The sequence below is a fragment of the Cyprinus carpio genome, chromosome B3 (assembly GCF_018340385.1).
Source record: "Cyprinus carpio isolate SPL01 chromosome B3, ASM1834038v1, whole genome shotgun sequence".
Taxonomy (NCBI): Eukaryota; Metazoa; Chordata; class Actinopteri; order Cypriniformes; family Cyprinidae; genus Cyprinus; species Cyprinus carpio.
The window spans coordinates 18,427,916-18,550,805 of record NC_056599.1 but is presented as its reverse complement, the minus strand read 5'-3'; the positions used below and the strand labels follow the sequence as shown (position 1 = coordinate 18,550,805).

The window sequence follows — 122,890 nt, the reverse complement described above, 5'->3', positions numbered from 1 at the left end:
ATTCCTTTACAGTTTAATAAATAAAGTAAGTCATATAAAGTGTATAGGTAAGTCAATGAAAGAAGAGGTTACCTTTAACAGAATATTGCGGGCACTCAAATTTAAATAACACTCTTAAAATAACAGGGAAACGTCCAAATGGGTTATGTGAACAATGTCATGTTGAAGAAACAATACCTCATGTATTTCTTGAATGTAGCAAGTATGAACAAGAAAAAGAAAAAATGGAATTCAGGATCTTAATTTTAAAGGGGTCATATGATGGGATTTAAATTTTTCAACTTTAGGTGGTCTGTGATGTTGCTGTTTGAGCACAAAAAAAATCTGCAAAGTTACAAAGCTCAAACAGGGTTTTTCCTACATTTAAAATTTTTAAAATTAAAATTTTTTCCTACATAAAACGATTTTTTGTCCCGCCAAAGCCTTATTTGATCTGTAATTGGGTTTTGTGAGTGAGGCAGGCTACAGACGAAGTGACGGAGAGAACGAGCACGGCGCTTCAACCCCGCGCGGGCACTCTCTGGCCCCTATTTTAACGATCTAAACGCAAAGTGTAAAACGCACGGCGCAGGTGCATTCAGGGCGTGTCCCAATCCACTTTTGCTTTTTTAACGATGGAAAAACGGTTGGCGCGCCCAGGCGCATGGTCTAAACGGGTTGTCCCTATTCTCTTAATGAGTAATGGGTGTTTTTTGGGCGTAACGTGCAATAAACCAATCAGAGTCTCATCTTCCAACGCAGAGCCAGTTGCGCTCGTGCCATGACGGATTTGCTATTTACAGGGCGGAATTTGGAAAGCGCAAAGACAGAACGCATCTCCGGGATGAAACGGAGCTGCTCGTGTGCGAGCAAATAGATAGCCTAATTCTGATACATGCGATGACTATCCATTATGAGATGTAGGCATTTTTATATTTAATTAGCCTACAAAAAATTTCTTATGCATCGCAATCCTTTAATTTTAAATATTTGACATGTTTGTGTGCTGCAGTGCGTCCCTGTGTTTTAAATACTAACCCGCTCTTTAAATAACAAAGAAAAAACATTGCGACAGACTTTAGACCAGGTTTGAGTTGGTCTATGGCGCAGTCTATTTTCAGCTCCTTAAAATAGCAATGCGCCTGAACACACCTCTTTTTTTAGACTAGCACGCCCATGGGCGCACAAATGGGCGCAAATGCATTTGCTAATTAAACGACGTGGCGCTGGACGGGAAAATGCGAACGGCGCCGGACTGAAAGTAGCAAACACACTTGCGCTGCGCCTTGCGTCGCATTGCGCCAGGTGTATGATAGAGCCCTCCGTCTTCAGTTCTGTCTTTGCTTTCTCCCTCGCATCAAAATCAACTGATCCTAAAGTTCGGAAGACCGAATCCATGTTTCACGTGGTGCATTCGGAGAATATTTTTGCTGAATTACCGCTGGGTGTGAAGTGCCAGTCAAAAAAAAAAAAAAAAAAAAATCCTTATCTTCTCTTACAACTTGTGACAAGCATTCCGCACATGGAGCTGACATAACTTTAAATAAACGCAAAAAAAAAAAAAAAAAAAAAAAAAAAAAATTCTATCCAGTTATGAAGTGTTTTTGTGTGTGTTGACAAATCTTTCGCGATGTCCTAACAGCCAGGATTCCCACACAACACGTCCGCTAAAGTCCGATTCGCGACCTAATGACTCCTTTGAGCCGATTCATTATAATGAATGATTAAAGCAGTTGGTCTGCCCGTCAGTGTATGAATCTGTGTATAACACATCATTACTTCTTAGAAGAACATACACATCTGAAATAAGAAAGTAAGTGTGCTTACCCCATTTAGCAAGAGTGTTTAGTAAAATTTAGCCTTAATAATCCACAGTATGTATAGGCCTATGTCAATGTGTAGTAAATTACCTATAAAATCATTTAGTTTAAAGTCAGACTGGAGTGAGATGAAACTAGATCAAAGCACAAAGCCAGCTGTTGCTAGCTAGCTGCTAATTGTATTAAATTTTACATGGTAAAAAATTACACTAGTACACCTTTTAATGCTACGTTTTTAATGCTACTTTTTAATTGATATGATTATACTAAAATAAATATCAGGTCTATCAAAAAAGGATTTTATCTTTCAAAACTATGAAAGCCAGTCGTGGAAAAATCACAGCTTTTTTTGCAAAGAGGGCAAGAAAGGATGACAGTGAGGGTGACAGGTAATATCTGTGTCTGATAATTGCATAATTTGTAAATAGATAAATTGTGATACCTTTTACATTTTAAATATACTTTGGTATCGATGATGATTACATGTAAAATAAGTTGTAATCGCTTTCTTTTACTATCTAGCCTGACAGTGATCGTTTTTTTCATGAATAAATAGGATTAGAAAAAAAATCACAAATTGTTTCTTATTGTATTTCTGTTTCTTATTGTATTTATTTTAAATGTAACATTTATTGTCAATATTCCCAGGAAAACCCCTGATACTACATCAGAACAGACACACATACGGAGCTGTTTACGAGATGTCAGCCACCACCGAAGACCAATTTTGACCCAGGAAAAACCCTGTCAAAGTACAGTTCAAAAGGAGATATTTTATTTAACAGAAATCACTTTTCAAAAACTACAACGAATGACTCGTTTTTCCTACAACAAATATTTTCCGGGGTTTGTGAAATCACAAAGATCGACCAATGGGACGAGACCTGGTTGAGCTGCACTAGAGAAGGCAACGAGTGTTATTACTGTGTCAGAGAAACGCTAGCTTTCCCAAGGCAGACGAGCTTAGAGTGGTTACAATCATCACATTTAAACTGAATTTAAATCAAGCTCACAGCAGGCTGCTACATAGACAGGGTTTCATATTTTATTGAAGCATCCCTGGGCAGACCCCCACCTGCTGTTAGCATTCCATTGACTCCCATTCATTTTGGCGTCACTTTGACAGCGAATAACTTTACATCTTAGGTGTTTAAAGACTCCATTTGTCCATTCATTATTTCTAAAGAAACACGAAAATATATAAAAGGCCCCATTACCTCGTATCTTACATTATGGCCCCATAGAAGCAGTTTTTGTAAAAATAGACTAACGATTGCATCATAACCTGCGACTCTCTGTTGCAGAGTAGAGAAATTACCGTACAGACAGGAGGAGAAGCTCGCAGGCAATCTTTTACTGTCTATGAGGCTATCAGGGGGGACGTGGAGGCATGAAGTCAAGGGAGAAGCCCATAGAGAGTCCATAAAAGCAACGGGACAAAATTATTCAACGACGTCTGCATGATTCGGTGGGTGATTCAGATTTCTTTTGGCACAGCGATTAGAAGACTTACAATTGTCAGACAGGTTGCTCACGTGACATTAACGTCATCAAGCTCAGTTTGAGTCTGCGCAGTACGCTCGACCCCCAGGAAGTGCGTGCTTCTAATTGACTTCACTTGTCTCCGTTGAATCCAACGGGGTCGCTGTGTCCATTTCTTTTACTGTCTAGGGCTGCTATGGTAAGGAGCATGACATTTCCCGACCGGGCACTAAGTACTGCCAATCACAACACAGACTGGCGCAGCTAACCAATCACAGCACAGACCTTCATTTGATACAGGAACTATTTGAGCTGTTCATGTCAGACTGGGGAGAGAGCTGTTGTAATAATGTAAAATATGTGAAAAATAATGTGTTTTTCAAACAACCTAGAATGAGAGCCTGTTCAAGTACACCCCCAAAACAAAATCAAGACCTTGTAAAAGAGCACAACAGGACCCCTTTAAGAACTTTGGAAAGAATATGCTTATTATAGTTACTTATAGTAATTTAATTGCAAATTAAATAAATGTTCAAAAACCACAGAGAAAAAAATATATACATACAATTTTATGTTTTACATTGATTTAGCTAGTTAACATGCCATCAGTTTGTGAATGAACGCAGCTGTTTTCGAGTGTGTCTCAAGAGGGCGCTGTAACCCTCTTCAGCCGCTAGATGAAAACCTGAACAAGACACGTCACGGAGATCACGTTGCCCAAAGAAGAGACAGGATTGACGAACACATGAAAACATCAGTGATTGTATGGGCGCTCTCTTTCCCGCTGAACACTGATCTATTCAAGGTGAGTAATTTTTCAGGTTAGTGACTAATATATCTGTTCGCGTTCATATGCTCGGCTGGCCGCGGTTTGTCTGGGTGAGTGGGCAGTAAAAGGTGCGCGGTAAAAATGCTATAATGCTAGTTTACCTAGCGACTGTGCACACAAGAGTTTGCGTGACCAAACATTTGGCTAGCACACAAGATCTGCGTGTTCCTGTTTTCACGGATAAACAGGTCAGCGATCTGTTTCTTTAATCGAAAAGTGATTAAACCGAATAGATTCTTTGAAACGAGCTGTTCTGAAGAATCACTTCGCTTGAATAAAAGTCGAGCATCATATCACTGTTGAGAAAACATTGCTTTTTATTGATAGAAATACTTTTCCTGTTTCACTATAAGACATGTCAATACCTGATACTTAGGGAAAATCTGTGTTAAGTCAATGTATCTGTCTGATTTCCGTATATATTTATTATTTAAATCCTAGGTGTTGACCACAGTCAAGTCCTGCACGCGCTTGGGAAGATGTCAGCCTCGGGCCAGGACCGAAGCAGCCGGTGGCAGGACATTCAGAAGGGCTTGCAGTTCATTCAGTAAGTGCTCAGAGTGTAACCCCCTGTGAGCATCCGCAAGTTTCGATCACGAAGAGACGACTACAGTGGCTTCAGATTGGGTTATAGAGGGGAAAAAGAGAGAAATAGCTTCAGGGTGACTTCATCCACTGATGTTTTATTTCTGTCCTATGTGGTTCAGACACTTTCTGGAATGCAAATTACACACAGCTTTAACCTCACTAATTCGTGACATGTTGTTTATCGGCAAATCTGTCATTGCACATGTTCTTTGCACCTGTGTTGTAATGGTTTCAGATCGTTTTCTAAATCTTCTACTCGATCGTAGGTCTACCCTGCCTTTTCCTGGCACTCAGGAGCAGTATGAGGTATGTGTTATCCACTCCCAATCAATCCGGCACTGATCGCAGTTGTGCATTGGATGTTTATATAATGCACCGATTCTTTGCTCTAGGTGTTCATCCAGAGTTTGGTGAGGAATCTATTTGGCGAGGGAAATGATGTGTTCCTTGAAGGCGATTGGGCACGATCTGTTGAATTGCACACAGAGGCCTTAAACATAGCGGAGTACGCGGGATCAGAGGACATCCTCATCTCTCAAAACCTGAGAGAGAAGCTTCATGCGAACCGTGCTGCATCCTACTTGAACATTGTAAGAATACGCATTCATGTGGACGTGCAACTTTTATTCAGCACGGATGTGTTAAATATATAAAAATTAAAAACAAATCAATCTATAATGGTACAGATCATTTCTATTTCAAATGTTGTTCTTTTCAGTTTTCTGTTCATTGAAGAATTCTGATGTCACATCTGATTGATAACCATAAAAATGTTTCTTGAGCAGCAAATCAGCAAATTACACTTTAAAATACAATATAATAGAAAACTGAATCACATATTTACTGCATTATTGATCAAATAAACACAGCCTTGCTATGCATAATAGAGTTATTTTCAGAATGTGAAAATCTAAAACTGTTGAATGGAAGTGTACAAGCAAGCAGTGGTTTTGCATGCAGTGTTTGATGAGTGCTTATGCTGCAAAGTTGATTGTTCCAGTTTTTTTTTTTAACTCACTGTAATGTGTTTGTGGTTATTGATGCAGGGACTGCACGATCAAGCCCTGGAGGACTCTGAAAAAGCTCTTCAACTCAACGAAAGCAACTACAGAGCACTTTACCGGAAAGCCCGATGTCTAAAAGAAATGGGAAGACATCAAGAGGCTTACGAGGTGGTTGCTAAATGCTCCATGGCAGTGCCTCAGGTCAGAGCACTTTACTCTTGGGTTTTAATCAAGCCTTTTCTCAGTACTTGGGTCTTCATGTTTCATTTGCCTTGCAGGATACTCATGTGATTGAAATGACCCAGGAGCTTGCCAAAATGTTGGGGTTGAAAATCCGTAAGGCTTATGTCAGAAGCAAGGTAAAAAAAAAAAAAAAAAAAAAGGGGGGGGTGTCTACTTTATAGCTAGTTGGGGAAAAAGTATTTAGTTAGAATAATCTGTTATAATTGGGCCAGGTATAATAAAGCTCATTATCCATATTTATTTGTCTCAGATCAGACTTTTTATCTTTCTTTTTTGAAATCAGCCTGCTTTAAATGTTTTGCCCGGTTCAAGTCTATCAGGAGCGGTTAATGATAAGGTAGGATGGTGTGTGTGTGTGTGTGTGTGTTTAAAATAATTAATTTCAGCAACCCTACTGAGCTGCTTTATTTCCCAACAGCATTCTTACAGTTCTTCGTCTGTGGAGGATATTGAAATGGGTAAGTCAGCGTATATCTACCATCAGTAATGTTTACTACTGGTCACAATTTTGGGTCAGTAAGATGATTTTTTTTTTTTTTTTTTTTTTTTTTTTTTTTTAGCAAGTTAATACTTTTATTCAGCAAGGATACACTTAAATAATCAAAAGTGACAGTAAAAACATTTATAATGTTACAAAATAATTATATATTTTAAATAAACTGCTTTTTTCTTATTCTGTTTATCAAAAATATAAAAAAAAAGCAATATATAAAAAGTTTTATAAATATTATATTATATTATAAAAATAGTAAGCGGTAGGGCTGTGCGATATGGACAAAAAAAATCTATCACGGTTTTTTGATCAATTTTGCGATTTCGATTTTAATCACGATTTTGACACACACAGACATGCTTTACAGTCATAAATGCATTCACTATAAATTTGAAACACATTTCTAAAAGAAAACCAATGAGAGCTTTATCAAAAAGTTGTAACATGCCTCTAGAACAGACATAAGTCAAAATAATCACTAAGTGAAGGTGTTACAAAATGTTTAGAGGTCCAGGGCTTTTTTATTTTTATTTTTTTGCCATGCATTGGTCATAGAGCTCATTGTAGCGGTGCCTCAGGTGCTGAAATATATTTATTGCTCAAGGTTCACACGTACTCCGTTTGCAGTGCGTATACAGTATGTGTATGCGGTTCAGAAGCAGCAGCGAGTGCGAGTTATTGTAACGCGAAAGCACATTAAAATAATGCGCCAGCGCAAATCTCTCCGCTCGCACGCAGATTTCCTTTGTTTTGTCACAAAACCAGACATGCGTGCTCAGATACATGCTGCTGACGCCAGGAGAGAATGTGCGCACTTAAAACGTGTCTCCTCTCTCTCACTCACTCACTCACTCACTCACTCACTCACTCACTCACAACTCTCTCTATGCTCATGCACTAGATATTCATTCTTTTCACACCTTTCTATTTCTAACCTTTTCTGTTCACATCTTTTACCGTGTGCAGTGTGAGCGTATTGATCCATTAACATGGGCTCGGAAAAAAAACGCATCACTAGGCATATGTCCAGTCTGTGCTGTTCTCGCGCTGCATTTAGGTGCGCTGCATTCTGATTGGATCGGATAGCATACTGCGGGAGGTCGGGACTGTGGAATATCGTGCTATAAAGCGATTTAGAAATCGTGCACGCTCAAATCGTGATTTTATTACGATTTCGATTAATCGCACAGCCCTAGTAAGCGGCACAACTGTTTTCACAACTGATTTCTGAACGATGGAACTGAAGTCTGGAGTAATGGCTGCTTTACCATCACAGGAATAAAATACACTAAAATATTTCCAAATAGAAAATGGTTAATTTAAATACTAATAATATCTAACAATATTGCGTTTTTGCTGTAAATTTAATCACATAAATAAATCAACAAAAAACAAAAACAAAAAACCCTTACAAACCATTAAATATTCAACTCAATCATGTGTATAATACAGTTTAAAAAATAAATAAATAAAAAATAAGCTTACCAATGCCTCCTTGTCTCCATAGAAGTGGAGCAGTCTATGCAGGGCACGGGCGGCCCGGTCCCAGTCAGCATGACATTGAGCTCTACAGTAAGTGAGAAGGAAGAAGTAGAGTCCAAGCCTCTTGTTGGTGTGATCTCACCTCCGGTCGTCCCGGTTGAGTCCCATAATCCAGAGCCTGTTCCCATGCCCATACACATGCCTCTGGTTAATGGAACCAGGCCCAGTGACTCTTACACAGTACCAGACACCCGCTTGGACTATGATACAGATATTATCGGGGATGAACTGGATGAGCTGTTGGACAGAGCAAGTCCTCCAGAATCGTCTTTGGTAAGCCTGAGAATTTTTGAGTGTGTACAAGACATGTTAATGTTTGGCTTTTATTTATTTATTTTTTTTCCCACCCAGGATATTCCCACAGTGGATGGACCTATTCCTTTACCGACCAGTATTGCTGTCAGTAGTTCGATACAGAGTTCTTTGCTCATGCCTTCTCACCTGGGCCATCCGTTTTTGAGTATGGCTTCACAGTGCACAGTAAATTTGCCCGCACTGTATCACAAGCCAATTTCATCGTATTCTCTTGGTCTGGACACATATTCATCACCTCTGGATTCATTGGATAGTTTGTCAATTTCAGAGTCTCCTACAGGTGCGTTGCTCATCATGGCTTCTTAGTAAGTAGGATCTTTATCCCAAAGTATGTTTTGGTTTTTATACATGCCCTTGGTTATGCATACCGTGCATGTGACACAATAGTAGCATAGTGCATATGCAGCTGAATTTTTTGCACTAATTTTGTCCATTAGTGTAGCAACACTGGCCATATGGTTTTGCAATAGAAAAAATAAACGATAACAATCTACTGGAGATGCAACAACATTAGACACCAGTGTTGAAATCTAGTATAAAATACGATTGACTTTTTTGTTGCTTAAAACTTCTAGAGAGAAAAAGTGCAGACATTGGATAAAGATACTTTTTAGTGTATATGTGTCAAGCGGCTCTCCACATGTTATCAAATGGCTTATATGTTAAAAAGGCTTTTTATATGTTAACAGACATACAGTACAAGTGGTCGTAACAATACAGAAGTATACTTTGGGCTTTGATCATCGCAACATACTTGCATCCAGGATCCAAAATTAGTCATTTGCCTCACCTAAAAATGAAATCAGATAATTTACCAGTACTAGTAAATATTTGTTACCCAGCAGTGTTAGGTTATTGAGCGTGTTTCCTGGTGTATTTGTGGTGAATGGCATGGGACATTGGTTCTCATTCACTAATAATTGCATGGATTATTCTGTATTTGTACGCACAAGAATATCTCAAGGAAAAAAAAAAAAACGTTTGTACGTACATGAATTTGTTCTTAAAGGGGTCATGAACTGAGAAACCAAAATTCCCTTGATCTTTTGACATATAAGAGGTCATTGTACTATAAAAACATCCTGTGAGTTCCAGAACTCAACTTCATAAAGATTGAAACTAAAAGACTGTGTCGACTATATTGGATCCGACAGTAATGTCGCAACACACAAGTGTGATTGACTGTTTCCATTACGTAGTCACTATTGCTTTATCTTTGATTACAGATCGTTTGATTTTTAATGTAGAAATCTGTATCTTTATAAGCGGACCTTCGAGAACAGTACAAAATAAGAAACAAAGGCAGTTCAACATGGTTCTGATGTTAGTAAATCTGAAGTATTGTAAATGACCGGCCGCGTGCAGGAGGTTAGTCATTTGCATAAAACACGGCCAAACCATCTCCATATAAAGGATTTCCGCTTCGCTTTCATTAAAGCCTTTCGTCACTCTCGCCCATGGAAGCTTGTTTTCATCACAGAATAAAACAAAAAAATAATTGCGACTTTATCTCACAATTGACTTTAAGTCAGTTGCGAGATGTGAACTCACAATTGTGAGATAAAAAGTCACAATTCTTTTAAGATGTCTTATTCTGTGGCGGAAACCAGCTTCCACACTCGCCCGATCCTCGTGCAATGCCAAGAGTGTCATTCTCTCCAGTTATTACAGTAAGCACCTCATACATGCCAGCTGTACATATCTTTTCTCACTCTTCCACTGTATATGATGGAATGTATTTATGATTAAATGAAACTGTATTATTTGATAATTATATTATTATAGAATTTATATATGGATCGTATAATTCAAATAATGCAACATAATTATAGGATGCTAGGATGAACTATAACTTTACACGATTATAAGACCGGACAGAGTATGTGCTTTTTGCATACATATGATATCAATTGTTCTTTTATTTATTATATATATATATATATATATTATATATATATATATATATATATATATATATATATTTATATTTTGTAAATTTAGAATAAATTTTATTACAAAATATATAGTGCTGTCAAACGATTAATCGTGATTAATCGCATCCAAAATAGATTTTTGTGTACATAATAAATTTGTGTGTACTGTGTATATTTATTATGTATATATAAATACACACACATGCATGTTTATATTTAAGAAAAATGTATGATATGTTTATATATTAAATATATTTATATATAATATAAGAATATAAATGTATATACATGTAAATATTTACAAAATCTATACTGTATGTGCGTGTATTTATATATACATTATATACAAAGCACACATAAATATATTATGTAAACAAAAAAACGTTATTTTGGATGTGATTAATCTCGATTAATCGTTTGACGATATTAGAAATTTTGGTGATTTGTTCTTAAAATCAATCGTAATCATACGCAAACTTAGTGAAGGAGACCCACTGTGTCATTAACTGAAATTGTAATAATGTATTAGCTTATATGGTTGATCCCATATATTTATGTGTGTGTGTGTGTGTGTGTGTAGTGTTTTTTTTTTTTTTTAAGTCATCAAAAATTGTTTACTCCCATTTAACTCTTAACAGGTTAATTTTGGATCCTTTGCTCATTTCTGTTTTCCCTTTTGCTTTTTTAATTCCTTATGGACCAGATAAACCTTTTAGCCAGCATCATTTTATGCCGGTAAGAGTTCATTTACATCAGTATGATAAACATTTTCCTGAACATTCAGCTGTGCTCTTTGGTTAATCTCAGTTATTTGCTCTTTCAGCTGAGCAATAGCGACATGTCAGTGCCAACCATTCCACCCATCGGCATGGGTTTCAGCACATCCGATGGGACATTTGCGCAGGATTATCCACCACAGTTAGACCTTGCCAAGAACCCACTTGCTGATACCCATGAATTTAAACAGGCCTGTTCCTCATGCTACATTAAAACTGGTAAGTGGCAGTCATGCAGGAGTGTTGCTAGGCAGCGTTTCCATTGTATGACCTTTTAAAGATGCAAACACTGAGGTTTTGCATTAGGTTCATCATCACTTGATTGTATTTACAGGACCTGGAGTGCTGGATTACGCTTACCTTCCAGAGGACCACAAATGCAAAAAAGATTTGCTTTTGGGAAGAACCAAACATTCTGAACTTCCAGCATGGAAACTTATTCGGCCGAGACCCACTAAAAACCAGTACATGGGGCCTTATTATATTTGCAAAGGTAGCTGCAGTGATCTCCTCTGAGGCTTTATTTTACAGTTTCACAGATTATTTACTAAAATACTCAACAATAATGCTTTACAGATGTGGCGATTGGACAAGAATGCCGGTATCTTGGCCATTGTACCTTTGCTTATTGCCAAGAGGAAATTGACGTGTGGACGCTAGAACGCAAAGGCTTCATCTGCAGAGAAAATCTGTGTGATCCTTATGGATCTAAACCTAAGATCAATTTGACTGTGCCCAAAATCTTACAGGAGCACCATGGGATATTTCTGTTCCTCTGTGAGGTAAAACATGCCATTGTTTCAATGGCTTGCTTATTGTAGCTATGACTAACTGGAGGTCAGCTGACCAAAATAAATCAAGTTTATGATTAGCCCTTTTTCCTGTTGGGAGATTTGTTTTCTAGCAGCTCACAGTGTGTATTTAACTCAGCTTCTCATTTCATCATGGAACTGGAATGACCTGTTTTAAGAGCATTGGATTTTTAGTTTCTCTGTTTGTTTTTCGTCATTGCTGAAATTTGCATTGGTTTAAAGTTTAAAAAAGCTGTACAAATATCTAACGTGTGTGACTTGGTCTCTAGGTGTGCTTTGATCACAAACCCCGAATAATCAGCAAAACCAATAAGGACAACCCCAGTCTATGCTCTCACCCAGTGACAAAGCATTTGTTTGAGGAAAAGAAGTAAGCGTCTTTTCACTAAATGTGCAGATTCATGCTTTGCAGTGAATGCAGTTGGTCTGAATTAATGACTTCATCTGACCAGATCAGGGCTGGGCAATATATTCAGTGTTGTTTTGTTAAACCATTAAATTTCCTAAACATTGTCAGTAGGCCAACTTCACACCCACACCTTGTCATGACTTGTTTGAGAGTTGGTTACTTTTCATTTTAAGATGTCCTTGTTACAGTGTAATTATACATGTTATATTAATAAACTACATGTATTTCCTTTAGGGTTAGGGTTTGGCTTAGGGTTACTTGCATGCAATTATGCATGATTTATTGTTATTATAATAGGAAGTGCATGTAACATTTAACAAGGACGCCTTAAAATCAAGTCTTCTGACATGATTACAGTAGTCACACTACATACAAATCTAGTGTTAGATAGTATTAATAATATGGTATGAAAAAGATCAATTATTAAAAAGAAAACTATAGAATAATATTAATAAAATATCTACGATTATTAAATTTCATTAAGCATTTAAAATGTGATTATTTTTAAGTGGTGGTTTCTCACCCATTCAAGCCATTTCAGAGCATAGACAACATAGACAGTCAAATATGCAGTTTAGCAGTCTTTAGTTTTATTTGGTCTAATATTTTTGTATAAAGCCTTTTAGGGAGCCAGGTAGTGATGAGATTTTTTTATTTTTATAGTCTGTATTGCCTGGCCCTAGGTTAGACCTTTTTAAAGTGATGTCGCATTAACCCTTTTTTTTTTTCTCTCTTTTTTTTTTTCCTCAGGTGCCTTGTACACTATTTAAGGGACAAAACCATCAGATACTCCAAAATCCGTCCATACTTCCCTCATTGCCAGATGGATCTGTGTAGGCATGAGGTACGGTACGGCTGCCAGCGAGAGGATTTCTGCTTTTACGCCCACAGCCTCATTGAGCTCAAAGTATGGATGATGCAGAGTGAACAAAGTGAGCTGCCTCTCGGGACTCGAGAATTATCCGACATGAAGGCTGACAGGAAACGCTTAACTGTTGTGTTGGTCTGTTTCAGGTATCACACATGAAGGTATTGTCCAGGAGTCAAAGAAACACAGAAATATTGAAACATCTATTCATCCTCACATACAAATTTATAAATTATACATGCGTACTCACAGATAGTATACCTGCGAGAGATGTCTTATGTCATTTTTGTGCCAATCCCATAGGAGCTTCCACCGGCCCTGCGCAGATTTGGGCCAGCTAACCTGAAGATGCAGTTTGTATGTGCTCAGTGTTGGAGGAACGGCCAAGTCAGCGAGTCAGACAAAAACAAGAAGTACTGCAGTGCAAAGGCCCGGCATCCGTGAGTCCAGATCATATGATCCAAAAATGGAAATTCTGTCATCATTTACTCTTAATTCTGTATCAAACCCCACATAAGTTTTCTTTGTGGAACACGAAAGGAGAAATGCTCATGAAAGTGAGTAGAAGAATGTGAATCCCCTTTGATTTTATAGGTTAAAATGGCTAGCACGTTCTTCAGAAATGTTCCTTTGTTTCATGGAAGAAATAAAGTCGTACAGTTTGAGTAAACGTCCTTTAATTCGCAAAACTGAGATTTTGAGTTCAGTATTCTGATAACATCTCATCATGTGTCACTTTCTGTGGACCAGTTGGTCAAAAGAGAGACGGGTGGTTCTGGTTAGCTCTATTGAACGGAAAAAGTGGACTACAGTTCGACCGCTCCCAACCAAAAAGCCTATTCCTGCTCAGTTTGAAGTAGGTGTAATATTTTTCTTTAATGCTAAAAAGGTTAACCCTTGTTTTTAATACAAACTCAAATGGATGTTTTTTTTTCTCTTGAATGATTGTTGTTCCTGCATGTTTGCAGATTTGTTTGCATGTGGCAGCTGGCAAAAAGTGTCAGTACATTGGAAACTGCTCCTTTGCTCACAGCACAGAGGAGAGAGATCTGTGGACCTTCATGAAAGAAAACAATGGTAAGTTCACTATGCATCTAAATGCATTACAGCCATTTAGGGACAATATATACATTCTATTTAATTTGATTGCAGAATTGTTGCTCAGTGTAAGTTTTGCTGTAGCTTAGCTTTATTGGTCGAAATTTTCAGATGATGGCTTACAATAGAGTGAGAAGTGTTATGTAGGTTTTTTGTTTGTTTAAATTAATGTTTAATTAAAATATCCTAGCTTGCATTTCCTCCTAAACCGCTTTCCTGTTCTGTTGATATCAGTCAATATTAACCAACAGTCCGATAGCTGTAAACTTATTCATACACTACTGTTCAAATCTGGGGTCAGGAATATTAAAAGGTTTATTAAAAAAATCTCTCATGGTCACCAAGGCTGCATTTATTTGATCAAAAATGCAGTAAAAGTGTAGAATATTATTACTGTAGGGGAATTTACAGTTAACCCAAGGACCAGGTAAGATGAATGAAGACCAGCAGTCAGAGATGCAATCAACTGTAGAAAAATAGTTTGTAGGCTGCTCTGCATACACTCTCAATACAGCAGTAAATATACTCTAACAGAGGTGCCTAGCTAAGTTATGACTTGGGCAAAAATAATTCTGATTGGTTAAATCGTAGGAAAACAGATGTGCATAAAGTTCAAAGCATATATCCGAAGGTTATTTAGGTTCACACGCAATGTGTCACTCCCAAGATGTATATGTGGCCCCCATGCATGTGTTCATATGCGTATTTCATCCTGGGTGCGGTTTCTGAATCTTCCTGGAGACCAGTCCTGCACAGACAGATACTAACACACACACAGAATACACAACTTCTTCAAGGCTGGGTTGTTCAAACAAAACCAATCACCAATAACTATCCCAAAACAAACATACATAAATTAATTACTCTCACCCAGATATTTCATACAAAAAACATTATTAATTATTTTCTAATGTTTAAAGATGAGAAATAGACTAAATGCTTTAATTGTAAATTGATCCTGTAGATGAGAGGCCCTAATGACCTCTGTGACCTAAGCTGTCATAGTAAGTTAGAAGAATAAATGTGTGTTTTAATGTGTTGGGTGCTTTTCTCAAACCAAGGAGAGAGCATGTTCCAGTGAGAAGACTTGTTTTATTCAACACTATTCTATCTTCACATGGGAAATCTTTCAAATCATTTCATATTTCAAAGAATAATATTAATCACCAACTTAATAAACCACGAAAGGATATATATTGAATCTGTTATGGATTCCATAATACACCGCTTCATTACCATTTCCATTTTCAATTGTAATTTTATTTTAAACTTTATTCCTGTGATGCAAAGCTGAATTTTCAGCATCATTGCTCCAGATTATTCTGATCCAGCTTTTTGAACACCTGGCCCTCAGTGCTGACAGATGCTGATGTTGTGACTGATTTATCATGCATCCCTTGTGTTTGTGTTTATGTAGTTGCAGACATGGAACAGCTGTATGAAATGTGGCTGCAGTCTCAGAAGCCGGGCTGGAGCGAGGAGAGCAGCAGCGCTACACGAGAGAACGGCAAACAGATTCACATGCCCACGGACTACGCTGAGGAAGTGGTATGGAAACTTGAGCAGCATTCATATTTCCACACATCATCATCACGCTCTTCTGACTCTGACACAACCTTGGTCTATCTTAGAGTGCCCTGTACACACAGATAAGTAAATGACAAAACGCTGACTGTCAAGAACAGCACACACACACACACACACTCAGGGCTCTGTTTTATCTCATGTTGGCATGCGTTTGTCTGTTCTGCTGCGTCTCTCTGTTTTCACTGTCTTGGACTACAGTTTGGTGTTTAAAGTAAAAATGGTTGCACTTAAAAATTCATCTCGACCTCTGCAATGTGTTCCAGGGCATTGTGCTGCCTCTAGCTGTTTAAACACGTCCCATATGTAAAATGAATAAGGTAGAGCAGTGGTTCTCAAACCTGTCCTGCACATTTTGTATGTCTCCCTCATCTATCACACCTGATTCAACTCATCAGCTCATCATTAGAGGAGACTGCAGGACATGAAGTGTGTGTGTCAGATACAGGGAGACATCCAAAACGTGCAGCGCTGGGGGTACTTCATGGAGAGGTTTGAGAACCACTGAGGTGGAGTATAGTGAGTGAATATTAATTGTGAAATACAGATATTGCTTTTGTAACCTTACTGGGAGCATTGTGTCGTAACTTAATAAAAATTCATGAGTCATGTTAGTTCTCCAACTGATTAGCAACTCAAGATCTGTATTTCAGGCAGTGAGTTTGACCTACTTGGCCAAATGTCAAATTATGCAATTAATATTCATGAGCAAATCCTTCACCCTTATAGGACTTTACAAGTAAATTACAGCATACAGACTATGAAAAATCATGAGGTGGTTCATGTTTAGCTTATAATTTGTATTAATATATTTAAAACGTATATTATGCAGTAAATAACCATTTTAAATTATTGAAGTTTTCATCTATATTTGAATGTTCGTTAACTAATAATCCTTGAAATATTTATATAATATTTGTTAATGACTAATAGAATTTATTCCAAAAAATTATAAATATACACCATCATTCAAATATTTGGGATCAGCAGGATTTTTTGAATTTTTATTTGGCAAGGACAAATTATTTGCTTTACCATCACTTTTGATTAATTAATGCTACAAAAGATTTTCAAATAAATGCTTTCTATTAATCAGATAATCCTGGAAAAAAATGCATTACGGTTTCCACAGAAATATTAAGCAGCACAACAGTTTTCAACATTGATGGAATGTTTCTTGATCAGCAAATCATCATATCAGAATGATTTCTAGAGAATAAAGTGACACTGAAGACTGGAGTAATGATGCTGAAAAATCAGCTTTACATCACAGGAATAAATTACATTTTAACAAATATTCATATGGAAAAATTATTTTAAAAAATATATATACATCAAGTTTTAAATCAAAAAAATAAAATTAAAAAATAAAAAAATAAAAATAAATAATATTACACATATACATATATAAAAATATATATATATATATATATATATATATATATCTATATATATATATATATATATATATATATTGCACATTTTCTTTTCTAAAAGCGACTGAATACATTCCTCAATCTCTTAATGCTGTTTCATCAGGCTGGGAACCATTGCTGGTTGTGTGGGAAGAACTGCAACAGTGATAAACAGTGGCAGCAGCATATCACCTCCGAGAAGCACAAAGAGCGAGTGTTCAACTCCGAGGACGATCAGAACTGCTGGCAGTATCGCTTCCCCACAGGAACCTTCAGAGTTTGCGAACGGTCAGTCTAGCACCACTCATATCACATGAACCCTTAACAGCCGTCGCTGACAGATTGGTTTCTACTCGCTCCAGGTTCCTGATGGGCACCTGCACGGAGGAGGAGCTTTGTAAGATGGCCCATGGAGATGAGGAGCTGAAGGAATGGAAGGACAGAAGAGAGTTCCTTTTGATGAAACTTGCCAAAGCCAGAAAAGATCACTTGATAGCACCAAACGATAATGACTTTGGCAAATATAGTTTTCTGCTTAAAGATATTAAGTAATGTTTTAATTAATCTGAATCTGTTAAAGCAGGGTGTTCCGGAACTATGATGTCTTGAGTTCAGTATTGAATCGGGCGAGCGTGGTGTGACTCTCCATTGAAGGAGGACATCCTCCTCCTTGGGTTTTCACAGAAAGCACAGAGCTGGCCTTGTGTTCATAGTAATCAGGCTTTGTTGCTTTTATCACCAGTTAAAAATAAACGCACCATCGCCTTTTATGTTTCTTTTATTAAATAGCACACATCAGATCACCTTTCAGGACTGGATTTTGCTCTTGAAACCCAACTGCAGAAGGCAAGAACTAGCGCATCTGAGATTCACGTGTCAAATTCCGCCTTTTTTCTTCTTAACCGCGGTTTGTTTTGGAATGTTGGGTCCTGAATCTCTGTTATTCTACATCCGCACCGAATTACTTTACTCTGTTGTGTGTTTGCTGTGTTAATGCCTATTGGTATAATATATGGACCAACATAAACACAATAAACTCGTATTCTTTTCAGTGTCTGTAGTTCCTTAAAGTAAATCGGCGAGGAAGTAATACCATAAGAGTGTATTAATGAAAACGGAAAACAGAAATTGGCATGCTGTAGTAGGCGAATTATGTCAAGACTTGTTTTATCCACTAGAGGGAGACAGAATAAGCGATACAGCTTCCATTATGGGCTGGATCTGCTGTGCATTCCCTGTAATAAATATTTCATTTCAATTTAAATGCTTGTTTGATCTAATAAAACTGGTGTATGCTAGTGTCTTTTTAAGTTATATTCAGCAAGCATGTGTTTAGTAAATCAAAGCAGTAAAATTACAGTAAAAATGCTTACAATGTTACCATTGATTTCTATTACAAATAAATGCTGTTCTTGAGCAGCAAATTAGAATTATTTCAGAAGGACTCTGGAGACTGAATTAATGATGCTGAAAATTCAGCTTTGCCACTCCAGAAATAAAATCAATTTTAAAATATATTCAAATGAAAAGTTACTTTTAACCAATTATTTCACTTTTTTTTTTCAAAATCTTACCAAGTTAAAGTATCAGTTAAAATCATAAATTTTAATGTTTATTTGTCATTCCAAATAAAAGACTTTGTTGACGCACAAGTTGCAAAAACTATTTGACAAACTAACTTTCAAGCAATACCGATGAATAGATTTTACACTCTGCACATGCTTAGAAATGTGTGGGTTTTTCTTCACAGTTCTGCACTGAACATAATGTGGATTGCCTTCATCTGAGCTTGTTAGATGCATCTAAAGTGTCCCCATCTGCCTTGTGTTGTTATACACTGGCAGCAAGTGATTACAATAAAGTACTGTGGCCATCTTATAGAGCTTTAACTTAAGAAAGAAAAAGAACCTTTGCATTAGGTGTTTTTGGACCAAAAACGGGAAGTGTTTCCAACACAAACAAACCAGTATGACTAATACATGCTATACTCTGAAACTAGGGAAATATACTGGGCTAACTTCTTTTGAAAGAAAACTGTCTATAAATGCTTATCACTTATGCAGAATATTTAAAAAGTTAACTGATGAGTTAGGACTTCCATTTAAAAGTTGCAAATGCATATAAAACTCACAATCAGGCATTTGCCTAGTAACAGGTTTTATTGTTCAGTACAGTCAAACACTGGACAGACACACTGGCTGGAGTGACAAGCTATATACTGAGTGCTTCACTCATGAAAGGTTGCTTTTCTCAAATATGCAGATTAAATTAACATGCATGTACTGTCCTTGTTTATTTCTGTATATTGAACAGTACATAATACACACGAAAAAAATCTCCCGACTTCAAATGTATGACAGAACCCAAAACATCAGCAACATCAATGAAATCATTTTAGCTTATTTCAGGCTTCATCATCTACTTCCCTATATGTCTGACTGTTGATTTTGCCCCATAGACAACATTTGCATGAATACTGTAGAAAAATAAATCATTTCTCTCACTTTCATCTTGCATGTACAAACAGCAAACACTGTGATATCACAAATACATTCGGAATTCATGAAACAAAAAATAATACTATGAAGGAACAGGTTAAAAACACGAGACAATGACTTTTTTTAGTATCCAGTTATGCATTAAGCCATCTATAAAAATAATATCTATACTTTCAAATGATTTCCCGCGATGCAGAAATGTGCTCAACCATGAAAAACGAACGCCTCTGGGGTCACAGTAATATAATAAAAAGACCTCAGTCATTGGCTTTCGTTCTTATTGTGGTTTCCCAGCAGGTTTAAACCAGAATCAGCAAACGCAGTTTACAAAATCACTTGTATGTCACATTAAAGATAAAAAGTGCTAATGAAACCATGATTCTAAACATGTCTAAATATAATGTAAGAGCTTTTAAAAGCCAGTTTACATAATTTGGCAAGTTATGGTATCCTGAAATACTTATTTGTAATGAAAAACGTTTCTTTTGTATTGCAATTCAACATTTAAAAATAAAGGTTCAAAAAGGGAGTTTTCACAGCAATGCCATAGAAGAGCCACTGTTTTTGTTTCCCAAAAAACATAAGTGAACAATTCTTAAAATAACTGTTTTTTTTACTATAAAGAACATTTTGTGTAATGGAAAAATTCCATGGATGTTAGAGGTTCTTCATGGAACCACAGATATGCATAAAGAACCTTTATTTTTAAAAGTAAATGGAATGAACTGGATGAAAAACTTGACATGGTTTTGAAGTCAGTCCATTAAAACTCATGTTGAATTTCTTAATCCCAGAGCCAGCTCTGGATGAAAAAAATAAAATAAAGTAAAAACACCACCAAAGAAATAAGAATCATTTTGATTTCGCTTCAGAACGCAGTTACGGCTTTACAAACAGCACTGCACAAAACACTGACAGTCATCGATTTCACATTATAAAAGGGCTCTACCACCACAACATGGGCGGGGAAAAATCAAGTCAAAGCAACTAGACAACTGCATGCACTAGGTTCATTTCAATGTTGATTGACACTGTAAGGTTTAAAACTCTTTAAAACTGACAGAGTCTACAAACACGACACAGTATGCATTGTGAAGGGAGATGAGAGGACTTAGGTGTGGCTCTCGGTGCCATTAGGGGTGAGCTTGGTCTTGTGCTCCACCCGCGGGCCTTTAGCCGAATACTGCACCAGCAAGAAGGGCTCCTTGGTTTCACCTTCACCAACAATGCTTTCCTCGTCTTCAGACTGACTGAGGCGCTGCAGCCGCAAGTAGCACCAACAACCCAGAATTAAAGCCCCCAGTGCGGCAATGGCAATGAGTATTACAATAATTGTGACGACCCCGGTGGTGGGGCTATGGTCTGTGATAGACATCCTGTCAGTCAGAAGTTCAACAGCAGGCCTTCAGCCGTCCACGAGAGGCAGTTCTGCAGAGTTTGTGTAGGTCAGGGCTACATCTGAAAGACATTACAACCAGGATTATTCCTCAATAAGCACACATTCTGAGAAGCTTCCTGAACATTTTCTCACTAGAGATATTAAACGGCTTCAAAACATTGCTTTATGAAGCATCGAAACCTTTGCAAATTGTTCCTTTCAAAGCACTTACCAAACCGCCAAAATCATGTGATTTCAGCCATCTAGGCTTTGTTACATCATAACAGTTCAGACATTTCTCTAGTAATCCCTATAACCACATGAACCAGTGTCTATATTGCTTTACCTAAATTTGTGGACATTTTAATGATAAATCAGACAAAACAAACCTAGTTTAATAATAACACATATGAATGGCATTACATGATTTGTTAATAGTATGTATCAGATTAAGCTTCCAATAAAACACTTGCAGTTGGTTTGTAAAGGGTGTTTTTGAGCATGTTGGCCTGAGTTTTCGTGTGTCGTTTCGAGCAGTGAATCGTTTTGCTCAGTAATTGGTTCAATTGATTCGAAGTTTCGAAACGGTTCGTCTCTCCCATCGTTAGTTCTCACTCATTCTTGAGAAATTGGAGGAACAATTTCATACAGCTTTACCAGCAGTCACTGCTCAGGTCATGGTTTCCTTCAAGAAGCCACAGGTTATGCAACGCTATAAGCATCTTGCCCACGCAACAAAATGTTAAATGCGCTCGTGCTTGAATTGATTCGAGAGGCACGAGGCCCTTCCGCTTGCACTAACGCGAGCTCGCTACAACGCGTTACAACGTTAATTCAACACACAGCTAACTATCTACTGCAGCAAATATCGTTGCAGTCGTTTATTTTTTATTTATTTATTGCCCAAACGGAAAGACAGCATTCATTTGCTCCCAAACAGTAGTGATTTATATGCGATCTACACGAGCCCTGAAAGGAACAAACCGTTTTTTCTTAACAATTACTGACATAAAATTAAGAAAAAGGATCATTTAAAGTGAAGCTTACCAAAGCCAGGCCGCTTTTTATCAGAGAATAACGCTTATGTACGTTTTGCAAACCATTTCGTGCACTGGCGCGAGCTGACAGCTGCATAAACACTCCGTCTGTCTCCAGAGATCCAGCTGTTATGTTATATACAGTAACATCGAAAGCCAGTCGCTTACATTTCTAGCCCGAGCAGATAAATAAATAAATAAATATAGCTTGTCACTGTACAGGAAATGAGATCAGGGCTGAAAAAAGGGAAATATCCAATCACATAGCCTAAAAGCAATGCTGTTTATAGAGGAGGTGCTCTGACAGCGGATGTGAAACAGATGGTCTTCCTATGCGCGGCGTTGGTTCTGCATTCACAGACAAATGGAAAGAGATTAATTCATGTATTTGTTTGTGAATGTGAAACATTGCATATTGCTAAATCGTACCACGTACAGACACGCACATGTTTTGCACTGATCGATAAGTTCTGCAGAAGCCATTTTCACTGAATAATATGTGAGAATGATAAATACAGAAAAGGCAAAACACACACCATTTTAATAATATTAATTAAAATAAATTAATTTTATTATACAAATAATAACATACCAAATGTTTTACTTTTTTACTTATAAGACTTTCAAAGAGTGGACGTGAAAATGCACTTTTTATTTATTATTATTATTATTAAGTATTATTAGGTATTTATTATTATTATTATTTTCTACTACTGAAATTTTATACATATGCATGCACTTGCAAATAAACTTATTTTTATTTAAAAAAAAACAGTAATAAAAAGAAATTACACATACGCTAGCCAGGCCAAAAGTTATGTTATTCATATAAAAGTTGTTTAATATAAATTGTTAACCAACAATAGGATACACGATAGACACATAGACAAAGCAGTTGCTAGCCGAACTGAGTTAAACTACGTGAAAATACACGCTCAAGCCTGCCGCACTGTGGTTTTCTGCGCGTCTAATCGCGCATTTACGGTATGGATGCTTGGAGCGGTCAAAATGGATGGAAAAACGTTCAATTACGAACCTTAAAATTTAAAGGGTTTCAGTTCACCCGTAAACCAAATTGAAAATTCTGTCATTTTTTTTATTAATCACCCTCGTGTCGTTTCAAACCAACGTGAAGACCAAGTCGTTCATCTTCGGAATCAGTTGTTTTTTAGTAATTGGTTTGAAAAACGATTATTTAACTCAGAAGGTCTTTTTTAAGTGGAATCTGGATAGGCTCAATTTAATTTTCCAGTAACTCCCAAAGAATTCTGTCTGACCCTCCATAGGGACTCTGTAGTTCATCCAGCAGCAACGCAACTGATTTGACCACATGTTCAGCTCCATAGTACAGGAAGAATGTGTAGCAAGGGAGATCTGTGAATTAATCCATGTGACATCACCCACCCCCCAGGGACATCCCTGTGCCCTCCTTCTCAGAATTTCCTCAACAGCTAAAATTCTCTAATGTTATCCATTGCAGTCATGCTTGACAAAAAGATGGCCGTGTACGACGCATAGAAAACTAATCCAAACTAAAGAAGGTCCAAATGCAGGATTTAGGTTTTTCATGCATGACAGGCCGCCACATAAGCCGCAGAGAAAGCTACTACACTATATAGAAAAAGATAATAATTTCAGAAGCACAGATGTGATTCTGCTACCAATCTGGTCCAAATGCAGGATTTAGGTAATAAAAAAAATTTAATTCCAATTGCCAAATAACATGCCAAATAATGCCCACCTGCTTGCTTTTCTGTTTAATTTAACAGTGTTTTTGTGAACATAGGCTAAACTTTATTAACAAATAATTGTAACACCTTACAATAAGGTTCGATTAGTTAATGTTAGTTAATGTATTAAAGTGTATTAACGGGGCCTGCAACTACCATATATATATATATATATATATATATATATATATATATATATATATATATATATATATATATATATATATATATGTATAATGTACAAAAAAAGTATTCACAAAAATTAAAATCAATATTCAAGTCATAAAAATATCCTGAAATTGTATTAGCTATTTATGTCCTGATGTAAAATAGCAGTAAATAACTATTCTGATGTAGCTTTATGGTCCTTTTAGGGTTAAAGTACGTTAATATTTTGGGCAATCTATTGAAAGTATCAGCAAAAGTATAAAGAAAACGCCGTCATGACAGCTTCTTTCCATCTATTTTGACCGCTCCCAGCACCCATACCGTAAGTGCGCGATTAGACGCGCAAAAACAAAGAAAAGTGCTTAGAAGTGTCTACACTGCCAGAAAAATAAAGACGACGACAAAGAAAAGTGCAGCTGGCTTGATCGTGTATTTTGACGACAGACCTGTACGTCATGTGACCAAACACGGAGCTTGGAAAGTCTGTCTCACATTTAACAAAAAAAAAACAAACAAACCTCTCAGTCGCATTTTACTACATCTATCGAGGTATACATATTGGCGTTATGTACAGCTCTAGTGATATAACGTGTCCAGTTTTGGTCTGCTCATAAGAGAGTTCAGCCCGCCCATCTCTGTTGCGGAAATACAGCGAGTGCGTAACAAAATAAAGAAGCAGGAAACGTTTTTTTCGGATCATTCCGTGTGTTTCCAAGAAAACGACGAAACCCGTAAGTGTTATCTTCCAAGCTATTTTTGCTTTGTTTTGAACGAGCGTCGCCTTATCGTTGTAAGCCTACCGACTCTGAGAACTTTTATTGCTCGTGTTGAAGGTGCTATTTGTAGTTTGCATGTATTTCAAAAGCGCATGAGATTGCCTCAGATAAGTAAAGTTCCGTGACGAATTGGGCAAGACTATGACTATCGGTACAATATAATAACCTTATATTTACTAAGAAGCTATGTTTTTTTTAAAATGTTTTTAAAGCACCCATCGAGGCCATGGCAAGCGCACCCCCATTGGAGACATCCACACTTGTGGGATACCCGCCTCCTCCCTCGTATGAGGAGGCACTGGGATCAAACCCACAGTACCCACCGATGCCCTATGCTCCGGCTCCGGCTCCAGCTCCAGCTCCAGCTCTGGATATGAAGACATCTGTGCCTCCGTATCCAACACAAGCCTACTGCCCCATGTATCCACCACCACCAGCCCAACAAGGTCAACCTGTCACCAGTCCTGTTGGTAATGGCCCTAATTCCACCGTGGCTTTTTCTGATTACACATTTTAAACTCGTGTTTACCAAAAAAAAAAAAAAAAAAAAAAAAAAAAAAGGTTGTATACATCACTCAAAAGATAAGAAATAATGTAGAGATTTTTCTAAAGACTAACCTGGTCGACTTCTGTCCCATCGACTGGTGGTGCTGTTGATTGTCCACGGAAACCACCTCGGACAAGCTGAAAACAGAAGCTGGTTGAACCTGTTTTTTCCTGTTGAACCCCTAGCATAATTAGGTGTTGTTGTTTTTTTTTTTTGCGTTTTCAGGCTTGGCAAGTAGTTTCAGATTTGCATTTATCCTGTTGGCCTCACTTCTTTTACATGCATATTTGTTTTATTTATAATTTGTTTAAACTAGAAAATAAGTAATTAAATTAATAAAGCAATTCATTTTTAATATTTATTTATAATTTATTTAAATGTAAGCAATTGTTTCTTTTATAAAAGGAATTACTTTTAATATATATCATATTTTTCATTTTTAAAAAGAATGTATTCATAATTTAAACAATTCTTTGAATTTGCCTTTAATATTCTCCAAAACTATAAAGTACAGTGACTTAAAAACTAATACAGTAAGGGTCAGGGTCACTGTGAACAGGAATCAATTGAAAGAATGAGCAAACCTATAAAGAAAATATTTTTTATAAGTGTTTGAAAATGGGACGTGATGTGAAAATGCTAGAATGCTCTTTTACGATTGGGGTGAATTTGCCTTTCATTTTATCCAAAACTATACAGTAAAAATACTTGAGAATTGTTTCAGTAATAGACAGGTTCACTCTGAACAGGAATAAATTGCAAGAATGAGCATTAAGGAAACCCGTTAAGGAAAGATTTTTACGAGAAAGTGATTTTATGAGTAAGTTTGAGAATGCACGTTGATTTATTTTGAGTGATTTATTTAAAATTATTTAAATGTAAACAACTATTTAATTTAATTTTTCTTTATAAAAGGAATGTTTTAAATGTGTGTGTGTGTGTGTGTATATATATATATATATATATTATATATATATATATATATATATATATATATATATATATACATACAGGTTCTTGTCATATATTTAGAATATCATCAAAAAGTTGATTTATTTCACTAATTCCATTCAAAATGTGAAACTTGTATATTATATTCATTCATTACACACAGACGGATATATTTCAAATGTTTATTTCTTTTACTTTTGATGATTATAACTGACAACTAAAGAAAATCCCAAATTCAGTATCTCAGAAAATTTGAATATTACTTAAGACCAATACAAAGAAAGGATTTTTAGAAATCTAGGCCAACTGAAAAGTATGAACATGAAAAGTATGAACATGTACAGCACTCAATACTTAGTTGGGGCTCCTTTTGCCTGAATTACTGCAGCAATGCGGCGTGGCATGGAGTCAATCAGTCTGTGGCACTGCTCAGGTGTTATGAGAGCCCAGGTTGCTCTGATAGTGGCCTTCAGCTCTTCTGCATTCTTGGGTCTGGCATATCGCATCTTCCTCTTCACAATACCCCTTAGATTTTCTATGGGGTTAAGGTCAGGCGAGTTTGCTGGCCAATTAAGAACAGGGATACCATGGTCCTTAAACCAGGTTCTGGAAGCTTTGGCACTGTGTGCAGGTGCCAAGTCCTGTTGGAAAATGAAATCTACACCAGGTGTGTTCAATATTGAACCTTTTCACAATATTCTAATTTTCTGAGATACTGAATTTGGGATTTTCCTTAGTTGTCAGTTATAATCATCAAAATTAAAAGAAATAAACATTTGAAATATATCAGTCTGTGTGTAATGAATAAATATAATATACAAGTTTCACTTTTTGAATGGAATTAGTGAAATAAATCAACTTTTTGATGTTTTATTCATCATTTAAACCATTCTTTAAATAAATGTTTAATATTTAATTTTATATATAATTTGTTTACATTCAAACAATTAATTTTTCTTTATAAATGTTTAATATTTAATTTTATATATAATTTGTTTACATTCAAACAATTAATTTTTCTTTTATATAAAAGATTATATTGAAAATAAAAATATTTTGTCGGCTAGATCTTACATTACATATTTTAACAGAAATACATTCAATAAAAATAATTTTCTTAGCCTTACATCTATTTACCATGTTAATTATTATTATAATTTTTTAATTAGTTTCTTTGGTAAACATTTTGTAAACAAAGCAATTCCATCGACTAAAATCTACACACACTGGGCCTCATTCATGAAACACGAGCAGAATTTTTTTTTGTGTAAATCGTTCGTAAAGCTGTTCTGACGTAAACTTTCAAATTCATGAAAATGTTTGTATTTTCAAAATGTTAGTTGATAAGAAAGAAATGAACACCTGCTCCCTACACCGTGTAAATGGTGCGTAAAACGTTCTGTGTTCTTTTTGGCAAACTGATGAGACTGAATTCTGATGCACTGCCATAATAATTACAAGTTCATTTGCCCTTGCCCTCTTTTTGAATTTTATTATTTTTTATTTTTTTAATCTGTAATGAATTCATTAATTTTTTAATTTTAATTTATTTATTTATTTTTGCAGCTGAGTTGTTAATTGTAAAAGGCAGTGCTCGTCACTGTCACTGTTTACCCGGCCGTAAATAGAGGAGGGACGGGACAAATACCGAAACATCCTACTTGTACAACGACTGCCTACAATAATTTTGGTTTGACTGTATATTTAATTTTTACAGAGAAGACTATGCAGTGCTATTTTAGATTTGATTATTTGGTTTCTGCACCTGGACACCTACAAACTTGAAAAAAACTTAAACAGTGTGTAAATAGCACAAATAAATAAATACAAATTAAACAATTTCAAACAGGACCCACTGGTACAACCTGCACGGGGCCTCACAAACCTCAGCTAATATAATAAAGCAATATAACTGCTTTATTATATTTAGTAAAATTCTTAAAAATTAGATACTAGTAGGCTAATACGTTGCCGCCGTTAATATTCCATACCATAGCAACTAAAGCGTCTCAGCTGGAAAAACGCTGTGCCACCAAACCATTCTCAAGCACCACCAGCCGGTCGTTTTAAGAAGAGCGCCTGACATTTTTCCAGCTGGCTAAAAACTCTTTGGTGGTCACACATTATTGAATATTTATTGTTAGGCGTATGGCCTATTAGTCTTTTTTTGCATCTATGCAATATACTGGAGCCAAAGAAAAAGTAGACCAGAATATTCCACAGCGTTCCTGGACACGCAATTTTCGTAGCTGTAATTCATAGGCGGGGATTATGCTAATTGTGAATGAGTGTGCACGAGCGCCCTATTTACGAATGATTGGACTTCAGTAACATACACAGGCTTAACTATCAAATCGGACATTTGCAAAGAGTTTGTGAATCCGGAGGAGAGTTTTCGGGAAGGTCTGTTTTACGCACAAATTACTCCGAATTTACTCCTATATTTACGCAAGTTTCATGAATGAGGCCCACTGATTCCAGCACATCCTTTTTGTTAAGACCCTGATATTCAAACAGTTCATGTATAAGAAACCTATGCAGCACAGTATTTCTAAGCGTTCTTGTTTTTGTACCGTAGTATCTGTGCAGACCGTGTACGTTCAGCCTGGTCTGGTGTTCGGGAGTGTCCCAGTGCAGGCACATTGCCCAGTATGCTCACAGAACGTGATAACTCGCCTGGAGCATACATCAGGAGCATTAGCTTGGCTCTCTTGTGCAGGCCTGGCCATCTTTGGGTAAGATGAAACATTACATAACATACACTCTTATGGTTTTCTTCTTTCGCACAAAGACATTCCTCTGATTGTTCTGTTCTTACCTCTCATGTTCTAGTTGTATCTACGGCTGCTGCCTGATTCCCTTCTGTGTGGACAGCCTGAAGGATGTGATACACCACTGTCCGAACTGCAGCAGCGTTTTAGGAGTCCACAAGAGAATCTGAAGCAGCTGCAGAACATGTGAATGAGTTGTGTAACATGCCACTTTGCGTTTATAATGGGGAAAAGTTACAGTCAGTTCATTCCTTAGCAATAATTAATCTCATATCTGTGCCACCGACAAACTTGACAAGTATTCAAACATATGCGCACACACACACATATATACTTTAACATACTTGTCTTTTCATTGTAAACTGTGATTTGACCAAAAACTAACTTTAATCTTTTTTTAAATAATTATATCACAATTGTGAAGAAATCTTTGTAGCATTAGATTTATGCATAAATATTGGAATTATTTTCAATTCTTCTTTCTGTAATCAAACTGAAGTAGAGAGATATTATAGAAATAAATATGTATATGCTTTCGCACTTAAATGCCCTGTATGTTCTGCATATGTAATGCAATTTCTGTTGGTTCCATCTGTTTACTTGTCAAATATTATAAGTGCTGCACGAGAATGAAAACAAATGCATCAGTCTCATGAAGCAAACGAGGATCTGCTGGAGATCTTCTACTTCATAGATCCAGTTTTTCCTGTGAATCAAAGCATTTTCAAAAAGATCTGTCATCTGTGTGACTGGATGACACCAATAACCATGACATATTTACCTGTGGAAAAAAAATAATAATTCTGAGAACTCCCAAGAGCATGCAGATTCTGACTTAGTGGACTGTTCGCTCACGTGACCTAAATTATATTCATGAGTTGTGTTTTTGTCATTTGGAACATAGATATGTATCTAATACGCAATTAACTAAACTAACCATATTTTATTCACTTTTTGTAAATTTTTCCCTTTGTCAACAAGGAAACAGTGAAAGTATGTGCTTGAACATCAGAAAAAAAGGTTGTCCTCAAGAAGCCTAACTAACTGTTATAGGAGCTGCATTTAAAAAAGGCTACTATACCAGGGCTCGGGCAGGGGTTTCCTTTGGACACAATGTTAATGCCGCTGACGACAAAGCTGCTGGTGTTGTGTCGAAGTCTGTTTCCCGTTCAGTGTTGCCAACTAATTTTCAGGGGAAGTTGCTAAAGGAAGGTTGATTTGTTGCGAAAAGTTGCTAAATGATGTTGTGATGTCATTGCGTGATGACGTCATTACACAATCACAACGCAAAATTGTCAAATCTCAGCAAAAACAAAAATATTTTATATGTTAATTTAGATTTGTTCGTAACAATATAAATGCATAATATAATATTAAAATATAAATAACTATTTTTAAATACATAGAATTATCGAAAACTTACACATTTTTGAACGATTACAATTTAAGTTTTTTTATTATTATTATTATTATTAGCTAGTAAAAAAGTAAATTACACATTCTGAACAATTATACTTAACTGTCACCCATCCCCTCTGTGGGACGCCCAAGTTTACTTCACTATTTTACAATTAAATCCAAATCTAATCATGACAAACTATTTATCGTTGGAAATGTTTAAGACTCCGAAATAGATACTTTACCACTGTATTGGTTAAAAAATATGTAGGAAAAGTTATAGATTAATTTATGACAAGACTGCACCTCAAAAATCTACATAACAGGAGTTCTGACCTTTGTCACAAAAAGTCTTCTTCCTTGCCTTTTTTTCTGTCACACTTTAGAAATCATCAGAAATTACATATCAATCGAAAACTTAAAATCTCAAAATTCATCCTTTGAAAACCATTTTAAAATCAGACATTGCATTACCATGAAAATGGTACATCAATATCACGTTACAAAATGTTTTCATTCATGAATTATAAAAATTTAAGTCTGGATAGCACTTTCAGGTCTATGTTCAAAAATGTGAGTGACAATTAAAGGGGTCATATGATGCAATTTAAATTTTTTTCCTTTCTCTTTGGAGTGTTACAAACTCTTGGTGCATAAAGAAGATCTGTAAAGCTGCAAAGACTAAAGTCTCAAATCCAAAGAGATATTCTTAATAAAAGTTTAGACTCATCCACGCCCTCCTAAAACGGCTCGTTCTAACACGCCCCCACATCTCTACGTCACTATGTGGGAAGATTTGCATAAAGCCGCCCAAATGTTCACACAAAGAAAGAAGGTGTAACTTTGATTCTCACTGTTGCCACTGCTGCCATGTTGTGGAGACGCTGTGTGTTTTATTGTGAAAGCAAAACTACTTTGTTTGATCTTCCAAAAGATGACACAACTAGAAATCAGTGGTTAAGTTGTATTTACAACACTGTTCCAGAACAGTTCAACCCAAATATTCAGATGTGTGCAGCACATTTTATGAAGGATTGTTTCCTGATCCTGGGAGAGAAGACTAAAATGCCGTCTGTTCTGACTCACAGTCTGTAAGTATGTTTTCATATGTAAAGGATTCGCCACTGATGATTCAAACGCGAGTTTTGAGCAGTGTAGAGCAGCGGTTCTCAATTCCAGTCCTCGCGTTCCCTGCTCTGCACATTTGTATGTTTCTCTTTTAACTTCAGACGTTTGTTCTATTCGAACGTAAGTGCCCTGCCAAGTGGACATCACAGGATATTCCGCCATGATTCCAGTTAGAAGCGAACATATGTGTTCCATTCAAAGTGCATTGAAGTGTGCGAGACGTGAATTTAAAATGTATTTATTTAATCACTGCATTTATTTTTGTTAAATGTTAGCCAAAATCATCACAATTTAAAGAACCACTTAAACTACTTCAGTCTGTGTGCAGTGAATTTATTTAATACACGAATTTTACAATTACTGAAATGAACTTTTCCACGACATTCGAATTTATTGATGTGGGAGGAGATTGGCCAGTAATGAATTTCAGGTGCGAATGGTTAGTAATGTGACCAGGAAAGTATAAAATAGTTGTTGCATTGACGGTAGGATTGGCATGTTCCTGAAGTTGTGCTCGATGTTTAGCCACTTAACCCTGGTTCTCGACGTACAGCCTTATAACTTCCTTGTGCTCGACGTGCAGTTTTTATCCTTTTGTATAGGTATATGGAGTTATGAGCTGTGTGAATTGTTTGCGTTGAATGGTTGATTATTGAGTGCCTAATTATATTTTTATGATCTCTCTTTTCTAGGCTGATTTATTAAGAGGTTTTACACTGTCAGGAAAGTGGGGCAGGCAAACATTTATTGCTGCAGTACCTTCAATGGGCTGATGGCTGTGTTGGAATGCTGAATATCCGGTAAATGCAGTATATTACATTGAGGCCAGTTTGGTTATGAGTTTGATGCAATTAATAAACTTCCTTTGTGGATGTGGTTAATATTTGTGCTCTTTGTTTATAGTATCTTCTCTGTATCTATCATGTTTGGTCTTGGGATTAAGCGCTGAGATTGGGTAACTGTGCTGAAGTTGTACTTTTGTTAAAGTATGTTTTGTTGTTCTTTTATTGCGGGTTATATTGATGCGTATTAACTTAAGTTGTGTGTGTGTTGGGTGTTTTTTTTTTTTTTTTTTTTTTTTATTTATTTTTTTTAAGCTTGATGTGTTAAATATTTGTCATTTTGTATGATATTGCTCTCCTCTTGTTGTGTTGCAGTGTGTAGTGGCTTTGTATAGGGCCGGGCCTGCATCGGCACTTAACCTCCCCGGGTTTAGGTGATTTGGGTGGAGTGGCACTGCTGTGTGGTGTGTATTACCTAGATGGTTGACACTGAAATGGTGTTTTGAAGGTTACTCTTTGTTTGCGGTGTATGCTGTGGGTCTTCTCTTTTCTTCTGTCTCTTACAGGTGATAGGCGGTGCATAAGAGCAGGCCCGACCCTCCTTGCCATTGAGGAGAGCTATTTTCTACTGTTGTGGATTTTATTATTGATGCATGGTTTTTTTTTTTTTTGATTTTTTTTTTTTTAATGTTTTGCTTAGGAATAAAATTGTGATTCAACCAACTACGTTTACGGTTTTAAAAAAAATTAATACTTGATTTGTGGAGGGCTCCTCCTGCCCTAAATAAGGAGGTGGCGTAGTCAGTTTATAGTTTCTTACACTACATTGAGATGCACCTGTATGTGTTTCTGGGTGCTCCTCAAACAGCTGCATCCTACCGAGGCTGCGTCCTTCCTAGTTCAGTCCTTCAGAGTCTTGTAGGATAGAGTCCTCCTTAGCATTAAACGCTAGGAGACAGGGCTGTCCAAACTCAGTCCTGGAGGAGCCGGTGTCCTGAAGAGTTTAGTTCCAACCCCGATTAAACACCTGAACCAGCTAATCAAGCTCATACTACTAGGCATACTATTATCCTAATAATATTTAATATAGAACAAAAGGTTTTTTTTTTTTTTTTTTTTTTTTTTTTTTAAACTTTTTTGAGCAACTGGGACAGCGACACACGTCTCCCGGAAATCCTGTATAATTCAACCAATCTGATGACGACTTCGAAACTCCTAAAGTGTTTCTACTTGTGTGTGTGTGTGCCGTACACATCAGAGGTTCAGCAACAGCCCTTGGGCGTGACGACTGAGACTACCACCACCACGCTCCCGACAATTTTTCAATCTTATTTTTAACACCCAGTGAAAAGGAATTAGTATATGAATTTTAATCCACACTACATGGACCTTTTCATATAAATTGGAATAAATACAAAACTAGAGCCAAACTAAAATGAGACATTAGTAGCCTAATAAAAAAAGTATAGAGAATAAATGAAATAATCATAACTAAAGGAAATATGAAAGGACATATTTCTGATAAATATTAATATTTTAATTAAAAACGTGTCTGCACGTTCTAGTCAATAAAATTCTAGTGCATTTAATCTATTTAATAACAGCAGAGTGAGCGAGTTTTTGGATATGGTAGGATTAAACTTATTTTAGTGAATAAAGTACCACATTTCAGCTTTGTTAGGGAGGGTAAATTACACAAAATGTTATTTTATCCTTGCTTCTGGAAAATCCTCAATCTGTCTGCTTTCTTACAGCTTCATGTGGCCGTAAACATTTCATCTTAACGTGGCTTAAAGCATAATGCATCGTTAAAGTTTCACACTAAGCTGGTAAATGTGGTGTTTACATGAATAATCGTAATATGAGTTTACAGTCTCCGCATCAGCCTTTCTTTTACTGTCTATGGCATCAGCAGGAAAGCGATAATACAGCATCTTCCATCCGAAGACTTGTGCTGCATTTCGGTGCAAAAAATAAATTAAAAAAAACATTGTCGAACAACAGTATAAAATGTGGGAAACTATTTGGTTATTCTACAGTTAATTGTACTGTGAATTATACTACAACTGGAAAATACTGTTTGTAAATTGATAAACTGTTCAGCGTGATGACGTTTAATGTCTCTGACAGCGCCTGTAGTCCTATTTAGCAACTTGTTAGCAACCGTCTTTTTAAAGAAACGTAACGGTTTTAAAAAATCACGAGTGGGGTGTACCTGGTGTGTTTTATGATGTTGAATAAAACGTGAAAGTATCTTGAGCTTGTGAGAACCACGGACCTTACTTAAGGGCTTTAATCGATGGAAGTGCTAAAATAATAACTCACTTCCGGGTTTTCACCTACAGTGTGACGTCATAGTTCCACCACTCTATTCTGAAATATAATTCTAAATAGTAGTTATGTAGCTTACTACATTAAGGGGGTGATGGATCTACACAACTTTCACATACTAAATACTAGCTACTTTAAGGACTAGTTCACTCAAAAATGAACATTTGCTGACAATTTACTCACCTTCAGGCCTTCCAAGATGTTGATAACTTTGTTTCTTCATCAAGACAGATTTGGAGAAATTAGTGGATCCTCTGCAGTGAATAGGTGCCGTCAGAAACAGCTGATAAAAACATTACAATAATCCACAAGTAATTCACACGACTGTTCACCAACAAGCATTTTGTGAAGCAGAAAGCTGCATATTACCTTTTTACTGGAGAAATTAATGTTACGGATAGAGAACTCGTATTTTAACAAAGGTATAAAGTTATAAAAATATCATATTGATGGATTTGTTTCTTAAACATACAACTTTTCACTTCACATGATGTTGACTGGACTAAATTCATGCCAGTACTTGTGAACTATTGTGATGTTTTTATCAGCTGTTTAGACTCTCATTCTGATGGCACCCATTCACTTCAGAGGATCCACTGCTGAACAACGCTAAATCAACATCTTGGATGGCCTCAAGGTGATCAAATTTTCATTTTAGGGTGAGCTATTCCTCTTATTATTGTGTCATTAACTAGATCCATATATACTGAAATACATGATTTAGGAAGAATTTAAATTGTGAGCTGCTAAATGGAGTTTAAAACAAATAAAAAAAAAATATAAGTATACAGGAAAACCTATTACAGAAAGGTCACTGAAATTCTTCCTTCCTTTGGGCTTTATTGAATTAAAAATGCTTATCATTGGTTAGCACCATGTTTGAAAAAAACAACATGCATGATCAGAAAAGTCAATCATCAGCAACTTAGTTAAACGACTGAGTATTAAGGGCACATCAACACTGATTTTCCCTAATATCACATCTGTTTTGAGAGGGACTTGGCCCTAGAGATGTCGTTGCGTTTAACCATGAAATATTAAGAAGATATTGCCTTTGCCAAAGTATCATGTGGTTGAAAGTACAGAGGCTGGGCAACTGTACTCTAGGCTTTTGGGTTGTAATTCTGCATCAAGGCAAAATAAGATGAGTCTTAAAGAAAATGCAGAATTTTTTGAACCACATAAAATGCAACAATGCTCTTTTAACCTGGATTAATACTATATTTGAGTGTTAGATTGTTGCTGTTTCACATGTAAACTATAATCTGTGCAATGATAAAAGCTGATTGTAAAACTAACAACTGTGTGAACTATCGACTTTGGCAAGATTTGCTTGAATTGTATGGTAAACCGAGGAATATACTAGATAAAATCTTTCTACTGCATCAATCATTTTCCTTAAATAATGTTTATTTCTTTCAGAATAACTACGAGAAATGTATAAGCAAGTTCTGTACAATTTTCTGTTTATGCTTGGGATTGCTTTAAAAAAAAAGAGAGTGGTGAAACAGTTTGAAAAACGGGATGCTGACACTTAGTGCACTTAAAACCCCCAAAATATTTTGTCCAACAGCAATCCTTCGGTTTGCTCTGGAAATACTTCAGAAAAATCGGTTCTTCAGATTATTGTGTTGGCTCCAGTTAATGTTTTCAATCTTTTGCTCTGAATCCCAATTCTTCAGTGTCTATAGAGGCACGTTAAAAATACTGCCATTTTCCGAGAACTGTGTCTTTGATTGCATCAACAAACTGTGCAGGCACCCAGTAGACCCAATATTGTGAGGCTTCTGTCGGACCCAGCTGAAATGCCTAGGGTGACAAACAAACAAGCATATATATATTTCTCATAGAAGCACCAAATAATAAGTACAATATTTACAGTAATCATTAGTATATTAAGTTTTAAAAATCCAGTTTGAGAATGACAGATACAATGCATAGTTTGTTAAAAATGCTTCAATAAACACATACCATCATATGATAGTCCTCATGACCCTCTATTGGCTCAGTCACAACATTTTTGATGGAACCCATTGGAATTTTTTCTGTTCTTTCTGCAGGCCAGAAAAAAAAAGAATCAACATAAACCAAGTATTATGGATAAATGTTTAATTAAATGATGAAATCACCTTTTGTTCCGATCCACAACTGATCCTGTTCTAGTTTAAAAGTGAGTCGTACTTTTCCACCAGATTTGTTGTACATTCCTGATAAAGGCACTGTTGGCAGACGCTCCTGTTCAACAAATGAAGAGATCACTCAGATGTCATTAGTGCGCACAAGGAACTTATTCTTCATCCTTATAAGAACTTTATAGCTGGGGAAATGAAGGACATGATCACTAAATCACCATGCACATGATGATGCTGTACAGTAAAACACACAAACTCTGTGTGTGTGTGTGTGTGTGTGTGTGTGTGTGTGTGTGTATGTATGTATGTATGTATATATATATAACCAGCTCTTTTTCATCATTAACAAAACATTTTTATCCATTTTATAGCATATGAATTATTGAACTCTCCTCTGTGGACACATTTTAGCTGTAGTGAGAAGACAATAAGTGTCATAGATTTTATATAATAATGATCAAATTAAACTGGAGGGGATAATTGTGTTAAATACATTCTATTATTAATCCCTTATAATATTTACAATTGAAAATATTTACATTTTTAAACCTAATAGCAGTGACTGAACATGTTTTGTCCCATGTCTCAAGAATCAGTGACTGTCTAAAACACACACTGAAGGTTTGGCTTTGAGGATAATTGATCAGAAAATGAGGAAGTCTGAGCTGGCGCTGTGATTGTATCTCCATTCCTCAATTTCTAGTCAGGTTGGGTTTATTTGTATAGCGCTATAACCACCATCCACTACAGAGGCACATAGCTATATACTGTATGTGAAAATCACAACAATCCTACCAACTACCAATTTTACACTGCTTAGATCTTAGTGTATCTCCCAGTGCATTGTCACAGACTACAAAGACTGAATTTTACGTTTTTATACCTTTTATAAATTATATAGAGTTTTAGACACGACACACACACACACATATGCGCATGTATGTATATTAGTGCTGTCAAACTATTAATTGAGATTACGTGAACTTAAAACAATCATCACATAAACCCATTATAATAAATGTCATATTTACCTGTGGCCTTCAGCAGAAATATATAGAAGTTGAAATTATCAAACACTAAATTCTAAATTAAAAACAGATGAATCTGTAAAGCTATAAAAGTTTTTTTTTTCTTTGTCCTTTGATGAATAGAGATCACAGCAACTGGTTATTAGGTTGTTTTGGCTGTTATTTCTTTAAGAGCTGCCGCTGCTGAACATGACGCAGATCTGACACGCATCATAATTTTCTCTCAACTCTTTTTACCTTTTCTGACCACTTCAGTCCTTAAAAGTCTCTATAAATGAGCTGACGAGTTAAATCGTGTGTGTTAGATGAGTGAGACTGCTCCAGGACAGTTTTGAAAACCATTTCATGTTCTTAAATGTGACTCCACCCCAAAATGAAAATTTTGTCATTAATCACTTACCCCCATGTTGTTCCAAACCCGTAAAAGCTTTGTTCATCTTCGGAACACAATTTAAGATATTTTGGATGAAAACCGGGAGGCTTGAGACTGTCCCATAGACTGAAAAATAAACAACACTGTCAAGGTCCAGGAAAGTATGAAAAGCATCGTCAGAATACTCCATCTGCCATCAGTGATTCAACCGTAACGTTATGAAGCGACAAGAATACATTTTGTACACGAAGAGAACAAAAATAACAACTTTATTCAACAATTTGTTTCCTCTGTGTCACTACACAACAGCATTGCGCCATTTTGGAGAATATCCACTGAACACAAGCAGCTTACGCTCTTCTGTGTCAGCCGCGACACAAGGATACAGTTTCCACGTGTATTTATGCTTTGATTTGAACGAAAACAGTTTATCTGTACAGTGCGGCTGACACAGAAGAGCGTAAGCTGCTTGTGTTCAGCTCATATTCTCCAAAATGGCACTACAGTGATGCGGAGAGACATAGAGGAGACAAATTGTTGAATAAAGTTATTTTTGTTTTCTTCGCATACAAGAATATTCTCGTCACTTCATAACGTTACAGTTGAATCACTGATGGCAGATGGACTATTCTGACGATGTCTTTCATACTTTCCTGGACCTTGACAGTGTTACTTACCTGACAGTCTATGGGACAGTCTCAAGCCTCCAGGTTTTCATCCAAAATATCTTAAATTGTGTTCTGAAGACGAACGAAGCTTTTACGGGTTTGGAACGACATGTGATTAATGATTAAATTTTAATTTTGGGGTGGAGTATCCCTTTAACTGACCACGACATTGCATGCAAGTAGTTTATTTCGCGCTTTGATATGAAAGGATGCAGGCTACAGTGCCTTTGTGCATGCAAATGAAGAGCACGCACTGCAAGCACAGTACTGTTTCCACGCTCGTTTGACTCAAGCCTGGCACTGAAGTGAAGTGGAGCGTGTGTCTGAAACGTCTCCCGTTCTCAGTCGTTCTGCGACTGAATAAATGCACTTCTTGTCAAGAGAAAAAGTGACAGAAGTAGCAGTTGTGAGTGGGGTGGCCAACCCTAGCCCCGCCCCTGCGTTAAATATTTTTAACGCGTATAAATAAAAGGGCTGTCAATTAGGAGTGGGCGATATGAGCTAAAATTCATATCACAATATTTTACACTGTCCAGGTGATATCAATATTATATTGCGATATGAGGAGAAAAAATTACAGGCAAAATATTTTAATCTTATATAACTAGAAAAGTGAGGGTTTGAACATAGACCTGAAATCATCAATGTTGTAAACATTTGTGCTGCTTAATATTTTTCAGGAGACTAGTTTTTTACGATTCTCTTAGTTATGAATGTTTGAAATTGTTCTTTGTGTCAGAGTGCAGGAGTTGGTCAGAAACAGAACGGGGCATCAGTTTAACTTTACTGTCATGGATTTGTCGTGTCGCGTCGCATCCACAGCAGAGAACATTAGGTTCTATTTGCTTTTGTCAAATTGCGCCGCTCGCGTCTGGTGTAGACGTTTAGAACAGAACCATGCAGCCTTCATTTATATTTCTACATGGCTCCCTGCAATACAACTCTGATTTTTCAATCGCGTCATCTAGTGGTCTGTTATTGATACAAGTACAACTTCTACAACTGATAACAGAGCGCTCACGCAGGTACTGTGTCATGTTGAGGTTATTAAAATGTAAAATTAATATTTTGTATTCTATTATTTACTTATCAGGCAAGTGGCCGCATGATAAGCGGGAAAATTATGCAGTGTAGTCTTTATCACCCTGGAGAGGTTTATTTTGCAAAATAATCTGCTGACTGTACACTATCCCTCAGTTTGGGAACCACTGGAGTAGGCGATTTGTGCTTGATTAGTTTGTTCTGTTACGATGCTCTGTGTTTGATTACTAATGCCTGTGTACTACAGCATTGCAACAAATTGAATTTGACTGTGAAAATTCCCACAAAATATAATTTAAAGCCATTATCGTGTTAAATGAGAAAAGTATCAAGTAGACATAACAAAACGTACCTTTAGAAAGAAATGTTATTAATATGTGTTAACTGCATTAAAATATTTTAATTACATTATTTTTCCATAACTAATTGTTTAAATTAACAGCCCTAATATGTATAAACTAAATTTTGTATGGCATGTGTGCAATGAACTGGTACAGTCTAATCATACCCGATGCCTCACAGCTTTTGCATACCTTAGCTCCTTTTATAGATGGCATGACATCATCTGGTTTTCCTTTATCCAAAACTTTTCTATGTTGCTGAGAAAAAAAAAACATCCACAAGTACATTTATAAAACATAAGTACATAGGAACATTTGTAGGAATTCATTCCGTCATAACGAGTTCACATTACGTAAATAGGGTTTCCACCCACCTTTTGCCTGCACAATGGCTCCTTTTTGTTCTCCTCAGCTTTAACCTCTTGCTGAATAACTTCTTTTGGTGTATTTACAGCTAGTACATCATTTATTGTAGATCCGACAACCATAATCTTTGCACCATTTGTAACTTTGATTTCTCGAAGCGTCTTGTCCTCTGGTAGCAGTCCTTTGTACATCACTTTCTGCATAGCAGGTGGAAGACCTGATAACCACACAAAACACACACAAAAGCATTTGTATTCAGTCATTTCAATCCTGATATAATATGGTGGTTCCATATTATATAACATTATAAAGTCTCACCACAATGCATTTTATTGGTGTTTTAGTAGTGACATGAGACAGACCAAGGTAGTTTTGTGCTCAAAAATAACAATACACAGTACAAAAAGATAGGGATTCACGATTTTGATTTCATGATTTTTTTTTTTTTTTACAAATAAAAAATAATGTGCTCTTTCCATTTAAAATTGGTGGCAACTTCTGCACTTTAATCATGATCCAAACAAATATGCTGCAGCATGCAGTAGTTTTTAATCTAATTTTGAAATTTGAAGCAAAAACAGAATGATCTGACTTTTAGTTTTGTGAAACTATACTACATAAAACATATCTGAACGAAACAGCAGAGGAGCTGAATGAGAGGCAAGTTCAGTCTCTGACAGCAGGTGGCGCTTATGAACAGCAGGGATGCAGTGTTTCCTGGGTTACCGCTGTAAACAAAGCAGAGCAGCCCTTATGAACACTACTTTAATATGCATTGATCCAGAGGCAACAAGATGAAAAGAAAATACCACGTAAACTTTTTTAAAGACAGTCAGAGCTACATTGTTTAGCATCTCAACCTATTTTAACCAGCTCGCAGTTCATCGTTACATCTCTACATAAAGAACAATCTGATAGTCAGGTTTGGACACACCAACTATTTCTATTGTCTACATTTTAAAATGATAGTAATTGCTGGAGGATGTGCATTCTGGGATGCTTTTAAATTCTTTTGAAACCGATTTCAAAAATCTGGTCATACATATCTTTACATGGGATTGTTTTTTACTTGGATAATGGATAATGAAAGGCTCCGCCAAATTAATTTAAATATTGACACTACTGTCTTCTGTAAACCTGCCTTACAGCTGGAATTGAATTTGTTTCATAATTAATTAAACATCCTCAAAAGAGGACAATTTTTTTCTCAAAGGTCTCACTTTGTATGACCTCTGTGAAACACAAAGTCATACAGGTTTGAATGACATGATATGATGATTACCAGTGAGAGTGTGAATCTTCTCCTTCAGTTTAGCACCGGTGCCATCTAAAGGAATTTTAAGGTCATATTTGTTTTTGTTCCAAATGATTTTCACTTCCACCATCTCTTTCCCCTCGTCACTTTCCTCTCCGTTGCTGACAGCAGCGGGCTGAGCTGATGTGCTTTCTCCATCGGTAAGAGATGCTTGTTCAGTCCCTGCGGCATCTTCTTGTCCAGCAGCTTCGCACAACACTTCTGGTACCTTCTGCGTGACCTCAGCCTCCATTCCTACTACCTCACTCCCTGTGGGAACAATTATACAATGAGGAATCCTACTGTTAAAGAAATTTAGTTTTCAAGGTGTAAATATCGACCTGCTTCAGAGCACTGATATGACAATGTCAAACTATAGTATTTAAGTATTAAAATAAAACAAACACACGCTCATGGGATAATATTTTAACCAATAAGATGACACTTTTGGGAAAACTAGTAAACCATCTAATTTTTACAGATAAAAGCTGAATTCATGTGTTTGTTGTAGATTCCCACCCATTACTTGTATGTTATACTCCTTAAATAGTCCTAACTAGACCGTCTCTAGTACACAGCTTTTAAAAGCTAGCTGAATAGCTGCTGTCCAAAGGCTCAGAAACATCTAGTAAATTCCCTTATCGTCATTTGAACCTAACGTCTGAACTAAGGCCAGAATCCTCAAACAAAGACCCTGTCTCAAAATCCAACAAAACTTACACATAGACAACTTAGCCAGCCAGCCCGCTGTGCTAATATTCGCAAGCTCATATCAAGACTGTGTCTCAAAATTCACTGAGCGGTCTATCTAGACAGCATCTCTGGGTAACGTACTGTGGGCTCGATTGGAACCTTCGTTTAAACGTTCCAAACGCTTCCGCGAAGCCCATACGCGTTAATCGAACGTTCCAGAAAGATTCAAACGTTTCAGCATCCCTCAAAATGCTGTCTAGGTAGACGGCTCTCTAGATTTTGTGACACAGCCGAAGTTTTCGACATGGCTTATCACAGAATATCTAGCCATTATTTCACCCTGACAAGTTAAAAGAGCGTCCATTCACTGTAATACAAGTGACAGATAATTGGAACTGATGTAAAACGCCGCAAAATAACACCGCAAAGACTGTGCAAATGGCATTTAAGTACATTTTCACGCTACCTACCATCCTGCGCCGCCATGATGATTGTGTACAATATGAGGAAAGGCTTCTGGGAAAGAGCGTGCTGTCAGTGAATGAGCTCCGCGGCTTCCCGTAGTGACTTTGCGATTTAAAAATCAGGTTTATGAAACGTAACGAGGACTTTTTTGAAACCGTAAACTCGGCGATATGGAATGGATAAAATTCTGACTTCTTTGACACACACACACACACACACACACACACACACACACACACACACACACACACACACACACACACACACACACACACACACACACACACACACACACAAAAGTTTTTGAAGTTCCTTTTAAAATTATTAATAAAGTAGGCTACATCATAAACTGCAGTGAACTATACAATTTATAATACTAGCTTGCCCAGTCATCACAAATTCCCATTTATTGAGTTTTTGTATAGAACTGAGTTTGTTTCAAGTTGCAAAGCACTGACTTTTCTAACTTTGTAAAAATGAATTTATCCCATAACCGTATTAACAATTTTTAATGACTTTGAAAATAGGCAATTTTTCTTAAGTTCAGATTTTTTTAATTGCTATTCCTTGCAATATTTTACACCCATAAATGTAAATTTCAAGAAATGTGCTGATTCTTAAAAAAAAATAATAATAATAAAAAAAGAAATCATATTATTTATAGAGTCCTCTACGGTGTAATAGGCCTACTATGATTTCTGAATTTCATATTGTGGCCCTCTTGGAATATTTTGTTTATTTTCTTTTTGCTTCTAAATTGTATTCTTTGCTGTAATTCAAAAAGAAAAGAACATAGCGAGGATCCCAGATGTGACGTAGCCTGTCAGCGTTGGATGATTTCCACATCATAGCGACTGACGCGCGCTCTGTGGATATTGCTTACAGATCTACGCGTGAACTTACCCTGCCTTACCTTGAGATTCGGTGATCTTTCAGCGCTTACACAATCGACAACCTTTGAATTGAAAGCGATATGTAAACAACAAGTACAGATCATTTCACGCACATTCTGATCTTCATAAGACATACAGTGAATCGCTGCTGTTTTTAAAGATCGCTCGATCGTGACCGATGCAGCAGCAACAGCGACTGCGTGTTGAAGTTTGGCTTTGTGAATCGGGTAAGTTATTGCAGTGATACAGTGTTATTGACAGCAAGCATGTGCAACTAACTAGCACAGTGCTGTAGCTAACCTCAAGGATAGCCTACAACTCAAATGTATTAAATAAATCAACGATACAAAGAGAATTTATGAGGTCATTATCAACGTTTTACACAATAAATCCAAGCAGCGTACATATAGGTTTTCTTTCTTTCTATCTATCTATCTATATGTCTATCTATCTGTCTGTCTGTCTGTCTGTCTGTCTGTCTATGCTTTTTATATTTTGGGATTTTTATTTTTATTTTGCGCCATGCTTCTTCTTCTGAAGTTGCCACGGAAACCATCACGTGGATTTTGCATTCCAGCAATTTTCATCTCATACTTGATGGTCACGAGGCGCGTGCACGTCTGTGACCACGAACTTGTATTAACGTTGTACGTTTTACTGCTGTAATGGATATAATGCAATAATAGTGTAATATGCATGCTGTAGATAACTAATTACTCAACTTGGTTTGTTTTCAAACAGTTTGCCTTCCTGGATGGACTAAGGCACAGTCACTGAAACATTTTTACATGAGGATTTAAATGAGCTGAGGATGGCGGATATTAGGACGTATAATGTTGTTATTTTGGGAATAGGATTTTTGCTCATTTTTACAGCCTTCACCACCTGCGGTAATATCGAGGTAAGTTGTTTCATTCCTAATGCATGCTGTAAGCTATTAGACTGAGAGATATGATGGTTCGTTATGCTACTATGTTTCAAAATATGTCTGAAAGGTTCTTTTTTTGTTTTGTTTTTTGTACTGAAATTTTAGCCATAACTTGAGAATTGCAAGCCTTTAAAGTTTGCAGCAGTTTTAACTTTTTATTAACAATAGTTTCTGCAAAAATACAGCAAAAACTAAAGTTATTTGTTGTGATTTTATTCACACAGTTTTATTGGCGTAACAATACTATGGTACATGGTAAAAAGTTTTGTTTTTAAAAAACTCAATTTTTTTTTTTTGGTGAAAAGCAACATTCAATGAAGTTTTTCACTTAGATTATCTGTAAAACAGTCTATTGTTGAGGTAAATCTGGGTCAGGCGCATCTCGTGTTTTTGATTTTCCCCATCAGTCAATGAATTATCCTGCATGTCTAATGGGAGAAACAAATTTATACGTCACGGTGGACTCGTGTTAACCTCACAGTCATCCAAAAACCCACAAACTCAATTTAACCACAGAAGGATGTCTTCTCATAGGTTCTCTGGGGTTAATCTATGTGTTGAACGTTTCAGTGCAAAATGATTTTTAAAGTATTCACAGTGACATAATGGTAGTTGACATATCAAGCAGTGTCTTGCAGTATACATGCTTCATGTACAACTATTTTAAATAGTATTTATTTTTATATATAATTATTTTACTTTTTAAATACATGTAGATTTTATGAGTTCATATTCACTACATGAAGTTTTTATTTAACATTTTATAAACTTTATTTGTCATGCTACAGGGCTGTTTAGGTCCACAGCAAAAATTTAGTTTGTTTATTTATTTCCTTTTAGCAAACAGTGGTGAAAAGCTTGAATAGCACTAACTTTACTGGGAGTGGCTATCACAGGTAAGATCTCAGTCCTTCACCTTTTCTACCATATCCCATTTTCATAATTTAGAGGTTTATGATGGATATGTAAATATAATACACTGCATGGTAAAATAAAAAATAATGCTTGTGCCATTGTGTTACAACTAGGGGTTGAACGACTTCTGATTTTTTTTTAAGTCGACTTTTAAGTGATGAAAGTCGATTCGAAGTCGACTAGTCGCTGATGATGTCATTAATGGAAAAACACACAATGGAAGAACACCTTGTGCACAGCTATGGCATATGACACAGTGCTGCCCACATGGCTATTGCTCGTATAACAGCTCGTATAACAGTTCATTTGTCCTTGGGTCATTATAGTTCTCACAGATTTCTGCTCGTTCTAAACCAGATACAGATAAAGTAGCACGGTAAAGATTACATTCATATGAATGCATTAGTGAAAGCGATTGCATGTGTGACCGAATTCTACCTGGCAGTGTCTCTCTAGTAGTAGTCTTGTGCAGCCACAAGATTGAAGGTCTGGAATCTATGGCAGCTTTCATTGGCCAAGGCCCACCCATGAGGCTGTTTGGCCAACATGTCAAACAACCAATCACAGTTCGTTTCGTTCATCTTCACGTTTCGAGGCGTGAAAATGTCGCCACAATAACAGAAAACTATATTTTAAAGATTCTATGCCACGAACTTTAAATATTTCACATGCTTTTGAAAATCCAGCGTTTAGTTGATCCTGATAAGCGCTCATCGTCACAGTTGTAAACACAGCGGCTTTCTTTTTTCGTGAGGGGGTTTGGCGCCACGGTATCTTTGTTTCCAAGCGGAATGTTAAAGAAAGCAACACACACGTCTCACGGAATTCCTGTAGAATTCAACCAATCCGATGATGACTTCGACACTCCTGAAGTGTTTCCACTTTTGTGTCCCATATGCATCAGACGTTCAGCCAACGGTCCGTGGGTGTGACGTCTGAGGCTGAGACTACTCTAGTAGTAGTGAAGCTGTGGAATCTAGTTATTAAGAAATATATGCTTGAACTTTTCAGTTTCTAAGCTACTTTTTTTTTAGAAATCACACAACACATAATTATACATTTCCACGCTGAATTACCTGTACAATAAGCTGTTTAAAACGTGCATTCTCCCGTTCAGTTTCGAGCATCCAGTAATATAATCACACTTGTCCTGTGGAGCCCACAGTATGCACTTATTTGTCATTTTAACTGTTTGGAAACGGAGCATAAATGTGGAAGTCCTTCAAAGATTTCTTATCCTGTTGCGCCCTCTATAGGACCAGCAACTAGTCGACGTCAAGCTTAAAGCGTCATGGCAGAGCATTGGAGTCCACTAGTTGATTAGTCTGTGCAACCCCTAGTTACAACATATTTGTTTCAATCTAATTCAACACATCAAGATTCACAGTGATTCACAACATTCACAGTGCAATATCAATAATAAGACAAGTAGAGGCTAAAAAGTGATATCACATTTTCTAATTTCAGAAAAGGAAGGTGCTGCGATATAAAATCTAGGTGTAGAAATGATGAAATCGGATATCCAATAATTTCCCTTTTTCTTTTTATAGCCTTGGAATAATATATGGAGTTTTTTCATTCTGCAATGTGTTAGCTCCCACTATCGTTGCAATAATCGGACCACAGTTTGCAATGTTCTTGAGTGGAGTTCTTTATAGGCAAGTATCCCAGATTTCTTTGTGACTGTTCATCTTGTAGTCACCATGCCACCGTTGTCTGTATTGTTCACTTCTGTGTGTTTTTCAGTGGTTATATAGCTGTATTCATCATTCCATCCACATGGTCCTTTTATTTCACATCCGTGATAATTGGCATTGGAGCAGCCAGTAAGTAGATACTTAAAACACATGTTTAAGTTCATCAAATATTTCATCACCTGCAAGCTAATCATTGACTTAATAGTTCACCCAAAACTGTTCAGTCAGTTATCACCCTCAGGCCATCCAAGAGTTGTTCATCAGATATATTACTTTAGCCCCATAATTATTTCAATGTTTTTTTCTCATTAAATACAATGCTTGTATGCAGTACTGCAACATTTTCTCAGTTAGTGTGCTTATTTTTTTGTGTATAGTACACACTTCTGCAGAAGTATGTGTTTCACATTCTTAAATTCCTTCACCCACTTAAGCAATGTGATAGAGGCAGGCTCAGAAGAAGGTAGTATACTGTAGTTGAATCCATTATAGTCAGTCAATACGAATTGCAGGCAATAATTTAAATGACAGTTAAAGGTTATTAAGAGGTATTTATAGTTAAGTAGTGCAACATGGCTCATATTAGCTCTTTATTTATCTCATTTTGAATCATCATTCTAATTCCTTTTTTCTGTCCACAGTGCTTTGGACAGCTCAAGGGCACTTTCTAGTGGAGAACTCTGATGCTTCCACCATCAACAGGAACACAGGATTGTTTTGGGCTTTACTGCAGTGCAGGTCAGGAAGAGACAGGAGCAATTAACCCCAAATTATAATCTGAGATTCACTTTAATATGTTACCCTTAATCATCTGTGATCATCAACAGTATACTAATATGGAATGATAATTATCAGCAGCATCCAGATGTATAACTCTGTCTCTTAAAGCTGTAGTTCATCCAAACATACTAGATGTTGTTCCAAACTCCTGTTCTGTGAAAGAACACAAAAATGAGATATTAGACAGAATGTCCAATTTTGTCTCGTCCATATAAAATGAAAGTAAATTTTAACGGCCAAGCTCTAAAAATAAAACAAGAACATCATAAATACAGTCCATATTACTCTATATTCCAAGGTATGTTTCAGTGTTATTTTATTTAGTATTTTAATATAATTGAGATTTAAGAGTTAGAGTTATTCATATTTTGAATTGGTTTTCATTTTTATTCATTTTAATTTAATTTCATTTTAGTAATTTTGTTGTGAGTCTTTTAACATGTCTATAATTTAATTAATTAAATAATTCATTTTATTTCAGTTATTTTAACATCATATTAATCTTCATTACAAAGAGATATGCTGCCTTGGCAGCTAGTTTAAGTTTTTAAAATAATGTTTTTTAAACTAATGTAACATTTTTTTATAATTTTTTTTTTTTTTAGTTTTAGTTTAATTTGTTTATATTATTTATATTACTTTTTCTATTTATGTTTGTATGGAAAATGGCAGCTTGGACATTCTGCCTAAGCCCTCCTTTTGTGTTTTACTGAAGAAAATAAGTGATATTGGAGGAGTTATGCAAACTTACTAACCAAATCAGTAAAACCATCAAGAGCTATGTTTTAACCCCCTAAAACTGTCCATGATTCCTGTATGAAAAGTTCTATTTGTGTTTTCTTTCCAGTATGTTGTTTGGAAATCTATACGTTTATTTTGATTGGAAAGGAAAAACTGAAATTTCAGGTAACATGATGGTTTGAAAATTGTGTTTTGATAAAAGCTTGATTGTGTCCACTCTTTTATTTAACTTAAGTTAATCATCACTAATTTAACCTCTGCTAACCACAATATATAATAACTCTCAAATGACAAAAATATTTCAAAATTTAAGCATAAATTGATTTTTTTCTGTCAAATTTTTTTTCCTCCACAGATAGAGACAGAAAGATTATGTTTATTGCTCTGCTGGTTATCTCAGCACTCGGGACACTGAGTTTTCTTGCATTGAGGAAGGTCTGTCAGCAGGAAGAGCTTCTCTCTGAAGAGGAGGGCCATTCTCTGTTATCAACGAGATTGAAGTAAATTCACTCATTCATTTAGTGAATCGTGATAGTGAATGAGAGTTTCCACTTTGCAACAAAAACAAAAAAGTTTTACATTTCCTTTCACAGATCCAACAATAAGGTTGTTCTGCTTCCCAATCTGGCCAGAAATTCAGATTAATACTTGTCCGTCCGATATTTTTAGTGTCCAGCACAGAAAAAAAATAAAAATAAATTCATGTGTGATTATATGTTCTTCATTTTAACAGACAAATAAATAAAAATGCAACAAATAATTTGAAATGGTTTTTAATGTCCAATAATTACAGTAAATGATAACCATGCTAACCCCAACTATAAATTCATAAACTTTTGTTGGAAAACGTTGCTACTTACTGATACTTATTGTTTGATTTCTCATTGGTAGCTGATATAAATTTTTGTGTAATGTTATTTTAGGTATAAACAAAGAGCAACATCTGCTGTGACGGAAGCTAAAACGGAGTTTAGTGAGTAAATTTGGCTTAATTTTCACATTTGTAACATGATCTGCTATTTTTAATAAAATTGGAAATTTATCAAATAATTATTACACAAATTATCAATGTGGACATCTATTCTAGTGCTTCATCATCATTTGTATTTTTACTTTATTCATACACTTATTTATTTTTGTATTTTTTCCCTCCTTTAGAGACGATTTTGGCAATCTTCAAAACAAAAACCATATTGTTATTAAGTTTCTGCATGGCATACAGTGGTAAGGACATCACTAAAGGGAACAGCCATTGATCCCATGAGCATTTGAGCATGATGAGTATGTTTTGATTGCTGCTGTCTCGTTGAGGTTTGGAGCTGTCATTTTACAGTGGCGTTTATGGCACCTGCATCGGAGCTACGACACACTTTGGCGATGCAGCAAAAGGCTTAATCGGCATTTCAGGCATTGTGGTGGGAATCGGAGAAATAGTTGGTCAGTGCACTTCCAGTATGCAGAAGCATCTACCTTGATTACTCTTGGTATTATGGACATCTAAAGACAAGTGGATTCTTTAATAGTATTGGATTTTGATTAGATGTTGTCTCTTGTTTGCAGGGGGAGGATTGTTTGGCCTTGTATTGAAGAACAACCGTTTCAGGCGCACTTCAGTTGTCTTTTTAGGGATGGTTGTGCATTTTGTGGCCTTCTACTTGATATTCCTCAACATACCAGATGATGCACCTGTGGTTTTCCAAACAAGCTCACAGCATAAGCCATATCTGCTACCAAGGTAATAAATCATTTAAAACAAAACACAAAAACTGGCAGGGAATGCATTACACTGAATCCAGTATAAGCTGGTTTGGATAATCTGTTGTGCTAAATTGTGTTTCCTAAAGAGTGCAGTATTGCATTGTTGATCTTGCTCTGTTGATATATTCGCTCTTGTAGCGTGTCCATCGCCCTGCTGTGCAGCTTCCTGCTGGGTCTTGGGGACAGCTGTTTCAACACTCAGCTCTACAGCATTCTGGGCCGGGCGTTTGCTGAGCAGAGCGCACCAGCCTTTGCTATATTCAAATTCATACAGGTAACTACAGTATGCATTTATTTAAATCATATTTTACTTGAGATCAACAAGCCTGCTATTATTGAATCAAAGACAACACAGGCCAGTTTGCTTGCATAATACTGTTTCGTGAAATATTGGGCAATAGGAACTGTATAAGAAAGGTTTTTTTAAATTAATATTTTTATTTGATCAAAAGTGACAGTAAAGACAATTATAATGTTACAAAAGATTTCTTTCAAATAAATGCTGTTCTTTTAAACGTTCTATTTCTTTAAAGCTATTCAAACAACCCTGAAAAAATGTATCAGTTTTCATACAAATATTAAACGCCACAACCGTTTTCAATTGTTGATACCAATAAGAAATTGAGCAGCAAATCAGTATATCAGAATAATTTCTGAAGGATCATGTGACACTGAAGACTGGAGTAATGATGCTGAATATTCAGCTTTGACATCCAAGGAATAAATTAGTTATTTTCACAATGCTATTGTTTTAATGTGTTTTTGTTCAAACCAATGCTGCCTTGGTCAGCATAAGAAACTTCTTAAAAGAAAAGTGCGTGCTTGAGTGTTATATATTAAATAAATGAAATATATAAATAAAAAATAACGTGTGTGCACCTTTGTGGATCTAATCAGTAGACCAATGCATTCGTACATCATAGGCTACTTGCATGGATGATGGTATTTTGAGAATTTGAGAACTGCTGGTTTATGGCAGTAGAATATCTGATTAGTGTGTAGAGATTCTGAAAGTTTGAAAAAAAAAAATTCTGTGCTTCATTAAAAGCTTTTTATTTTTCCCTGATGAAGTCTACACCCATGACCTTCTTAATGAATAAAATGTATTTAAAGTTTCAGTGGCAAATAAATAAGGTGAAGTGTATTCGATATGAATTGGATTCAGTGTGTCAATAAAACGCTCCCTCTCTCAGTCTATTTTTGCAGCTGTGGCGTTCTTCTACAGTGGTTATATTCTGCTGACCTGGCAGCTCCTCGTGATGGTCGTCATGGGATTTACGGGAACACTGTGTTTTTTCATGGTGGAGAGGATGCAGAATATGTCAGCTGACACGCAGGAGTATTAGGTTGGAGTCTTTCTCAGGACACATTTCAGTAAATTTGATGCAACAAAAAGTCACTACACGTGACTTGTGCGAAAGTGCCTTTGTTTTTGTTGGACTTTGGGACCTTAATATACAAATGGGATTACAATGGTTATTATTTTTTTTATTTACATTCTACGATAGAAAATTGCTAGTTGGAGCTGCATTACAATTTTCCATCTTTATTGGAATTGTTTTACGTTAAATTTGATATATCAAATGATATTACATATATTAAAGCTGCACTTGGTTTAGATATGCTTATGTTGTGTTGGCTGACGTGGCAGTCATCTTATACTGACACCTAACGACATAGTTACAGCATCATGCAAAAGCGAAAGTGGAATTCCCCTTGTCTTATTTATTCCATGAGCGAAAGTGTCAGATAACAGCTGGGTTAGCAAGATAAAACTAGTATTTAGCTGGTCATGTGATTTCATATCTGCCCCCATGACTGGACCGGCTCCATGTAAAATATAACAGCTTTTATTATGCTACTGATATGACTGGCGCCTTATTCTCGTGTTAGATTTTAAATGGATTTTATGAAGTATTATCCATCTCTTTATATGTATTATGTGCTTAACAAATACACAATGAGGAAAAAATACTAAGTGCACCTTGTGTAAAATAATGTTGGTGACAATCAGATGATGGCTCAGTAATTAACCTCTAAACTGAAATATATGTACACCACTATACACCACACAACTCCTGCTCAAAAATTTGGAATCATTAAGGTGTTTTATATTTTTGAAAGAAGTCTCTTATACATATACAGTATATATATGTATAAGAAACTGAATTGTCTACACACAGTGGAGCTATATCATTTCAGCTGAGAAAGCATTTCTCTCAGGGTCCTGCTGGATAATTGTAAGATTTTTATAGGATCTTTAACTCTCAAAGGCTAATGGCATGCCAGTTCACTTTCAGATTTCTTTTCTAAAAGGATACTTTATACTGTATACACTCTGTGTTCTCGATTGTGAACCATTTTAAAGTTGTTAAAACCCTACCAGTTAAACTGGTTCAGATACTGAAAGTATTAGACAGCCAGACAGTGATGTCATGAGGACTCTGTCACAAGACCGGTTTAAATAATGTTTACACAAAGGTCGTCTTCATGACAAATGTCTTGAAGACACAAGTCTTTTAGGCTTTATAACATGTGGTCATACATCACAAAAGTGCTGTTTGTTGTAAACCAATGTGTAAATAAATGCTGTTTAGTAAATCTGACTTTTTTAAGATTGTTTCCTATAATAAAGAAAAATAATTATTATCGAAGCAAGTTTTACATTACATTTTACATTGCATAAAATGTGCTGAACATTACACAAATATCTTATGAATAATACATAATGCATTTTGTATGTTTTAATGTGTAATTTCGATTTGTACCACACCCCTGCTACACACTAGCTACATTTCATTAGATTGCAGTTATGCAATAATTTATGTGTCATATTGTAAATATTTGTTTTTAGATTTAATCCTCTTTGTGACACCATTTGATTTTTGCATTTGTAATTGACAGTCAATATGAAATGTTATAACCTACTGGGTTTGATTTGATGTTTTAATGCATTTCAATAAAGAATTATTATTATTGTTATTATAATGTGTACATGTCTATGTATTTTCATTTACACAGACCTTTTCACTGATCATCAAGATGTAGTATATTACTTTTACTAAGTCTTTTGATTATTATTTGTCCACATTCTAGTTTTAGTGCTTGGCTTAGTGTGAAAAGGAAGCCCTTCGTGAGGAAAGAAAATCATCAAAATATCAGTAAAATCTTGGGATTTCCAGTACTTTTTTCTTTCGTCGACTTACATTTTGATGCCTCTGAATTTAAACATCTATTGTTTTTCAGGGCAACTGCAGCTATCATAAAAAATTTCAATCAAAGCTAATAAGTGAGACTGGAGGCATTTCTAACTAACTATATATAAAACAAAGAGTGTCATCTACAAAAATGCTTAATATATACTATATATATTTTTTTATTTTTGTAGAAAAAGAAACGTTGGAAAAACACTGACAGGGCAATAAAAATAATAGTAATAGTAACTTTAAATTTTACAATAACAAATGTAACTCTCAATGTGCACCAAACAATAAAAGTATACAGAATCATATACAAATAGTAACATATGTTCCTGTGACTCAGTGGTACAGCATTGTGTTAGCAGCACAAAAGGTCATTGTTTCAGTTCCCAGGGAACACACATACTGATAAAAAAATAAATGTATAGCCCGAGTGCACTGTAAGTCTGCTAAATGCATAAATGTAAATGTGACCTCTGTAAGCATGAGATGCCGTACAACCTCTTACTATTCAAAGTATAACTTTCAAATTCAAGGTTTTGGAGTCTAAAAAAGAAATTAGTATTTAAAAGATCTCTATTAAAAGTGCTCTTATTGCTCTTGCTGGTCTGAATTATTCAACACATTTCACTCGAAATAGAACAACTGTAGATTACCAAAGAAAAAAAAAAGTATTTAACATTTACTTTTAGAGCACAGTTAAACACACTGATATGTACTGTCTATTTGAATGTCGGGTGAGAAATGCAAATAAGTTTCCAAGAACATTGTTGCACAGATGTGGGATCTTGGCTGGTGCTCTGGGGGAATTTTAAAGCTCCACATGCATTAAGTGCTTGTTCAGTACTGACGCTCGTGCTCCACTGTCCTTCTGTCTCTGTTAAGCCTTGAAAAGCCTGATATCCTTCATCACTTGGTGTGACGCTGCCATCATGCAGAATAAAAGAAGGATAGAGTGGATTTGTGTAGGTGATAAGATTCTTCATGATACACTTCTCATCAGCACCAACATCATCTGAAATGTTTATATAAACATCTGCATCATTTCCTTTTTCCAAAACACTGAAGCACTGATATAGTTTCTTATCCTCATGAAGGTCCAGTGTTGGGATCTCTACATGGATCGAGGAGAACTTCAGAACAGATGGAGGCAAAATATGATCCTGTTAAACATGAGAGAAAAAATAAGGGATGTATTTTGATCATCATTATGATGAATTATTAACATTATTGATTTTTTGCAGGATTTTTCTCCCACCTTCTCCTCTCCAAGATTGGCATCTAGTTTTGGCTTGGAGATTTTGTCCCACCAATTCATCTTCATTCTGTAATGAAGTAAAGTGTGTCAGAGCTGAATTTGTCAAGGATGCATGAAGGAATAGCAAAAATGTAAAAAGTTTTGTTATCGAATGATGGAAAAACACAAAACAGACAACTCACCTCAAAATGCAGAAGAAGATAACACAAATGATGATGATTAAACCAACACAGAGAGCTGGAATCACTATTTTGGCTATTTCATTTGGGGATGAGGCTGTAAAACATGTATAAATTGATCTGGATTATCTAAGACTATTAACACAGTCACAATAATGACTTTGAGACAAATATAGATAGACTTACATGTGGTGAACTCAGCTGGTGTGCTCTGGTCACTAGATATACTATGATCATTATAGCCTGTGCTCATTGTTGCTGTCAGAACGTAGTTGGTATTTGGCTGGAGATTTTTGCCCACAATTTCAAAGGATCCCACAGTGTTCGGCACCGTCTTGGATATCTGTATGAACAATGTTTTTCTTTTTAGTTCTTTATAATACATTAATATGTGAATATGTGTATGAAGGTTCATATGATCTATTTATCATATATCATCTTCCTTACCTTTTCAAGTTCTCCTTTGATGCCAAAAGTCAGATTTATTTTCAAGTCTTCCAAAAAATGACTTCCTCCCAGTTTATACTGATCATCCCAAGTTACATAAAAGTTTCCATTTTCAGTCTTCTGCACTGATAAGACTGGAGTTTTCGGTTTGACTACAGAAAACCACAAACACATATGTAAACGTGAGATAAGGTCGGATTAAACTTTTTAACTTCTTAAAATCATAATTCTAGAACTAAAAATCATGTGAATTCTACAAATCTAACAGAAAAGGATTAACAAGAACTTGTATACAACATTTATACTCACTGAAGTCTTCAGTCTTGGATGTTTTGCTTAATAAAACATTTGATCCTTCCAGAAGTGTAGTAGTGAAGTTTTCTTTTGAAACAAACTCTTGAAACACTTTAATTCCGCACTCACATTTGTCACTGTGATGACTTCTATTAAAGATGCATGTATAGTTTTTTAAGCTGCAATTTAAGAGATATTTATGTCAGCTGATTGCTAAATGAACAGCAATGCATTTAGTTATAGAGGAACTACAGATCTGTACAAACACTCACATATTGGACACATTTTGTGTGACGTTGAGCTTGTATCCAGAGCAGCTTTTGAGACGGTCAGTGGAGAGACTGCATTTAATTTCTTTCTCATAGTCATTAAAACACTTTAAGTCCTCCTCTGTGGGCTCTACAGTGATTGGAAAATAATAGACTGGGTGAGATCAAAGTCCCTTTAAGGCAAGTGATGTCACTCGGCGGCCATCTTTAAAATGCTTATCGGGCATGCAAGTGCAGCTCCTATCTTTGAATGAGGAAACATCAAATTCTCCAAAACTGTTCACTAAGTTTACGATTACATTTCATATTTGAAATCACCAATGAAATCGGACAAAAATGGTTAAACGGTAAAACACTGTAAAAAGTATAAAGGATCGATGTGTCAAAATGAATTTTGAGGAGAACAAGTAACAATTCATGTCTAAATAATAATTTGTGATCATATTAATGAATTTTAAATGACTAGTGGTATCTCAATCATCAGGTTTTCTCGTTTAATTTGATATATAATATTTCACAGCATTTTCACCACTGGATAACACAAACATGAGGCTACACATAAAATAACAACAGTATACTGTAGTTACATTTGACACAACTGTGACATACACACACACACACACACACACACACACACACACACACACACACACACACACACACACACACACACACACACACACTCTGTTTTCAGAGTTTAGAGACTGTTTTAGCTTATGCATTTGTTCTACACAAAAGTATGAAGCTTACCAAAACAAAATGCCTGGCAGAAGAGTGTGAGGAGGATCTGACTCAGAAGAACAGTGCGAAACATTGTGACCGAGCTGTAAAACACACAAACAAACAAACAAACAAACAAACAAACAATAAATAAGTACGATTTCTTTTGACCGATGGTTTAGAACTAAAGGATTTTTAAATTAAATTTACGGTTTCACTCACAAACACAAAATGCTGCCCAGTTAATGCTCGGTTTAAACCCTGCTCATGACTGTCTACAAAAGACTTGTCTTGCTTAACCGCAAGAGCATCATCGAATCTGCCCACATGTCTAGACAGGACTATAGTATCGTTAGTGTGGCAATTCTTCTGAAGAACTGACTCATTTTTTGTTGCTTCTGCCTGCGTTTCATTTTAGGCTATTTAAGCGATAAGTGAGATTGAAGGCAATTATGGGAAATGAAACAGAAACTGTTACTTTTTAAAAATTATTTTTTTCTTTTATCTTTTATCCAAAGCGACTTAAAAACGAAGACAGTAGAAGCAATCAAAACAAACAAAAATGCAATAATATGCAAGTGCAATGACAAGTCTCCTTTAGCCTAATGCAGTAACGTTACATTAGGTGTATTTTTTGTAGAACAGTAGATAAAATAGAAAATGAATAGGAAACACTAGTAGTAGAGTTTTTAAACAATAAATAAAAAGAAAACAAGTAGAAAGAATAGAAAAAGAACAGAGAAAACTGCAGTTAGAGGCCATTTTTTAAAAGAAAACATGCAGTTAAAAACGCTCTTGGTTACTAACATAACCTCGGTTCACAGTGATGAGGGAATGAGACATTGCTATGGGAATTATCCTTTCCTCCAAATACTACTGAAACCTTATTGAATCATGCCAGTGAAACTGGCCAATGGCGTTCAAGCGCGCGAATATGAGGGGGCCCCCCAATCTATAAAAGGCAGCGCTTGTACGTTATCCATTCAGAATCTTGACAGAAGCAACTTGGAATTCTAAGATCCTGAGCTAGGTGACACGGCAAAAAGAGCAATATCTCGTTCCCTCATCTCCGGGAACCGAGGTTACGTTAGTAACCGAGAGCATTCCCTTTCGAGCCTAGCTTGACTAAGTATGTCAAATTTCATATTGCCGCTCACGTTAGACACAGCTCAGGTGGAGTTAACGCTGGTAAAACAGAGAACATGAAATGGCAGCGGCATCGGCGCCATCACATATACAGACCAGTTGAAGTTTATTAATTTATTATTTGATCTATTATTGAGAACATTATATAAATCAGTGGTTGTGATGCAATGGCTGAGCCGGTGCTCAAATAAGCAGAGTATGATGGTGATCAAGTCCTCAAAGGCATGATAAACGGTGACGATACATCTAGGTTATAAAACTTCGTTAGAGTGTTGGGTGATGACCAGCCTGCCGCCATGCAAATGTCCTGAATAGATATGCCATTTGCCCACGCCCACGAGGATGTGAGTCCATGGGTTGAGTGGGCATGAGCCCCTATAGGACATTCCATGCCCTTAGAGCTATAAGCCAAGGCAATTGCGTCAACGATCCAGTGTGACAGCCTTTGCTTGGAGACAGGCAGGCCTTTTGTGCATCCTCCAAAGCATACAAATAGCTGCTCCGAGAGTCTGAACTGTCTAGAGCGCTCGATATAAGGGCGCACAACACGTACAGGGCACAGCAAGAGTGTATTAAAGGGTTAGTTCAGCCAATAATTTAAATTATGTCATTAATGACTCACCCTCATGTCGTTCCAAACCTGTAAGACCTCCGTTCATCTTCGGAACACAGTTTAAGATATTTTAGATTTAGTCCGAGAGCTTTCTGTCCCTCCATTGAAAATGTATGTACGGTATACTGTCCTAGTCCAGAAAGGTAATAAAAACATCATCAAAGTAGTCCATGTGACATCAGAGGGTCCGTTAGAATTTATTGAAGCATCGAAAATACATTTTGTTCCAAAAATAACAAAAATTACAACTTTATTCTGCTTTTTCTTCTCTTCCGGGTCTGTTGTGAACGCGACTGCTATGACTGTTGACGTACGACGCTGCTGACGTGTTTTCTGTTGCGCCCAATAACAAAGAAAACACGTCAGCAGCGTCATACGTCAGCGGCGTCACTACAGTGTTGTGAACGCGCTCACAACAGACCCGGAAGAGAAGAAAAAGCGGAATAAAGTCGTAATTTTTGTTATTTTGGGACCAAAATGTATTTTTTTAGATGCTTCTATAAATTCCAACGGACCCTCTGATGATGTTTTTATTACCTTTCTGGACGTGGACAGTATACCGTACATACATTTTCAATGGAGGGACTAAAAGCTCTCGGACTAAATCTAAAATATCTTAAACTGTGTTCCGAAGATGAACGGAGGTCTTACGGGTTTGGAACGACATGAGGGTGAGTCATTAATGACATAATTTTAATTTTTGGCTGAACTAACCCTTTTAGCAGGTATAAAGCAGATAGTGTTATGACCTGAACTTTAAATGGAGTCAAAAGCACTTTATGCACATAACCTTTTCTATGCTTCAAGGTGAGTCTGCAATCACCTGGCCCAAATTCAATACACGTGTCATCAATTAACAGCGCCTGCAGGTCCCCAACTTGCTTAACAGATGCCAATGCGAGCAGGAGCTCTGTCTTGAGGGAGAGTGCTCGCAAGCTGGCTGATTGCATGGGCTTGAACGGAGATCCCGTCAGAGCTTCAAGTACAAGCGCCAAGTCCCAAGTGGGTAGGGTGGAAGGGCGAGGAGGGTTTGATGTGCGCATGAAAGGCTGTTATAGCGACCACATACACTTTCAATGTGGATGGCATACGACCATTATCAAATCGCTCTTGAAGGAAAGCAAGAATTATTGGTATTGGGCAGTTATATGGGACTTCGCCCCACGATATGCACCAATTTGTGAAACTCTCCATTTATGTGCGTAAAGAAGCCTCGTGGAAGGAGCCCTAGCCTCAGAGATAGTGTTCAACACGCGCTGAGGAAGTGCATCTGTTACTGGCAAGCTCCGTTGAGGGGCCAGCCATGAAGGCTCCATGACTCTGGATTTGGGTGCCATATCGTTCCTTGTGCTTGAGAGAGGAGGTCTCTCTTCAGTGGAAGAGTCCACGGGGGGCTTCCAGCATCTCCACTAGTTCTGGAAACAATGGCTGGTTGGGCCATTTCGGTGCCACTAACAGAACAGATTCCCTTTCCTCCCTGATTTTGCAAAGCACACGAGTCAGAAGTTTAACTGGAGGAAAGGCATACTTGTGTACTTTCGGCCAGCTGTGAGCTAGTGCATCCACTCCCAGGGGAGACCATGTCAGTGAATAAAACAGCAGGCAGTGAGTGTTCTCCCTTGATGCGAACCCTGCCGAATACACTCCAAATCATATTGACTGTCAAAGGGTGTAATCTTCACTCTCCGTGGATCACCCCTTCCCTCGACAGTAAGTCTGTGCCGTGATTCAGGCATCCGGGGACATGAACTGCCCGGATGGAGAGGAGCTGTTGATGTGCCCAAAGAAGAAGGTCTCTTACCAGCTGCAGCAGCGGCTGCAAGCTCACACCCACTTGGTGATTTATAAATGCTACCACTGTCATGTTGTTCGTACTCATGAGAACGTGACGGTGGAGAATGTCTGGGAGAAAGCACTTGAGCGCTAGGAGCTCCAGACAGTTTATGTGCCACAACTTCTCTGTTTCTGACCACTTCCCCAAGGCTGATCTGCAGTTGCATACGGCTCCCCAAACCATGCTCGATGCATCTGTTATAACAGTCTTTCTCCTGATCACTTGGCCAATAGGAACACCCTGGCAATACAGTGTCATATCACGCCAAGGGGTCATTGCTTTCAAGCAGTCGCGCGTTACTCGCACGCACAAGTTGCCCGCACGCCATGTGCTCTGTGGCACCTGACTTTTCAGCCAGAGCTGAAGCGGTCGCATATGTAGAAATCCTAATTTGCACACTGTTGAGGTGGCAGCCATCTGGCCGAGCGTCTTCTTAAAGCATTTCAACGGGGGAGAGTGTCCTAGCTTGAAGACTGCGTGAGAGCTGATCAATTTTTGTGTGCGCTCCTCCGACAGACGCGCTCGCATATTGATTGAATTCAGCTCCACTCCTAAAAAAAGAGATGCTCTGGCTTGCTTTTTTGCATTTTCACAGTCAGCCCTAAGCTCTGAACATGAGCGAGAAGTCTGAGCTTGTCGCTGAGCAGCACGCTCTCTGATTGCGCTAAGACTAGCCAATCGTCAAGATAGTTCAGGATGCGTATTCCACTCTGCTTTAGAGGAGAGAGAGCAGCATCCATGCACTTCGTAAATGTACGAGGGGCTAGGGATAAACTGAAGGGTAGGACCGTGAATTGACGTGAAGTGACGGATAACTCGCCGTTGGGGGGAAGGGGGTTTAATACCACACGAATGTGAGAGTGAGTGATGGGTGAGAGGGGAGTGAGAGGAGGAAAATTGCCCTGATATTGAAGTGAGTTTTGTACTTTTTTTGACTTTATTTTACTGCATAGTGGAACAGTCAAAACACAAACATGACAATCGTTCTTGCTTCCCACAGCAGGCAGGGGGCCATGGTGAAGACACACAGCGGAGCGAGCAGACTTGTTCAGTGGCTTGTCTTTGGCGCTGAGTGCAGCTTTCCTCCTCCGAGAGACAGCATCAGGAACTCGGCTTTGATTCCGGAGCCGGTGGCCTGCTGTCTCTGTCAGGGCGGGGCCTCTGGTTCTTGGAGCCCTGACGGTGCTTCGGCCACGGCTGTCTTGGCCTCACCGCCGGCTCATGTTCGCGCCGAACTGCGCTGTGCTGAGGAGGAGCGGGAACGCGCAGGAGGGTTTGCGCCAGCGCGTTTTGGCAGGAAGTGGCTAATGGCCTTAGACTGTTTCTGCGCTTCAATGAAGCGCTCCATAAACATCTCCACCGCCACTCTACAGAGACCCGATGGATTCACGGGTGCGTCTTTCAGCTCTGTCAGGGTAAGCCACAGTTGACGATCCAGCACCACAAAATTACCCATGTTGCGGCCGATCGCACGAGCTGTAACCTTCGTCGCTCTGAGGGCCAGATCCATGGCACATCAGAGCTGTTTAAAGACTTCAGGGTCTGGGCCACCCTCATCCAGAGACCTGAGAAGTTTGGCATGACACACCTAGAGTATCACCATGACATGCAGTGCTGAAGCTGCCTGGCCTGCCATGGAGAAAGCATTGCCAGCGAAGTTTGCTGTGGCGCGGCAAGGTTTCGAGGGGAGAGACACGTTGTTTCTCATTCTCCAGTTCACCACTTGTGCACTCGACTGGTGAGCAGCAATGTTCCCTCTAAGCTGCGCGCGAGCACGGCCGCGCACTTCTTCCACCGCTGCCGCGCAGAAGAAATAATGTGCCGCGCACACGCATAAATGAATTGGGAAAGCTATTTGCGAAAGCGAATGAATTGCAATGCTCGGGTAAACCGCTATAGAGTTGATATCACGATAGAGTTAGAACCGGTGAATGCGGTTTACAGTTTCATAGAAAGGGAATGATGTGTGCCAAATGAGTCTCTGTTGAAACCGAATATTTTAATGGTTGCGTAGCCTACGAAATAGCTCAACTCGAGAGCCGACGCAAACGCAATGACATGTGAAATAAAACGTCATCATGTATTAAAGAAGAGTGGCTTGATTAAGTGCTGGAAACAGCGGATGATGGGCACAGAACGGTAACAAAACTCAGAGACATTTACAGTCACACAGGTGTAGTGTGCAAACTGTACATCATAGGGATGTTTAGATAGCTATAGAAGACCTGACGTTCACGTTTTTTTTAACTTACAGATCTCAGTTTAAATGCTTCAGTTTCTATTCTATTCTATTCTATTCTATTCTATTCTATTCTATTCTATCAGTTTAAATGCTTCAGTTTGTTTTGATATTATATTATGTTAGGCCTATATTATAAACCTAATAAATAATTGACCTTGTTTTTTAATGGAGTCTCTGCTCATCAAGGATGTATTTATTTTATCGAAAATACAGAAGAAAAAAACTGTAATATTGTGAAACATTATTGCAATTTCTAATATTGGTTTCCTGTTTTAATATACTTTAAAATATAATTTATTCCCGTGGAGCAAAGCTGAATTTTCAGCATCATTACTCCAGCCTTCAGTGTCATATTATCCTTCAGAAATCATTCTAATATGCCGATTTATTATCAGTGATGAATCTGTTGTGCTGCTTAATATTTTTACTTTTTTTTTATTTTTTTATTTTTTTTTGGAACGTTTTACTTTTTTCTTTGATTCTTAGATTAATAAAAAAGTTAAAAAGAACAGCATTTATTCAAAATAGAAATCTTTTCTAAAAATATGTCATTATTATTATCACTTTTTATCCATTTAACACATTCTTGCTGAATAAAAGTATTAATTTCTTTAAAAAAAGAAAAAAAAATACTGACCACAAACATTTTAGTAGTGTATATTGTAACACAAAATTTCTATTTTGAATAAACACTGTCCTTTTTAACTTTTTATTTATCAAAGAATCCCGAAAAAAATATCACAAGTACCAAAAAAAAAATTATGCAGCACAACTGTTTCCAAAATTGATTATAAATCAGCATATTAGAATGATTTGTAAAGCATCATGTGACACCGAAGACTGGAGAAATGATGCTGAAAATTGCTTTGCTTCATAGGAATAAATTATATTTTAAAGTATATTAAAATAGAAAACCTTTATTTTAAATTGCAATAATACTTCACAATATTATTTTGTGAAATAATAGTCAATATTTTTATCAAATAGATACAGCCTTGATGAGCATAAGAAACTTATTTAATAAACATTATTGATTCCAAACTTTTGAATGGCAGTGTATTATACTGTATATATATATATATATATATATATATATATATATATATAATATATATATATATATATATATATATATATATATAATATAAAGTTTTTCTCAGGTAATCTAAAATGTACATCATTTAGTCACGGGTCAAATTAAATACAAATAGCACATTAAAGTTAAAAGTTACACACTTTTTTTTTTGTGCGCACTGTACATGTCTGGTATAAATAATGTTTTTGCACAGGTGGCCGAAATGTCCGCCCAACAGAGAAAAGTTTTGCTCAGCAAGAAAAAAAATTAGAGGGAACATTGGTGAGCAGTGTGTTCCACAACTTCGCTATTTCGTCATGCACCTCCAGGAAAAAGGGGCTGGGTTTTTCGCAGGGTGTCTTTTCAGCCGCGGTCCGACTGGAGGTAACACTTGTCCAGACGGCTTCTGGCCGGCTAGGCAGGAGGCGCCCATTTCAAACCGAGCTCCTTGGTCAGGATGCTTAGGAGCTCAACATCACTATAATGGAGGTCCCCCCCCCCCCCCGTCGCTGCCATGGGGCGCAGTGTAATCCAGTGGGCTGTTGGACCACTCCTCCCTCGCAGATGCTGCTACCGAAATCGCCGATAGACATCATATCCCGTGTGCTGGGGGAGGGGCGGATATCAGCGGTCATGAAGTGCACTGGAAGGGGATCTGCAGCAGGGGGATGAGGAGCGCATGGGCACTGAGCCGGCGCAAGCTTGTCACCTGACCTGGACAGATCCACATCGGAAGTGTAAGGATGAAAGAACCTGAGATACTTTGATCTCCTGAGAAACAGACAATACAAACATACACGTGTCACGGTAGGAAATCCATTGTTTCCTCCGTGTCATGTTTTGTGTTTGTTTTTGTACTCACGTAGTCTCCATGTGCTCGTTTGGTTGATTGTTGTCACCTGTGTGTTGATTGTCTCGCTCCAGCTGATCCTCATCTCCACTCAGCTACATATACTCACTCATCTCTCTGTCTGTTGTCAGATCCTCATTCATGTCTCCACTTCCTAGTTGGATTACCGTCTTCCGTGTTCGTGTGCTGGATTGTGTTCGTGTGCTGGATTGTGTTCGTGTGCTGGATTGTGTTCGTGTGCTGGATTGTGTTCGTGTGCTGGATTGTGTTCGTGTGCTGGATTGTGTTCGTGTGCTGGATTGTGTTCGTGTGCTGCGGATGTGTTCGTGTGCTGGATTGTGTTCGTGTGCTGGATTGTGTTCGTGTGCTGGATTGTGTTCGTGTGCTGGATTGTGTTCGTGTGCTGGATTGTGTTCGTGTGCTGGATTGTGTTCGTGTGCTGGATTGTGTTCGTGTGCTGGATTGTGTTCGTGTGCTGGATTGTGTTCGTGTGCTGGATTGTGTTCGTGTTGTCGTCTTCGTGTCAGTGTTCCGGTCTGTTCCTGGTTTCATCCATTGACCGTCTTCACCTTCACCATCGACTTCACCATCCAGCTCTTCTCACGCCACCGTAGACCTTCGTTTCCATTGCCTACATTCTGGACTCTGATTTCAATAAACTTCTTCTGATTGCCTGCAATTGCTTCCTCCTCTTTTACAAGCCGTCACAACACGGGCATCTTCGAGACACCCCACAGAGTGGAGGTGCAGGAGACCTCCTTCCCTTCTGGCCATTTGTTTCATTTTATATCCCTTCACCCATGCTTCCTTCTACTCAATCTGCTCAAAATGATTACATGAAAATGTCAATGCAAGTGAACTAACACTCGTGTCTAGTATCATTTGAAATGTCTCAGTGCAACTACAATGGTCTCAATCTTACAAAAGTAGATTAGAAGATAATACAGATCCTAAGTGTCAAGAGATATTTTGATTACTGTGATGGGAGTGCCCTTTCCCAGGGTCCTCCATGTTTATTACCTTCTGTTCCCTTGGAGTTGTAAACCACTCAGGTTTGGGACCTGAGTTAATGCAAATTCCAATTGTTAGTTTCTGTCTTCATCTCGGGGGATGTTTGTCTTGGTCTGAGGTATTTAAAGGATTGCAGCAAAAGGATCAGCGCGATTCTGTAGCCAGAAAGCACGTAGTGTGGTGTGTGTCTCTTCACTTCATACTATGTATTTTCTAAGGTCAGGTATGCATATTTTACTTTTAGATTCATCTTTGAGAATTTGATGTTTTTGTATTGACATGATTTGATATGTTTGAATTGGGTATATAATTGGCAGAATACATATTTACCTGACTGATAATAAATTGTTACATTTGATTTTATTCTGTTTTACCCTGAAATTATTGACTCTAGTAGATTATGTTGTATCCTTGTTAGCGACATGAACACCCGAATGAACTAGTACAATAATATTAAAGAATAAATAGAATAATCAAATGTGGGAATAATAATAATTAGAGACAGACAATCAACCAATTTGCCTTTCAACCTAAATTCGAGGTCATACTAAAATGGAGTCAGATTAGATAATTAAATGGAGTCAGATTTGAGTTTAACCTAAACTGAATAACTCTACGCGCTGAAAAGACCGAACACGCAGGAACCTTCAGCCAGCACCGGATACCTTCCTTGGACCGTGTGCGTGGACCTTACAGAAGCTTGCAGCACTTTACTCCTTGGCTTAAAAGAGGCTGCAGAGGAAGAGCGCGGTAGAGCTATTTGGGCGAGTTCATCGCCCTGGACGATAGCCACACGGAGCCTGAGAGTCCGAAGGCCCATATCTCCTCAATGGGGGCAGTCCGAACCCCCAAATCAAAAAATCATCTGTTTGACAGCACAGTTACTGTACACAGGCTGACACTAACTGTCTATGAACTGACCTTTTGAAGAGTAAGCCATTGTCCTGGTGATGATAGCAAAACAAAAAACATTAGTATGAATAACAAGAATAGTTACTGTACATGATCCCTACAGGCATTTAAAGTGACACTCCACCAAAAACCAAATATTTTCTCATCATTTACTAAGATAAACTTGCTTTATATAGACTTACTGAGATGGATTATTTATCTGAAAAGCTTTGTTTGTGTTTCACAGACGAAAGAAATTCATTTGGGATGGCATGTGATCATTTCAATGGGTGATGCATCCTTTTAAGGCACTTTTCAACATCTTACTGTAGAAACTAAACAAACTAAATTCCAGGCATTGGCTCTGAGTCTGAACAAACAATGAACAAAGTTTGCATGATTCTTATTATTACTAGCCCCATTTTCAAATGAATAATTGCTGACATTACATGCAAAAATGAATTCAATGTTTCAGGCATGCACTTATTATTTGCAAAAATCGCTTCTTACCAATTCACTTTTTTCATACTGGTCATCTCAAGTTACATTAAAGTTTCCACTTTTCAGTCTTCTGCACTGATAAGACTGGAGTTTTCGGTTTGACTACAGGAAACCACAAACACATATGTAAACGTGTGAGATAAGGTCGGATTAAACTTTTTAACTTCTTAAAATCATAATTTTAGAACTAAAAATCATGTAAATTCTACAAATATAACAGAAAAGGATTAACAAGAACTTGTATGCAACATTTATACTCACTGAAGAAAACATTTGTTCCTTCCAGAGGTGTAGTAGTGAAGTTTTCTTTTGAAACAAACTCTTGAAACACTTTAATTCTGCACTCACATTTGTCACTGTGATGACTTCTATTAAAGATGCATGTATAGTTTTTTAAGCTGCAATTTAAGAGATATTTATTGTTATGTTGGAGTAGTTCAGTTAGCTATTAAACATGAAGCACACACGGCTGAACGGATAATCTCTTTACTAGTTCTGTGTCACTTACCCACATGCATGAGCACACAGCAGACAAAACTTAACCCCCTCGTAAACCCGAAAACCAAGTGGTAGAACACAACATCCCCCCCTTCAAAGAACAAAAACTGTGCTCTCTCAAACTATAGCTAGAGGAAATGACTAAACACCTAAGCATTAAAGTCAGTGATAAAGTCCTTTAGGTATGCGGGACGAGCTCTTGCTCGAATCGGCCGACTCTCAGTTACTGTTGACTGCGGCACCTCTTGGCCCTCCTGATTCTCATCAAGTGCATGAAGAGGTTGAGGCCCCACAGCTGGTGGAGATTGTTGCGGGACCACCCTGACAGGGGAACCTTGATGCACCCAGCCTGCCCATGGTTGTACTGGTCCCAGTGATGGTGGTGCAAAAGCCGAGCTGTGTGTTGGTCCTCCACTAGGCTTCCTTGCCTGTGAGCACATGTTTGCGTTGAAAGGGGTTGGCACTTTCCGCAGTCAAAGTTGACATTTATTCGCCACTGGTTTGAAGTTACGGCAGCTTTGGCTGCTGCCCAGGTGTCACCTGAGGCTGCAGCTGACAATTCCTGTGGTCTCAGTCTGTCCAATGGAAAGTCCATCTCTCGGCCAAGCATGAGCAGAGCAGGAGAGGCCTGAATGGTGGTGTGCTGGCTAGCTCTGTAATGCATGAGCGTTAAGTTGAGTGCTATTTGGAATGTATACCCCTGGGCCTGGTATGCACGAATACCGTTCTTAAGGCTTTGATTGAATCTTTCAACCCCACCATTTGCCTGGGGATGGTAGAGTGCGGCATGGAAATGCTTAATTCCTTTACTGCACAGGAAGTTGGAGAAGTCTGCAGAGGTAAACTGCGGCCCATTATCAGTAGTGATGGCACGGGGCATGCCCCAGCGAGCGAACAGACTCTCCAGTATCTGAGTGATGGTCTGTGTTGTCATTGTCCCAGCTGATATTACCTCAGTCCATTTAGAATGGAGATCATACACGACCACCAGAAAGCGCTGATGGTGGGGAATGCCATGGCCATGAATTTCCCCACAGATGTCAAGTTGAAGGTGCTCCCATGGATGAGATGGCCATGGAACTGGCTGCAAAGGGAGTGAGACTTGTTGTCCAGTCTTTTAACTGAGTAGACATGGTTCACAGTCTCTGACCAGTCCTTCAATGTCATGATCAATGCCTGGCGACCAAACCAGGTCTCGGCATCTTTGCTTAAGCCTTACGATACCCAAGTGCCCCTCATGCGCCACTGATAAGACGCGTGCACGCAGGCTGTGTGGCACCACTGTACAAAGGCCTCTAGAGACACAAACATCGCCCCGATATGACAGTTCATTTTGTACCTTAGCAAAAGGTTTTAGCTCCTCCGGCACCCGTGCTGGCCATCCTGAGCGTATATATGTGCGCAGTGTTGTTAGTGTGGGGTCACACTTGGACTCCCTCTGCAGCTGCTCCAAGGAGACCGATTCTTGCAGAGGTGTGTGTAGCATCTGAATGAGGTCTGGCTCCATGTCATCATTTCCTGGCGAGGCTGCTGGTGTGGGTGCATCAATTGATTGAGATAAGAGATCAGCAACCACGTTCTCCCTCCCTGGCGTGAACTTGAGTTGGTAGTCATACTGCCTTAGATGCTCACACCATCTGTGCAGATGAAGGGGTTTATGACGTGAGCCAGAGGCCGACAAGAGTGTGGTCAAAGCCTGATGGTCCGTGCGGAGGGTGAAATGCCGACCATAGAGGAAGAGATGCCATCGTTCAGTTGCCCAGACACAAGCAAGGGCCTCGCGTTCACCTACAGAGTAGCGCTGTTCCGTGGGGGTCAAAGCTCTGGAGGCAAATGCTACAGGTCTTTCCACTCCATCCTGCATCTGCGACAGCACTGCTACCAGTGCCTGTGTGGAGGCATCACAGGTGACAATAGGCTGACTGTCGGGATCGAAGTGAGCTAAGACAGGAGGTGTGGTAAGCTGGGACTTTAGTGTTCGAACGGCCTCGGAGCACGCACTAGTCCAGTTCCATGGCTTCTTCTTTCTCTAGTAACTGGCGAAGGGGTGCCGTGGTTTAGGAGTACTGAGGCATGGAATGAAGGTAATAGGCCGTCATGCCCAGTATCGCCTCAATATTTGACTGAAGAGGGGCGATGCCCCTAGACGTGAGGCGGTACCCAACGAAGTCTATGGCTGAGGCTACAAAAGTGCATTTCTCTCCATTTAACGTAAGGTTATGTGCCATGAGAGCACTGGCCACCCTGCTAAAACAGTCGTTATGGGTCTGGACATCTGGCGCATGGACTACTATATCATCCAGGAATACTGCAAAATACAGCCAAAATAGTGGTCATTACCTTTTGAAAGCAACTGGGGCGGAGCTGAGGCCAAACAGCATACGAGTTTATCGAAATACCCCAGCGTTTGTGACGAATGCTGTGAGGCCTCTGCTAGAAGGGTGAAGTGGCACCTGCAGATAACCTTTGCGCAGGTCCAGTTTTGAGAAGACTGTTGAGCCATAGAAGTAAGCGGTCAACTCAGCTGTGGGTAAGGGGTACTTGTCTGGGATAACTGCCTTATTTACAGAGCGCAGGTCAACACATACTCATATTCCTCCCGTTTTTTTTTTTTTTTGGCAATGACCAGGTTAGAAATCCAGGGAGATGCATTGACCGGCTCAATAACTCCCATGTCCAGTATCATTTGAAGCTCCGCAGTAACTTCTTCCCGCAGGGCTAGGGGAATTCTGCGCAGGGGCTGTATGACCGGCCGCACACCAGGGTCAACCAAAGGCCTATGGGTGAATGTTTTAAGGCAGCCCAGTCCGTCGAACAGCGATGGCCATCTCTGTTGCCAGGTGGAGGTGACATGGTAGATATCATAGCCCTTTTCATCACGAAGTGTGAATCCCGAGCTTGTAAATAGATAGATCAAGTCCCAGAAGGTTGGCTCCCCCCTCAGTAATGTAGAAGGGAAATGATGGCAGATGTTTAGAGCCGTAACGTCTTGAGACCCGGAGAATCTTGGAGCTGTCATAACCACAGAGGTAAGTGCAGAGCTGTTGTAATGGTAGATGTGAGAAAAACTTGTGATACGTACTGGCATTAAGCAATGATGCCGCTGCTCCCGCATCCATCAGAAGTGGAAGGCTTACCTCCTCCAGCAGCACAGTACATGTCCTAAAAGCTGCCTGGCCAGCTGATACATGCCTGATCTCATCTAGTCATTACGGACAGGTGAGGGTCTCCTCCGTGCTGCTGATGTAGCAGGAGCCGACCGGCAAAATTTTTTTGATTTTTTTTAGACACTTCCTGCATGTCTGTCCACGTGCAGGGCAAATTTAACTGGAGCCACAGTTGCCACAGAAGCTCAAACTGCGTTGGTTTCTCTGTAACTGTGCAAGCTGCACTGGAAAACCTACATTGTTATCTTCAGTCTTTTCTGTGGGTAAATTGCTGTGGCCTGAATGGCAGGAAGATCGCAGCTGTTGTGTGGAAACGTCCACAGGGGGGCGCGCATCAGCAAGTAGTGTGGAGCATTCCAGAGCGGCCTCCACAGTGCAATTACAACTGCTTGGTTTAGTGTCAATTCGTCAGGTTCTAACAACAGTTTTTCCCGAGTCTTGTCACATAGTATGCCTTCAATAAACTGATCAGTAACAATCTGATCTTGAAGTGTTGCATGAGTGCGCCATGTCACGCAGATTAGTCACGTAATCTTGCATGGACTCACCCGGTCGCTGAAGACGCTTGCGTAGTTTATATCGGCGAAGTATTACTCGCTGTTGGCCCGTGAAGTGGTGTGCGAGAAGAGCAACCGCTTCCTCATACGTCTCAGCTTCCCCGAGCGCACAATATGTTCTCTGTCCCTCTGCCCTGAGGCAGTGACGAAGCAGAGCAATTTTCCTCCGATCTGGTATGTCATCATAGTCCATGGCCTCGAGATACATCAATCCAACTCGCCCATGGAATAGGCGGTTCACCAGGCACGGGTAAAAAAGGGGCCAGCAGTGGTAAGCTAAACTCAGCCATCCTTGTTGCCAATGTTATGTTGGAGTAGTTCAGTTAGCTATTAAACATGAAGCACACACGGCTGAACGGATAATCCCTTTACCAGTTCTGTGTCACTCACCCACACGCATGCGCACATAGCAGACAAAACTTAACCCCTCCGTAACCCCGAAAACCTAGTGGTAGAACACAACATTTATGTCAGCTGATTGCTAAATGAACAGCAATGCATTTAGTTATAGAGGAACGACAGATCTGTATAAACACTCACATATTGGACACATTTTGTGTGACGTTGAGCTTGTATCCAGAGCAGCTTTTGAGACTGTCAGTGGAGAGACTGCATTTAATTTCTTTCTCATAGTCATTAAAACACTTTAAGTCCTCCTCTGTGGGCTCTACAGTGATTGGAAAATAATAGACTGAGAGATCAAAGTCCCTTTAAGGCAAGTGATGTCACTCGGCGGCCATCTTTAAAACGCTTATCGGGCATGCAATTGCAGCTCCTGTCTTTGAATGAGGAAACATCAAACTGTTCACTAAGTTTACGATTAAATTTCATATTTGAAATCACCAATGAAATTTGACAACTGTATCATAAATGTTGTTTATTTTGCTCAAATGGCGTTAAAAAAGCTTATTTTTCAGGCTAGATCAGCCAGTGAGCATGTGCAGTCCTAGGCGCACTTCTCAGAGCGCTGACTGTTTCTATAGTAACCGGGACACTTCTAACGGCAGCTGCAGTGACACACTGACTTTACAGATTAGCGACTGGCTCTTTTGCTCAGAAGGTGGGGCTTCGTTCAATAGAGCGGCCATATTGAGTGGGGGAACTATGACATCACTTTGTATGAGGATCGGCTGTTAGCATCGCACTGGTTTCTTTGACAAAATGGCAATGGGATTTTTCCATAGGCTTTTGGATTATCGCAAAAAATAAGATCTGTGTTCAATCATAGTTCATGAAACGTACACAATTTGTCCATCAAGATAATCTTCACAAAATAATATAACTTTTAAGAATTTTGAAGCCAAAATAAAAGTGGCAGAATTTAAAAGCTACATTTTAAACGAACTACAGCACCACGGTCGCTCGCCTTCAACGTCACCACCACCACGCTCCTGACAACTTTTTAAACTTATTTTTAACATGTTCAGTGAAAAGGATTTAGTCTGTATATGAATTTTAATCCATGCTACATGAACCTTTTCATATAAACTGGAATAAATACAAAACTAGAGCCAAACTAAAACTGAAATGAGACATTAGTAATAAATAGTATAGAGAATAAATGAAATAATCATAACTAAAGGACACATGAAAGCATGTATTTCTGATTAATATTAATATTTTAATTATTTCGTGTACTATTCAATACCATTCTGGTGCATTTAATCTATTAAATAACAGCAGAGTGAGACAGTTTTTGAATATGGTAAGATTAAACTTATTTTAGTGAACAAAGTACCACATTTCAGCTATCGTTTTGTTAGGGTGGGTACACAAAATGTTATTTTATCCTTGCTTCTAGAAAATCCTTAAGCTTTCTAACAGCTTCATGTGGCCGTAAACATTTAATTTTAACGTGTCTTTAAGCACAATGCATGTTAAAGTTTCACTTTCACCACGACTAAGCCGGTAAATATGGTGTTTACATGAATAATCATATGAGTTTACCTTATGGTCCAAACCCAGAGTCTCTGCATCAGCAGGAAAGCAATAAAACAAGCATCTTACATCCTAAGACTAGTGTTGCATTTCAGGGCAAAGCAAAAAAACATTATCGAACAACAATATAAAATGCGGGAAACTATTAATTTGTTATTCTACAAATAATTGTACTATAAATTATACACTATGATTGGAAAATACTGTAAACTGATAAACTGTTCGGCGTGATGATGTTTAATGTCTCCGACAGCACCTGTAGTCCTAGTTAGCAACTCGTCAACAATTATCTTTTTTAAGAAACGTAATATTTTTTTAAAAAAATCAAGAGTGGGGTGTAACTGCTGTTTTATGTTGTAGAATAAAACGTGAAAGTATCTTGAGCTTGTGAGAACCACGGACCTTATTTTAGGGGATTTAAACAAACTCCCATTCAAATACCCATTGACCCATTGGAACTGGAAGTGCTAAAATACTAACTCACTTCCGGGGTTTTGCCTACAAAGTGACATCATAGTTACATCACTCTATTGAGCATTGCATTTTTCCCCATTAAAAACTATACAAGTGACACGTCTTGGGTATTCTATAGTATTCGGTGAGATCACTATCACAGATGACCACAACAGAAGTTGCTTTACAAAAGTAAAAATGGTTTAACGGTAAAACACTGTAAAAGTTGTAAAAAAAAAAAAAAGTTGTAAAAAGGATCCATGTACCAAAATGAATTTTGAGGAGAGCAAGTAACAATTCTTGTCTAAATAATCATTTGTGATCATATTAATGGATTTTAAATGACTAGTGGTATCTCAATCATCAGGTTTTCCCATTTAATTTGAAAAATAATATTTCACAACATTTTCACCTCTGGATGCCACAAACATGAGGCTACACATAAAATAACAGTATACTGTAGTTACATTTGACACATCTGTGACATACACACACACACACACACGCTCTGTTTTCAGAGTTTAGAGACTGTTTTAGCTTATGCATTTGTTCTACACAAAAATATGAAGCTTACCAAAAACACACTGTAAAACACACAAACAAACAAACAATAAATAAGTATGATTTCTTTCAACCAGTTCGTTGCTCTGTTGAAAAGTAAACAGTTTACAACTGAAGGATTTTCAAATTAAAATTATGGTTTCACTCACAAACACATAAAATGCTGCCCAGTTAATGCTCGGTTTAAACTCTGCTCATGACTGTCTATAAAAGTCTTGTCTTGCTTAACCGCAAGAGCATTGTCGAATTTGCCCACATGTCTAGTCGGGACTATCCACCTTTTTCTTCTAAGCGGAAGTAAGCCTATGGGTGAGACTTCCGGATCATTAACCGTTATAGGTAAATAACAAGGAGAATAAAAACGTGCAGTAAACGGTAAAACAGTTTGCACTACAAACCAATGTGTTCATAATTAAAGTAATACATTGAAATAATATGATAAGACACACCAATTTTCGATATCAATCAGTAAAACAAACTGTTTTGTAAAGCTAAAAATAGCTGGATGCAGATGAAACCGGAAGCCAGACCCACAGAATTTACAAATGGCCGTGCCTATTTTTATGACAAGAAACATCTCAGTTACATATGTAACCATGGTTCCCTGAATAGGGAACGAGATGCTGCGGTGACGTCACCATATGGGAAAACCTCTCGGTGTGATGAATGTCTGAAGCCCTATACCATCCCTCCAATTTCATTGGCCAAATAGCAATTGGCACCGCCCTACGCATGCGTACGCATAGTATACCTGAGTGCCACGCGCTATTTCACTCAGATTTCACATGAACTGAGAAAACGCTATCAAGATACGGAATGGCCGGGACCGCAGCATCTCGTTCCCTATTCAGAGAACCGTGGTCACATACGTAACCGAGATGTTCCTATTCATAGGTCACTTCGATGCTGCGGTGACGTCACCGTATGGGAACCCTATACCATAACGCCTGACGTACCTGAGATAGCTGCAATCCAAGGAAAGCATCTGCTCAAGCGGAGAGAACCCGGGAGCCAGGAGCCATCCTCACATCCAGACTGTAAAACTTGACAAAAGTGCTCGGTGAGGACCATCCTGCTGCAGCACAGCTATCATCCATGGAGGATCCACTGAGAAAAGCCTGCAATGAAGCCACTGCTCTTGTGGAATGAGCTCTAATTCCTAAGGGCGACGCGAGTGCACCCGACTCATAGGCTAAAGATATAGCTTCCACCAACCAATGGGACATGCGTTGCTTTGTGACAGCATGGCCTCTATTTTTGTGTCCAAAACAGATGAACAGCTGGTCGGACTCATGCCATGGAGCTGAACGATCAACATATTTCTTCAGTGCTCTGACAGGACAAAGACTCAGAGCTTCTAGCCCCGCCTCTGCAGGGGAGAAAGCTTCCAAGACCACTTGCTGAAAGTGAAAAGGGTTCGAGGCAACCTTAAGGACATAATTAGGCCTCGGTCGCAGCAATACTTTCACAAACCCTGTTGCAAAGTCCATGCACGAGGGCGAAACAGAAAGAGCCTGTAAATCCCCAACTCTCTTGAGGGAGGATAAAGCCACAAGAAGAACTGTCTTTAAATCAGGATTTTTTCCGATACAGTTTCCAAGGGCTCAAACTAATGCCCTGATAGACCTTGCAACACAATAGATAAATCCCATGATGGAACTCGCACAGGGCGGAAAGGCCTCAGCAACCGCGAACCCTGCATAAAGCGAGAGACCAGCAGATGACGGCCCACTGAAGTACCATCTATATAAACATGGTTAGCTGAAATGGCTGCCACATACACTTTAAGAGTGGCTGGTGTTACTCCATCTGAAAAACGGTCTTGAAGAAAATCCAGTACTGAAGCCACGGGGCACTAAATTGGATCCATATTACGAATTCCACACCAGGCAGTAAACAGTTTCCATTTAAAAGCATTTAAGTGTCTCGTAAAAGCTGCCCTAGTGTTCATTATAGTACTGGTAGTTTCAACTGAGAGACCGGGAAATATTAACTCACTCCGCTCAGAGGCCATGCCCACAGCTTCCATAGGTCTGGCCTTGGGTGCCAAATCATTCCTCTTGCTTGCGATAGTAAGTCCTGTCTGAGGGGAATCTCCCACGGAGAGCCTGCTAGCATATTGACCAGATCCACAAACCACAGCTGCGTGGGCCACCAGGGAGCCACCAACAGCAGCTGCTCCACTCTGTCCAGCCGTATCCTGAATAACACCGCTGGAATTAGTCGAATTGGAGGAAAAGCATATAAGCTGGTCCTGGGCCAATCGTGTGCTAATGGGTCCAAGCTTAGGGGCGTTGGAGGACTTAGGGAGAACCATAGTGGGCAATGAGTAGTCGTGCTCGATGCAAATAAGTCCACTTTCGCTTCTCCAAACACTCGCCATTTAAGGCTCACCGTTTGGGGGTGCAACCTCCATTCCCCCTCCTCCAGGCTCTGTCTCGAGAGCAAATCCGCTCCGAAGTTCAAGTGCCCGGGGACATGAACCACTCGGATCAACAGAAATCTGTTCTGAGACCAAAGAAGAATATTCCTTGCCAGCCTGTAAGGGGGCGAGAAAGTAATCCTCCTTGATGATTCAGATATGACACAACTGCTATGTTGTCTGACCTGATTAACACATGACAGCCGATCAGCAGACTCGAGAAATACTGGAGAGCTAGAAAAACTGCCAGCAATTCCAACCTGTTTATTTGCCAGCCACGTTGTGTCATCATCCATACTCCGTGAGCTGGGCGCCCTTGACAAACAGCTCCCCAACCCGTCAAAGATGCGTCCATCGTGACAATCTCACGGCAAACACAAATCCCCAACCGAACTCCAGTTCGAAGGAATTTGGCTGACATCCAAAGTTTTTTTGACATAACACACCTCCGTGTCACCGAAATCGTCTGATGTGGGAAACAACGGGTGAAATCTTTTGGCTTTTCGTCCACCACTGAAATGGGCACATGTAAAGCAAGCTCAGACAGATTACAGGGGATGCTGCTGCCATTAAACCCAAAAGTCTAAGGCACAAACTCACCATCACTGAGCGACCTACTCGGACTCGAGTCCGACTCGAGTCACTATTCTTTGGACTCGAGTCCGACTAGAGACTCCATTCTCTGGACTCGTGACTCGACTTGGACTCGCGGACTGATGACTTGTACTTGGACTCGGACTCGAGGATATATAAAATCGGACTTGAGCATTCATCACGTTGTTTTTGACTAAATATGTTATAAAAAAAAAGTTATATAAGGTGTTACACTTTTCCTGTTTGGTGCCCAAGACTGGCCGGGATCTTTTTTTTTCCCTCACAGACACTGCTACCGCTCGCTCTCTTTGCTTGACAACACACTCACTGACGTCACTCACTTTACGCTCGTGCATGTCAGATCAGATTACATGATTTTTTTTGTCTGTTGCAATGGTCACTGTGTCAGATGGATGACGCAATTTTGACTCCTAAAATCCTGTGGTGTCGTGAACAAGAAACATGTCAGACTAACGTTACACGTTGCTTTCTGACCAGTCGCGTGCCGTCACACACACACACACACACACACACATTCACTTGAACACATACAAACGAACTCACGCTAAATCATTCGGTCACTCACACACAAACACTCTCTCTCTCTCTCTCTCTCTCTCTCTCGGCATATCGTATTGATTTTTACATTTTAAGTATCTTTAAAATACAGTGTCCTGTAAAATGCACGTTTCTTTTTTTCGCTGAGTGTATTTCTGTAATACAGTGTTAAAGGATTAGTTCACACAAAAATGAAAATTTCCTAATCATTTACTCCTCCCAATGCCATCCAGGATATCCATGGCTTTTTTTCTTCAGTGGAAAATAAATTATGTTTTTTTAAGGAAAACATTTCAGGATGTTTTCTTCATATAATGGACTTCAATGCCTACCAACTCAATACATTTTATCAGTTCTTTGAAGGTCCCCGAGTGGAGACATGTAGGCACTGGGAGCTCGAGACTCGACTCAGACTCGAATACGGGACTCAAGACTCGACTCGGACTCGAACACTGGGGACTCGAGACTCGACTCGGACTCGAACTCTGGTAATGGTGACTCGACTTGGACTCGACTCGGACTCTTCTCTGGTGACTCGGACTTGGACTCGGACTCGAACACTGGGACTCGAGACTCGACTCGGACTCGACAGTTGGTGATTCGACTACAACACTGGTGGCTCAGGCATGACATGAGAGACTGAACCTGCCGGAGAGACTATCTTGCTGTCATCACAGGAGAGTCCAAGTCTACTCCCAAAAAGGTTATCCACTGAGAGGGAATTAAAACACTCTTCTGGAAATTAGTACGTAAGCCCAGGCTGTTTAGATGATTCAGCACAAGATCCCGATGAGAGTGTGCTTGAGTCTGCGATTGTGCTAACACCAGCCAATAGTCCAGGTCATTTAATACACGAACGCCCTGGAGCCGCAACAGGGCCAGAACTGCGTCCATGCATTTCGTAAATGTTTGAAGAGCCAAGGCTAAGCCAAAAGGAAGAACACAGTATTGATACGCCTGGCCCTCTAAAGCGAATCTGAGGAACTCCCTGTGTCTCTTGTTGATCTGAATATGAAAATATGCATCCTTGAGATTGATCGTGACAAAGCAAATGTTTGGTTGAATCTGAGACAGAATAGACTTTACCGTCAACATCTTGAATTTGCCTCTATAGCCCCTTTGCTCAGCAGAGCTGACATCTCTTACCGCAGCACTGCAATGTCCTTTGGCTTCACAACCGTGGGAAGAATTCCGTGGAAAGGAGGCGGGCCTTTTCGCATACCCACGCGGCCCGGGAAAAGCGTTAGTGATTTCAGAGCCTCCGCCTGCTGCAGCGTTTCCATATGCGTTGAAATGTCCGATCACAGAAGGCTCGCGGCGTCTGTAAGCAAGGGAAGTGCACGGCAGGATTTAATCCAACAAGATGAACATCGGGCCCCGCCACTAGCGAGAACGCGGCAGCTGTGTGAGCCATCATAAATGGGCTGTCTTTGCCAGCCCCTTGGGCCGTCCCTCAGACTCTGAAGGCTGGATTGCGCAGAGTGTCTGAGGGGGCGCTCGAAGTGGTATCTCGATCCAATGCAGCTCGAGGCGCCTTTTTCGGCGATACAGTCAATGTTAGAGCGTGGGGACTGCAGTGAGAGGGTTGGATGTGCATTAGCGGTCCAACAGCGCTCTCTAGTGGAGGGCACAGTCCCTGACGAACAGCGAGAGTATCAGGAACTGCTGTTAGGGGCCCGAGGACGAGAGGCTTTTGCCGTCGAGCTCAGGTCTAACCTTTTTCGCTGTCGCTGGCGAGCAGGTGGAAAAACTCTAGGACCCCAATCCTTACGAGGAGGCGGCATAGGTGAAGGCTCTTCTCGTGAGGCGACCTGTTGGCGGGGGGAGGATGTTGAGCATGATCGTGCCACCGGCGCTTGATGCCATTCAGTTTCTCTGGGTCTGCGAGGAATCAGCTGGCGGAAAGCGGCTGATTGCTGTTTCGCTGCCCTAAACTTCTCCACCACCGAGGTGACCGCCTCTCCGAACAGACCATCCTTTGAAATCGGGGCATCCATGAGAAAAGTTTTGTCCTTTTCCTTAATGTCGGTGAGATTAAGCCAAAGGTGGCGCTCTACCATTAACATACCAGTCATAGAATGGCCCGCTGCTCGAGCAGTGTGTTTGGTAGTGCGTAGCGCCAAATCTGTTGCTCACTGCAGCTCTTTCACAGCCTCGGGTGTGATGCCATCTACCTCGTCAAGTTCTTTTAAGAGCTCCGCTTGGTAGGCTTGAAGAACTGCCATCGAGTAGAGCAAGGCGGCCGCCTGACCTGCAGCCAGGTAGGACTTACTGACGAGGTTGGACGTGACTAGACATGCCTTTGAAGGAAGAAGGGGGCAAGAGTTCCAAGCCGTGGCCGAATTAAGCGCGAGATGTTCAGCGAGAGGCTCTTCCACTGGCGGCATCGCTGTTAGCCACGGTCCGCTATGTCAGAAATGGTGGGGTAATCCGCAGCCACAGTGTTTGTAATGCACGCCGAGTAAGGCTGTTTCCAGGACCTCGAAACCTCCTGGTGGAGGTCCGGGAAAAAAGGCAGAGGCCTATGGGGCTGTGCAGGTGTACAACTGGTTAGAAAACGGTCGTCCAGCTTAGATGAAGGTTGGGCCTCGGCCTTCTCAACCTCCCAGTCCAGCCCCAGTTTATTCACCGCGCGGGAAACCACATCCAACAGCTTGCTGTTGGAGGGGGAAGCACGCTTCTCCTGTCCGCTGGGAGGGAGAGAGCTGCATGTGTCAGCCATGATGTCCTCAGACTCTGAGGCCATGGTGGACAAAACGCCGTTGTCATGTGGCCCACAACCGAAGGAGGTAGCATCGTAGGCCTCCGGGGTGGGCTGTAAATCCTCGTTGGCAAAAACGACGGGTTCCACAAAGTTTTTGCCTATTTCCTGCACTTGAGTCGGGGAGAATGAGCGACGTGGAGAGAACTCCAGCACAACGCTGTCCTCGTAATCCATGTTGCACATGTCTTCCCAAGCCATCGCCTCGTGCGGTGCCTCGGCAACTGCAGAAGCGACACGGCGGGGGTTGGACACGGGAGCGACCTTAGAAAACACTTCTACTCTCGAGCGCAGCACTTTAAGCCACAGACTATCACAATGAGGGCAAGAAAAAGGCCACTAAGTGCTGCCTGTGCATGATGCAGGCCCAAACACACTACCCACCTTTCATGGGTATCCCCCCCCCCGTGATAAACCTGCCACACGGCTCCTTGTACTTCCGAAAACTCATCGCGTCCGCGAAGAGGAGTTGAACACTGCTCTATGAAGAAGTCGCTGAGAACGCGAGATGATTTACTTAGGGCACAGAAGATTCGCTTTCCTGAAGGAAATTAAATCTGAGTGAAATAGTGCGCGGCACTCAGGTATACTATGCATATGCATGCGTAGGGCAGTGCCAAGTGCTATTTGGCCAGTGAAACTGGCGGGATGGTATAAGGCTTCAGACATTCGTCACACCGAGAGGTGTTCCCATACGGTGACGCAAATATTTTTTCTTATTTTTTCTTTCTTTCTTTTAATGTAAAGGCCTCCTTATATCCTAACAGGTTACATGTCTACTAGTCTGGGATGTGAGAGGGGAAAAAAATTATATCATGATTGTGTATAATTGTGATATTGTTGAAACCCAGTAGAAAAATCTTGTCATTTCAGTTGTCACGAAGTTCAGTTGTCACAAAATTACATTTACATCTAGTCATTTAGCAGAAGCTTTTATCCAAAGTGACTTAAAAATTAGGACAATAGAAGCAATCAAAACAAACAAAAAAGAGCAATAATATGCAAGTGCAATGACAAGTCTCCTTTTTTTAGAATAGTACATAGAATAGAAAATGAAAAGGAAACACTAGTATTAGAGATTTTTAAACAATAAATAAAAAGAAAACAAGTAGATAGAATAGAAAAAGAACAGAGAAAGCTGCTGTTGGAGGCCATTTTTTTTTAAAGAAAACATGCAGTTAGAAAACGAATGGAGCATGCAAGTGTTGGGGCCGAAACTGTGAAACTTCAGAAAGGACTTCTGTTACACCTGTACAGTGTTACTTTGGAAGACTTTTGCTCAGTGTTTGTGTACTTCACGTAAACGCCCTGCAGATGGCGCTGCAATCATCCAAATGACTAATCTAAAAATATCGACGATATTTCATACTAAAACAGAAGTAAACGTGTCATCCACACCTAAATGTATCATAAAAGATGAGGCCGTTTTTGAACTGCACATGGTTAACGCCACCCAGGGCTACAACAGTCCAACTATTCTAACATTTTTCTGTCGCATGACAAGAACTTTATAGGCCTATGCCAAGTGTATGATCATATTTTATCTCAAGACATTTTTCAATAATTACATACTTCAGCTTTCATAGTCTATTGTTATATATTATTTACAATATTCATATAGCATTGGATTACAATACCACTTTCTGTGCCCCTTGTTTACATACTTGCATAAGGTGTCATTCATTTATTAAGCATAAAGTGCACTTCAGTTTATGTGCCTTCCACAGAAAAACAATTTTGCTTCCTGGTTCATAGTAGGCAGTATAAGACAATAGCCCTGTGGAAACTTGTTTGAAATTCACCTGAAGGACTCCATTTCAACATTTTGATGTTTTATTTTAGAAATGTAGAAACAAAGGCTGTATTTACATTGCTCTTAATTGAGAAGTGAATACCATAGTGGTGGAACAACTAGAGATTACATACAAAAAATAATGAAATGTTGTTGTTTTTTTACACACATACCAATCATCTGTTTGACAGCACAGTTACTGTACACAGGCCGACACTAACTGTCTATGAACTGACCTGAAGAGTAAGCCATTGTCCTGTTGATGATAGCAAAACAAAAAATATTACAGTGTCATCTACATCTAAATGCATCCTATATACAAACATATTTTTGTTTTTGTTGAAACATCCTATTAAAAAATAGTTCAATATACAGACTGAGACAGCAAGTACAGACCCTGTAATGAAGCCATAGACCCTGTAATAATGCCATTATAATGCCACATAATAGAATAAAAATGTGAATGCCAAGAAAAATAATACATGACTTCCTATTAGAGTATTAGAGTAAGTCGCTGTAAATAACACTTTTTGTTGAAAGAGTGAATCCTCCAAAGTTTCTTATTGCTGGTAATAATTTCTAAGAAATTATCATTGCAACTGTATAGAGATCAATAGTTACAAATTTAAACATAGCCATTATTTGTTATTGTTATCTTTAGGCATGTTAGTCTTGTTATCATGCCTTTAAAATTTGCATTTGAAAATTTGACTAAGTTTCATATTTGACATTTTGTGTAACATAGAGTAGTAAAGAAGTATGAATAACAAGAATAGTTACTGTACATGATCCCTACAGGCATTTAATGAAAGTGACGTGACATACAGCCAAGTATGGTGACCCATACTCAGACCCATACTCAGAATTTAACCCATCCAAAGTGCACACACACAGCAGTGAACACACACACACCGTGAACACACACCCGGAGCAGTGGGCAGCCATTTATGCTGCGGCGCCTGGGGAGCAGTTGGGGGTTCGGTGCCTTGCTCAAGGGCACCTGAGTTGCGGTACTGCAGACCCGAGACTCGAACCCACAACCTTAGGATTAGGAGTCAAACTCTCTAACCATTAGGCCACGACTTCCCCACGACTTTAAAGTGAAACCACCAGAAACTGAATATTTTCTCATCATTTACTAAGATAAACTTGCATTATATGGACTGACTGAGATGGATTGTTCCTCTGAAAAGCTTTGTTTGTGTTTCACAGAAGAAACAAAGTCATTTGGGATGGCATGAGATCATTTCAATGGGTGGTGCATCCTTTTAAGGCACTTTTCAACATCTTACTGTAGAAACTAAACAAACTAAATTCAAGGCATTGGCTCTGAGTCTGAACAAACAATGGACAAAGTTTGCATGGTTCTTATTATTACTGGCCCCATTTTCAAAAGAATAATTCATAGTGATTGCTGACATTACATGCAAAAATGAATTCAATGTTTCAGGCATGCACTTATCATTTGCTTTTAGAGCACAGTTAAACACACTGATATGTACTGTCTATTTGAATGCCGGGTGAAAAATGCAAAGAAGGGGCCCAAGAACATTGCAGCACAGATGTGGGATCTTGGCCGGTGCTCTGGGGGAATTTTAAAGCTCCACATGCATTAAGTGCTTGTTCAGTACTGACGCTCGTGCTCCACTGTCCTTCTGTGCTCTTTGTTAAGCCTTGAAAAGCCTGATATCCTTCATCACTTGGTGTGACGCTGCCATCATGCAGAATAAGAGAAGGATAGAGTGGATTTGTGCTGGTGATGAGATTCTTCATGCACTTCTCATCAGCACCAACATCATCTGAAAGGCTCACACAAACATCTGCATCATTTCCTTTTTCCAAAACACTGCTGAAGCACTGATAGCCGTCTTCCAGAGTATTAGTGGGAGAGTTAAACTGGCTTTCTCTTGCATCCGAGTCTGAAACTTCCCGCTTGCCGGACTGACAGTAACGATCAGGGCTCAGCTGATCCAGGAATAAAGAATCATCAGTGGCTGATCCCAAATATGACATATTGCTGAACATCGATGAGCCAGAGCAATTGCCCGAATCTCGGTTTGCACGGTTGCATTCTCTTGAGCATCTGATACCATTAACACACTTGATTGACCAGCTCGTAGTAACCTGATTGCAGGGGGATAACGGTGATGGGTTGTTTGTGATTGGAGGTAATTGAAACACCTCATCCAAGGCATGCTCGACATGTGATGCGATGTCAATGGTGTTGAAGTTCTCTTCAGGGCTACCAGTGCAAGCCTGGCCATAATCCACTGGTGCTGACTCATTACTGTAGGAATTTTTCTCATTGTATGTATCTACTGATAATGCTGAGATCCTGTAGGGAGACAAACATGTTGAGGCATTATTAATCAGTACTAGAATGACGCTAGTCTGTCACATGTTTCTGAATTTATTTGGGGAAAAAAGAAAGAACAAACAAACAAACAAAAGAACATACAATTTCTTATCCTCATGAAGGTCCAGTGTTGGGATCTCTACATGGATCGAGGAGAACTTCAGAACAGATGGAGGCAAAATATGATCCTGTTAAACATGAGAGAAAAAATAAGGGATGTATTGTGATCATTATTATGACAAATTATTAACATTATTGATTTTTTGCAGGATTTTTCTCCCACCTTCTCCTCTCCAAGATTGGCATCTATTTTTGGCTTGGAGATTTTGTCCCACCAATTCATCTTCATTCTGTAATGAAGTAAAGTGTGTCAGAACTGAATTTGTCAAGGATGCGTGAAGGAATAGCAAAAATGTAAAAAGTTTTGTTATCAGGGTTTCTACAGACATGAACAAGTTAAATTTAAGACTTTTTAAGACCTTTTTAATACCACCTTATATGAAATTTAAGACCTAAACCTGTAATGGAAATACACATTTTATTACATTCATATATGTAATATTTAATGTGTTTAAATTGAAAAGAAAACAAAATATTATTGCTGTAATATATGATATTTATTACTACAATATACAGTGAACTTTTAATGTCAGCAGACAATATTCCATACAAAATATCCCTGCAAAATAACTGCATCACTGAGATTTTTGGTGGAGTAAACAATTTATTCTGAAGCCATATTTGCATCAGTACATATGTAAATCTGCATATTTTTATTTACCTTTACAAAGGCCTATTTTTAACCTTTTTAGATGTATGCATCATCTTTCATGTCAAATTATTACAATTTATCAATAAATTCAATATATGCTATAGGGTGTTATCATGCTGGTATGTTAAGGACTTTCCTGGACAGCTTACTCCTAAAGTTTTTCATATTCTTCATATTCTGTGTGGTGGTCAGATAGAAATTAATCTTTTCCAATAAGTTTAAATTGATTTTTACCTTTTATGGGCATTTTACCTTTATAAAGCCATTTTTTCTATAAGTGTGCATTATTTTTTAAGTCAAATTCTTACATTTAATTAGTGAATTAGAATAATAAGACATTTGGGCTGTTACCAAGCAAATGAAATCAGTATCAACAAAATTCATCTTTGCAATCCAGACACAAGCTGCACCTGAAGTGGCATTTAGAAGTATTTACACACTGTTTAATGCAGAACATGAATGCATTTAACCTGCAGTTACAAATGCATAAATAATTTGATATATTAAACATAAAACGTTGAATACTGATATTTGAAATGATTTTAAAAATGAAAAGATACTTTCAATGTGAAATTAAAAATGCCAGTAGGTTGTAGATAGTCACTGTTAATAAGTGAGTCATTGCAATTGAACCAAATCATTTAAATGGTTAATTTATTCAGGAACAAAACAGCAACACTGTCATGTTGCTCAAAGACGCAAAACAGCGCTGTGGATTTGTTTGGAATTATTTTTGTTGGTGAAATAGTGCAAAAACAGGCAATATGATGTCTAAAACGTAAGTCTCTTAATAAAACTTAATAAAGTTTATTGAACTGTAGTAAAAAAATCAATATTCCATTTGTATATGGTCATTTTTGGAGAGACAAAAAGGCACTCTTCCATGTGAAATTGATGGAAATTGATTTAACTATATGACGTGGTATAAATATACACATTTTCTGCACCCATGTCTTGAATTTGTGATCATTCTGAATGTATTTTAATAGACTGAATCATGCTTTAAAAGAGCACACTCTAAATGTGCATGTGCACTAGACTTCACGTAATGCGTGCACTCTGTAGGTGTTTTGAAATGTTTTTTGCGTTTTGAGAATATTGAGCAAAATAGCTCACTTGTCATGGTGTTACTTAACTATATCATGTTATGAATAAACTAAACATTCTGAATTTCTACCTCAGTGTGTTTCTTCTGAGTTTATGTGTGCTGTCACGCTCATTTGTTCTGAAGTCTCTCACAAAGAGACAGAGTGAGCCTCAGCGTGAACTTGTATTCTGTATTCTGCTAACTTACTGCAATTCTCTCTGATGACGCAGTAACTTACCACGGAGAAGAAAAATTCTTCGGTCTGTCCAATGATTGTAAACAGTCATCAGGTCCGTCAGACTGAAGATATTTTAGCGGTAATGTGACCAAATATATTTAAGACCAATCGAATCCGAATTTAAGACATTTTAAGAATTTTTAAGGACCCGCGGAGACCCTGGTTATCGAATGATGGAAAAACACAAAACAGACAACTCACCTCAAAATGCAGATGAAGATAACACAAATGATGATGATTAAACCAACACAGAGAGCTGGAATCACTATTTTGGCTATTTCATTTGGGGATGAGGCTGTAAAACATGTATAAATTTATATGGATTATCTAAGACTATTAACACAGTCACAATAATGACTTTGAGACAAATATAGATAGACTTACATGTGGTGAACTCAGCTGGTGTGCTCTGGTCACTAGATATACTATGATCATTATAGCCTGTGCTCATTGTTGCTGTCAGAACGTAGTTGGTATTTGGCTGGAGATTTTTGCCCACAATTTCAAAGGATCCCACAGTGTTCGGCACCGTCTTGGATATCTGTATGAATAATGTTTTTCTTTTTAGTTCTTTATAATACATTATTATCTGAATATGTCTATGAGGGTTCATATGATCTATTTATCATATATCATCTTCCTTACCTTTTCAAGTTCTCCTTTGATGCCATAGGCCAGATTTATTTTCAAGTCTTCCAAAAAATGTCTTCCTCCCAATTTATACTGATCATCCCAAGTTACATAAAAGTTTCCATTTTCAGTCTTCTGCACTGATAAGACTGGAGTTTTTGGTTTGACTACAGAAAACCACAAACACATATGTAAACGTGTGAGATAAGGTCGGATTAAACTTTTTTAACTTCTTAAAATCATAATTTTAGAACTAAAAATCATGTGAATTCTACAAATCTAACAGAAAAGGATTAACAAGAACTTGTATACAACATTTATACTCACTGAAGTCTTCAGTCTTGGATGTTTTGCTTAATAAAACATTTGATCCTTCCAGAAGTGTAGTAGTAAAGATCTCTGTTATGACAAACCCTTTCACATTAATTCTGCACTCACATTTGTCACTATTATGACTTCTCTCAAAGATACATGCATACATTTCTTGAAACCTGCAAATGAAGATATATTTATGTCAGCTGATTGCTAAATGAACAGCAATGCATTTAGTTATAGAGGAACTACAGGCCTGTACAAACACTCACATATTGAACACATTACGTGAGATGTTGAGCTTGTATCCAGAGCAGCTTTTGAGACGGTCAGTGGAGAGACTGCATTTCATTTCTTTCTCATAGTCATTAAAACACTTCAAGTCCTCCTCTGTGGGCTCTACAGTGATTTTAAAGATTTAAAATAAAAAGTGAAAATAATATCACACACGACCCAAGTAAACAGTTGTTTTGTAGTAAATAAAAGTAGTTTAGTAAATAGTGTAAAAAAGGAGTTAGGACATGGCAACATTTTGAGGTATGAAACTAAGGTAAACATCTGACAGAACTGGTGTCGTCCAATCAGCACGTTCGTGTTTAATTTGTTATAAAACACCCACATCAGCTTTTCATCAACATGTTTTAAACAAATAAATGAACGAATAAACGAATAACAATTAGAAATAACATGTTTGAGCTGATGGGGAAGTTTGAATACTTTTTTACAGTAACGTTACTTCTACTGACGCTGTACAAAGAAGAACAGTGTACAGAGCAACATTTGTGAGAGTGACATCAGCATATAACTATGGAGATTTTATATCCAAGTATACAAAGAGGGAAATTTTTAGGGAAAAATTGTTAGCGAAACAAACGCTTACCGTAACAAAATGCATGGCAAATGAGTGCGATGATGATCTGACACTTAAGAAATCTGGGAAACATCCTGTACGTCCCATGAAAACACAAACATTAAGTTACCTCATACAGCTTCAAACAATTACACGTTACAAACTAAAAATAATTTTTATTTTTTTTTAAATTAAAGATTCCTCGAAAACTATAGCCATAATGTTACGTTTTCATACCTTCTGACTGTCAGTCTGTCGCCTCTTCTACAAAGTGAAAATAAAAGAAACCGAGTTTCCTAACCCCTCAAGTAGGCAGTGGTTAAACACGGTTAAATACGGCTTCAGTCGCAAACAAACACGGGTAGATTAAATCTACCATATGCTTCCCTATTTACAACATGGAAGTCGCCAAAAAGGGCGTATCGAAGTTTCCTGGAACTCACGTACCAGGTCTGCAGTTCCAAAGACTCCCGCTAAAACACAAGCGCCGCGCTCACCCTGATCTCCTGCTCGCCTCGAACACAGAAGAATTCCACGAAAGCCCATCATCAGAGACCACGTCAGAGATAAACAAGCAAGATTAGTCGTATGAGACAGTCAAGCTTAAAAAGGAAGTCATTATGCAAGGACCAAAAAAGGAAGAGCAAAATGAGACTGCATTTCAGATAAACTTTTTATGCAGTTTCAAATCATCTAACGTTACTTATTTCGACATTAATAGCCTACCTGAATCTGAAACTGAAAATAATATATTAAAATGTTATAATATTTATTTGTACATTTCTCCAGCACAGACAGACAGAGTTTTATTTTAAAGGGATACTCCATCCCAAAATGAAAATTTTGTCATTATTCACTTACCCCCATGTCGCTCCAAAAATATTTTGGATAAAAACCGGTAGGCTCGAGACTGCCCCATAGACTGCTCAGATTTGCCAAAATGGTGCTACGCCGATTTGGAGAGACACAGAGGAGAGGAATTGTTGAATAAAGTCATGATTTTTGTTTTCTTTGTGTACAACAAGTATTGTCGTCGCTCCATAACGTTACGGTTGAATCACTGATGGCAGATGGACTATTCTGATGATGCTTTTCATACTTTCCTGTACCTTGACAGTGTAATTTACTTGGCAGTCCATGGGACAGTCTCAAGCCTACTTGTTTTTATCCAAAATATCTTAAATTGTGTTCCGAAGACGAACAAAGCTTTTACAGGTTTGGAACGACATGGGGTAAGTAAATAATGACAAAATTTTCATTTTGCGGTGGAGTAACCCTTTAAAAGCAGAATGAGCCATGTGCGTATGGTCTGTCTGTGTGTGTGAGCCGTTGGTGGGAAAAAAGGTAACTTCCAACTTCCATCTCGCTCGGGTTCTGCTTTGGTGACCACTTGTATGGTATGATTTTAGACTCAAAATGATTAATGGATGCACGCACATTTATGAGTGGCTTTATTTATTGCTATACCAAAAGATACAAGTTATGACATATAAAGTCGTACAACGAGTTCACAGTAGCATGGCCTCCTGGTAATAACCCAGTAAATGGACCTTTTTCACATTTCCGGGTTTCTCAGCAGCGGAAGTCTTCATAGTTGGGTAAACTTGAAGAGCAGTGAATGGGAAAGTACCACAAATATATATTTTATGCATTCCCATTTGCTCAAATAGCAAAAGAAAAACTCCACGTGTGTTTTCATGACTTTCAAAAAAGGGGAAAAAAAATTGAGAGAGACTGATAAGAGCAGTCAGAAAAGAGAACAATGTCAAATTTACTGTCCCTCTCATAGACACTGCATTAGAAACACCCTCGCATTAGGTTAACTGTTTTTTTTTTTTTTTTTTTGTAATTTGCTGCAAAGGTGATATAATACAAAGAATAGTGTTATAAATGTACATACTGTCACGGAGTCACAGCCTACACCCTCTCCACACGCCACGCCTACTCGTTCACAATCACCAGAATTCTGAGAACCTGTCCATCATCACCAGGCTCTCATTTAAGGACTATCACTTCCCCTCACTCCTCGTCTGATCTAGCATTGACCCACATGTACTTACCTGAACCCTCGCTACCATTGTTGTTCCCCTGGATACCCGTTGTTCCTTCCTCGTCAATTCCTCTGTGCCGCCTTCCGATTCTGTCATCTACTTCCATCACAACCAGAGCTAAGTTCCAACCTTCTTCGTGTCAAGACTATTCCTGTTGCTTCACCTGTGTCTGAATCCTCTGTCACAATAAATACTGCTACACGTTCACCTACCTCTGTGTTCCCGTCTTGTGTCTGACAGATACATTTAAAAAAGAAAAAAATACAAATATGGAAAACTTTCGAGGATTTACGATGCTGATGACCGTTCGCTTCATAACAGTCTTGTGAAAAGGGTTCCAACATTTTAAAAACGTATTTGTGTTTGCTGGGGATGGCTTATATATGGGTTTTGATATAGGCCTACTTTTTTGAAGTAAGCCACCAACCGTGTACTGGTGACAGTACATGGGTGAACTATCCCTTTAATGATGACAAATACAATTTTATGAAATTAGTGTTAATAAATGATTTTTAGTCGGCGATACGTAGGTGTTTGTAGAATTTTTCATTGTGTGTCTTCCCTGGTTAGGCAGGGCTGCCAACTTTTGAGTTCAACTTGGGGTGGGGGGATATTTGGGGTTTAATATATATATTATACAAAAAATATTTTAAACACATTATGTAATAAATGATTGTTGCAGTGCTGCAAAACTTTTAACTTTTTACCACAATGAGAATTGCGATGTATAGTGAAAGAACTGCAAGATTTACTAGTCATTAGCTACTTTTATAATTGCAACCGCATTTTAAAAACATTTTTATATTTTTATTAATCTTTTAGTCTGCATTTCTTGAACATCTGTTATGAGAAATTATGTTTCCCTTTCATAGGTCACTTCAATGCTGCAGTGACGTCACCGTATGGGAACACCCTTTGGTGTGACGAATGTCTGAAGCCCTGTACCATCCTGCCAATCCTATTGGCCAAATAGCACTTGGCACTGCCTTATGCATGCATAAGCATAGTATACCTGCGTGCCGCGCACTATTTCGCTCAGATTTCATTTCCTTTAGGAAAGCGAAAGCGAATTTTCTGTGCCCTAGAAAAGCATCTTGCGTTCTCAGCAACAACTTCTTTGAGCAGTGTTCCACTCCTCTTTGCAGATGCGATGAGCTGTCGGAAATGTAAAGAGCCGTATAGCAGGTTTATCACAGCGGGGGACACTCATGAAAGGTGCATTGTGTGCCTGGGCCTGAATCACGCGCAGCCGGCGCTTAGCGGCCTGTCGAAATGTCCCCACTGTGACAGCCTGCAGCTGAAAGTTCTGTGCTCGAGGGTAGAAGTTTTCTCAAAGTATGCTCCTGCGTCCAACCTCCGCTGTGTCACTTCTACGGTTGCCGAGGCGCCACACGAGACTGCCAAAAGACTGGACCTGAGCTCGATGGCGAAAACCTCTCGTCCTCAGGATCCTAACAGCAGTTCCTGATCCTTCTGCTGTTCATCGGGGACTGTGCCCTCAACTAGAGAGCGCTCTTGGACCGCTAATGCACATCCAACCTTCTCACTGCAGTCCTCAGGCTCAAACATTGACTGTCTCGCCGCAGAATATGCCTCGAGCAGCATTGGAGTGAGCCACCACTCCAAGCACCCTCTCAGACACTCTGCGCACTTCAGCCTTCAAGGTTCGAGGGACAGCCTAAGGGTCTGGCAAAGACGGCCCGTTTATGACGGCCCACAAAGCTGCCGCTTCGTAGCTAGCAGTGGGGCCCGATGTGCATCCTGTTTGAATAAATCCTACCATAAACACGCTTCAGGATCCTATACAACGAAGCGCAGTGACCTTGACACATGCATTTCCTGTTCTTACCGACGCCGCAAGCTTTCCGTGCTTGAAAATTTGAACGCATGCGGAGACATCACAGCTGCAGACGGAGGTCTTGAGGCCATTAAAGCATTTTCGAGCCGCGTGGGAACACTTGCCCGACATTCCGCAATGGGTATTACATATAATTCGTTACAGATACACCATTCAGTTTCGAAAAGGCCCACCTCCTTTCCGTGGGATTCTTCCAATGATCGTAAGTTTAAAAGAAACCACAGTGCTGCGACAAGAGGTGTCATTTCTGCTGAGAAAATGGGCTATAGAAGAAGTACACCCCTCTCAGACGGAGTCAGGTTTTTACAGCTGATATTTTGTTGTGCCCAAAAAAAATGGCGTCTTGTGGCCAATATTGGATTTAAGCCATTTGAATCTTGCGCTCAGAACAAGCAAATTCAACATGTTGACAGTGAAATCTATTCTGTCTATGATTCAACCAAACAAGTGGTTTGTCACGATCAATCTTAATAATGCATACTTTCATATTCAGATCATCAAGAGACACAGGAAGTTTCTCGGATTTGCTTTAGAGGGCAAAGCATATCAATACCGTGTTCTTCCTTTCGGATTAGCCCTGGCTCCACGAACCTTCATGAAATGCATGGACGCAGTTCTGGACCCATTATGGCTCCAGGGCATTCGTGTACTAAATTACCTTGATGATTGGCTGGTATTAGCGCAATCACAGACACAAGCACGCTCTCACCAAGATCTCGTGCTAAATCATTTAAGCAGCCTGGAATTATGCATGAATCTCCAAAAGAGTGTTTTGATCCCTTCTCAGTGGATAACCTTTTTGGGGATAGATGTGGATTCTCGCGCGATGAGGACACGCGTTCAGTCTTTCAAGTCATCCCTTTGCCACTTCAAAGCAGGCCGTACAGTGATGGTGAGTTTGTGCCTCAGACTTTTGGTACGCTCTCGCCCCCTATGCAGGCTGGCGAGGAATGTCCTTCTATGGTCTCAGAACAGGTTTCTGTCGATCTTTCTCCCTCCCGGAGGCAGGGTCAGAAGATCTAAGCTGTTCATCTGTTTTGGGAGTAAAAATAAAGGTTGTGCTACCATAAAGTCCCATTGGCTGGTGGAGGCTATATACCTTGCCTATGAGGTGTGCGGGCTCGCTTCGCCTTTAGGAATCCAAGCTCATTCCACGAGGGCAGTGGCTTCGTCACAAGCCTTCCTTAGTGGATGATATATGTGCTGTGGCAGGATGGTCCTCACTGAGCTCTTTTGTCAAATTCTACAGCCTGGATGTGAGGACGGCCCCTGGCTCCCAGGTTCTTTCTGCTTGAGCAGATGCTTTCTTCGGATCCCTGCTATCTCAGGTACGTCAGGCGTGATGGTATAGCATTCCCATATGGTGACATCACTGCAGCATTTAAGTGACCTATGAAAGGGAACATCTCGGTTACATATGTAACCACTGTTCCCTGAATAGGGAACGAGATGCTGCGGTTCGGGCCGTTCCGTACCTTTGATAGCATTTCCTTAGTCCATGAAATCTGTACGAAATAGCACGTGGCACGCAGGTATACTATGCTTGCTCATGCGTAAGGAGGTGCCAAGCTCTATTTGGCCAATAGGATTGGCGGGATGGTACAGGGCTTCAGACATTCGTCACACCAAAGGGTGTTCCCATACGGTGACGTCACCGCAGCATCTCGTTCCATATTCAGGGAACTGTGGTTACATACGTAACCGAGATTTTTTCTCCCATTTGAAAATGAATCCTGCATTCATGAGGGATTTATGTCACTCCGAAACTGTGGGAGTTAGCAGCACAAAAAAAAAAAAAACCTTTATTCAAATTCTGAACAGATTATATTAAGTGCGCAAATACCCCTTACTTTAAAAAAACAAAAAGGTGTCACTTAGGCTACTTCAGTTCATCGCAATGTTACAAAGTTCCTTTATAATCAAGGAACCTCTTATTTACACCGTTTTACAAAGAGAGGACTCGCAAGCGTGCAGAAAAATCTGCCGTTTAGAGGCAAGTGAACGCAATGGCCAATCACAGGTGTTTAAGAAATCAACAGGTATGTCTGTGATTGGCTACAATGCGCAGCACTACGAAAACATTTTATAAAATATTTTGGTGATTTAAGAGCACAAACACCAATACACCAAATCTGTTTCGCCAATATCCTGTTATTACAGTTATTGGCGAAACTGTATATAAAAAAATTTATGTGTGGCGTGAGAAAAGTGTCAGTTGCATGAGTCTCATGCTGAATATGTGAGAGTCGGCAGTGCAGTAGTTAGGTATGTTTTGAAGCATGCCAGGGCAGCTGGTTTGAGCTGGTTTGAGCTGCTTTAACCCTGCTGGTCCTGAGCAGGAGTGTGCACAGATGGCACTTTTATACGTTATATGCTATAGTTTATGTTGTAGTTCAATTTAAAGGGGTAGTTGACTTTTTTTAGACTTGTTTTTTTTTTCAAGGCTTGATTGTGTTTATGGGGTGCAGTCTAACATGTGATAATGCTTCATTTATATATATATATAAAACACACACATTATTTTCCACATAATTTACCTTTATTCTACACTGTTCTGTCCCTTCTCCTTTGAACGCTAAGATGATTTCCTGGTTTTTATGAAGCCCCTCCCTCAGAAATACACAATGGGCTCAGATTGGTCAGCTGGCTCAGTGTGTTGCGATTGGCTAAACCCCCAATTCTTGCCTAAACATCACACCCCTCACCACAGCAGTATGTGCTCCGGTTGTATTGTAAACAATGACTTCTTATATACGTAATATTGCTTATCAATTTGTGCCCAATTGAGACACAGAGGATATTAGTGAAGAGGATCACCCAGAACTTGTGCAAGCCCAGCTCTTACAGGATGCTTCAGAATGGTATGCTTTTGTTTGTTTGTTGTTGTCTCATACTTTAGATACGCTGTTATTTGTAAATGCTACTGCTTATGTTAGCTTTTAATATAACTTAGTTTTATCCTGATTAAATTACACCATGTTTAACACTTTTCATAGCTAAGTGAAAAAAAATATGTCTGCCTATAAACATCAAGTGTATAATTGTTTATTAGAGCTGACCAGCTGATGATCAGGTGAGAAAGAGATGCACAGTGTGTGCAGAGCAGGAGGACGTCACGTGAGGATCAAGAACCGCTGCTTTAGAACATTGATTTTAAAACTTGTGAATCCATTAGAATCATTAGAAGTTATTATCGCAATTTATATATGAATAGATGTTTTCGTGCACCCCTAGTTTTGATGGCATGGCAACTCTTCCTCTTCTCTGTAAAAACAGCACAACATGGCCTCGCCCCCTTTGTTGCATGTTCCTGGAGGCGGGGATTAAGTAAATTTCTGGGTTTGTGATGTCACAAACCTGGGAAGTAACTCGTTGTAGTCCCTACAAACTGTTTTTGTAGGCATGAAACTGCCAGAACTTTCAGCTTCGTAACTTTGCAGATATTGTTTTATGCTCAAACAGCAACATTACCATTAACATTAAATTAAACCATAGAAAAACAATAATAAACCTATATGTTTGTGTCAACTTCTTTAGAAAGATGGAGAAATTATATAAATTTTCCAGGAAATAATATAATGTGAGGAAATTTGGGTGCTGTCCTGTTTCACTAGACTACTGTTATACTTTCAGCCAAATTATGTGAGGTGCATGTCATGAGAAGTAGAATAACAATTAGTAATTTGAATCAGTACATTATAATGAAAACAGTACCTTAAAAACGAAAAGAAGCAGCTGGTTTTTGGTCGTTAATGTAAACCGATAATCTCCTGGATAGTCCAAGTATCCAGTAAGCGAATTCAAACAGTTGCACAAAACAGCGTTAATGCTAAGAAACCAGCACTTAATTTTTCCACTTAAAGTACTGATCTTAAGAACAGAATATGTAGATTTTGTCATGTACGTGTATGCCTAGACCAATTAAACTCAATTCCTGAAGGTCCATAGCTCTGCACAGTTAAGCTGCAACCCTAATCAAACACACCTGATCCAGCTAATCAAGGTTTTCAGGATTACTAGAAACTTCCAAGCAGGTGTGATTTGGAGCTAGCTGGAGTGAAACTCTGTAGAGCTGTCCTCCAGGGATTGAATTTGAGACCACTTGCCTAGACTGAAATCACTTCACACTCCAGCTCAGGAGGTGGCGATATGCACCTAAAAGCTGGTATGCAACTCGCCATTAAACCCACAGCAGAAGAAGAACCTTATGACTGGATCAAACCACGTGACCTGAAGTAATGTTTCTAGTAGGAATGCATGAATGTTGCACGAAGAGGCGGTACGTTGAAAGCAGGTAAAGTATGTGAAAAGCACCACTTTACAACAATATGTGTTTAATACAAGCCTTTTTCGGCCAGACTACGATGTCGGTCTTTGAATGCTCGGTCAAACGCACGCTTAATTTGATGTAGCGTGTCGTGTTGAGGATATTGTGCAACTTAGTTTTGTGGCTTGCGGTATTTTTGTACATTTGCATGTACACTGAAAACCATTGAGTATGATTTGAAAAATTTGAAAGAAGCAAGGAAACAGTTTTCGCCCAGAAATAGCTAGTAAAGTTCACAAATAATAAATAAAGTTAACAGCAAAGTGACGAATTAAACGTGAAACTACCAAAATAGTATTTTCTTTTAAAACGTAATCCCATAATCTGTTTTTGTACAATTTAGAAGTTTTGATTCTTAGTGTATAATATCACAATCCCTTATCCTGGCCCAAAAGACTGTAGTTCTTTATAGACGAGCATCTACCAACATAAACATCCGGTTAAAGTTACAAGCAGGGTCATGAGAACCCTCTCATCTGAGTCAACCAGGTCTTTAAATGCAACTAGCTGTGTCCCATTCTGCTGGGAACATCATCCCTTGATACACACCCTTTGCCTGCTCAGTATTTGCAAATATGAGGAATTTTATCAAGACATGTCTTCTCCAGCTCAAGAGAACATTAAGCAGAATGTCCCGAACTATGGGAGACAGTCACAAGCGCTTCTTGCAGACCATAATGAGCAGCGGCATCATCAGTGCATCTCAGGCTGTGGCATTACACAAACACTGCTGTGAGACCCATGCAGGTATGAAGAAAACCCACTGACTGCAATTAAACTCAATTCTGTTGGATCATGTGTTTATGTAATATTTATTTATTAGCACTAAAGGCAAAATGTGAAGAACTGAAGCAGAACTATTCTTTCTTCTTTCTTTAGATTTATTACTTGTATTTCTCAGACCTGGAAATTGTATATCAGTTGTATACAGGCGTCCTATTTGAATTATGCATCTATATTGCCTTTCTAGCACACTATACAGACAGATTGGATGATTTCATTAATGTCATCAACACTCAACTTCAACCTTTTTTCATGCACATTAGGAAAGGCATCTCTGAAGAGGATGGTCTTGAGGATTACTCCTTGGTTAGTTGAAGTCTGTCTTTTTCTATATTATTAATTTGTTAATACTAATTTTAGTATTCTATTACATTAACGTGCTTGGTATGATTTTTAAGTCAAAAAAGAAATGACAAATACATCTGTTATTCAGGTAAATGTGACGGAGACGGACATAACAAGAATGGCATCTGATTATGCAGAAAATGAAAAAATTATTCAGAAAAACGGTAAAAGTTTATTCACAGTAAATAATATATATATATATATATATATATATATATTTATGATGTCTTTATTGAACACATCTCATTAAACATTCACAGTGCTGTGGAAAAATTTAGTGAACTTTACTTTGTTTTTGTTACCTGGAGGATCCACAGGGATTTTTTTTTTTTTTTCCGTATTGTGGTGACTTTCATGAGTCTATTGTTTGTCCTGAGAATTAAAATTATTCTCATTTTGTTTTTAGGTAAATCATGTTTTGTTTTCATAATATCGCTCAGCATTTTGTCTCTGTGTTCAGATGGATCTGATTGTAGACTCTGAGAGCGGCACTGCCTCCTCCACCGATGTCTTAAATTGTGCCGACAGCCTCCGGACAAAGAAACTGAAGAAGAAAGAAACCGAGCTTGTCTTAAACAAATTTGTCCAGGACAAGTGGTTAAAAGAGGTAGGCTATTCATTTTAAAACTGGTCTTTTCCTCTATATTGGACAAAGTTATTTTAAACAACTCAAAAAATACTTTTATTTGTTCTTTTGTTTTGCTGCTTTAGAAAGACGGTGATTACACTTTAAGTGTGCGCTGCATTGTGGAGATGGAACAGTATATGCGCAGAATCTACCAAGACCTCATCAAAGTGTGTCATGTGTGCCACAACATTGCCCTGCAGGTAAAGACATGAACACGAATAAAGGTTGAGAAGTTTTATTTATTGAGGAAATCCAGGATTTAGATCTCCATCATTTAATTTGAACCGCAAGAAGGAATTACTTGGTGACCAAAAAGACATCAGTACTTGAGTAGTTTAAAAAATGTTTTGCCACTTATGTTACATTTATTGAAATTTTATTTCTGTGGAATAGAATTTATGATAGGGGTTACCTGATAGCATTTTCAAACAGAGGAAACTGCAAACAAGAACTTTTATTTGACATTTAGTGCCAGATGTGTGAAACCCCAGCCTGTGGAATCAAGATGCACCTCCCGTGTGTTGCTAGATATTTTAGAGCACGCAGTGACCCTCGTTGCCCAGCATGCAATGACTTCTGGCCTCACGAGATTCCAGGTGAACTGTTTTTCTTTAACATCGCTACACTGATTTAAGATTTTATATGCACTATTTGTGTACTTCAAAAGGTTTTAGATTCCAATGTTTTCATTTTTCTTTTTCTCATTTGCAGAAATGCAGCATTCCCAGTCACAGAGTTCACAAAATCTGCCTTCATCATCCAGAGAGAACACTGCTCTCACGCCATCACGCCGGTCACGAAGGTCGTAATCTCAAAGCCTGCGCTGCAGCTGACCTTTTGACCACTGAGGATTTTTCAAGTGCGTTCTCTTAGAAGTTTAAAAGTTTTTTTTTTTTTTTTTTTTTTAACATGTATTTTCTATTAATAAAGTATTGTTATTGAATAGATTGTTTCTCAATTACAAATAATTTTTGTTGGAATTCTGATTCAAGAGCAAACAAATTTTATTTGCTCTTGTATGGAAATTTATTTGCTGTCTCTGTAGAATTGTACAGTTGCTAAGATAAAAAAAAAAAAATAATTGAGAAGCGCACTGTTCAAATATGTTTTTGCAATGGAAAATCTTAAAAAAAGATTACTTCAAGTTATTAGCAAAGTTCAAAGTGTTGCAACTGAATGTGGGTAACCATTTAATTTTAAGTTCCCTACATACTGTTCCTGTAGATCACCTGATAGAAAATGCAAATAGCAAACCAAGACCGCAAGTTCAGATTTTACAGAAATACATGGACTGTTAAATGTATAGCTTGGACACATTGCTGCTATGGATAAAATATCTGAACAGATGTTAAAAAAGTAATGCTTTTTTGGCGTATTTACAATTACATTTATTAATTTAGCAGACACATTTAACCAAAGTGACTTCCAAGTGATGACAGTAGAAGCAATCAAATCAACAAAATAGCAACATAATGTAAGTGCTGTGACAAGTCCCGGTTAGGCTAATGCAGTACATGTAGCATTTTTTTTTTTTAAATGAAAGTAATAATTTTAAAATTAAATGATTTAAATATAAGAAATAGGCTAAGATGGGGGATGCATTTATATTTAAACTGTAACAAAAGCAGAGATGTCAGAAATGTACATCTAAATCATGGGAATGCTGAATAACCCCATCATTTACAGTAAGAAATACATTTATATGTGTGTATAACAAAGCCTAAAACTCTAAAATTTGGCATTTGTACAAATAAAGACAATACAAGACTTGACAACACAATGTTTTATTCTGTACAAATCAGGACTACCAAAAACTGACAGAAAAGCTGAGCTCTAGAGAGCGCACATAATGCCAGTGCTGTTGAGGTATGAAGAGGACATCTCTAGGCCGGAGAACACACTCCTGATATGAGGCTTTAGAGAAGTCTGGGAACGCCACCAGGTCTGGATTCTCTGCCTCCACCTGTTGGTAGTAAAACAATCTCATGATTTTTTTTTAATATAAGATATAAAACAACTTAGATTATTTCTGATTATTTTAAAACACTTTAAGAACAAGAAACTTGCTGTCATAAATTAGGTCTTCTACCTGACTGGTGTTGTGCAGTAGCTGCGATGGATGTGGATAGAGATATTTTGTTTCAAATGGGCTGTAGAGCCTGATGTATTTCCTTCCAACCACCTGACGTCCAAAAACAAAACCAGAATGCTATGAAACAGCGGGAACAAAAGCCTTGCCTTTCAAATGCCAAATGAACCATTTGTCTCTTGTTTACCTGTGCCAAAAAATTCTGTTGAGGATCCTGATGGAGAGGAGACACAGTCCCTCCAGGCCCAAACCAGGCATTAATTGTTATGTCATCCTCATCTCCCTCTCCAAGACAACAATAGTCTGGGATGCGAATATCTTTTTTCAGCTCTGGAACCTATCATGAATAACAGCCAGATTGACTGCTATTGGTTTTGCATGATGCTACATCCATTAGTATAATTCCAAATCTAAGAAGACTGCTATAGTGCAAACTAAAAATTACTGAGTGCACTTTTAACAGTATAGTGAGAACATTAAAGAAACAGTGCAGCCATAAATGAAAACTTGCTGAAGGCTGGTTTGTTTGTTTCTTCATTTGGAACAGATTTGTGGACATTTTAGCCTTTCATCACTAGCTCACCAGTGGATCATCTGCAGTGAATGGGTGACATCAGAATGAGAGTTTAAACAGCTGATAAAAACAGCACAATAATCCACAAGTAATGTAGGTAAACCAAAGGTCTGTCTTGGTAACAAATAAATTTTTAGCTGACACTTCTGGCTTAAAACTTAAAGCTGACACTTCTGGTTAAAATGGATCAATCGATAATGTTGATTTCTACAGTGAAAATTTGACTCGTTTGAATCAGGTGTGAAATATGTGAAAGAAAAAGAAAGTGACGTGACATACAGCCAAGTATGGTGACCCATACTCAGAATTCATGCTCTGCATTTAACCCATCCAAAGTGCACATACAAAGCAGTGAACACACACATACACCATGAACACACACCCGGAGCAGTGGGCAGCCATTCATGCTGTGGCGCCCGGGGAGCAGTTGGAGTTTCGGTGCCTTGCTCAAGGGCACCTCAGTCGTGGCCCGAGACTCGAACCCACAACCTTAGGGTTAGGAGTCCAACAGTCTAACCATTAGGCCACGACTTCCCCATTTGCACACACCAAGCACTGTTTACAAATGAAAAACAGTGCTAAAAATATATGTCAGTGGTTTTTGACATGAAAGGACAACAGGGGATGGACTATTTCACTAGTGGAAGTGTTATTATTAAACCAAAAGCAATGGTTACAAAGTTAAAAACGTCTTAATGATGGATATGTTTCTTACAAACATGCAGCTTTTGACGTCATAAGATCTTAATTGATGGACTGGAGTGTTGTGGATTATTGTGATGCTTTTATCAGCTGTTTGGACTCTCATTCTGACGGCACCCATTCACTCCAGAAGATCCACTGGTGAACAAGTGATGTAATGCTGAATTTCTCTAAATCTGTTCCAATGAAGAAACAAATTCATCTATATCTTGCATGGCCTGAGGGTGAATACATTTTCAGCCAATTTTAATTTTGGGGGGAACTATTCCTTTAAAGGTAAAGTATGTAGATTCTGGTCCTCTAGTAGCACAAAAAAGAAATGCACCTGACCTGATCAAACAACCGATGCTGAGCCAGATATCCCACTCCATCCTCCGCCTATAAGAAAAAAAAACAAAAATAACAAATATAGACAGTTCACAGCTTCTCTGGGCAAAAACAAAAACACTGTGTCTTACAATGAAATGAAACTCAAATGATTCTTACTGTTCCTATAATGTAGCGGTCTATGAAGTCATGCACTGTGATGACTTTTTGTGACCACTCTTCATCAGTGTACTTGGATCCCACTTCAATAGGTACCGTCCGGCAGCCAGCGATAGTTCGCAAGTAGTCTATGCTTAGAGAGAGTGTACAGTATGGCAGTGTACAGATGTTTCAGAAGATAAAATCTAATAACGCATATTTTTCAATACCTCCATGGATGCTCTGTGAAGGCCGGCCAGTGGTCAGTTATTCCTTCTATAATCACAGGTTTCTGCACATCCAGGAAAATCTGATCTGAAGCGCTCCATGGATGGACAAAGAATCCTAGGTACTGCTTGTGCAGGGTTTATCACAGGCTCGGACACACAGTCCACTTTCATTTTCTGCTTTAGAAAAGCTTTATAAGTGAACAATGTGCCGAGTAGGCTATTAGAACAGAGTTTTAAAGAGCATGACATGATTTAGTAAAATAAAACATGTTTCTGAATCAACAATTGATATCAAATCACAGGCAAACCTTAAATAAATAAAAATAAAAATAGATCACATTTCTAAGTGCCCTGCCAACATATTCAGTGATTCCAACAAACACAAAAATAAAGTTTTGTCATTTCAAATAATAATATAATTTAATATTATATATTATTATATTAAATATTATCATTTTTAATTCAATAAATTCACACATAATTTGATCAAATGTTAGGTTTTCTTTACAATGACAGGCAAAAATGACAATGAAGTATTAAAATTACTACAACTAAAAATTAAAAGCTAAATATAAATATAAAAGCTATATATACAATAAACGCACACAAAAACATACATTTCTTTAAAACTAAAATTAAACTGAATGAAAGCTACTTCAAAATATTTCCAAAAACATACATTCACAAATCCTTCATGCTCTTGTCTTTATGAGAGATGACTTCACCTTTGAACAGGGTCCATCACTCCTCTCTGCTTTGTTTGGACTCTTCATTTTCACTTTATTTCTTAAGACACCAACAAGCCTTTGCAGAATGTTGTCCATGATGCCTGCTCCCATTAACAGACCCATGTCACATGTTTTGATGGCCTCTTGGATATTGTATTGAGATGGATCCATGACATAAACTTAAGACTTTGAATAAGCAGCCATAAGAGTAAACTCTCCTCCTCTTCATGTCCCAGTCTTGAGCTTCTCCCAGGAGTAATCAGTGATGACCTGAGCTCTTTGAGCAGAAGCTGGACAATCTGCTTCACTGTACAGCTGATCTCTAGCCAGCTCAAGAACCTTCAACACACTCAATTCAGTCTTCTCCCTGAAGTGAAGGGGGAATTCACACACTGTCGAGGGCAAAGCAGCTCGAACATCACTCCAGACTGGAGCCATGAGCTGAAGAAACTTTTGCAGATCACTTGTAATTGATTTGTGATGGGATGATCTGGTGAGAAGCAAACACGGAACTGCTCATGGTATTGAGATACAGAACTGGTCTACAATAAAAGTCATATCTGTTAACATACAGTGTAGCGTTAATTACGTAAGAAATGTGCAACTAATGTAAAAAAGAAAAGTATTAAAGCGAAAGCCAGTAGTGCAAACAGTTGAATATAGTACCCGGTTTTAAAGTCCGTCTGGAAACACAGAAGATAAATAACTTCCCGCTTCGGAATGCATTACTTTGTTGTAAGAGTCATTTCATTTTGATCGGTAATTGGTGTAACGTTACACACAGTATGAAAGAATGTCTTTAAAAAAAATATTTGTATGCAGAAATAGAAAGATCTGCTTTATGTGACTTGTTTGAAAGTTAACTTTAACATTAAGTGTCCACCTGAAAGATATCACTGTAAAACTCTTTTGAAATAAAAAATGGCAGCGATTTTTTTTTTTTTAGTAGATTTTTAAAGGGGCCTGTCAATCATTTTGCGCGTTCCCGGCGGACAGTCCATATATGGGGAAACGGAAGTTCAAAGCGCGGCAGATGAACTTGAATCGGCGTTTGTTTGTTTGTTTGTTTGTTTGTTTGTTTGTTTGTTTGTTTGTTTGTTTGTTTGTTTGAGGGTGCAAACTAAAGTGTTCACAATTTCCTTACAAAGGCTTATACAAATCTTCCTAAAATCAACAGGAAGACGAAGGAATCAAGACCAGGTAAAAAAACATCAACAATGGTTTTGACCAAAGAAAGACATAGACTGGCCTGGCCTTTCGACAGAGGAAGTCCTGTAACCTTCACATCGCAAACACCTGTAAATCCTGAACAGTTTATTTATTAGTTGATTTAAATGTTAATTTGTCAATATAGAATATCTGTTTCTATTCTGAAACACAATGAATAAACTGTTCCCATTTTTGCCAAATTCGGAGGAAACGTCAGGCCTTTATATTGTTTAGTGCTTAGGCCTACAGCTTCCAGACAGTAAACAGACAATGAATTTGTCTCATGGTTATTAATAATGATTGACAGATTAAAGTAATTATATTGTCCATTTTAGTCCTGATTGCAACTCCTTACATGGTTGTTTCAAGTGCATGGATGCAACGTGTTCAGTTTATGTATTCGGGCTTTTTTGCAGCCTATATATATATATATATATATATATATTCTGTAAGAACTATTGTTTATTTATCTGAGGCCTGTTTTCCATATGTATTACATACATGACCTTTTGTCAACCCTGTGATGTATTATGTAAAAGTCAAAAAGCTACTAAATAATTCATTCCTAGTTACAGATATGCTTTCACGAGGAGTGCTGTGAAGGGCTAAACAATGATCTGAAACCATAAGCCTCAAGAAATATGTAAATTTCCCAAGAAAGAAAAAAAAAAGGATGCAGCAGGATATAATGAAAACAGTGATTATCTCTGTGTTCTGCTGATGTGTTCATAACCCTCTGCTGCTGAGTCAACAAGCCTGTTTACAAACTAGGGCACTTGATTGGATGCTGCACATGTAATACAGCTATATCTTTTAGGTAGAGGAGATAATATGAAGCAAATATTGACTGCTAGAATTGGGAAGGACACTCTTTGAAGCGTTAATCCGTTTTGTGTGTTACTTAAATGAGAGCATTTGTTTGGTTTTTAATTTACCCTTGATTTCTCCCATGACCATTGAGCAGACTGCTTTGTGGAAAAGAGCCAGCTGTTGAAGATTCAGATGTTTGCGCAGCTAGATGATCTGTGAAGGAGTGTGTTTAGGGTGGCACAGTGAGGTTTTTACAAGAGATTTTAATGGTGGTGAACACTGCAGTTGTTACCTTGTGTGTGTGTGTTATGTATACACTGAATAAAATTAATGGTGGTTGCCTGTTGATGGTAACATTGCTTAAAAAGTTGCCCCGTGTATCATCACCTTCAGTCAAGGCCGTTTCTGACCATAGATGAGATCCCCATTGATGCCTTATTGATTAGTCCCAGTCCAAGCATATATTAAATTGTTTAATTTTCTTAACATTCTAAATTGAATTAACGAAACAAAAATATTACATATTAATACCTTTGTGTTGATATGAATTTAGTAAAGCTTGCCCTATAATTTTGTGGCTGAAACAAAGGCTTTAATGACATTCCCAGTATTACATTACAAATTTGGAATCATTTGTAGAAGTATCATTGCATTGCATTGAAGGACAGCCAGAACAGCACTGCGATAGTCCAGCCTGGAAATTACAAGGGCCTAGATGCGAAGTTGTGCAGCGTGCTCCATTAGGAAGTGCTTTGCAATCCGGTCTTTGAAGGTCAGCTGGTTATCAAAGATTTCTGACCAAACTTGATGGGATGATTGCTTATGAATCTAGCTGGATGGTGAAATTGTGTCGCACAGTCAGTTGATGAGAAGCTCTGTCTTTGCTAAGTTGAGCTTTGTCATGGTTTCTGTAGACATTTTTTTTTTTTTTTTTTTTTGGATGTGGTAACCGACACTGTCCTTGTTTGGCTGATGGCATCATTCATTTTTAAATCTATTATTTCAGTACAATACATATTCAGATTTCCGATCACATTTTTTCTGATAACTTTAAAAAAAATGTTGTTCTTATGCTAATATTCAGTTGCTTAAATGTACTTAACACTACTTCGCTTATAAACGTCCCTGTTTTTTATTAACTTGCTGTGGTTATGTTTGGAATTGGACATTTTCATATCTCAGTTCTTCTGTTCACCAAGGTAGCATTTAATTGATCAAAACTATACCTCTCAAAAATAGTAATAATGAATTCTGAATTATTCTGAATTATTATCACTATTTGGAATAACTCTTTTCATAATACATTTTAGAAATCTGTGTTCTTTTATTTTTAAATTCTAATTTTGAATGCGATGGAAAGCCTCATCGCCTTCAGCATCCATTATTCCAGGTTACTAGAAAACCTTTTCACTCTAATTATTCTAATGTACTAATTTAGTTCTGGAGAAACCTTTTTTTATTATTAGCACAGTTGAAAATGTGGCTTAATGAAGCATGGAAATTGCAGTACAATGTGTTTTTTTTTTTCAGCTGCTGAAGTATTGAGTTTCTTGCATGTCAAATTTAGGTTTTAAAAATGACACAACAGAAACACGTTTCTTAAGAAACCAATCAGTCTGTTGTTCTGTTGAGAGATAAAGTCTGTTCCATACAAAAGAGGAACACAGTCTTGATCTAACCAGCACAGAAATAAATATGGTTGGCTTAGTTGCACAACAAGAGAATGAGTGTAAAATCTGAAGTTTGAAAGACCGACCGCTCACTGGTGCCTTCATCCGCATCAGGGAACGTTCTCAGACACTGGCCCTTTAGATGGAGTTTCAAAGAAAAAGCCACATCTGACTCTCAAATATGAAAAGAAAGGGGTAGAGGAAAAAATCTGAATACATATCTAACTTAAAAAGAAAAAAAAAGTTATATGGATGGATGAATCCACATTTAAGGTGTTGCTAAGGAGTTTGATTGTAAAGTCAGGCTGTTGAAAGTGCTGCTATGTCCCAATATTACGTTTTTACTGTATTTTAGACTTTGAAACATAATACTAGAGACTTCCTTAAAAAAAAATACAATTTTTTTTTTTGAATGGTAGCACATGTCCTAAAACATGGTATTGCCCTGGTGTCATGTAATTTGGCAAACTTGTGTTGTATCAATAATAAATGTATAGCATATTTCAGTGGCCGCAGTTTCTTGTGACAAAAGTAATGATTTAAAGCTCCACATTTGGGAGTCTGTCTGTCACATTGCAGATGTAAGCCAGTATCTATCTGCCTACTGAAACACAGGAATGAGGCCTTAGGTCAGACTGCAGAAGTGCTTTTGTAAAACAGAAAGCCTTCGCTTCTGAGTAAGAGCTACACAGCTTGAGCTCAGTCCTAGTACTTAGAAAGTTCAAAAACTGGATAAAAGGTGAACTTCGGAGAACGTGTCTGAGTCATCACGTCACATCACATGATCATGGCTTTCTCTTCCTATTTTGGTGACCTTGCGTACACATTTGTGACCCTGGACCATAAAACCAGTCATAAGCGTCAATTTTTTGAAATTGAGATTTATACATCTCTGAAAGCTGAATAAATAAGCTTTCCATTGATGTATGGTTTGTTATGATAGGACAATATTTGACCGAGATACAACTATATAAAAATATGGAATCTGAGGGTGCAAAAAAATTTAAATATTGAGAAAATCACCTTTAAAGTTGTCCAAATGAAGTTCTTAGCAATGCATTTTTATAATCAAAAGTTTTGCTATATTTAGGTAGGAAATTTACAAAATATCTTCATGGATCATGATCTTTACTTAATATCCTAATTATTTTTGGCATAAAAGAAAAATCTGTAATTTTGACCCATACAGTGTATTTTTGCTATTGCTACAAATATACCCCAGCGACTTAAGTCTGGTTTTGTGGTCCAGGTTCACATTTGTGTTAAAAATCAGGGTATTCATATTTTTCATATTTAAATTTGTTTGAATATAGAGATTATTATTGATTGTTTTTCCTCTTATGCAATAATTAAGTGGTTTGTCTAAATCTGAATAATTCATGCAGCGTGAATAGAGCTGCTTTTTGAACCAATCAAACAACCTTGATATGGTCTGTCTCTTGAAGATCGATTCTGTGATTGTAAACAAGGTCAGCCTGTGACATGAATTATGTGTGATAATATACACTAAAATGTAAAACAGAATAAATTATTGATTGTTGGTTTAAATCTGCTGTGTAATACAACATTTGGTTTGAGGCATGGTGATTTATGGGGGATGTTTGTTTAAAAGCATTTGAATTCATACTCGAGATAAAGTGAAACAGTTCTTGATTCTGTAGATCTGTGGACTAAGAATTGCATGACAGACTTCTCAGCTTCTTAGAGATGCTTTTCATGAATACTGTACACACTGATGTTTTTGTCCTTTTGGTATTGGTATGTTAAATAAAAGTAAACTAGAAAAAGTATAGCTAACATCAAACTGTATTTTGACCTGTCGCACTTCAGAGGTCTTGACCATCTCTACTATGACATTATTTTGATATAATATTTAGAATTGATATTCAATTAATTATATTAAAAAAAAGCCTAAACAAAACCAGTTTTACTGTTCCAAAACCAAACAAATTATCTGTCCCAAATTTTGCATGCAAATGTTTCATTTCATGATTTTTTTCCTGTTAAAAGAAATTGACCATACCCATTCTTAAAATTTTGAAACCCATTTGACGCTTTTAAGGCATTTCATTGAATTTTATGGGTCCGTGTACCTTTGTATAATTAGTTTTTTAATTTAATATTAAATTCTGAAAAATTAAAAAATGGCACGTTTTTCCTTTTTCATTTGTTCAAACAAAACGAAAAATCAAGAATTCGGCTTCATTTTTCTTTTTTTTTTATGTTCAGGGACAGAAAATGAATGAACAACTTGAATATTCAATCTCTACATGTGGGCGGGTCGGGAATGAAACACCCCTCTCCACTGATTGGTCAACCAAACATTACATCATAATAAGAGTCCTTTGCTTCTGCGGATTCTTACCGTGTTTATTTCTACTACATTTTATCTCTTTCTCCTCATCAAACAGTCAGCTTAACGAATGACTTGACACAAACCGTACCTAGGCAGAGCCTAGACAGAGCTTTCTTTTGTTTAGGCATAAATTCTTCAACCTACCTTTGAAATATTAGTTTATCTCATAAATATTAATTTACTTCACATCTGCACTCACAACAACCTAATAGCCTACATTTTTGGCACACCACCTGTTTTATTATAACCACCTATTAAAATCTTTATGGCAAAGCTGCGCGATGCACTGCAGCACTGCAGCGTGGGGAGAATGTACTGTAGACAAGCACAGACCACTATTAATTTATGTGAACATAGATAGTTTTAGACAATAAGCTGAGTTTATTTAATTAACATTGAGTATTGGCCAGCTAAATGATGACATACAAAATTGTTTTTTTTTTTCTCAGCCAACTAAACCAAAGTCACAGAACCGTTGTGTGACTGACTCACAGTAGGCACAAAGAGTGGTGTATCATTTCTGAATGAATCAGAGTCTTTAAAAGACCCATTATTATAGACAACAATTCAATGATCAATTATTATAAACAGCCAATTGATTTTATGCCTAAATTAATGAAGCATTTTGAACGAATAGATTGAATAAAAGGCTCCTTTACTAACACAACGAAATACCGCCACCTACTGTTACTAAGTATCATTTCACTTTGTTCATATTTCTGTATTAAAAATGTTGTATAATCTCATTTCATTATACATTTGTAATTGCTATGTAAATGCTCATACAACCATCTGATCAGCATTAAACTGTAAATACATCTAAAAGCATCTTCAGACGCAAGTTCTCTGAATACTGATTTAATTGGTAACAGCCTATTGTCATATTATTCTAGGAGAAAGTCGTGGCCTAATGGTTAGAGAGTTTGACTCCTAACCCTAAGGTTGTGGGTTTGAGTCTCAGACTGGCAATACCACGACTGAGGTGCCCTTGAGCAAGGCACCGAACCCCCAACTGCTCCCCGGGCACCGCCTCTGGTTTATTGTTTGAAGTGTTATTTCAGGGTTTGGATATGTTCTTATAACTCAAATGAGTCTACCTTCAAATCATGATGTCGAATTCACATTTCACTGAAGTCAATCACTAAAACAAGCACTCTGACTAACAAATAGTCCCAAATAAAATGTAGTAGAAATAAACACGTTAAGAATCTGTAGAAGCGGAGGACTATTATTAAGGTTTTTATTTAAAACAATTTTTTTTTAGGACTATTATGTTGTAATGTTTGGGTGACCAATCAGCGAAGAGGGGCGTTTCATTCCCGCCCACATGTAGAGATTGACTATTCAAGTTGTTTATTCATTTTCTGTCCCAAAACAAAAAATGAAGCCGAATTCTTAATTTTTCGTTTCAGTTTGAACAAATGAAAAATGTGCCCTTTTTTCATTATTCAGATTTCAATATTAAAGAAAAAAACGAATTATACGAAGGTTTATGGACCTTTATGGCATCTCATTTTGTAAGAATTTTATTTAGAATATTAGTTATTTTAATATTTAATGAAAAAAAAATTCAAAAAATTTTTTTTTGGTAGCAAGGCTGCAGATATTGCATTTAAAATAAACAGAAAGTGAAAAATAAAATTTTTTGTTAAATAAATAAAATCATTTTTATTTTCTAAAAATGTCTTTGAAAAAGAAAAAGACGTTTTCTTTCATATTTTCCCCTGTAATCTGTAAAGTGCATTGTAAGATCACTTGGTCTTTCCACACCTGTTTTGCAGGATACCCTATGCTTTACGTGCCAACCACTTGTGCAACTATTTCCTTTGTATGTATGTGTTTGCAAGATTGCAAAAATAACGTTACAACATTCAGTCTGTAATAGGAAGTGTGCAGCATTTGGCAATGGCAAGTGATGAAATACTCTTGGTCAACATTACTGAGAAAAATGCATTTGACGTCTTTGTGCTTGGTGTTGGGGTCTGTAGTAAACATGAATGGTACTGTGGGGCAGACACTGTACTTGTTAGCCCTGGTTAGGAGGAGGCTGGATCGTCTCTGCTGGAGAGGAGAATGTATTATTCAAATGCGGCGCACACTGTGGGGAGGAAGGGGAGGGTTGTGTTGAAGGTCGAGGGCCTGATGATGATGAGGATGCCCGTCCGTAGGCTGTCAGCACTCACATCACATGCTGGCTGTTTTCCCGAGCACACTTCAGCACTTCACCTTCCTCTGCTTTAGCCTCATCCAGCAGGGCAGGCCAGAGTTTGGCCTCCTGGAGTGGTGTGGTTGGCTCCAAATTTTTGCTGAAGATAAATATATTTCATAAAAAGAGAGAAAAAGAGAAAAAAGATTTTTGCAATGAGTTTGAAGAGGTTATTAATGGAATGGATACTGGAGACATTATTAACCAATTACTGCTCCATATGCAACATGCAGTGCGATGAAAAATACAAGTGTGCTGTTATAAATTCAAGACTTTTGATATGTTGTAATTTATCATTTGTGTGTATATATATATATATATATATATATATATATAATATATATATATATATATATATATATATATATATATATATATATACACACACACACACACACGAGTATGAAATATTGCTGCACTGAATTTTGTAGATATAAATGTGTGAGGTTACACTAGCAATCAAGAGCATATGGGGGTTGCATCTTATATAATGTATATTTATTTGTATTGCACCTAACCTTAACCCTAGTCATAACAGCATCAAAAATTTATTATTCTTTGAGGGGAAAAATACTTGCTAGCTGGTGAATGTTGGGTATTGTATAGTGGGTAGTTGCAGGGAACAAAGGAAAACTGAAAGAGGAGCTGAAAAGAGGAAAATAGGCTTATGAAAAAATATTGAATTTGTGTTTGTATGGATCAGGTTTGGGTGATGTATCATAATATTTTTATGATATTAGAATGAAGCAGCATTGTGAGCATGCATGATTTTAATGCGTTTTTTTTTACCTCAAAACGGCAACATTAAAGATTGTTTATGATTCATGACTATTGTTTTTTTTTAAGTTTTAATAACATATATAGGTAATAACTACACAGGAATAATTTTTTTTTTTATTGGATTTACTGTGAAATATATTAACAATTTCTGAATTTCAAAGACATGGCAAGTAACATTTATTTAAACAAAGACTGAAATATTATTTTTCTTGTAAAACATACTTCAGTAATATGTTTTATTTGTAACTTTTTTACAGCATTCTTATTAGATTAGTGCATATAAGTGAGAGTTATTCATTATAGTTGTTACTTATTTAGTGAAAAGCATCCTTTGCTTAATTTATCCTCTGATATTTACATTAGTTCTTGTTTTAAATATTACAATTGAAATGAAAAAAAAAACCCACTACATATTAAATATCATAATATCACTAAGCCCTTATTCTTGAATAAAAATAGTGTGTATTCACCATAAATTGGTGTAGATTTGTGTACATGTGTTTAATGATTACAGGAAGAAAGTCTCTTGAATGTTGAAACCTTAGTCTGATTTTCAAAAGAGATTTCACTCCTGGGTTGTGAAATGAACTGTGTCCTAAGCATGTCAGTCAGCCAGCAGATGATCTTTGTGGTCGTAACTCGTAATCAGTTTAAGTTTAATCCCAGCATGACACCTAGTTGGCCTCCGCAGTGCCAATGCAGCAGCCGACAGCATTAGCAGCATTAGCACTGCTGCCAGGCTCTTTTCCAGGGCATCAGGGCAATGTGAAGTGTGACCGTAAACAGCACCTTCCCAGGGGCTCACAATACCAAGTCACCTAGCCACCGGAGGGGGGAGGGGGGGAGGGGGGGGAAGTAATCGCCTCCATTATGCTCTAGGTGCTCTGGAAAAAAGCAAAAGGGGGAAAAAAGGCAAAGAGCCCTGCAGTTGTGTTGCCACGGATCAGAATCCAATTAAACACTGTTTAGTTCTACATAAGCCGCCAGTCATAGCCTGTTGACTCATGAAATTAATGCTTTATTGTGGCACAAAAGAAACCAGTGCACCAGAATGCACAGCATTTCCTCAGGCTGCATTTCAGACAAATTGACATAGCGTACATACCTGGCAGATGTTAACACCAAAGTGCACACTCAATGACAAAACAACACCAGGGCATCGATAATCCTAATCACGTGCCAGAATTGACTTTTATTTTTTGTCTAGTCCTCTACAAAAGAAGGTCAATATGCTTACGGGTTTTTTTTTTGAGATGTTTGATGGAATCCATTCCACTATGTTGGGATGCATCCTGGTGCTTCTTCCATGCTGCAGCCTGTCAATGTAAATAATGACCACTGCAGTGCCCCTGTGCATCTTCAAGGCAATTTATGAATGCGTAAAAACTATTAAAGGTTAAGGGTTGCAAACTTCTACCGTTGTTTTTAATGGACATGGGAGATGCCCTGTGGAGGTGACAAATGAAGGTCCTAAAGTTAAACGCACTGTGAAATCACAAAAAGGAAAGCTTTAAATGAGTAAATAGCATTCATGAACCTAGTCTGCTTAACACTAGCAGATAAACTTTAATGTAAGGCCTATATTTTAGTAAAACAACAGATGCTACAAAACCACATGAAACCAAAATGAATACAATGAGTATTTCCTATTCCTTTTTTAAAAAAAAAATTTACACTACGTTTTAAAAAGATTTTTCCTTTTCTTTATCCATTTTTTTCTGTTTTTATCAGTAGATATGTTTACATGCACCCAAATGATCTGTTAGTAATCAGATTGATGGCTCAAAAAGATTGGAAATCCTTCATGTATATACCTCAATCAATCCAAATGACATTATTACACTGTCTTTCTCTGTTCTAAATGTGGTTATGTTGGGAATACATGTAATACACATGTAGATGAAAATATGAATATTATGTAATGGAAAGGTTAGAGTTCATATAAACAGTCATATTTGATTCATTCAAACTGATGAAAAATGGTGTATGTTAAAGGGATAGTTCACCCACAAATGTTGTCATAATTTATTTCTCTTAAGGCAAGCTGCTCCAAACCTGACTTTCTTTCTTTTGCTGAACTCAAAAGATGATATTTTAAAGAATGTTGGCAACCAAACAGTAGTCCCCACTGAGCTCAATGGTGTGTATATAAAAATACTATGGAAGTCAGTGGGAACCAGAAACTGTTCAGCAGAAGAACAAAGTTCATACAGGTTTGGAACAACTTGAAGATGAGTAAATGAACGATCTCTTTAAAGGGGGTCATATGATGCGATTTCAAATTTTCTTTGGAGTGTTACAAGCTGTTTGTGAATAGATAAGATCCCTAAAGTTGCAAAGACTAAAGTCTCAAACCGAAAGAGATATTCTTTATAAAAGTTATGACTTGTCCACGCCCTCATAAAATGCCTCGTTTAAACACGCCCCCACATGTCTACATCACTGTGTGGGAAGATTTGCATAATGCCGGCCAAATGTTCACACAAAGAAAGAAGGCGTAACTTTGATTCTCGCTGTTGTATTGTTGCCGTCCTCATGTTGTGGAGACGCTGTGTGTTTTGTTGTGAAAGCGAAACTACTTTGTTTGATCTTCCAAAAGAGGACACAATTAGAAATCAGTGGTTAAGTTGTATTTACAACACTGTTCCAGAACAGTTCAACCCAAATATTCAGATGTGTGCAGCGCATTTTATGGAGGACTGTTTCCTGATCCTGGGAGAGTAGGCTAAGTTAGACTACAATGCTGGCTGTCTGACTCACAGTCTGTAAGTATGTTTTCATTTGTAAAGGATTTGCCACTGATGATTCAAATGCGAGTTTGAACAGTGTAGAGTAGAGTAGTGCTTGTTGTTGTTTCTCTGATCACAAATGCAGAAATATTTTTATTTATGTGGTGTGATGCAACGTGTAAAAAGACAGTATAAGTCATTATAATCAGTAATAATGTCCCCACTGGATGCAACAAATGGCTCGTTTGTAATGGGTTTTATTGTTTTCTGACTGGGACACGGCATCACAGTTTTGTAAAAAAACGATGCATTTCAGAAGGCGGGGCATAGAGGAGAAACAATAATGCACAGTATGTGGAAAATGTGTTTTTTGAACCTTAAACCACATACACATTACATTAAACCAAATACACAAAACAATGTTCTTTTTAGCAACATCATATGACCCCTTTAACATAACTGATGACTTGTTTAAAATAAAATAATAACCGAATGTCGGTGAACCAATACCATGCAGGTCTCCTGTTGCTCATGCATAGCAACTTCCATTGAGATGAATGGGAATGATAACTCTCTCCAGAACTTGGTATAAACAAGTTTCTCCTCCCCAATACCTCACTAAAGAGAGTCCCAGTGGTCAGTGTTAGGATAGAGGCCCCTTTTTGCTGTTGCATGGGGCACTTTTGCATCTCCAGCTAAGCAGGTGCCCAGTTTCAGTAGCCTAATATGTGCTGAGTGTCTGAATGCCACACCAGAGCACAGGCAGCCCTGTCTGAACCACTTTGGATCAAATTAATTCAACCAGGTGTGCCCCCACACTGCTGGGGTGCAGGTGACACCTGCTACATTCCTTTGATTAGAGGTAAAACAGCTGTTTCTGGATATTCCTATGGAATAAACCCCCTCTGCCCACGCTCCCTTCAGAGCATCTCCTTTGAATCAAGATGCAACGAGTATGAGCGACTTTCGACTCGCAGGGCCATCGTCAGAAGGACACAATGCAGGATGCATTAAGAGAAAAGATCTAAAACATTTCCAAGAGGTAAAGCTTTTCATCATTCAAAAGAGACTAAATATTGTCTCAGATGTTTGGAAATGCTTTAGTGAAAGACAGTGATTCAGATGATTCAACTCTGAATAAGCGCGTGGAGGTGAGATTGAGAGTGATGGTTTGACAGTATGTGTTCATATCAGTTGCTCATTGCATAGAGAAAGTCATGAATTGCCCACTGACTCAGACTGACTGGACTGTGGCCAGTCCTAATGGTAGAGCAGCAGGGGGATTTCATGCACACTCAGAGTAACAGCAGGGAAAATCCCATGAGACACTGGGGGGAAGGAACGGTTTAAGAGAGCTTTGATGGTGCTTCACAGTGACAGAGTGCTCTCTGTATGGAGTCCAGGTCCCTCATGTTGGGTCAGCAAGCTTTAATAGGTGACTTGAGGCCTGTTCTCACCAAGACGAATGTTTGGCTCAAAAATTCAGGGTGATAAACATTTTGACTGCATCTGAATTCATACCTCCCTTCTAGGAGAAAAACAGTATGTGAACAGTAGTATGTCCAAATTCACAGTATTTATAAAACAGTAGGCAATAAGAACCCAGATGACCTGCAGTTTCTGGTGTGATTTTGAAGTGCACTTTCAGTGGACACTTTACAATCCCGTAAGGCCATGGGAGAGGATTTGAGAAAGGCATTGAAGATAAACAATTGACATTGGTAGGTGACATGACATTGACAACATGACGAATGTAGTACATCTGGATTACATTCATACTACACACATTCATATTAAATTGAACATACTGTTTTTTAACGGTTGTGAAGTTATTTATCCAAAAGAAGCTATTTTGGATGCAAGTGTTTTATTTGTTAATAAATGTTTAGGTTTTTAATACACTAATGTTCTAATTTCTTTACCATCACACTGTGAATAAAGTTGGTCAACTTTTGGTCACATGCCCAGAGGCACTGCTGTTTCATAAAACTATGACTTGGTGGCGCTCTTGAACACTGAGTTAAGTGGCAGTGAATATCAGAGGAAGTGGCTCTTGTCTTTGTACTCTTGTATTTGATGGTGTTTAATAAACACCACAGTGAATACGAAATTGCAAACTGAATGAAAACAAATTCAACCTTTGACAGTAGGTGGCGCTTAAAAGCATAAATGTGACCCTGGAGCACAAAACCAGTCATAAGTCGCTGGGGTATCATTGAAGCAATAGTCAACAATACATTGTATGGGTCAAAATTATTGATTTTTCTTATATGCCAAAAATCACTGGGATATTAAGTAAAGATCATGTTCCATGAAGATATTTTGTAAGTTTCCTACTTTACATTAAAACTTAATTTTTGATTAGTAGTATGCGTTGCTAAAGACTTCATTTTGGACAACTTTTAAGGTGATTTTCTCAATATTTTTTTGCACCCTCAGATTTCAGATTTTAAAATAGTTGTATCTCTGCCAAGTATTGTCCTATCCTAACAAACCATACATCAATTGAAAGATTATTTATTCAGATTTCGGATGATGTATAAATCTCAATTTCAAAAAATTTAACCTTATGACTGGTTTTGTTGTCCAGGGTCACAAAATACCCCTGTATTTGAAAATATGTAAATACTGTTGGTCTTCCTTTCTTTTCTGTTACAAGTATCAGAAATTAAAGGGGTACTGAGTTTTTTTTTTCTGCTTTTCTGTAAGCGCCACCTACTGTCAGGGAGTGTAATTGCATTTTTATTTAACTCATCTGCTGTTTTTTACTCATCTGTCTGAATGGACAAATCTCTGCAAAAATATGTTCAAATTCTTGTCAAACATTTGTGTTGACGTGAACAAGCCTATTGACTGCAGAACTGAGTATATGTCATAACTGAGCTCTTACATTCCCTTATTGTGGTTAGAATAAGTTTTTAGTCTTGAATTCTTTTTCTTGTATCATTAATAGAAACCAGCCAAAGTTGTGGGTACAAACCCAATAAATGCACTTTCTCAAAATTAATTGTCTTCAGCAGCACAGCTACATGCACATTTATTTCCTAGGAGTGAGAACAATGAGTTATTACAATATAGCTTGTTTCTAATAAGTCAGTTCTTTCTCCTGTTTTCAATTTAGTTGGAAATGTAATGATCCGCTTTCATTTTCATTGTGGTAAATGAACTGGTTCTTTGCTATGGAATGCAAGATGATATCAATAATGAGAAACAAAAATAAAGCTGTTCTGATTTTTTTCAAAGGGTGGATTAAGGACAAAACTGGTAATGGAGTTTGGTGCAGCTCTCAGGATGATACGCACATGTGACCAGCAGAGGGCAGTAGTGTGGCAGCAATGTGAGCAGAATGGAAAAGGATCTCCCATTTTATCCACATGTTCATGGCTGATGGCTCCTGATCATCTACATGTATGAAGTCTGTTTTTCTATTTTCTGTCACATTGAATCCAATGACAGTGAACATCACCCTCTGATTTATAATAGCTCTAAGAGCAAACACAAAATGGCATATGAGGTTGAAAGTATTCAATAAGCCTCATTCATTCAGACATACAGTGAATTTCAAAAAGAACATGGCAATATAAAATGTGTAGTGATCTGAAAACATTACAATCTTCATTGCTGGTTGGATAACGTCTTGCGTCTAAGAATGTCAGTACTGTTATGTCACTCCATGTATTTCCATGTTGACAGTGACTTATCGTAAAGGTTGTATATAGTGCACAACACATTATATCACAGAACTAAATGATGTGCTCTTTGCTATTGCGTCTATCTGCATCGCGAGCGCAAACATCTGTCTATCTGGGTTCATATGTGACACAATCTGTCACCTGTTTCATGTTTCATTTTTTCCATCATTTTTCCATCTACGTGATCAGAACAAATACATGAAGTTGACAGATGGATCACATGACCTCCACTCTCTTCCCTTCAATTGAGTTCCTGCATTGAGTTGATCCACATTTGCATAACATTTTAATATTTGCATAAACTTTGGTCGCCAGCTCTATTTAAAGTCACCATGAAATCAAAATTGAAAATTATTATTTTTTTAATAGAATACTGTAGTGTTTATTATAAATAATTTATCCGTGCACTTCATATTTTTATTTTTAATTTTTTTAATTCATGTGCCCTAGTAATCTTTAATCAAAAACGTTAACCTCCACCCCCCCTCAAAACGACTCTTCTTCTCTTCCGATCAGGAGCTATGGCACAAGGGCGGAGCTAGTGATGTAAGGGCTAAATGCTGGGATAAACAACAGGGGGAAGAACTGAAGCTGATGCTTCCGAAGCTGATGCTTCACTTTATAGAAATCAATGCATTGACCAGTGCTGACGCAAGCCATGGGGAGTACACTACCGTTAAAAATTGAAAGGATATTATGATATTACCACATCGTTACTCTTAGGACATCGCAAACAAATTTTTTTTTAATGAATTTGACTTAACCTGATGGAGGACGCACTCAGTCATTCATGCAGTTTCTCTCTCTCTCTGGTGCTATGTTTTGTGCCGTTGATCGTCCTTGTCATCATCTTCCTCAATAAATAAAAAATTTCTTCATGCTAGGGTGTCGGCGGTGAATCCAGTGGAGAGAAATCCCCCCACAACTAACTGCAAACTGGGATTCAGAACTGCCTCCATTTTGTTAGCAACTCCCCAACTTCCAACGATCCAATCAATTCCCAAAGGATGAAATCAAGTCCCGCCCTCTCATTTCAGATGCCGTTTCACTCGGATAGATGTCACATTAGAGAAAAAAAAGACAATCGCTACTTCCGTTTCATGCTGACTTTAAAAATTATCGTGTTTAGATCACTCTTTATAGTTGTAAGCTGGGTTAGACATAACGTAATTTAACATTGTAAAAACAACACATGACGGCTAAGACCCATTTACACCAACAACGATAACTGTAGCGATAACTAGCAAACAATGCACAATAACATACTGTCTATTATAAGCAAGCAATGCAGTTATGTTGAGGATTCCAAATGCCTTTCAAGGTTTTTTTTTTTTTTTTTAATTTATTCATCACCTGGTAAAATAACTCTGAAAGTGATTCTTATGATAATGATTTTTATTTTTTTTAAACTATAATCTTTCTGTCCTTGGTGCAAACGGTCCTTAATGCTGAGCATTATTAATGCGTCAGAGCAGGAGTGATAATAGCATAGTACGTCATGCCGTTGTTCCACTTCAGTTCAACAGAATTCACAAATAACGCCAACATTCATTATACGTGCGCATGTCCCACAAGACTTTATTATGTAACTCCGACTGAGCCAGCAGTTGCCTACATTCCCTCCCGGAGAACTCCCTTTCTAGTACACACCTGGCATAAGGACTGCAAAAGATGGCTTGTGGCAGTTTGCGAACAAACAAAACCTTTTGGGTGTGTGGGCGTATGACCTTGGGACACATGCCCATTTTCCAACTGGGTCAGCAGTTACCTTCACAGAGCCTGTGCTCTTCTCCAGCACAAGAATCTCGTGCCCGGGGTGGATGCCTTTCCCGTCTTCAGGCTGCACGTGGGAGGGGAAGCGTTTGTGCTTGTTTGTCGTGGGAGTGAGAGATTGATAATTCTTCTGGCACCTGTGACCTGCCTCGCTTTCTGCCGCTGCCAGCTGCCTGGTCACATCACGGCCACATGAGAAAGATGCCCTGTGACAGAACAGCCAAGTTTTACAGCAAACACTGTTCTAGGCCACTTGTTCTACTCAGTGTTTCTGAAAAGCTCTTCAGCCATGTGACGTTATTATGTATGTAGGTGCAATTCCGGCTGTCATGAGTTCTGTCGGATGAAGCCAAGTCTTGTTTGGACCCGAGCGCAGTTGACTCTTATTAGTTGTGCTTGACTCATGTGTCAGTAGATCATTTAAACGCAGCTCTTAGTGTCATACGTCCAAGTACACATAGGTGTCATGTTCTCATGTTCACTGAAGTGTTTAAAATTATGTAGCTTTATTTGGGATGAACACAAAGCAACTGGACCAGATACATTTGAGTGTATAAGCAACAAAGATTGGTTGGTTGGTTGACTAATTGCACACAATGGTTTACATAGTTGTTTGAATTATACAGGTTTTGTATTGTGGAGAATTTTAGTGTTTAACTTTTACACAAAGTTGGTTTTAGCTGATTATTGTAGTTATTCACTGTAATTCTTTTTAGAATGGGGAAGCTTGTACTATCCTGTAAAATAGTTTTTGATGTTGTAAATTATTGGAGTATGTTGTATAAGGAAATACTATTTTAATCTTTTTACTTTAAAATTTCATGTTTGATTCAATGTTACTGATTTTTTTTCCTGAATCCTGATGAAACCGATTGTGTATAGGGTTAAGACCAGTTCACACCAAGAACAATACCTATAATAAAGATAACTATTATAATAACTATATTATTGTCCACACTAACGAATGACAACATGGTTAAGTGAAGGCGGCAGCTTTGTCATCTGCTATTTTTAAAGTTGCATGGATACTGATTGGTTGTAAATGTTTTTATTGGTCATCACCTGGAAAAAAAAAAAAAAATCTTCCTGAAAGTGATTCCAATGATGTGTTTCTCTTTATAGTTGTGATGTAGACTCAAAGAATTACAGATTATTAAACCTTAAATAAACTTAATAATTATAGCTATCAATATAGTTATTGTTCTTGGTGTGAATGGTTAAAATGTTAAAATGTAAAAAAATAACTGGCAGTCAAGTCATGAAGTCCATTCCATAGAAATGAATTGAGGACTCCAGTTTTAGTATGATTCAATATACAAATACCATCTTTATTTAGTAAGTAAACTGTCCTGCCATTCTTGTTATTCATGTACTGACAAACAGCTGCAGTTTTGATTGGTTAAATTAAATCAAAATTAAATGTTAGCTATATCGTCTCTGGGGCAGGTTTTGAACCAAATCTCTTGCATTTTGAAAGCAAATAGGGTAGATAAATAAAAAAAGCTCAGCCCTCCTAAGGCTGAACTCTCGGAATTGCTCTTCCAGAAGTTTGTTTACTGAATGTGTATCTCTTCATTCAGAAATATGAACACAGAGTTGCATTATCTTCAATGTTCCCTGTATCAGGTGCCCATAGGCTGCACATTTCCCGAGGAAACTGATGATTTCAGAAGTCATAAGCTACCAGTAATTAGTGATCAATGAATCAAGAAAAGAAACAGGTAATGAAATCTGTTGAAAACCATAACTAGCTGCTAGTTGGATAGATTTAAGATGAGATTAATAAACAATATGAGTAGTAAACAGTGAGTTATTCTGATTGTAGTTCAGCTTTGATGATGATGCACCAACATCATTTCCTTAGTCTTTTTTTTTCATCATCAAAGTGGATGACTTGAACCCTTATTGTGAGCTAATTCTAGAAAATGAATCACTTTGATCACTTCAAATTAATTTAGTCTACATGTTTCTAATGTTAGACAGAAGGCTGTTTGTTATAAATGTCTGAAA

General features: G+C 38.1%; 7 protein-coding genes, 1 long non-coding RNA gene and 2 pseudogenes across 15 annotated transcripts; 5 read left to right on the top strand and 5 right to left on the bottom strand.

Annotated features, from left to right (window-relative positions):
• Positions 1–3,934: 3,934 nt before the first annotated feature.
• Positions 3,935–18,242, top strand: LOC109054682 (zinc finger CCCH domain-containing protein 7A-like). The gene is given in 23 exon segments (XM_042720069.1): positions 3,935–4,086; positions 4,552–4,657; positions 4,965–5,004; positions 5,091–5,288; positions 5,745–5,903; positions 5,981–6,061; positions 6,229–6,282; positions 6,364–6,403; positions 7,946–8,253; positions 8,332–8,575; positions 10,933–10,964; positions 11,053–11,224; positions 11,340–11,498; positions 11,582–11,787; positions 12,087–12,187; positions 12,977–13,158; positions 13,241–13,297; positions 13,300–13,534; positions 13,845–13,950; positions 14,063–14,171; positions 15,610–15,740; positions 17,316–17,479; positions 17,554–18,242. Coding segments are annotated over 22 exon segments (3,036 nt in total). The 5' UTR covers positions 3,935–4,086; positions 4,552–4,589; the 3' UTR covers positions 17,744–18,242.
• A 1,089-nt stretch (positions 18,243–19,331) lies between these two features.
• Positions 19,332–25,420, bottom strand: LOC109054681 (stannin-like). Of its 4 annotated transcripts, none has more exons than XR_006154194.1 (2): positions 22,115–22,602; positions 19,332–21,147 (listed from the first exon to the last, which is right to left on the bottom strand). XR_006154194.1 is itself a non-coding variant. In XM_042720073.1 (2 exons), the coding sequence occupies exon 2, from the start codon at positions 21,062–21,064 to the stop codon at positions 20,801–20,803; it is 264 nt and encodes an 87-aa protein (XP_042576007.1). In that variant the 5' UTR covers positions 21,065–21,147; positions 25,397–25,420; the 3' UTR covers positions 19,332–20,800. The 4 variants fall into 4 exon arrangements, 3 of the variants coding, with proteins under 3 accessions (XP_042576007.1, XP_042576006.1, XP_042576005.1); XM_042720073.1 differs by lacking the exon at positions 22,115–22,602 and adding an exon at positions 25,397–25,420; XM_042720072.1 differs by lacking the exon at positions 22,115–22,602 and adding an exon at positions 21,725–22,017.
• On the top strand, positions 24,392–29,997 carry LOC109054695 (lipopolysaccharide-induced tumor necrosis factor-alpha factor homolog). Its single transcript, XM_042720070.1, has 4 exons — positions 24,392–24,733; positions 24,991–25,248; positions 28,855–29,011; positions 29,109–29,997. The coding sequence occupies exons 2-4, from the start codon at positions 25,005–25,007 to the stop codon at positions 29,215–29,217; spliced, it is 510 nt and encodes a 169-aa protein (XP_042576004.1). The 5' UTR covers positions 24,392–24,733; positions 24,991–25,004; the 3' UTR covers positions 29,218–29,997.
• A 1,896-nt stretch (positions 29,998–31,893) lies between these two features.
• LOC122136878 lies at positions 31,894–33,038 on the top strand. Of its 2 annotated transcripts, XR_006154370.1 has the most exons (4): positions 31,894–32,175; positions 32,266–32,373; positions 32,477–32,528; positions 32,731–33,038. It is a non-coding gene; the product is annotated as an uncharacterized LOC122136878 (long non-coding RNA). The 2 variants fall into 2 exon arrangements; XR_006154371.1 differs by lacking the exon at positions 32,477–32,528 and having other exon boundaries at positions 31,901–32,175.
• Positions 33,039–35,506: 2,468 nt separating this feature from the next.
• LOC109054680 (ubiquitin domain-containing protein UBFD1-like) lies at positions 35,507–43,230 on the bottom strand. 3 transcript variants are annotated; one of them, XM_019071919.2, is made up of 7 exons: positions 43,093–43,230; positions 41,918–42,199; positions 40,644–40,852; positions 40,462–40,527; positions 36,816–36,921; positions 36,658–36,740; positions 35,507–36,495 (listed from the first exon to the last, which is right to left on the bottom strand). In XM_019071919.2, the coding sequence occupies exons 1-7, from the start codon at positions 43,106–43,108 to the stop codon at positions 36,385–36,387; spliced, it is 873 nt and encodes a 290-aa protein (XP_018927464.1). In that variant the 5' UTR covers positions 43,109–43,230; the 3' UTR covers positions 35,507–36,384. The 3 variants fall into 3 exon arrangements, with proteins under 3 accessions (XP_018927464.1, XP_042576002.1, XP_042576000.1); XM_042720068.1 differs by having other exon boundaries at positions 43,076–43,096; XM_042720066.1 differs by lacking the exon at positions 43,093–43,230 and adding an exon at positions 42,449–42,470.
• A 671-nt stretch (positions 43,231–43,901) lies between these two features.
• LOC109054694 (UNC93-like protein MFSD11) lies at positions 43,902–53,784 on the top strand. The gene is made up of 14 exons (XM_042720065.1): positions 43,902–44,207; positions 44,722–44,881; positions 45,749–45,804; positions 47,374–47,481; positions 47,570–47,649; positions 48,162–48,258; positions 49,148–49,206; positions 49,397–49,541; positions 49,965–50,014; positions 50,200–50,265; positions 50,353–50,478; positions 50,602–50,776; positions 50,938–51,073; positions 51,993–53,784. Exons 2-14 carry the CDS (start codon positions 44,792–44,794, stop codon positions 52,143–52,145), a joined length of 1,341 nt encoding a protein of 446 aa, XP_042575999.1. The 5' UTR covers positions 43,902–44,207; positions 44,722–44,791; the 3' UTR covers positions 52,146–53,784.
• Positions 53,785–54,159: 375 nt separating this feature from the next.
• LOC109054693 (interleukin-4 receptor subunit alpha-like) lies at positions 54,160–74,721 on the bottom strand. Of its 2 annotated transcripts, none has more exons than XM_042720063.1 (9): positions 74,653–74,721; positions 57,197–57,270; positions 56,450–56,576; positions 56,193–56,356; positions 55,884–56,035; positions 55,623–55,779; positions 55,440–55,533; positions 55,258–55,324; positions 54,160–55,162 (listed from the first exon to the last, which is right to left on the bottom strand). In XM_042720063.1, the coding sequence occupies exons 1-9, from the start codon at positions 74,658–74,660 to the stop codon at positions 54,722–54,724; spliced, it is 1,284 nt and encodes a 427-aa protein (XP_042575997.1). In that variant the 5' UTR covers positions 74,661–74,721; the 3' UTR covers positions 54,160–54,721. The 2 variants fall into 2 exon arrangements, with proteins under 2 accessions (XP_042575997.1, XP_042575998.1); XM_042720064.1 differs by lacking the exon at positions 74,653–74,721 and adding an exon at positions 57,389–57,545.
• A 7,932-nt stretch (positions 74,722–82,653) lies between these two features.
• LOC109056524 lies at positions 82,654–89,432 on the bottom strand. The gene is made up of 10 exons (XM_042720062.1): positions 89,113–89,432; positions 88,906–88,970; positions 88,298–88,424; positions 88,041–88,204; positions 87,729–87,880; positions 87,468–87,624; positions 87,285–87,378; positions 85,270–85,336; positions 85,089–85,174; positions 82,654–84,965 (listed from the first exon to the last, which is right to left on the bottom strand). The coding sequence occupies exons 2-10, from the start codon at positions 88,967–88,969 to the stop codon at positions 84,113–84,115; spliced, it is 1,764 nt and encodes a 587-aa protein (XP_042575996.1). The 5' UTR covers position 88,970; positions 89,113–89,432; the 3' UTR covers positions 82,654–84,112.
• Positions 89,433–96,826: 7,394 nt separating this feature from the next.
• LOC109094007 lies at positions 96,827–100,804 on the top strand (annotated as a pseudogene).
• On the bottom strand, positions 100,577–104,591 carry LOC109094006 (annotated as a pseudogene).
• Between the last annotated feature and the right edge of the window lie 18,299 nt (positions 104,592–122,890).

Coding starts and splice junctions, on each gene's coding strand:
- LOC109054681 (XM_042720073.1), bottom strand. CDS start 21,064: ATGTCTATCACAGACCATAGCCCCACCACCGGGGTCGTCACAATTATT.
- LOC109054695 (XM_042720070.1), top strand. CDS start 25,005: ATGGCAAGCGCACCCCCATTGGAGACATCCACACTTGTGGGATACCCG. Junction 25,249..28,854: donor ACCTGTCACCAGTCCTGTTG/GTAATGGCCCTA, acceptor TTTGTACCGTAG/TATCTGTGCAGACCGTGTAC. Junction 29,012..29,108: donor GCAGGCCTGGCCATCTTTGG/GTAAGATGAAAC, acceptor CTCATGTTCTAG/TTGTATCTACGGCTGCTGCC.
- LOC109054680 (XM_019071919.2), bottom strand. Junction 40,853..41,917: donor GAAGATTCACACTCTCACTG/GTAATCATCATA, acceptor TGTGGTTATCAG/GTCTTCCACCTGCTATGCAG. Junction 36,741..36,815: donor GTTGTGGATCGGAACAAAAG/GTGATTTCATCA, acceptor TCTGGCCTGCAG/AAAGAACAGAAAAAATTCCA.
- LOC109054694 (XM_042720065.1), top strand. CDS start 44,792: ATGGCGGATATTAGGACGTATAATGTTGTTATTTTGGGAATAGGATTT. Junction 47,482..47,569: donor TTGAGTGGAGTTCTTTATAG/GCAAGTATCCCA, acceptor TGTGTTTTTCAG/TGGTTATATAGCTGTATTCA. Junction 49,542..49,964: donor CTGTTATCAACGAGATTGAA/GTAAATTCACTC, acceptor ATGTTATTTTAG/GTATAAACAAAGAGCAACAT.
- LOC109054693 (XM_042720063.1), bottom strand. Junction 55,780..55,883: donor TCAAAGGAGAACTTGAAAAG/GTAAGGAAGATG, acceptor TTGTTCATACAG/ATATCCAAGACGGTGCCGAA. Junction 55,163..55,257: donor CCAATCTTGGAGAGGAGAAG/GTGGGAGAAAAA, acceptor CATGTTTAACAG/GATCATATTTTGCCTCCATC.
- LOC109056524 (XM_042720062.1), bottom strand. CDS start 88,969: ATGTTTCCCAGATTTCTTAAGTGTCAGATCATCATCGCACTCATTTGC. Junction 88,425..88,905: donor TTGCCATGCATTTTGTTACG/GTAAGCGTTTGT, acceptor AAATCACTGTAG/AGCCCACAGAGGAGGACTTG. Junction 88,205..88,297: donor TCACGTAATGTGTTCAATAT/GTGAGTGTTTGT, acceptor CTTCATTTGCAG/GTTTCAAGAAATGTATGCAT.